This window comes from Dermacentor andersoni, chromosome 10 (assembly GCF_023375885.2).
Source record: "Dermacentor andersoni chromosome 10, qqDerAnde1_hic_scaffold, whole genome shotgun sequence".
Lineage (NCBI taxonomy): Eukaryota > Metazoa > Arthropoda > Arachnida > Ixodida > Ixodidae > Dermacentor > Dermacentor andersoni.
In genome coordinates, this window is record NC_092823.1 from 50990051 (window position 1) to 51134229 (window position 144179).

The following is a 144179-nucleotide window of genomic DNA, read 5'->3' on the forward strand; positions in this document are numbered from 1 at the left end:
TAAGGCAGTTTGTCGTGTGCGTATCATGGCTACGCACGCTTATATCGCATTCCGTTTCTCTACCACGGGTGCGCTTTAAAACCACGGCGCTGCAGTTTTTGCTTTTCTCTTCTTTCTTCTTCTCCGCCCTTAAACTGGCTCTCTTCACTGTACTACACGCAGAGACAAAGAAACAGCGCGCGCATGCGATCCCATAGATGAGATGAATATATATATATATATATATATAGAGAGAGAGAAAACTATCAGTCATAGCTCTCGTAGTATAGCCCTCTGGGCCGTTTCCTTTTTTTTCGAAAGTAGTCCTATTAGGGTTATTATAATTACACGAAGGTATTTCGCCCTCATCAGCAGCAGTCCTTGGTATAGTTATTCTGGCGGCTAGCTTCCCACGCTATGCGTGCCGCCATCGCACCTGGTTAAGCTTTTCCTAGACGCTAGAGTTAGGCTTTGTCCGCGCAACCTTGAGCGATCGGAAAGCGCGTTTCCCCCTCTTGGCCGGCGGAGAAGGGAAGCTTCGTTCCGGCCGCGAAGCTCTCCACATCTCTCTAAGGTGCCTTGGGGATGTCTCGTGCCGAAGATGCCCTCTCGGTGAGCGCATATTTCACCCCTCATCTTTTAAGAGGTTCAATACATACAAGCATTTGCCTAGCAAACCAGATTTTTTTTTTTTTTCAAGGGAATTTTCCACGTCTCAGTAATTTCTCTCGTCGTATTCGAGTGCTGATTGCCGTGTTATAGTTTGTTAACGAAGCTTTCCCTCAAGTCTAAATATTTTAAGGCAGTTTTCCTAGCCTCTAAAGCCGCTCGAGTTGGCTCTTCTCCTTGAGCGGCCATTTTTCCTAGAAAGTATGCCGACTATCGCGGACAACATGAGTCTCTTTCCACGTAAGTGTGAGGCTCGGAGCAGGAGCTGTGGCGCTTGAAAGTAGCCTGGGACCTGACGAACCAACCGACTGAGCTATCTTTCTGGGCAACATCGAAGGGTCACGAGTTCAAATCACCTGTTATGTTCCTTTTTTTTTTCTGCCCCTTTTTCTTTCTTTTTTTTCTTTTTTTTCTTTCTTTTAATGTCTTTTCCTTTATTTTATCACTGTACGGGAACCCTCCTAAAAAAAAAAAACTATATATATTTATATAGATCTTCAAATATTTATGGCCTCACACTCACATGTGCAGGTCATAAATACCAGGTTCTCTAGCCGAGTGCCATCCATGCGGTATAACCGAGCTCAGATTGGTCCACCTTGACTGACCAAGTAGGGCACCACTGTAGGTTAAATGAGGCGTACAACTCCTGCGGGACCCGCCGTGGTTGCTCAGTGGTTATGGTGTTAGACTGCTGAGCACGAGGTCGCGGGATCGGACCCCGACCACGGCGGCCGCATTTCGATGGGGGCGAAATGCGAAAACACCCGTGTACTTAGAATTAGGTGCACGTTAAAGAACCCCAGGTGGTCGAAATTTTCGGAGTCCTCCACTACGGCGTGCATAATCAGAAAGTGGTTTTGTCACGTAAAACCCCATAAATTAATTTTTAATTTAACTCCTACGGGGACGGTAGAGTATCCGTCTCCAGTGCAAGAGGACCGTGATTCAAATCCCGGTGCCGCGCTATTCTCCACCGGAAAATACAAAAAAAAAAAAAACGTGTGTTGAGAAAATTGCACAAACAGGCCTGGAGTGCGGCCTGATCCCGGTGACCAGAACCGGTAACGCACTCTCTCACCAGAGCAGGATTGGCCACCCTGGTGCAGTACTTGGCCACAACCTCCTATATGAATACAACAATCAAACCCCGGCCCTCAGTCCCCAGCAGCCGCGAAGCAACTGACCACGGCGGCGGTCAGATCTGTGACGCTGCAGAGGGTGCTAAGAATACCTGGCTCCGGACAGGCCGCCATTGGAATCTGAACCTGGCAACGTTTAACGTTAGAACGCTATCTAGTGAGGCGAGTCTAGCAGTGTTATTGGAGGAATTAGAGGGTAGTAAATGGGATATAATAGGGCTCAGTGAGGTTAGGAGGACAAAAGAAGCATATACAGTGCTAAAAAGCGGGCATGTACTGTGCTACCGGGGCTTAGCGGAGAGACGAGAACTAGGAGTCGGATTCCTGATTAATAAGGAAATAGCTGGTAACATACACGAATTCTATAGCATTAACGAGAGGGTGGCATGTCTTGTTGTGAAACTTAATAAGAGGTACAAAATGAAGGTTGTTCAGGTCTACGCTGCTACATCTAGTCATGATGACCAGGAAGTCGAAAGCTTTTATGAAGACGTAGAATCGGCGATGGGTAAAGTCAAAACAAAATACACAATACTGATGGGCGACTTCAATGCCAGGGTAGGCAAGAAGCAGGCTGGAGACAAGTCAGTGGGGGAATATGGCATAGGCTCTAGGAATAGCAGAGGAGAATTATTAGTAGAGTTTGCAGAACAGAATAATATGCGTATAATGAATACCTTTTTCCGCAAGCGGGTTAGCCGAAAGTGGACGTGGAGGAGCCCGAATGGTGAGACTAGAAATGCAATCGACTTCATACTCTGCGCGAACCCTGGCATCATTCAAGATGTAGACGTGCTCGGCAAGGTACGCTGCAGTGACCACAGGATGGTAAGAACTCGAATTAGCCTAGACTTGAGGAGGGAACGAAAGAAACTGGTACACAAGAAGCCAATCAATGAGTTAGCGGTAAGAGGGAAACTAGAGGAATTCCGGATCAAACTACAGAACAGGTATTCGGCTTTAACTCAGGAAGAGGACCTTAGTGTTGAAGCAATGAACGACAATCTCATGGGCATCATTAAGGAGTGCGCAATAGAAGTCGGTGGTAACGCCGTTAGACAGGAAACCAGTAAGCTATCGCAGGAGACGAAAGATCTGATCAAGAAACGCCAATGTATGAAAGCCTCTAATCCTACAGCTAGAATAGAACTGGCAGAACTTTCTAAGTTAATCAACAAGCGTAAGACAGCGGACATCAGGAACTATAATATGGATAGAATTGAACAGGCTCTCAGGAACGGAGGAAGCCTAAAAACAGTGAAGAAGAAACTAGGAATAGGCAAGAATCAGATGTGTGCGTTAAGAGACAAAGCCGGCAATATCGTTACTAATATGGACGAGATAGTTCAAGTGGCTGAGGAGTTCTATAGAGATTTATACAGTACCAGTGGCACCCACGACGATAGTGGAAGAGAGAATAGCCTAGAGGAATTCGAAATCCCACAGGTAACGCCAGAAGAAGTAAAGAAAGCCTTAGGAGCTATGCAAAAGGGGAAGGCAGCTGGGGAGGATCAGGTAACAGCAGATTTGTTGAAGGATGGTGGTCAGATTGTTCTAGAGAAACTGGCCACCCTGTATACGCAATGCCTCATAACCTCGAGCGTACCGGAATCTTGGAAGAACGCTAACATAATCCTAATCCATAAGAAAGGGGACGCCAAAGACTTGAAAAATTATAGACCGATCAGCTTACTGTCCGTTGCCTACAAAGTATTTACTAAGGTAATCGCAAATAGAATCAGGAACACCTTAGACTTCTGTCAGCCAAAGGACCAGGCAGGATTCCGTAAAGGCTACTCAACAATAGACCATATTCACACTATCAATCAAGTGATAGAGAAATGTGCAGAATATAACCAACCCTTATATATAGCTTTCATTGATTACGAGAAAGCGTTTGATTCAGTCGAAACCTCAGCAGTCATGGAGGCATTACGGAATAAGGGTGTAGATGAGCCATATGTAAAAATACTGGAAGATATCTATAGCGGCTCCACAGCCACCGTAGTCCTCCACAAAGAAAGCAACAAAATCCCTATAAAGAAAGGCGTCAGACAGGGAGATACGATATCTCCAATGCTATTCACAGCATGTTTACAGGAGGTATTCAGAGGCCTGGAGTGGGAAGAATTGGGGATAAAAGTCGATGGAGAATACCTTAGCAACTTGCGATTCGCTGATGATATTGCCTTGCTTAGTAACTCAGGAGACCAATTGCAATGCATGCTCACTGACCTGGAGAGGCAAAGCAGAAGGGTGGGTCTGAAAATTAATCTGCAGAAAACTAAAGTACTGTTTAACAGTCTCGGAAGAGAACAGCAGTTTACGATAGGTAGCGAAACACTGGAAGTGGTAAGGGAATACATCTACTTAGGGCAGGTAGTGACCACGGATCCGGATCATGAGACTGAAATAACCAGAAGAATAAGAATGGGTTGGGGTGCGTTTGGCAGGCATTCTCAAATCATGAACAGTAGGTTGCCACTATCCCTCAAAAGGAAAGTGTACAACAGCTGTGTGTTACCGGTACTCACATATGGGGCAGAAACCTGGAGGCTTACGAAAAGGGTTCTGCTGAAATTGAGAACGACGCAACGAGCTATGGAAAGAAGAATGATGGGTGTAACGTTAAGGGATAAGAAAAGAGCAGATTGGGTGAGGCAACAAACGCGGGTAAACGACATCTTAGTTGAAATCAAGAAAAAGAAATGGGCATGGGCCGGACATGTAATGAGGAGGGAAGATAACCGATGGTCACTAAGAGCTACGGACTGGATTCCAAGAGAAGGGAAGCGTAGCAGGGGGCGGCAGAGAGTTAGGTGGGCAGATGACATTAAGACGTTTGCAGGGACAACATGGCCACAATTAGTACATGACCGGGGTAGTTGGAGAAGTATGGGAGAGGCCTTTGCCCTGCAGTGGGCGTAACTAGGCTGATGATGATGATGATGATGAAGTCAACAATTCACAGAAATTAGGAGACCATCAATGGTTTGTTTTATCTGTGTGAGGTAACAGTACATAAGAATATTTGTCACGTTGTTGGGGCTTTAGAAACGAGTTGCTTTTTTGTCGCTAGGTACCTAACCGCATGTCGGTAAACAGCCGATGAAAAACTGTTTCATTTACGGCAACAGACGAAATGAAATAGACCAACCCAACTACTCCAGGAGTGGCAATGGATCAACTGGCATCACTCTGACAAGTTAGAAGCAGGGGGAAAAAAGGAGATTTTTGTTCTCCGGAAAGGAGCGGAATGATAGACTCCATTACGCACCTCAGAGGGCTGGTCAGTGATCAGGCTCGGCAACAAAAGCGATCTTTCAGCTGTTCCTTCGATCCTTCTTTCGCTCGCTGGCCCGGTCGCTAATTCATTCGTTTGTTAGTTTCTTCGTTAGTTTGCGCCGTTTGCTTCCGCTGAAAATCATCGTCGACGGTTCTTGAATCATTTTTACGCATAGGTCTCATGGGAAGGAAAAGTGTCCGCGCAACGTCTGTGCTGCTAAAACTACTTCCTCTATGTGGCATCACCTACGCTGACCCTCCACAGCGTTTCTATCACACATATTAATCACCTTCTGTGGTTGTACTCTTGTACTCAGGATGTTGGACAGAAAATGCTCAGGGAGGCGAAAAGAGAGCTTAATTTTTTAGAGGAGGATATTCATAAGAAAACAGTCAACTCATGCGCTAACTCATTAGTGTTGAGCCTGCATCCATCAGGGCAGCATTTGCGTCATTGATGCTACTTGCTTTTTCAATTATAATACATACACTTTGCAATAGTTACTGTGAATGATAAAAAGAACGTGCCAGGAGGTCGGATGTCTATGGGCAGTGATCGCAGAAATTCTATAGTTTGAGAAGATGCATGACTTAGTTGCTCTTTTGTGACACAGTCTTATCCCACTTATAATTTTATTGCAGTGAAAATACCCGGAATTAGTGACGCGATAAAGTATTCCCTCTGGTGGCTTCCACCTCGCACGGTTTTTAAGAAAAAAGAAACGTTTTCTAAAATAATTACGACAGAGTACATCATTCACATTGCCCTGACAAAATCAATTTTGCAGATTTAAGCAAAAGTCTGACACGCAAGTGCTATTCTTTTTACATCATAAAAGTAGTTCAATATTGAGCGCGCAGCGCAAATTATGCAAATTCCTAGAATAAAAGTTCTAATTTTAAGGTAACATTGCTCAGCGAAAAAACTGGAGGCGGAAACAAAAGATATTGGTTGTTTCATTAGGACAAGGTATTTTACACAATCCACAAACGCCGCTTTAGAAACGGTGCGATAAATATTATCGAATAACAAACACAAAGATATGGAGATCTCACGCACTGTCACTACCGATGTAAGCAAAGCTTTCTATGCGGTTTTTTTATTGATGATGATTAGAATGTGCAATTTCTTTATCGTTTAGTGCAGTACAAGAGTGGTGAGTTGATGTTAAACAGCACCTTGCGTACACGACTGCTGTTATATGTCGGCCTACACGGAACACACCGGGAGACATGTTTGCTTGAAGCGTTGTTGTTAGCCATTGCTCATAATGTCTGGGAGGGGTGAATAATATTATTGCCTCATATGGCACATCCCATTGTGGCAAAAATACTAAACAATAATTGAAATATGGGGAAATACGTGCCAAAACCACGATCGGATTACGATGAACCTCATAGTGACGGATTTCTGATTAATTTTGACACCCTCGTGTTCTTCAACGTGGCCGTAAATCTACGTGTCGTAGCGTTTTTGTATTTCGCTCCCGTCGAAATGCGGCTGCCCCGCTCGGGATTGAACCAGCGACCTCGAGCGATGCCATAGCAGTCAAGCTACCGCGGCGGGCACAGAAGTGTTGGTTTGACGTGCGGCCGCGACCGTGGCGTCGCCTAGACACCACATTGTTTTAATGCGGCTTTGCGCATACACACACTCCGTCAGTGTTCCGCTTTACAAATTTACAAGGCGTGTGTTTTTCAGAAATAGGAGAAGCGTATCGTACCGTACCTATATTTTGTCCGCAAGCAGTTATGTATGTGAACGGCTAGAATGACTAGCATGTTATTCATGCGTTTTAGGACTGCGTAGGTGGAATTTCTACCCATTTTCTTCAGCTTCGCCCCCTCCTCTCTACAGTTCTATCGACAAATCCTCTTGGCATGCACGCTTGTAGAAAGGTCAGTGCTGCACTTTCGGCAATGCTTTTGACGGCGGGGGGGGGGGATAATTACAGCTGGTCGATAGGTCAAGTGGCGACACGGAGGCAGCTCCAGAGGGCATTGTGCAGACGCCACGCGATGAAAATGTGGAAACAGGTTTCTCACGTAAATGTTCCTCTCTGCCACGCTCCAGCTGCATACACGCTGTGAACCCCCACTTCCCCCTACGTGGCCTGCAACACAACAGCAGCAGCAGGAGGACAAAACTCAAAGGAAGAATCACCGACATTTGTTTTTTAATAAAATTGGTTGATTCCTGTCTAAAAAGAATAGGTGAGAACCCGTAAGTTGGACGTGTATTCTACAGTGGCAGCCTGTCAGCAAATTCCCCAATTCAAGGCCTGCAATGCAATTCAAGGCCTGCAATCAATGTGCCTGCATTTTTATTTTCTAACTTTTCTCTTGAACCGCGACGCAATAATAACGATAGAAAGAACGCGAAGCTTTTGTTCCTGGACAGCGTCAACAGCACCCTGAGGCTGCTAGGCATCACAGGCACACCCTACGCGACCGGGAGTACATGGCGATTGACCATTTCGAAACTTGTGAGCGCCACCTGGAGGCAAAACGAAGAACCTAGCGCCACCGTGTTTGGTTGAAAGGCGCGTTTATAGTCCGACGTTATCAGCGCGTGGGCGAATGTCGCTTGACACCGGGCACGTCGGAGCGCGTTGGCAGCGTTCAGTTGCATTGGCTGCGCCGATGCGTCAAACCATCACTCGAACTATAGACCCTGTTGTTCACGCGAACGTGACGTAATGTCCGCGCGCTCTCACGCTACGTCAGGTGATATTTAGTCCTCAAGGCCTACGGCAGCGTGCAGTTCGAGCTGCGCATATCGACCCCTACTTGCTTTGTGCGTTGTTTCAGTGCTTTATTGAATTCTTTTTAAGCAGTACACGAGCAATGATTCAAGAAGGCAATATACCCCTCCCGGTCGCGCACGCGGGATGCACACGGGACTTCTCGAAGTTATCCGCAAGAAACGACGGCGTTTGGAAATATCTGTCGTTGAAAATTTCGACCGTTCGTCATGCGCATCGAGGCTGGGCGCTACGTGACGAAGGCCACGTGTCAAATCAAATGATAAACTTCACCACACCTGATCCGGAAGGTCGGCTGCTAATAGCGACGTACAAGCCGTCCATGAAGATGGGCAACGTGTACGTGGTGTCGGCGTATACGAGTGAAACCTGTGTTGGCAGCTCCTGTGCCGTTTATCCATAACATGATTTGTTACATACAGCCAAGCAGCAATGTTTACATACATTTAGAAATTGCTAAAATAATGTCAAAAATTACTTTCTAGTCATATCATTATTACTGTATTGCAATAACAAATTTTTGCTGCCTCTAAGTTACAGGTCACGTTAACATTTCATTAAGCGGAAATGCTAGGAAAACGCATTGTTGCACAGCAAAGTAATAACATGTTCGTGTTACAAGTAAACACAGTTGACCGCGCGATTTAGCGTGTCGGCTACAATATGCTGCATTTACATTAGAAAATAATAGCAGTGAGGCTGCGTGCTGCACCGCGCACAGGGCAAAATCGTATGCAGAAAAAAAGCAAAAAGAGGGAAAAGGAAGAGAGGAGGGGCGGTTCCGCTCGCGCTGTCCTGTTAGTGTGCATATCAAGGAAACGTAAGAAACAATGAAACACGGCAAGCCATGGTAGATGCGTTAAACACCTACAATATAAGCGGCGGATAACACGATGGCTGACGTGACAACGAACCACCTTCACATTTTAACGACGACGTGTTATCGAAGTTACAAGGCAACCAAACTAGCGACGGGGCTGAAGGATTCAGAGCTAAGCGAACTCGAATAAACACCCTGAGGTGAACCTACACTAACGCGTGCCTTTCGCAGTCCCTGTCCATGGTGACATAATATCGTGACCCAAATACAAATTTTCTTCACAGCACGTTCATCTACTTACGCTGCAGTCTCTATGCCCTTTCAAGCAGCGGTTTCCTTGCCCGGAGTTTTACTATACGTGAACACTGTCGGCACACAGTCCGGATGGTCTATCAGCTTTGACGGCCGGTCTAGGTTTGACATAGGGTGGTTACTGCATGATGGTAACGGGGAGTCTTTGTTTAAAGAAAATTTACTGGTCATGAAGTCCACCCTGCAGAAAATACAATGCTGTGTTGGCGGCCACAATGAGCCGCCCGGTTTTGCACTCCTCACTGCAGATGTCCACACAGCCCTCTTCTTTACGTACATTTTACAGATGGAAATCGAAAGAAGCTAGAGTTTCCGTTTCCGTAATAGTGGTTTCTTGCACCCAAACGTGACACGATTACCGGCGTCCTCGAACGAAACCACAAGAGCAACCACCAGTATTTCCGTAGCAACACCATCCGGAATAGCCGCGTCGCCCCGCGTTGTTGTCCAACAATGTCTAGTTAGAATAATTACCGCAAGGGGCACTTGCGCCATGCCGACTTGGCGCATGCGCAGAAGCGTTTTTGGACTCAGCGAATGACGTCGTTAGAGCGCACATGCACAAGTTCAAAGATGATCCGACGCGCGAGAACGACCAAAACCGGCGCGACTGTCGTGGTTAAATGGCGAAGAAATACCGCAAAAGCCATTGCCGGTAGGCACCGAGACCGCATGACACTTCAAGGCACTACTATGTTGACAACGTTTATGGGTGCCCAGGCTGCCGTCATATTTAATAAAGATTACTCAATGATGATACAAATAATACCTAAATACCCTGACTACAAGAAATATAGGTCATGGAGAATAGAATACATTTACAAATTCAAATCTTAAGCTTTCTATGCTTGATTTTTCAACTATAAGGCAAGAACAAAACAGCGGGAGATGGAAATGCGACACTTCGAAGTACTACCAATGTTGCTACCCTTGTTGGTATCCATGCTATACTCCATATTTTCTACAATATGAATCAGTCGAAAACAAAGGAGTGCTAAATATTTTCATTCTAACGAATATATGTAGTTAGGAGCACTATTTCTTTAATAAAGCAAACTTTTCTAACACATCTATGCCTACATTGTTAACACGTTTTACTCTTTTAGGGAGCTGAATGCTCGTTGCATAATTCACACCCTAGGGGAGCATAATTTCCTCTCTAAGAACGGGGTTTTATTTTCGCACCCTTGTTTTTGGTGGTTTTATGGGAACCCTGGGGGTTTTATTATTTTGCTTTCAACACCAACCCCTGAGGGAAGCGTTCCGTACCTTGGGTATTTCTGTAGCTCCTTTGAACGATATTGCTACGGGACTTTTTTGAGGAACATTGGGAGTTTTTTATTGCTTTTATGGACACTAGCACTGTGGAAGTTGTTATGAGGAGCTTTGGGAGCAATTTAGTTTGCTAACTAGAAGGTGTGTACAAAACGCCAAAGCTACGCTGACACGCAGATTTACGTGATGATGACTTCGTCACGTACGTACTTCGGACAGATTTTAGGTAGAGCCCAGAATAAAGCACTTTCGTAGTTGTTGAAAGTTGTTGAAAAGTGCAACTTTTGTAACATCGGCACATAAGTAAAGGCAAGAAGATCAATCAATGTGCCTACCTATTTTTCACTTCCTCGTCATAACTATTTGCCTTTTGAGCAACAAATACATTTCGCGTGCTTTTTATTGACTTGTTCAATTTATGTTGTTATCGCATGGTGTCAAACACCGCTTCTTCCAGTGAATAATTACCAGAAACGCTTCTCCCGTGTAGAAGCTGTTGTTAACACTTTTGGGAAAACAAAAACATCTCTGGTGATACGCTTGGAGGCCACTAAGCGCACCTGTTCGCTGACTTGAAGTTTTTACCCGAGTTCATTGGGAAAAAAGAATTCTCGGGCGAACGCCTACCTGGAATGTCGGGCTAATTTTGGACGTCCACAAAAGGTTCGCACCCATCCCCAATGTCATCATCATCATTATCAGGCTGGTTACGCCCACTGCAGGGCAAAGGCCTCTCCCATACTTTTCCAACTACCCCGTTCATGTACTAATTGTGGCCATGTTGTCCCTGCAAACGTCTTAATCTCACCCGCCCAACTAACTTTCTGCCGCCCCCTGCTACGCTTCCCTTCTCTTGGCATCCAGTTCGTAACCCTTAATGTCCGTCGGTTATCGTCCCTCCTCATTACATCTCCTGCCCATGCCTATTTTTTTTATTGATTGCAAATAAGATGTCATTAACTCGCGTTTGTTCCCTCACCCAATCTGCTCTTTTCTTATCCCTCAGTGGTACACCTATCACTCTTCCTTCCAAAGCTTGTTGCGTCGTCCTCAATTTAAGTAGAACCCTTTTCGTAAGCCTCCAGGTTTCTGCCCCATATATGAGTACTGGTAAGACACAGCGGTTTCACACTGTTCTCTTGAGGGATAATGGCAACCTGCTGTTCATGATCTGAGAATGCCTGCCAAACGCACCCCAACCCATTCTTATTCTTCTGATTATTTCACTCTCATGTTCCGGATCCGCAGTCACTACCTGTCCTAAGTAGATGTATTCCCTTACCACTTCCAGTGCCTCGCTACCTATCGTAAACTGCCGTTCGCTTCCAAGACTGTTAAACATTAGTGTAGTTTTCCGAAGATTAATATTTGACCCACCCTTCTGCTTTGCCTCTCCAGGTCAGTGAGCATGCATTGCAATTGGTCCCCTGAGTTACTAAGCAAGGCAATATCATCAGCGAATCGCAAGTTACTAAGGTATTCGCCATTGACTCTTATTCCCAATTCTTCCCAATCCAGGTCTCTGAATACCCCCTGTAAACACGCTGTGAATAGCACTGGACAGATCGTATCTGCCTGCCTGACGACTTTCTTTATTGGATTTTGTTGCTTTCTTTATGGAGGACTACGGTGGCTGTGGATCCGCTATAGATATCTTTGATTATTTTTACATACGGCTCGTCTACACCCGGATTCCGTAATGCCTCCATGACTGCTGAGGTTTCGACTGAATCAAACGCTTTCTCGTAATCAATGAAAGCTATATATAAAGGTTGGTTGTATTCCGCACATTTTCCTGTCACCTGTTTGATAGTGTGAATATGGTCTATTGTTGAGTAGCCTCTAAGGAATCCTGCCTGGTCCTCTGGTTGACGGAAGTGAACTAAAAGACCTGCTGTACTTGCTGCACCTGCTGTACCTGCTGTAACAATGTGCCTGCTACTAATTGAGTTACCGGGCAACTTCAATCATTCTTGGATAAAAAACCAGGTCTTTTGATGCGGAAGGAACTGAAGAAGGTTTTTACTGACTATTAGTCTGGGAAGTCCAGAGAGCGCCTTATCATACCACCTTCCAATGGGCAAATATGTGTCCTTGAATTCCGCAGATGTCTATCGATCTTTTGCCTCATACAAACGAATACTTAACAAAGCAAGGAGCAACATGGAAGCGGACATTTGTACTGCTTTCACAAGTTTTCACGCGATGTCTATTCACACTACATTTGAGTTAAATGGTTAAGCTACGCAATTTGTCTCTATCCGTTTTACCGATAAAATAAATTGAGTTTCACAAAACAGTGGTTTAGACAATCGGTTTCTTAGAAAATATATTTATCCTCAAACACACAGCATAAGTTTTATTTGTGCATGTGCCAGACTGAAGTATCAGATTTTGCACCATTATGTAACGTAAGAGACAGGTTTACTGCCTGTTATAGGTGCCTAAAACAGCTGCTTTTTGTGATGAAAGATCCGAGCTCTACATATAAACAACACAAAATCCTATATTTAACGCGCGTAGTGACAATGTAGGCGTATTCGTTGTTATACCGAGAAGCTTGACTGGTGGCCGACATTGCCATTATAGGGAAACGACAACAAAATATCACCGTGGCTTAGTTTCCACAAATGCATTGTACCTGTCATTCAAGCCATCTCAGCAAGTCGCAGGACTGGTGATTGCATAGTTTTGTTTTTATGAGTTTTCAAACATCCTCTCGTCAAACTGCTCATGCACCTGGTAGTTGTCTCCATGACGTAGTTACTAATATAGCGCCTTCAAGATTATTCACCGCTGCACTGGCAGCTGTGGGTGCCCTCTTATCTCCAAGCTCGTGCCGAGGAGGCGCCTGTTTTATGTCATGCGTGACTTCTGGCGAGGAGTAATAACAGGGTTTATTTAGTTTAGCCATTCAAAAAACCTAATTTGCGAGATTGTTGTGACAGTCTCGGGTAATGTTACCACGCAAATTGTTACAGGCATGGTCCTGTACTTCTACGCTACGTCAAACTAGGTTTTTTGCGCAACTTCGTCGCAATGTCGCTTTGGGATTAGCGAGAATTCTATAGTAGTAATCTGATTTGAGGTATTTAGTTTTCCTGTGCTGTAGAAAGGGGCTAAATTTAATCATTGCCGGTATTGTAATTTTGCATATTAAAGCTAGCACTTCTTCGGCTTCTTGAGTAACAAAGTTGCAAGAAGATTTCTTTCTTACAAAATTTTGCTGTGGCCGCGATCGGTTACACCTAGTCGTAGATTTATTTGTAGTATAAAGCCAGCGTGGCCGAGGAAGAGCTGCCGTTGTATTATGTACCGACTTGCCAGAGGAGATATCACGGTACCGATGCTGTGCTCGTCACAGTTGGAAACGTGCTGTGAGTACGATCTTCCTGCAGTTTTCTACATAACCCCCTTCTCTCCTGTTCCGCGAAGGTAAGGTTGCACCATCATCGAGATAACACGCTTCAAGCTGCGTGAAAATTCGTTGTGCAGTTAGATACCTTGTGCCAAAGTGGGCATGAACATTCGCTTCAGAATCATTTAATGTCACTGCGAGGCTCAATATGTCGTTTTCACAGTTGCGCTGTGAAAAAGGCGTCTGCTACAATTGACATGACTTTGCTAAAACTGTTTGATCTCACACTGCTTCTGTGTTTCCTGCGTGGCTGACGATGCAGCTGTGTCCATGTGAACACTCTTACTGTGTCCCGTTAATGGCAGCGTTTTCCCAATGGCCATGCTAACATCCAGCCGCACGGATGTGTGCGCGCGGAGTGAAATCGTCTATCAGCAACCTTTCGTGACCGCAAAGCGCTAGGGTTGAGACTAATAAAATACAAACTTAGTCAATTTTGACATTTAGGTAGCGCTGTGCATTACGTATAAGGCACTAAGTATTTGCTACTGTTGTGACAGCCAGGAGCCGAAATTCCCAACAAAAAGACTCACCTAGTGGCTCCACTTAGTGGCTCCACTTGGTGCCAGTGACGTTAACACAAGAGGGTGATGAGGAGCAAAAGCTTCATTGAATAATCAAATCAGAAGAACAGGGGACGTCACTACCACACCTGGCGTGGGAATGCACAAAAAGGCCACAAGAAGCAAACTCGCCTTAGATGCTTACCTAGAGTAGGTGGCGGTGGGAGATCCACCTTGCACGGCCTTGGTTGGGGGCCTAAAGGTACCGCTTGGACGAGGCGGACACAGTTGCCAGGATCACTGGTGCCCTGGAACAGGCACCCAACCAGCCGCTTCCCTCCTACCGTTTTCCCACAAGAGTGGCACCAGCCCAATGTCTCATATCCGGTGAGCTTAGATGCACATACCTAGTGGCTCATACTAAAGTTCACGTGAAAGAGGTTCATTGAACAGTGACAAATATTCAGTGCCAGACAGGCAGCGGCCCCTGGAGCACCTACCAGTGGCATGTTCAGATTGGCGCCTACTGTAGCCATCGTCAAAATATTGCATGAAGAGCCACCCCTACCCAGCGCCACATAACTACTTAGCCCGGTGACATATCTTCAGTGGCCACAGTGCCACAAACCCTGCGACACCCCTATGTCTCTGAGCTTGTGAACTCAGTGGCATACACATACCGAGTGACCTCAGTGGCACGTACCTTATGGCACATACTAAATTTCGCGTCAAAAAAGTTTATGAAGAACGACGCGTAGCGACATCCAATTGCCGAGTGAGTCAAAGGGCACAAACCAATCACACGTATATTTAGCAGATCCAATGGCACTCGCCCAGTGCCACACAATAACTTCTATGTTTATTAAATAATGTCCCATTCGCAATGCAACATGATCAACGGAGCATACCCATCGGTTTTAGCGGCACATGTCCAGTAGGCCTAGTGATATGCACTGTGGCCTTATTGGCACTAACATATTGGCACTTAATCAGTGACACCTAATTATAGGCATCTAAGTAGGTCAAAGCCGCATGTTGAATAGCGTGACATGCCCAGTAGCGTAACAGACTACTTGGAATGACCCACATTTATAGGCAACGCTATCTTCAAGATCGTGGCATAAAAACGGCGAGATAGTAGTTTAGGAAAAGCGGGTTTAGCTAGCTCATACTCTTTCGCAATAAACCTGATGTTAATAAGGCCGTCTAAAGGAAAGATGGCGTGATGTACGCCGAATGTTGAGTTCTTCGGTGCAAGGCGACGTGAATGAGGTGTAAAACAAACACGCGGATGCGCAATAAACAGGGGAGCATACCTTCGTAACACCTTCTTAACAAGTGCACGATGATTTGACTGCGCCAGGCGTAACGTTCTTTTGCATGGAATGTGTTGCTTTTATTGTGTGGAGTACTTTTCTTAATACAAGGTGCCTTAAGCTGCTTCGTACATGTGCGCGTGTAATGCAGTTTCCCTTAAATGGTACGGCGGATTTACATGAAGAAATAGCTCACGCAGCCATACACTGCCAAGCTTTGGAGTTTCTTCGGAGCAGAGCAATTAGAATACATACATACCTGCTGATTGTAGTTGAAAGTCTTCCCCTCATCACGAAGCCGTAAAGAGGTTCTTTGTGCCATAGGGCAATTGCGACGCCAATGCCAATTAGTTCTAGCTTGACTAAGCGCTCGCTATTTTTACGAGAAAGGCGTTAAGAAGTGGCTTTAGAAGTAAAAGTCATAAGAAGTCAAGAAACACTGTCACCAAGGACAACATAGGGAAAATTACTTGGGCTTAATGAATTAAATAAGTAAACGATCAATTAATGGAAATAATTTGGATAAAGAAACAACTTGCCTCAGGTGGGGAACGATCCCACAACCTTCGCATTTTGGGTGCGATACTCTACCAATTAATCTACGTGGCGCCGTTTTCCGGTTCACTTTCTTAGGTATTAGTTTCCTTGTACAAGCCTGGGAGTGCTAGCTAGCGCCACCACTCGCAGACTTTGGTGGAAGACGTGGAACGTCCTCTCCGCCGCAGGCGTCACGAGAACGTGATATTTTTGGTGGAAGGCATCCGGTCAATAAACCGACACATGCTATCTGAAGGCATCAATGTTGCCGGATTCGAGACCATCGTTATGTAATAAACGACAAGAAAGGGGGTTAACTGAGGGGCCCCCATCTTTATTAGTCATATCATAAGAAGCCTACAAACACTGACACCAAGGACAACACAGGGAAAATTACTTGTGCTAGATAAATAAAATCAAGAAACGATGAATAAGTGGAAATAAAGTGGATGAGAAAACAACTTACCGCAGGTGGGGAACGATCCCACAACCTTCACATTTCGCCTGCGATGCTCTACAATTTGAGCTACCGCGGCGCCGTTTCCCCGTTTGTTGGCTTCTTATGACATGACTAATAAAAATCGGGTTCCTCGGTTAACCCCCTTTCTTCTCGTTTAGAAGTAAAACATTTAATGAAACAAGCTGCTCGGTAGAATACACGTAAAATGCACCAGAATTTGCGTGCAATGGGCCGCAATTTTTATGCCGTGATTAATATATCTCCAGCAGAAGCTTGGCAAACTCCATTGGTGGCGTTGTGATAACGCCTTGGATTGCACGGGGTGGCCCTGCTGAATTCCATTCTGCAAGCAACCATACTTTCTTGTTTCTTCTTTCTTTTTGCAGCAGTTTTTTTTTATCTCCGAAAAGCCTTTTCACAAATTAGGTTTGAGAACGACAAATGACAGCAAGCACAGCAGGCTCAGGACCACTTGATAACCACATTTATTGTATTGGTGCGTCAACGCATACGCGCGTTTATTGAATTGTTTTTAAATGTTCACGTTAGCACATGCAAAATAGAACAGTTAAATATTGTCAAATGTGCGGCCAGATGGTCCGATGTAAATGGCTGTCTGGCTGCCTTGAAGACTCACCGCTTCTTCCCATCTTGACTTGTCAGATGTAAGTGGCTAAAGAGATTTTATCCAGGTCAGACAAACTGTAAGAAATACCACAGAAACGAAACAAAAGAGTGCTACTGAACTGGCATCGAACTCAAATACCCAACGTAACAATCAGATATTCTACCGTGACGATAACAAAATGACCGACCTGCAAACGGTTTTGTACTTGTAATATTATCCACTGTTTCCTTAGTTTTAAGATGTGTGCAAGATGACGTTTGTCCATTTGGCCTTTGTGAATGCCAATTCATGGTTACATTGCGTATGTTCTGCTTTATGCTTCTATCTATAGCATACTAAATACAAACAGTCTCTGCTAAACGTCCAAGCCTTACTACCTAGCATTCTGTCACGATAGTAGGGTGACTAGAGCTGGCGCGATTGCCTTCGAATTGTGCTACCGCGCGTTCATTCACAACGTTTTTGCAGAACGTACCCTACACAACATTCCATAATTTATGTAAACTAAACGTAATAAAAGTATAAGCCTGTACGGACACCGACGAACATTCTTTCAAACGTACGAAGAACGGCAACGAATCATGAACGTCATGAGTAGCGCTACCAATTTCCATACTTTCATTAGGCTCCTCTACACCTACAAGGTCTACTGCTCCTGGGTAGTTCATACCTAGCTGTGGCTATATAACGTACCGACTTTCAGGATAAAATGGTCATTTAGTGATACTCATCGTTTATCTATTTTCTGTCTAATCTTTCATTACTACTGTCTCTTCTCAATGGACATATTTGCGAGAAATGCACATTATATATATATATATATATATATATATATATATATATATATATATATATATATATATATATATATATATATATATATATATATATATATGTATATATATATATGCTTTTCACCTAGTTTCCTTGTGCTGGTGTGTATGGTGATATATTGTATTATTACATTACCACAATGCTCTCCGAGAAACAGAAGCAATCATACAAGAAATAAAAAAGCAAATATGTCGTTATTTCCCATAGAAATATTATCACGAATTTCATTTTACTTGACTCTATCCAACGTTGCTAACCTGAGATTCTTCGGCAAATTTTCATTGACTACATTCTCCTAATACTTTTAACAAAATTCGGTATCTTCCGCTTTGTTGCCGCTATATCTAGCTATTGCCAATTTCAACTGCGAGACATTGTCTGAGTTCAGCCACTTTTTGGTGAGCGAAAGCGCCCTGTTTCGTGGCGCATCCCGGTGATAGTGTAGCCGATAGTTATGTGCAGCAAGAACTGGATATGCGCACTGTGCATGGGTACCGTTTACCACTGGGCATTCGCCATAGGATATGTACCCCAGGGGCCACCATATGTGCGCTAGTGCGTATTATTTTGCATTCAGTCATCTATCTTGTCATTAAAGACATTATGACTTGCTTATTTGATTATCAACAGTGCAGTCTATAGCCTCAACATAACTGTTCGCTACACAACAGTTACACTGTTCACTACTCAGGATGTGGTGCAACGTTCGCGAATTCCTTCGCTATAGGTAAATCTCAAATACAATGGAGTGTTCCCAAATTTTTGTTTTTGTTTAGCTATAGATTCCACATTGTACTCTATCTTTCCTTCATATCTCTAAATATTTTGTCCATTCCTTACAAGTCAGTATTTTTCGAACACCAGTTATTTGTGAGCGCCTAAAATAGAAATGTTTAATTACTGAAAGAACCTAATGTGCGCACTACGCGCACACTTAGTCCACCGGAACAAGAAAGCAGCATGACTGAACAAGAATGCTTTGGGTATTTTATTAAATAATAGCTGCACCATCTTGTATCATGGCACATCCGTACTTACGTACCTTATATACTAATTGACCATGCCTATTTACGTAATATAACCCGGAAGGGAAATGCATTGTATCTTCTAACAAACAGCTTTACGTCCTCGTGAAAAATGTTAAGGTATGGAAGACAGGTTGCCGGTGATAGAAATAGAACAGCGCTGACAGATCACCTGTAAAAAAACGTTTGCTAGGGGTGGTTGCTACACACATGATCATAGGGAGCAACACATGGATATGAGAAGAAGAAAAAAAAAACCCAACGACGTTTGGCATCGTTGTAACAGCGTTAAGTATCACATGCACGTACACGTTTGACTGAAGACAGCCTGTAGATTTTATTGGTTGTAATAAACGACCAAAAAAAAAAGCAAGTATTTTACAATAATGCACAAGCCTATGACATAGCGACAAGATTTCGCCGATTGCGTGCACAAACACGTATAGACACTTATGAATGCTTGTTGAACAACAGACTGTTTCTAAATTGATTCCATCTCAGTTTCACATGAAGTATAATAGATATTTCACTCGTGGGTAGTGCGAGATGAACCGCTTTAAAGTGCACTGGCTACGAACATTTATCGCAAGCTCTCTGTAAATTAGCGCCACTGCAACGAAACTTCACACGACAATCCAGACGAGTAGCGTGATCTTCAACAACCTTTTTGCCAGATGTGTTCTAATATATCTAGCGAACATTCTTTTGTGCTTGTCTGTGGTGTTCCATGTGTTGAGCTTACCATGAGTAGGTCAACAGGTAACCGCTTTTGATTTGGTCTTTTGATTTCTGATTTCTGATTTTGACGAGGTCTTTTGATTTCTGAATGCCTAAGCAGTCGCATGAAACGTACTATTCGTGCGCTTAAGGGCAGGGAGAGAGTATGCAGAGATAAAATGCAAAATCAGTTTAGTCGTGATTCGTGCCTTTCTTGATTGTAAACACGAAAAAATAAGGTATTGCCTGCCACACACATCACTGGACCGTCATGGTTCTCGTATGTAAACAATACGGGTGCATTTCTGGCAGTAAAGTATCTCGGCGGAGTTTTATTAAGTCTATAATTTCTGTAATAACCATATTTCCGCATCTATCTGGGGAACGGTCAGCACGGCGTTTTGGATAAGTAGAGTTCTTTACAATTCAAAGCACAACCTTTGACTTTTTACAATGTAACGTTATTCGTCTTTACACACAAAAAATTATTAGTGGCTAGAAGAAGCCGTCAGACTCCATGGCATTGGGGAGAGCTGGTGAGCAAACATAGGTGAGGCTTCGCCATGCCTGTTTTGTTTTTATGTATTTTTCAGCTTATAAAGCGATTGATTATGGCAAAAGCCGCTCTCTAGTAATCCGAATAAGCAGCTGATTACCACAGCTCAAATAGACTTTTATCAATAGTTTACTTTGCCACCGTCACCACTGCCTATTGTCCCACATATACGTGGAATCTGCAAAGAATGAAATTCAAGTAGTCACCCACCAGACTATGCACAAGTCTTTGCTGCAATATGTCATAATTATGAACTTGCTTTATTCGACACCTTTATCATTCCTTGTCTTGAGGATGCTAGATTCGCAATGTGTGTGTATATATATATATATATATATATATATAACGCCTGAAACATCACAAGACTACTTGTCCAACGGGACAAATGTTGATTCGCATTTGGTAATCTTTGCAGATTTTACCAGCTCTGCAGCAATACGTTTTGGTCTGATCAGCAACTCCAACACACAAACAATAAGAGAGGCAGTCAAAAGGGCACTGAACACGAGAAAAAAAGAGGCGAACTCCTCCAATTGTAGAGGGCGTGGTTGGTGTATTTCTTGACTGGAGTACGCCCGCAATGCTTCCGTTTTAGAAAAGATCTCGGGTTGGCGCAACAGCGATGTTTCAAGGATTCTTCTTACAAACTTGTGCAATGCAATTTTATGAGGATAACTTTTTCGACAGAATATGGTCATATATAGCGTGGCCAATGGTTCCCGAGATTCTATGAGCCCACGCTTGAAGTTCAGTAGATACCAATGTGGTAAGCTGTACGCAAAGCAGATTCGATTTGAAAGATGGGCGCAGAGCAGGCAATCAGGAAACCCGGACACTTCTAGCTCAATGTGATCTTTGTTCTGTACAAATGCGAGGTGCAGCTTTTGGTGAATGCAGTCCGTGGACGAGCTGGCTAACAAGCGGCTATGCAAATATGTGTCTTTCACGACGCAAGGTGCGACCTTGCCTTCATCAAGCGCGCGCTCAAGTTTGTCAATATTGTCAAGCTGTTCGGGAACGTTACGTAACGTCACTCTTGACGTCAGCTCTCCACGGAAGTAGTTGGAAAACGGAAGGATACTTATTAGCCATAGGCCACATACCAAAGAAGACACAGTGCCAAAGCGGCCAATCCGAGGAATTGTTGAGGACGTGGCGTAAAATGAGGCCAGAAGAAATGTAAACCAAAGGGTCACGTAATGGAATGACCAATACCTAATACTCCCTATGTCAGCTGCAACCAATACAAGGAGAGTGAGTAACAAAGTACCCACTACAAGCATGAGAGCAGTCTTCGATTCCTCTAGTATGACGTAGAAAGAAATTGGCAAGGGACCCAAGTGTTTTGCGTAAAAGCTTTCATGCCAGTATGTCACGATTGGCAGGATTGCAAAATCTTTGTTACCTTCTGAGTCGATTGCACGTATACTCCCAAACAAGTCTACGTTGCCATGGAACATTTGTGTCATGATATCGCTCCATCTGCTGTAGAATGTTTTCCTTACAGTAACGTTATGTATTGCAATAGCTTCGAAAATGAGATCGGCTTGCCATGAGTGGCAATCCGGAACGCCATCATGATTTAATGCCACGTGATTTACGCAAGCAACACGAACCACCGTGTTTTTCAGGGCCGCACTGTCCTGGATACGTTGTACACTCTCTATTCCACGCATCGCGTAGGAGTTCAAGTAGAGAGAAGGCAACCTGAATGTCCTTTTTTCATATCCTTGGCCCATGTGACACTGGACGTCTCTAACAGGAGCTCGGCTACCGAATGCGCTCCTTGTGACTTCTTGGGGCACAGTATCTATTACCGTCCAGCTGACCAAGTACAAATATATCTGGTAACGAAACATTTTGCACAGGCAGTCTGGTGTATGTTTTCCAAAACATGTCAGGAACATGTTAGTCTTGATGCTCCTGTCTGTGTTTTTTCTCACAAAATATGCTAAATCCGCGCTCGGCAATGTCCAAGTTGTCACACCACGTGATATATTCTTTAACCAAATGTTGTCAATCGTCTGCCAACGTCTGGTACACGTTCCAAGTGCAACCTCTTCGTGGCTTGGGATGTGTGGAATAGGTGAGTTAACATCCGCATTTGCTTTTACTGAATGTACCAATGTTACTGCATCGTTGTGAAGCGTTGCTGTCATTAAAAGTACTACTGCCTTTGTGTATCGAAACATGTTTTTTGTTATCTTTATCCGGCAGTTTATTTTTACCGTAGTTATCAAAAATGGACTCCTATTTGACTTAGTTGCCTTCATATATTAGAGTGGATGTTTAGCCTCACATATAAAATTATTCGCCATTACCAAATTTGGGGTGAAATTAGAGTGCAATTTAGAAGCTGTTTTGCTACGATTTAGACAAGTGTGAAAAGCCTGGTGGCATATTTTGTTTCAAGTATTTTTCTTTCGCGTAAAACTATTTACTGTTGGATAACACTAGATAGAGGCAAGTAATTTTAACGTTTATCTGAGTAAAGGTACAACTAATGTAACTTTAGAATGAAAGACAGTAATCATACCTGCAATATTTTGAGAGATTGAACGCGTAATGATGGTTGCACAATGCAATTTCAGCAAGAAGGCACTTGAAAAAAAATTCACAGCAAGTACTTAAGGGTAATCGAAAACATTGCGATCATCAGCGATGGAGCAGGAATGTTCTAAGTCCAACAACAGCGTGTCCAAGTTTCGCTGGCTTATACAAGTTCTGCCCTCGGCTGATAGAAGTGAAGACAAGATGGCTGGTACTCAGATGTCTTTGACAAAAGTTGAGTCATAGTCACAGTACAAATTTCGAAGGAAACGCAACACTGTTACTGGTACAGTTGCGATGACTTTGGCAGCACCATAAGCAGAATGCAAACTGAATGTGAGCGACAGCCAACAGCTCAACTGATTGGGCACCAAGTGACCCAGAATGCCGCGCGGAGAATTGTAGCTAGCGCAGGTTGTAGCAAGCGAAGATGTAGCCGCGTGCTGAGTCCATTACAGATGCGTTTTTCGCCAAGGCAACTTTAATTGAATGGATATTTGCATATCGACAAGCCCACTTATGCTGGTCTCTTTTCAAACTCAACAGGCAAGCAACAATACACCTCCAGAAAACAGTTGACCGAATCGACAAATGAAAAAAAAATGCCGCCTGTACCACGTATCATTACTCCATGTTACTCAAAGGAAGCTTTGTGAAAGTGTGCCGCATATAGTATTCTAGCAACCACGTGAAAATTACTTTTAAACATGAAAGCATTGGCTGTTATTGCCTTCTTTGGTGTCAGTCCGAGATGGGGCAGGGAAAGTGGTGCTTTTTCAAAGTGATGTCAAGGAATAGCTATTGAGTGGCATGACGAATTGATAAACATCCACATTTTAGGGCCTATAAATTGGGTAACACGCTTTTATAACAGTCTCCTCATAAATAATAGAGCTTTACATTGCGTGACATGCTTACAGATGAGCTCGAAGATGTCTTTTGTCGTCCTGTCTACGCAATACAAATGAATTTGTTTCGCAATACTGCGCTTTCAAGGAATCTCTATAGCGTGAATCGAGCCAGGCTTCCATAAGAACGGCTGTACTCTTTCCGTATGCGCTCGTATTTGGTACGAAGATACCATCGAATCAACACCTTTTTCTCGTATGAGGCAGCGCGCTGCACTCATCATGGCTTGCCAGCTGGTCGCAATAAAAGCTGGCTTAATTAAATTTTGCCCTTTTTAGAAGGTAGAGAGGCCACAACGCGTTACTCCTGTGCCAGCAGCGATCCAATAGACAAATAAAGCGAGACATAGTCTGCCAATATTGCTCTTAAGTTTTCGCAAATTCATCAAAATTGGTAGTGGACGTTTTTCCTTTCCGGATAAGGTGCATGGTACAGAAAGCAATGCAACTGAGCGGCAAGTACAACGGGGACACTAGTTTAGTACTTTACTCGATACCTATTAAATTCCTCGCTCTCGCATTGTCATTTAGGCTTTAGACGTAGATGTATGAGTCATACAGAAGATATTGTACTCTTGTCGCCCATATATAAAGTCAGAGAATGCAACAACTTTATCAATCACGGACTTGCACGTAAGGAATTATGCTAAAAAGATTTGTCCCAATCAATTACATTTTTGATACATTCGTAATTTACCGATTACCTTGTTTACTTAGTAATGCTGAATGTTATTCAATAATTTTTTTTCACTAGTAAATTGTACGTAACCACTTCCTTTTCGCAGCGGTGGCGTAGAGGTAGAACACCCGCCTCGCGTGCAAGAGGTCTGTGGTTCGAATCCCGCTGCGGCGCAATTTTCCACCGGATTAAAAAAAAATACGCGTGTTGATAAAATTGCATAAACAGGCCTGGAGTGTGGCCTGATCCCGGTGACCAGAACCGGTAACGCACTCCCTCACCAGAGCAGGATTGGCCACCCTGGTGCAGTACTTGGCCACAACCTCCTGTATGAACACAACAATCAAACCCCGGCCCTCAGTCCCCAGCAGCTGCGAAGCAACTGACCACGGCGGCGGTCAGACCTGCGACGCTGCAGAGGGTGCTAAGAATCCCTGGCTCCGGACAGGCCGCCATTGGAATATGAACCTGGCAACGTTTAACGCTAGAACGTTATCTAGTGAGGCGAGTCTAGCAGTGCTATTGGAAGAATTAGGGGGCAGTAAATGGGATATAATAGGGCTCAGTGAAGTTAGGAGGCCAAAAGAAGCATATACAGTGCTCAGAAGCGGGCACGTTCTGTGCTACCGGGGCTTAGCGGAGAGACAAGAACTAGGCGTGGGATTCCTGATTAATAAGAATATAGCTGGTAACATACAGGAATTCTATAGCATTAACGAGAGGGTGGCATGGCTTGTTCTGAAACTTAATAAGAGGTACAAAATGAAGGTTGTACAGGTCTACGCCCCTACATCCAGTCATGATGACCAGGAAGTCGAAAGCTTCTATGAAGACGTGGAATCGGCGATGGGTAAAGTCAAAACAAAATACACTATACTGATGGGCGATTTCAATGCCAAGGTAGGCAAGAAGCAGGCTGGAGACAAGGCAGTGGGGGAATATGGCATAGGCACTAGGAATAGCAGGGGAGAGTTAGTAGAGTTTGCAGAACAGAATAATATGCGGATAATGAATACCTTCTTCCCCAATCGGGATAGTCGAAAGTGGACGTGGAGGAGCCCGAACGGCGAGACTAGAAATGAAATAGACCTCATACTCTGCGCTAACCCTGGTGTCATACAACATGTGAACGTGCTCGGTAAGGTGCGCTGCAGTGACCACAGGATGGTAAGAACTCGAATTAGCCTAGACTTGAGGAGGGAACGAAAGAAACTGGTACATAAGAAGCCGATCAATGAGTTAGTGGTAAGAGGGAAAATAGAGGAATTCCAGATCAAGCTACAGAACAGGTATTCGGCTTTGAATCAGGAAGAGGACCTTAGTGTTGAAGCAATGAACGACAATCTTGTGGGCATCATTAAGGAGTGTGCAATAGAAGTCGGCGGTTACTCTGTTAGACAGGATACCAGTAAGCTATCGTAGGAGACGAAAGATCTGATCAAGAAACGCCAATGTATGAAAGCCTCTAACCCCACAGCTAGAATAGAACTGGCAGAACTTTCGAAGTTAATCAACAAGCGTAAGACAGCTGACATAAGGAAGTATAATATGGATAGAATTGAACAAGCTCTCAGGAACGGAGGAAGCCTAAAATCAGAGAAGAAGAAACTAGGAATTGGCAAGAATCAGATGTATGCGTTAAGAGACAAAGCCGGCAATATCATTACTAATATGGATGAGATAGTTGAAGTGGCTGAGGAGTTCTATAGAGATTTATACAGTACGAGTGGAACCCACGATGATAATGGAAGAGAGAATAGTCTAGAGGAATTCGAAATCCCACAAGTAACGCCGGAAGAAGTAAGGAAAGCCTTGGGAGCTATGCAAAGGGGGAAGGCAGCTGGGGAGGATCAGGTAACAGCAGATTTGTTGAAGGACGGTGGGCAGATTGTTCTAGAAAAACTGGCCACCCTGTATACACAATGTCTCATGACCTCGAGCGTACCGGAATCTTGGAAGAACGCTAACATAATCCTAATTCATAAGAAAGGGGACGCCAAAGACTTGAAAAATAATAGACCGATCAGCTTACTGTCCGTTGCCTACAAAGTATTTACTAAGGTAATTGCAAATAGAAACAGGAACACCTTAGACTTCCGTCAACCAAAGGACCAGGCAGGATTCCGTAAAGGCTACTCAACAATAGATCATATTCACACTATCAATCAGGTGATAGAGAAATGTGCGGAATATAACCAACCATTATATATAGCTTTCATTGATTATGAGAAAGCGTTTGATTCAGTCGAAACCTCAGCAGTCATGAAGGCATTGCGGAATCAGTGTGTAGACGAGCCATACGTAAAAATACTGAAATATATCTATAGCGGCTCCACAGCCACTGTAGTCCTCCATAAAGAAAGCAACAAAATCTCTATAAAGAAAGGCGTCAGGCAGGGAGATACGATCTCTCCAATGCTATTCACAGCATGTTTACAGGAGGTATTCAGAGACCTGGATTGGGAAGAATTGGGGATAAGAGTAAATGGAGAATACCTTAGTAACTTGCGCTTCGCTGATGATATTGCCTTGCTTAGTAACTCAGGGGACCAACTGCAATGCATGCTCACTGACCTGGAGAGGCAGAGCAGAAGGGTAGGACTAAAAATTAATCTGCAGAAAACTAAAGTAATGTTTAACAGTCTCGGAAGGGAACACCAGTTTACGATAGGTAGTGATGCACTGGAAGTGGTAAGGGAATACATCTACTTAGGACAGGTAGTGACTGCGGATTCAGATCACGAGACTGAAATAATCAGAAGAATTAGAATGGGCTGGGGCGCGTTTGGCAGGCATTCTCAGATCATGAACAGCAGGTTGCCATTATCCCTCAAGAGAAAAGTATATAACAGCTGTGTGTTACCAGTACTCACGTACGGGGCAGAAACCTGGAGGCTTACGAAAAGGGTTCTACTTAAATTGAGGACGACGCAACGAGCTATGGAAAGAAGAATGATAGGTGTAACATTAAGGGATAAGAACAGAGCAGATTGGGTGAGGGAACAAACGCGCGTTAATGGCATCTTAGTTGAAATCAAGAAAAAGAAATGGGCATGGGCAGGACATGTAATGAGGAGGGAAAATAACCGATGGTCATTAAGGGTTACGGACTGGATTCCGACGGAAGGGAAACGCAGCAGGGGGCGACAGAAAGTTAGGTGGGCAGATGAGATTAGGAAGTTTGGAGGGTCAAGATGGCCACAATTAGTACATGACCGGGACAGTTGGAGAAGTATGGGAGAGGCCTTTGCCCAGAAGTGGGCGTAACCAGGCTGATGATGATGATGATGATGATGATGATGATGACTTCCTTTACAGAAGAGACAGGGTCTATTAGGTGACGCAGCTTTGAGAGCCTAAATCTGACAGAAATTACAGCAGAACGCCTGAGAATGTGTCACATAGCAGTCTTGCGAATGACCATTTGCAGACGTGTAAACCCGTAGGAACAGCATTTATTTCCCCCTTCCCCCCTAAACAGCTGCTTGTACTTCTCGATAGCGAATGCCGCTCAGAACGTTAATGCCAGAAAATCGCGCACCGACGATTTTTTTTTTAGTTTTCGTTGCTCCAACCGGGAGCTTCTTCTTGTGTCCCAGCAATAATAAAGTGCTGCGCTTCGTAGAAGGTCTAGATGTTGAGTAACCACTCTGCTTTGCTCAAGGTCTGTATTTGTTGAAACACCGCCTTTCCTCAAATGCGAGCATTGAGTGAACTGGCTACCCTGCCTTCTTTTCTCTGCATTTTTCCTCCTCGAGCGAGTTTGACGTGTCGCCGCTACTGTGTTTAGATAGAGAACGAACGAGAGGCGATAATCAAGGAATTTATGGTAAATTTGTTAGTGTAAATAACTAAACAACGTTCGCGAGCCGCAGAATACTCCTTGACGGTACCAGGCCAGCTCTTTGTGGTTACTGTATATATGCAATGTTAATACACGTTCGGGGGAAATGAACCTCATGGTAATCTAGTATTCTTACAGCGAAGATGTGTTGGGCTAGCACATTCGTCCGTCTGTCCGTCTGTCGCCTGTACACTAAAAATTCTCCTGCGCAACCCCGTGCGCATGCGCAAAGAAAGAAGAGATAAGGAGGCACGCGATCGTTATTATTATTTATGGAAATCTACAAGCACACAAAGGAAACATGGAGGGAGCAAGCTGGCAACTGCTACTGAGAGAGGGCACAACACCTACCCACTCCTTCGGGAGGAGCGCGATTGGTTGTGCTAGCAGCGACGTCATTTCTTTCCGTCGCAGCATTACGCGTGCACAGCAGTTGACGTGCGATACGTGCTACATAAATGTCTTTTCCCCACTGTAAAAGGAGCCCGCAAATGCATGCAAGATTGCCGCGTGACGGCCCACTCGAGGCATTTAGCGTGTATTCGCGGGATTCTTTCATGCTCGGAAAAAAAAAAACATTTGTATGTAGTGCCCATTGAGCAACAGAAAACTGCATCGGGAGTTTTTCATGTCGCTCTACAATTTTCTACTCAACACTTTTGATGTAATTGTAATATTTGAGAATTTGAATAATAAATTAGGACCAATTTTATGATTAGGCGGAATGAAAAAAAAAAACTGTTTCAGTATCTCCAAGCGGGGGCAAACGACATTACCTAGGTTCTATCCAGTTACGTGGCATTCGCATATTTTTCTACTGTGAGTAACGTTAGTTGGGACTTCCTTTGTGCAGAACGGTTAGGTGCTATGAAATACGTTGCCATTAATTGTAAAGGGTCTTTTATTCTGCTTGGGTGTCGTTATCTTAGCTCCGTCATTTTTACGAATTCGTGCTGATTTCTGTGCGTAGTGTTTTTGTACCATATACTACAGACGGGCAGGCGTTTCGGCGCAGCATTGCCAGAAATAAAACAGCGTAACAGAAAGGACAGAGAGCGCTCATGTTATTTACACTTTCTGATTGTCCTTTATATTGCGCTATTTTATTCTCTTCCTTAGTTTTGTGTATTGAGTAAGTTGCACAGACTGTGGGAAAAGATCTCAAAAGCTTAGGATGCTTATAAATGTCACTTCAAACACAGGTTTAAGTTCTATGTATTGGGCTACAACTCCTGTGATAATACAGCGTGCCCGGTTGGCGAACATTAAGTTTTATATATAATAAGTCTGGTCAAAGAGGCTGCTAAGAAAGTTTGCTATATTGACCTTGACTATTAAAGTAAGGTCTTACAAAGGACGCTTAACTAGATATCTATGTTTTAAATACTTCCATACTCATGCACAATATCAGCATAACCTTACAGCGAGGGTAACGAATAAGGGCGTAGTTACAGACATATGAATGAATGCTGCGGTTTTGCAATGCAAAAAATCCATCGCGACAAGGAAGCTAACTATATATAAATTCATTTATAGGATAAATAGAACCAACATGATTTTTTGTTTGTCTGGTGGTGTTTCGTTTCGCACACGTATAATTCTAATATTCGTACCATTGTCGGTCATAAGCTACCATCACGTTCTCATGGTTGTCAAGTCAACAGCAATTTGGTTATCGCATAAATCGTGGCCCGCAATGAAATTGACACCATTTTGTAATTTTGTGTGCATGAGCAAATGAATACAGTAGCGTTGTTTTTTATGTGCACGTTTCATACTCTATGAAATAAATGACTGTTTATATGAATTACAACGTAACAAACTTTAACGCGTGCAGATTTTAGCGCACACTAATTATACAGAACGTTAGGTTTTCATGCTATTAGAAATTGATCGTATCTTTATGATGACCTGAGCTTGTTTCGAATTGCATGACATAACAAACGACGAATCCATGTTGTTGTCCTGTGTCGTGCTTATTAATATAAAAATAAATTACACTACACGCTCAACCGAAGCATTATTACTTTGATAAGGTCTTGGAGCTTGATTCTTATCAAAGCCAGCCACTGTAGCAGCAAGGGCGAAAAGCACACTAAAGTGCATCTTTCCGGCCGTATTTGCATGCATACTTCATATCAAAATCTTAGCGTGGCCGTCACATGCACAGACTTATATCACGCTGCATTGTGCCGCTTCTGTCATCGCAACATCTTTCACATTAATTACGCGGTGTGCAGCAGGTTAGAAAATACACATGCTCAGAAGTTTACAAGCTACATTCACTTTCTTCTAAAAGACATATTCTTGAAAAATTTAGTCTAAGCTTCAGAACAAGGTTATAAACGGCAAGACATTCAGACAATATACATATTACGACTATAAAAGAAACAACGAAACGTTGACCTTTAGATATATTTCTTAAAGGCTACATATGTACGTATGTACACTTCGGTGCAAATTGTATAAATAATAATGCGCATGACAGGACGGTTGCAAATTTTAAATGAGAAAGTACTTTGAAGGTTCGTTGTGGGCCTACAATTTCTCCTCACCCGGCAGTTTAATCAGGTTTCATTTATACGGTGCTAATACCAGCATCCTGCTTTTAGGGGAGTCTTTAATGGAAATAGAGAACGAGTTACAAACGAGACGACTCCAAACGGAAATAATGTTTGGACGGAGGCTTCTTTCGCTTGTTAGGCTCCACGACGTTCTCAGCTAATGTCACCGTTGAGACAGATACGTGTAGGCTACGCTGCATTTTGCCGCCTATGTCCGAGTGTATGTGTACGTTGGTATAGCCGGCAATTCTGTCATCGCAACATCTTTCACAATAGGTCCATGATGTGCAGCAGGTTAGAACATGTAAATGCTGAGGCGATTCGAGCTAAAGTGTGTAGTATGGCATGCTATTCTAATTCATAGTGCTACAACCGCTTTGCGATGAAAGGGATTACTTGTCACCGCAGTATGTTTTTTGTTTGCTTTCTCTAAAATCGAAATATAAGCGAATGATATTAAAAGAGTTGAATGCTGGGCAAGTTGATATTTTGACATGAGAACCGTATTGAAATATTGCGCAAGTAAATAAATGTAGCGAAACACAGCCTTTCTGTTGTGTCATCCCGTTGCGCTATATTTAAAGATGGTTGACAATGATGGTTTGCGTAAAGGTCCACGAGGCATGACAGTCGCCTACTAGAATCTGATATACATGCAATTATAACGCGCTTTCGACATTCAACTGAATCTAGATGTTATCGGCTTCACTAACTGTCAGTGACTAGTAGAAGAACATTATGCCTAAAGATGGTCTAGATGAGTTTGTCTAAAGTTTATTCAATATCTCTGCTTAAGTAAACAATGGTATAACCAAAAAAAAACATCGTGATCAGATTTTAGCTTTCGAAACCAGTCACTTGGTCTGCTAAAGTAAAAACATACAACAAGGTCCCTGTAAGCTGCGCAAGCTTGTTTGAGTAATACTAACTTGGCGTAAATTCGAATAGACTTCCAACTTCAACCACGGTTACTATGTGCATTTTGGGGATGTGCTAGCCGAAAAACGCGCTTCTTTTTCGTAAGTCATCGACTCTTCGTTTCTACTTGTTCTGGCAAGTTCAATTTATCTACTTTTAAGGAAAAATAGTATAGCTGAACTGAAATTTGAAATGGGTTAAAATCGGGCTTGAAGAGCACAAGGTGAATGGTGAAAGCACAATGTGAGCTATTTTATAGCGCCTCACTGCTGACACAAAGCGGCCACCCGCAAACGTGGATTGCGTGAAGCGTTCAGCCAAGCTGCATTTGCACAATAAACAGTTTCCCGAGCTGACAAGTAGGAAGAAATAATAAAGAAAAGCATGTCTCTACCGCGAATTCCGAACGCTGCGTGTTGGTTTTAACCTGTAAAATGCGGTTCCAGGAAAATGAACCATTTCGAAACTTTTTAGCTGATTCATCTTCTTTTTGGTGCTGCCAATAGACGGACCTGGGGGAAATTATGCCGTATTTTATTTATGGTGTGAGAAGTGCCGTTCTCAGCTGGAGCAGAAACAACAGCTTATATCTGTGTCCACTGCGGGAAGAAGGCCTTTATAGCCTGCCTTGAGCTAGCTGATTCGAACTTCCACCGCCAAGTTGCCTAGTTTCATCACCTTACCTAAACTGCGCTTGCCTTCCCATGGCACCAATTCTGTAACTCTACTGGTGCCCTACGCATATCACGGACGGCCCGGCGCCATTTTTTTTTCTCCTAGCGTCAACTGGTCTATCGTCTATCCCCGTTTGCCTTCATATCCAGGCCGCTCTCTGCTTATCTCTGTACGTTACGCCTCGCGATTTATAGCCCAGCTCTTAATGGTCTGTTCCTTTGGCGAGTGTCCGAGCAAAACAGCCAAATATGAAAGAGCGAATGCGAAGCGGCAGTTGAAACATGCGAGCCGCGAACGGCCGACGCCAATGTAAGTGGCCCCTTCAGTGACGTGCGCGCGGGAAACTGGTTTCATGCGGACTTGGACGACCGCTCGATGTGTACTTGTATTTGGTCTCAGCCGGTCGACTTAATTTGGCTCTATCGTCTGTTCGCATTAGCTCGCGCTCGCGTTAGCTCACACTCGCGTTTGTATGGTTTGCTTAGTTTGGTCGCATTCGCGCTTGTTTCGATTTTCATGATGTGCGATTGTTTTGTAATCTGACTGTAATCTGGGTGACATTAATCGTTACAAATTCTGGCCTAGTATCCCAGGTAGTCTGTTTTTCTGCTTATTCTGCTTTTTCTGCATTTAACCCTATAATGTGCTGACATTAAGGAGTTGGAGAAGTTAGTCATTTCTGCATTTGTTCAAGGTGTACCTAACCTACCGTGACTTTCGTTTAAATTATAAATGTTCCATAAAGCCGACGCGCTCTATAACTTCAGCCAAATACGTACAATGAAAAATGTGTTTACCTTCGCCTGCCGCGTGATTTACATTCTTTTTAAAAACCAAATCTCTGAAAAGAGCGCCGGCTTGACCATGCACAAAGACTAACTTTATTTGAACAACCTATAGAATGATGTAGAATCATTAGATCAACATCAGTTCTAGGTAATAAATATTGCACTGTGGCTGATGCACTGAATTTGCTCAAACACAAGATTCTCAGAATTTACGATTGACAAGCACTTTATTGAAATGGCTTGACGAACACGACTCTCAATCAAGTTGGTAGCTCCGCCCACGACGGGATCGGGAGGTCGTGACTCTCTGCGACGTCGCGGGCTCTCTGGATGACGTATAGCTGGTGCTTGAATTCCGAGCTCTTCAGCAAGGCGTCCCACTTGCACTTGTATTGAAGTTCGGACCTCGCGTTGTACGGGAATAGCCAGAGCATGTGGTCGAAGGAGCAGCATGCGTGACCGCATTTGCACCACGACCGTCGGAAGTTGGGTTTTATGCAACTAAGCGCTCTTGGGGTGACGAACGGTCTCGTCTGTAAGAGCTTGAATGTAATGGCGTGAGCACTGTTAAGTTTCAGGTTGGGGTGGGGGGGGGTACCTTTCCTCTTGCTTTGTTTGTAGTGCGATGTAATTTCGTGATATGTGGTAAGAGGGTCTTTGAAGGGGCAATCCTGTGGTAGATCCTGACCGTTAGCTCGGGCACGGTTGGTGAATTCACGCGCCAGGCAGTTGGCCCACTCGTAGGCTTGCAACCCGCTTAGTTGGTTATATCTTTGACGTGTGCTGGGAACCGCGCTATGCTATGACCCCAGTTTCTTCGCACGTAGTACTACGAAATGATTTGTTGACGATGTCGACTGTGTGCTTAGAAACTAGAGCGGACGAGATAGCCCTGACCGCCGTGCACAAGTCGGAGAAAATGGCCGCCGGGCCTTTAGCGGCTTGAAGAGACAAGGCTATCGCGGTTTCTTCCACCTCGTTTGCATGTTTAGTGTAGATTAGCGTGCTACGCGTGCGTCAACGACTGAGATCGCAAACCTGTCTTCGCTGCCGTATTTGACGGCGTCGACGAGGAATGTATCTGCCCCGTAAGGATCGATTTGATGAAGGATGGTTCTAGGCCGTGTTCCTCTGAGACCCTCGTTATACATCGGGGGGATGTTTCTTGGTACGGGCTCTAGCTTTATACCCTCCCGGGCTACTTTAGACAGGGGGCATCTGTCGAGTAGTGCCTGTATAGGGAGTATACCAGCTTCATCAAGGATCTTAATACTCAGCTTATTCGTCGAAAGCATGGAGATCCGTGCAATAAACTGTGCCTCGATGAATTAGTCTGCGGTGTTGTGAATTCCGAGTTAGAGTAGTTTTACCTTGCTGGCCGACTGTGGAATACCGAGTATTCTTTTGTCGCCGCACCTGATGAGCGTGTCGAGTTAGTTCTTTTTGACTTTGCTCCTATTGAGGAACAGTGCCGTGCAAGTAATATGAGTGATGAAAAAAGCTTGCAAGACCTTGAGTATGTTGTCCTCCTTGAGTCCTCTCCTTTTGCTTGTCATTCTAGCGATGAGTGTTAGTATATTGTTCACCTGCGCGCCTACCTTGTTTAAAGCCGTGCATTACAGCCTTTGGCGTTGATTAAAATCCTAAAATTTCGATGAAGTTTGCTCTCGGAAAGGGGTGCCCTTCTCGTTTCGTAGTTTCGACTGACACTGTTTCCAGAAGCTCGAGGTTCCTTGAGCCCTGCCTGGACTGGCTGCATTGTAAGAGTTCGGATTTGGCCGATGCAAGCTTTAGACCCGTGAATGTAAGAAATTCGTTCGTTACCTCTAAGGCCACCTGGAGGGATTGCTCTAGATGGGACAGATATCCCGCCCGGGGACCAGATTGTGATGTCCTCTACATAGATTGCGTGGCCTATTTTTGGGAGTGCGGCCTGTCTTTAAACGAGTTTATGCTTGGCCATATTGAATAGCAACGGGAATAGGACTGAGCCCGGAGGGCTCCCGCAGTTGCGCAGTTCGTAAGGCCCGCCCGAGATCTTGCCCAGTCGAAGGAACGCTTTCCTTTTCGATAGGAACGAGAGAGTGAAATTAAAGAATTTCTGCTCTAGGCTAAGGAAGAAAATTTCGTTCCAGATGTCTTCGTGGGCCGCCTTACCAAAGGCCTTAGTGAGGTTAAGCGCAATGATTCGTTGTACCACAATGATTCGTTGGACCACCCGCGTCTCGTTCTCGAATATAGATATATTTAGGAGAAGCATTGCGTCCTGCGTGGAGAGTCTCTTTCTAAAGCCTATAAAATTGCGCCTAAATAGTTTCTGGTTTTCTATGTGTTCGACGATTCGATTCTGTAGTGCATGTTCGGCCACTTTGCAAGTGCAAGATGTCAGGGAGATGGAATGCAGGTTATTGATGTGCGGAAGTATCCCCGGTTTGGGGTTGAGCACCACCTTGGTGGTGTGCCTTGGCGGCGCGCCAGTGCGTACACCTCGTTTACCTCTGTCGTTAGAATTTCGATTGCCATGCCGCCCAGATTCCGGAGAAGTTTGTTGGTTACCCAGTGCGGCCCCGGGACCAATTTTCCATATAAGTTGAATTGTACGTGTCTCATTTCCAAAATTATGAAAGGTTCGTCTAATTCTGGCCTTGTTAGCTCCGTGTATGCCGCTCTCGCGTTTCTGCCTTGCGAATCTCCTACCTTCAGGCCCGTGGTGAATCAGGCCCGTGGTGACCTGCTTATGTATGAGCCTACCGACGGTGCGATTTAACGCACACCTGGATTGTTTGTCGTTGAGGAGGCTTTTAAGCAGATTCCACTTGCTAGCTCTTCACATGAAACCGTCCATTATGTTGCGCGTCTCGTCCGAATGTTGCAGGGCCAGCTGTATTGAATGCCACTGTATTTCCTTGATTAAAGACGTTAGTTTTACTCGTAGTCGTCAATTTAATTTCTTCGTTTTCCAACTCTCCGCGAGAGCGGGTTTACCCTCTACGAGAGGCGCTAACGGCGAGTTCATTCTGGGAACTTCGAGTAATGTGGTGATTTCTTGGCCGTGTTTTTGACGGCCTGTTTGAGATTGTCAATTATATCTCCGAAGGATTTGCTTCAGGCGGCCGTCTCGGCTCGAATTTTGCGGAAAAGATCCGAATCAGCATATCCGTATTTGACCGCAGGTTTGGGTTTCACCTGCACCGCGATTTCGAGAACGTAGTGGCGACTACTCAAGTCCTCCTGGAGATTATCCCATGCCCTCAATATTTCGGAAGAGTGCGACGTCAGGCGTTGTGTCTCCACTAACCGAATTACCCCTTCTTGTGGGAAATCTAGGATACATAGCAAGCGTGAGGTTAGAATCGGCTGCACATCTTCGTGCACGTTTTTGCCATTGTTCCTGTTAAAGCCGTATCCCCATACGTTCTTCTGTGCGTCGAAGTCCCCCGCAATTAAGAGAGGCGCGTATCTGGCTGCCCTGATTGCGGAATTGAATAGGGTGTTAAAATCTCTGTTCCTAACCGCAGGCGAACTGTAGACGTTAAGAATAGACATTCGCGTTGCTCGATCTACTGAGCACGATCTCGAGCAGTTCGGCTTCTAGTCCACTCCTATATTTTGGAACAGTGTGCTCCACAAAGGAGACGCTCTTTTTAACTAAGGCGCCGATGCCTCTCCCTGTTTCGCTTATGTACGCTACTGCGCGATATGCCGATAGAGTGATCGCCTAAACTGCGAGCGTCTCGTGCAGCACGATAACTTGTGGCTTGTCTGCTGCCGATCTGACGAGCTGAACTAACGGAGCCTTGCGCCTCTGGAAGCTCGCGCAGTTGCACTGCCAAATTTTGATGGTATTGTTATTCATGATAGCCATCTTGTTCACCTTGAAATTTTCAGAAACCTTTGGCACCCCCATCGGGATTTGAGCTGGGTTGGAGCGGTTTCGTATGTGTTGCTTGTCTACTTTTAGGCTGCGCCCTAGGTCTTTCTAGTAGCGTTACTCTCAACTCTACGGCGGAGGGCAGTTCGGTCATCCTACTCAGGGTCCTTTCCAATTTACCCTCGATTTTAACGGGGAAAGCGTAGGTGGCAGACGGGGTCTCGCTGACCTGGGTAATGTGGCCCGCTTTGCGTTTCAAAGCGCTTTGCGTTTCGTGTGACCAGCTAATGGTGCGGGGTTACTGTTGGTAACCTCGTGGCGGTTTATAACTTTTCCTTTCATGCTGGTATAGGTTCCCTTAAGCTCTGTAAGCTCAAATCTAGGCTGCCAATTTTATGCTTCGAGTGCTTGGATACAGATATCGATCCTAGCTCTAGCTTTGCCTCTCCATTTGTTTCTTTGCTTGATGCGTTGTTCTTCTTCGTCCCAGAAGGCTGCGTCGCTCCTTTGACCAAAATGTGAGAATTATTTCCTTCAGAGAGCTATGCACTCTCTACAAACATATGGACCACCTAAGAAATGGCAACAAGACAAATTTTGTTGTTTCTTTTTTATTGAGGACCCCATGACTTCAACCGCCAATAATGTTAAAACGGATTTCAGGTTGAAACCTCACATATGTATTTTTTCCCATGTTATACGGGCAAACTTTATCTCTTTACATGCTGCATCATAAAAGGATAGATTTTCTAAGCAATTGCATTTCTTCCACAAAACGCCTGCTGGATACAATCGCCTTCACAGCACCATCCAAGTCGTTCCGGCATTGACGGATTTGGCAGCTGAGGAAGAAACAGCTGAATGTTATTGTGCCGCATTCTAACACAGATTCTATGATCCACTTTATCTGAGGCCTTTATTCTTATTTATTTTCCATTACAGAAGATAGTCAAAAAAACTTGAGAATATAGCAGACACCGCTAATTTCATCAGATGTCACATAAAAAATATACCTGAAGTTTAGGTGAGAAAACTACAATGTGATTATGAGGCACGTCATATGCCACATCCCCATTTCACTCTCGAAATGGGGGATAGAGAAGGTTCATAATTTAAAGCTCTATTTAAAGCGATTGGAGAGTCTATTTACGGTAAGGAATTACTGTGTGTGGTACATGTTATCAGTCGGGAGCTGAAGAAATTGATGAAGTTTTGCATAGGCTGTCGGTTAGCAAGTATGGCATAAACAGTGGTGACTTGGACGTCATTTCAAAAGTTATTGCAGCAGACAGTAATTATTTACACAGGTGATTTATACTAATAGTGATTGGAGGAATTTTTTTCTGATTTCGACGCCAACATTGATAAAGCAAACCGCCACCTTTAAGCAGTGTGTATCGTCACAGGCTTTTCAAAATATGGGCACATTATGGAAAAGGATGTCGGGATATTATGTCCTCGTTTGCACAGTGGTCTACGACGAAGCTTAACGACTAAACGACGAAACTACGACAAAATTGCCGTGTATATATATATATATATATATATAGAACTGCAGGCCCCGTCAAAAACTAAAAGAGATAGTTAATTTCGACATTTAGGCCGTGGTGCGGGCTGCATTAGGAGTGTTGCTTGATGAATTTATGGAACACCGGATACGACGTACTACTACATTCACACACACACACACACACACGCACACATACATATATATATATATATATATATATATATATATATATATATATATATATATATGCGTGCTAACGTGTGACTGGCCAGTGGACAGAAGAGGACAAAGCGGAAGAGCAAAGACAGCTCTAAGGAAGACAGAGACAGACAGACAACGAACTTTGTTTCTGCCTGAGGAGCAACTATCAGGACCCCCTAATGGGAGGTTATTGTAGCCGCTGGCCCCGCCCACGTGGAGGACAGAACGATGCGACGCTCCGCCCTCTACTGGGCCGTCTGGATAGCCTGGGCTTGTTTTCGGAGTACCGTGATTCTGTTGACCTCCTCCCATTCGGCTTCGCCCACGATAAGGTCGTTAGGCAACGCGCTACTTATGCAGAGCCTGTGAGCCATAGAGCAAAAGGTTTCACGACAGTCGGGACCACTATGGTCCACATCTGTGTATATCCTGCAGAGGAATCCCCACGACGGGAAAGAAACCTTGTGCAACATCCTAAGAGTAGGTGACTGACACCTACTGCGCTTCGGCTGAGGAAGAGGATAAGCTTTGCTACCAAGAATACTTTGTTTAACGCAAAACGACAGACACAAGAAAGACGACAGGGAGCCTTCCTTGTGTCTGTCGTTTTGCGCGCAACAAATTATTCATGGATTCGCACCAACTAGCCCGCCAACGCATTGTGCTGAACTTTCCTACCAAGTTGGTAGTGTTTAGTAATTTTATTAGATGCTAAAAGTGGATCGTTCTATGGAGTTCCTTCCTGCCCCTCCGGGGCCTGCATACCGTCGCAGCGCGTGAGTTCTCGTTCACGGTCATGGGCCAGCTCCTGGTGGTTTGGAAAGACCGCAAGAACGGTCGCGAAACCATGTGAAATATTGAGAAACGGGGCAAGCCCTTTTCTATAGAATAGAGGCACCCTCTCCAGAAAGGTTACCCAATTCTAAAGCTCTGATTGCGCCTCTCGAGGCGGTGTAAATTTAGGAACGCTCGGGGTCACACAAGGCCAGAGAAAGGCAACTTCATTATAACAGACTTGCTATTTTGGTTTGATGCGCCTGCTCGAGGGTCTACAGTTGGCTTCCCAACTCCCGTTCGGAGAGTCTCGCTTCCCACGAGTTTGTCATGAGGTAGTGGTGAGACGGCGTCTCTAAGCACAAGGACTGGGAAGGTGATGTAAAACTTCACCTCACCCCAAGCTCTACAGGCGCCTAGCGGAGACAGAAATACCTACACTTGCGTGGACTTCACAAGATTTGTGCCCACAAACACAATGACAGCGGTCCGTTGTGCTACTCCAGCCTGACATTCGAACACATGAATTACCAATGCAGTCTGCTCTAGGAGGAAATGGTGCCTATGGCAGAGTCACCAAAGAGCCAGGTGTAAGGCGAATAGCCTTAAGCACAGAACGTTAAAAGCGTCATGTTATTGCTCCAGCACGAATTTAGTGACCACCCTATTTCTATTTTTGCAAGCGATGCCAACGACCCCAACCAAGTATTTTCAAACTGACGCTGCTGCCTGGCTCAGTATGTTGTCCATGATTGGTCACTTTCGCAAGTGGCTGAGTTCTGTGGCAAGTGGCTGAGTTCTGCACTACCCGCACCTACCATCCCAAGAATCTACCGCAACTCCCAGTGAAGGCATACGTGCCTGCACGAGGGCTTTCGGTTTTTATGATGTCTGAGCTGTCAGAAGACATTAAAAATATGGGCAGGTATTATACTTAAGCTGTTGCTCCTACTTTGACTCATGCCGAGACAACATTTCCTTAATTCTACGGATTCTAGGACAACCAGACGCTACGGATCCCTTGATTCCTGAGATGAGCCTCATGCTTGGTCTGAGGACGTCAAGAGATTAAGTGCTGAACAGAAGCTTCGGGATATTGCCGAAGCCAGGAAGATATACGAGTGGAACAACTGCTGTTCGCGGTTAGAATTGAGTACAGATCTCGTGATTGAGGTGGGCTTGGTTCGACGTATCATCTGACCGCCTCTGCTCAGCAGTTCATTGGTCGCAAGTTCGTTAATGGAGACTCGTCACCTTCTACGGTGAAAGCCGCTCTCGCTGCTACATCGTCTGCATGCGTTAGCGACAACGCTTACACATCAATTACCTTTGTAAGAAGGGAATTAAAGTGTTCTCACGAAGCATCGGGAAACGTTTATGGAGCACTTAGTCGCCAGCGAATGCCTCGCGGAGATTACGTGGCGAGGTGGCAGGGCTCGTACGTTAAACTTAGGAGAGACGGGAACTCCTAGTTTTGACCTGTACGTCTCGCGCCTGAAAACACGAGTGCTTACAATTGCGTGACCATGCTGCGCTTCCTCACAGGAGCCAGCGCGCAGTGTTTTAATTTGTAATCACACTGTGGCCATGTGGAAGGAAGGGAAAACGCGTTACCGAGTGAATGTTTTTGGCTGGGAGACGAGAACGAGGAAGAACAAACACAGCTTTAGAAGGAACAGTGCTTCATCTCATATTGTGGGGATCTCCAAGTTATCACACTTCGCGGTTATGATGTCACGTTGGCCTCATGGCATTCGTGCTATACCGAAGCAAGTGTGGCCGACGATACGAAGGCGGCAACTAAAATCAATCCGGGTGTTGGACAGCATGACGAGAGCATGTGCGTGGCGCATGGGCCCCGCAAGGGACATGATCTATCTAGGCGCAGTTACTGCAATCGCAAACATCTGTGCTATATCTGTGAGCCAGTTTGTCGCCAAGCTTCGATTTTGTTCTGAACTAGGTTATTACCAAAGGGGCTCTCTGAACCACTCCTTATATAAATGCAGAAAAGCATTTGAAGTGAAAAGAGGCTATTTCGGAAATGCTTTGCCACAAAAAACTTGAATGCGTTCACCAGAAGCGGTGTTATTGGCAATCAAACCTGGCCTCCGTTGTGCTCCATTTCTTTCTTCATCGAGCAGTGGCACGCACAAACAACGCTCCGCCTTCTAAATCTCGCCGTGGCGTGCCGTTCAAATTACATTTTGGACGTTAGCGCAGGCGCGATGACTTCCGCCTTTGGTGCTTACGACGCGCTAAACATGAGTGAAATACTTAAGTCCTAAGCGAGCTGCATTGCGCTTAGCTGATGGACTCATGGCGGCATCCCGCGCTGGCCGTGGTATTCACGCGGTGTTGCCGAGCGCAGCTTGATGTCTGCTATCGGCCAATAGCAGCCTCTCCAAGGGAATATGAAATGACGCGTCCGAGGAAGAAATAAAGCGTCCGGAAGAAAGTGAAGACTGGGCCTTCTGTTGAAAAAAGAGCGTTTGAGAGAAACGTAACTTCGCGATCCCCTTGCGAGCTCCGCGCACAGTACGACAGCAAAATTTGGCTTAGGTGTTGACAGTAGCCTATGCTACCCGCGGACAGTGTTATTTCGCCAAGCCCGAGGGGCGGCGCAGGGCCTCCTTAAAATTGAGTTCAAGAGCAACGCCTCGCCTCATTGGGGCCTCGTGCATTTAGTACATCACAAGACGTACGCAGCATATATATATATATATATAATACGCGTGTGTGTGTTCCATGACGCAAGCAGAATCAACGCGCTTATCAAACACTTATTGAATGACAATTGAAAATTATGAACAAGACGCTGGGGATACTAGAAATTGAGGAAAGTCTCCGCTGTCGACGAGCACAACCACTGGAAAAAAAACACGGCACAATATCACGGTAAACAATATCGGTAAACAATATCGCAAGACGGGTGGGAGGTTCGCAAGTTATTCTCACCACCAAAAAAGCTAAGTTATTTATTTTTGAACAGGCTGGGCAAAGGAGTAAGAAGAGCGGCGGCAGGGCGAAGCAATTCATAGGTGGGGAGAACTAGAACGACGGGTCGGGTTCCCTTGCTCGCGCGGCGATGATAAGTGTCGAAGAGGGAAAGGCTTGCAGGTATTGAAGCTTTAAGGCGACATACCGATTCTTGCTCAAGTGTGGAAGAACCGCGTCGTTGCTGCTTTTTGCGCCTAGAATAGAAACGTGAAATGTTTTCACGCAGGCTGCGATAGGCTGACAGTTTTAGTTTCCCGCAAGCAGAGGCTTTTTTTGTTTGCGCGCGCAAACATATGGAGTTCTACGTGCGCTATGCGCCGCATGACTGGGACACCAGTATTTTCGCAAGCGAAATGGTCTCTACGTGGAGGCATCGCAAACGCATGCATCCTTTCTTCCGCATATCCTTTGGCACCTTGTACCCACAGACATAAACACTGCTCAATCCAAGTTTGTTCACAAGGAATCTCAGCCTACGCATGATTCTCGCACCTCGCCAACTGGGCGTCCATGCTCTTGGATGTTTCAAGATCTCCCGGTGGCTGTTTGCAGAGCCCGTCATGTACGTGGCGCGCGCTAGGGAAGGACTCAGATTTGACTTGCTTACATGAAATCCTACGTTCCCTATGTTCGGCTCATGCGCATTTTCGATCCCGCAATGTCCTCACGTAATTAGCGCTTGCACATACGTAAAAACGAAAACTGTCTAGTAAAGCACACCCTACTGATATTGCTGGCAGATCGTGTAATAAAAGGCAAGTGGTGGTTTTACCACCACTTTTCCGCTACCAGGTGAGGTGAGGTGAGGTTTAGCGCTACCAGGTGAGGTTTTAAGAAGTTTGCAGGGACAACATTGCCACAATTAGTACACGGCCGGGGTAGTTGGAGAAGTATGGCAGAGGCCTTTGCCCTGCAGTGGGCGTAACCATGATGATGATGATGGTGGTGGTGGTGGCTTTACGGGCGTCGGAGAGACATGCTGGAACTGATTGTCTACAGAAGTCGTAGTGGCTGCGGGTTGCACGAAACGCGATGTGTGCGCACGTTAGGTTTCGCTTGGGCAAAGGCGATTCTTGACAGGCGATGGCATCAGTGATGACAGCCCGCGTTTGATAGGCTCTCGTAAGCTGGAATTACTGGGCGAACACTGTTGAGTCGCATTGTTGAGTTAAGTGGTTGAAGGCTACTGGTGGGATGAGCTTGCAGTTGCTGCCTGCAGTTGCTCCACCGTAGCGACACTTAAAATAAGTAAATCACATATATCAGACGGAGATAGCGACGCGCCTGCTGCCTTCTGAAGCCTCTCTCGTACGAAGGCACGGCTACCGGCACATGGATAAACGCCCCTCGATGGAAGATTGCATCTGCAGACTGGTAAAAATTTAAGGCGATGACACATATGGCTCGAAACGCTCCAAAACAATTTTAATATAAGTGATGCCGTTGCTTATTTTACCGCATTTATCATTGACGCTTCATCGGAGTGCATCCCGCAAATGAATGGGGTCCTGAAGAAAAGACCACTGCCCTGGTGGAACGAGCATTGCAGGAATGCGGAAAAAAAACAAAAAAAAGACAGAATAAGGCTTGGGACAGGCTGCGCTAGTCCGGAAACTGGGAAAAATAGGTCTCCAGCATTATTTGCTACAAACAAGAAAGAAAAGTATGGAATCGGCTGAAAAAATTAGTAGGCCAGCAACCTTACCTGCAGCCTTTGATCGATGTCCAAGGCAATAACCTTGAAGACCAGGTTAACGCCCTTGGACAGCATTTGGAGCAAGTGTCTAGCTCCGAACATTATTCGGAGTCATTCATTAAACTAAAGCAATCAGCAGAAAGCAAGCCGTTCAATAGGAAGTGTGCTGAAAATGAACATTACGACCATCCATTCAGTGTTGCGGAGTTCAGAGCATCACTAAACAGTTGTCAATGCTCTGCTCCCAGAGCCGTCCGCATTATGCATGAGATCATAAGGAATCTTGACTCTGACGCTCAAATGGCCACTGCTGTCCCTTTTTAACATTATTTGAGTAACTGGCTACATTCCACTGGTATTGAGAGAAGTTATCGTAGTACCCATTCTAAAACCAGGTAAATATCTATGTTCAGTGAAATGTTACCGTCCCATTGCATTAACAAGTTCTATTTGCAAACTTTATGAAAGAAGGTAAACCGCAGGCTTTTACATCTCCTTGAAGAAAACAAACGGCTCGATCCGTATGAGTGCGGTTTTAGAGAAGGCCGTTCTACAACAGACAGTTTTGTTCGCATAGAAGCAAAAATTGTCGACGCTTTTATACACAAACGGCTCTTTCTGTCTGTCTTCGTCGACATACAAAAAGCATATGATACAACGTGGCCGTATAGAATATTACGAGATCTTTCAGAAATTGGTATCCACGGGAATATGCTTAAAATAATTTAGGGCTACTTATCAAATAGCACGTTCAGCGTTAGAGTTGGGAATGCTCCGTCCAGACCATTTACACAGGAAACTGGGATGCCGCGATGAGGCGTACTCAGCTGTACGCTTTTTATCATAAAAATAAGCCCCTTGCGTTCAAGAATAACACATGACATCTTCTATTCTCTATATGTAGATGATGTACAGATCGCTTTCAAGTCACGTAACCTCGCAATCCGTGAACGACACATCCAAATTGGACCCACCAAATTGCCTAAATTGGCCAGTGAAAATGACAATAAAATACATTCTAATAAAAGCTCACGTGTTCTATTCACACGAAAGAGAAGACTGGTCGCAGATTCCAACATAGAATTAACTAGACACCGCATACCTCTAAACACAGAACATAAATATTTTGGCATTTTCTGAATAAAAAAATTCACTTTCCTTCCGCACCTGAGGTATCTTAAGCACAAAGACCTGAAAAAAATGAACATTCTTAAATCCTTTCGCATGCAATATGGGGCAGTGACAGGAAATTGCTCATGAATGTGTGCAAAAGCCTTATACGTACATGCCTAGATTAGGGGGCTGTGGTTTACCAGTGTGCCACTGCAAGCTCCTTAAAGATACTTGACCCTATTCATCATCTATGTATCTGCCTGGCCTGCGGTGCCTTCAGGACGTGTCCTGTAGAGAGTCTCTACAATGAAGCCAACGAGTGGCCGCTTCATCTTCAGAGGTTGTACTCCAGTTTTCTTTACTTTCTGAAAGTTAACGCGAACACCAACTATCCTTGTTTCAAAACCATAAATTACCTCACATCTGCAAAGCTGTTTGATAATCGACCAGCCGCTAGAGAACCAATTTTTCTGAGTGCAAGAAAATGTTCTTAGAAAATGGAAGTTCCGAGTCTGGAGCAAAACCTCATAGTCCCAGCGAAGCAACTGCCGTTGGGACTATAAACTACCAATCTGTCGTAAAATCTCTGAGGTCACTGAAGAACCTTAAGAACCCTGTACTCGCTAAGCTATATTCACTCCTGTGTAAAGTACATACGTCTGTTAACACGTCACAGTATGTTGGGTGCCTGCGCACAATGGCATTGAGGGGCAAGACGCTTGCTTATGAAATTGCCAAATCACTTACAACGAAAGCTGGAAACTCTTCCATAGGTATCTCGCCCTCAGACCTAAAACCATTTTTGCGCAACAAACTTAGAAGGCATTACCAATAGGTGTACGACTCTGAAACCTTCCATAAACTTCATTTATTTGAGCCACACTTATGAAATTATGCAGCAATAACAAAAACACGGTGAACTGATCTAACTTTGTGCCCCCTTAGGATAGGGCATACCTATGGCACCCTCTCTCATCTATTGACCGGTAGCGAAGCTCCAACCTGCTCTAAATGTGGCGAGATACTGACCGTCTTCCACGTCCGGCTGGAGTGTAAGCGGAATCTCAAAGGAAAAAAAATACTTGCCTCTAGCCTACCGACAGCATATTCCTTTACATCCGGGTATGTTCCTTGGTTCTGACCCGCTTTTTAGCAGAAAGTCTGTTCTTTAATTTATACAGCATGCTGTCGCAATGCAAATACTAGGCCCACAAGTTCCGTAGCAGGGCTTCTCTCCAGAGGCGGCGAACGCAGCGCTTTGTATACCAATTGCCTCCGAGGCCTTTCACTTAGGGACCTCGCAGAGGCAGTAGTGCTACTGGTATATATACGGTTTTTAGTATTTCAATCTTTCATAGTATATTTCTTAGGTTCACAGCACACCTCAAAAACCGTTCACATTACTTAAACATGTTCATATCTTGTTTCTGGTATTAGGGCTGTATACAGCCACGCTATATCGTGAAATACATCCACCTTACCTATTGTTGTTATCCTCATCACCGAATACACAACACCATTTCTTGGTGTCCTATGGCCATGACTGGCCCTTGCGCCATAGAAACCTACATATCATCAGCATCATCTGAATCAGCATCAGCAGCATCATCATCACTACGTGTTTCACGCGATTCATGAAGCAGTGCCGCTTTTATCATTTCCGTAGTGCTCGCATAATCGGAACGCTAATCATTTGTTCCTTGATGACGCATTTCAGACACTGAACGCGTGTTTTTGTTTGCTACAAAACGCAGTTTTGGTTGTTAGAATCTACTTCAAAAAAGGTCAGCTTCCTAGAAGGTTTCTCGGGGTCTGATAATGGTGTTATTTTCATTCATAGAATAGAGCACATGCTTTGCGTATTACCATACCTTGCGTCGCATTATTTTACTACGGGTGCCTGCAACTTACGTGGCATGAGCTGGAGTAGTTGCTGTTGTAGTAACCATAAAACCAACCACCCAGTGTGTTGCAATAATAAGAACAAGAAAACAGAACCATTTTCTGAAAGAAGGAAAATATATCATAAAACAAGATTATTAAACGTGTCACGAAATGACATTCGCAATTTTACACTCATCAAGAGTGCATTCTTCAATACCTCCTGCAATACTGTGCACTAGGCATCGAGAAGGTGAACGTTTTTGTCTGTTATGTCTTGGCAGCAGAAATGGTGAAGAACTTAGCTAATCCTATAAAGTAATATGTGTTCGTGTAAAACTGCCATCCTTTTAGCCTACTTACTATATGTAAATATTCGGATGACCCTTCATAACCTGTACTTTACCTATATCATGGCGAGAATCAAGTGACAGGACAGTATATTTTCGCTGTTTCACCAGCAGGCAGTACCCAGTGAAATCTGAATCTTGATATTCACACGGCAACATAAAAAGGCATGAAGCACTTTGAGCAGCCAAAGACAGAGTTAAAGAAACATATGAACCAGCCAACGTAACTGAAACAGGGGAACTACCATTGATGTCGAGGATTGTAAAAGGGTTGGCTTGGTGCGACATTTTCAACAACGCGAAACAAAGTGCTACAAGTGAACTTTCAGGAAAGACCCTCTGATCCCTTTTAATATCAAGTTCAAGAGAGCGGAACGTTGGGCCTGTCGGTCCGACACGCTTAAAGAAGAAGAGAACCGCGACTTCAGACGGAACGTCACGAAGGAGGTTGTCACATCCCGCTCGTTCTTTCCACTCCTTTGTCACATCCCGTCTGAAGTCGCGGTTGCTTCCTCTTTAATATCAACCTTCTTGTTGCTCTACCGCCACACATTATAGTTCCCCTTTGCCTGACGTTAACGGCGTTAACCTCTGTTAGCTGAAAGCGTGTTGTCAGGTCCCAAATGAGCATATCAGCTCACCAGATGGTTTAATTCTGCAAACTAAGGTCTGATACGGTTACCTTGTTACGTAGACAGCCATTCTGGAACAACATTTTGCTCATATCAAGCGCCACTGTTGCAATGAACTGAAGGCGGAGTACTGGTACTTTGCAGAACACTTGAACCATACGAACTGCCACAGTTGCTGCTTCACATATTTTTCACCCTTGTTAAAAAGGCTTTGTAAGTCTGGACAGTTTCTGTAAGGTCCCTTACTATAAACCTTGCAGTTAATGCAGTGTGTATGTCTGGCCGTGAGAAACACTTCTACTAAACTAATACTGAGACATAGTGACGTGAAACACAAGAGACAATAGAATTGAAGACAACATGAGCCTAGACTAACTGAAATGTATTGACAGACACACGACTGCATTTGCAAACATGGCCATCACTTTTCTTTCTATTCCCTTGAATTTCCCGCTATCTTTCGTCATCGTAGAGTACCATCTCGCCATTAATTTTGCACTTTTAAGATATTTAAGTCAGATATAGGTCTAGGTGGGCACTGTATTCTTGCGATACACTTGCTGAAAAAAAGTATTCGCGAGAATTATTTCGCCAAATAGAAAATTCCGCATAGAATCCGCACTATTACCAAAGATGCATGTTTGCCATGTACTTAATTCTTAGCTTTCTTTTTGATATTCAAGAAATCACCAGCAAAAGTATCCATGTTACAAAGTGTATAATAATTCAAGAAGGGCTGTACAACGTCATGAAGCGAATCACCAAGTAAGCTAATAAACGAAGACAAAGTCGCTATGTGTGCGTGTATACATGGCAATGTATAGATGAAAACCCTATAAACTGCTTCACAATATCGCTGAAGCAGCACAGGGGGTTCGGCGTGGCGTAGAATATTTGATTGTGAATGCTCAGAATAAATTCATGTACAGATGAAATAATACGGGCTCAGCGGTAAAGAAGGTGAAAACAAGCTGCATTTATTTAACATACGCGTCATGAACATGCGACCCGCCGCCGAATCCCGGCCACGGCGGCCGCATTTCGATTGGGGTGAAATGCGAAAACACCCGTGTGCTTAGATATAGGTCCACGTTAAAGAACCTCAGGTGGTCAAAATTTCCGGAGTCCTCCACTACGGCTTGCCTCATAATCAGAAAGTGGTTTTGGCACGTAAAACCCCATAATTTAATTTTAATAATGAACATGCGTTGCTGCCTTCGCGAGACGGTTATGGCGCTTAAATTCAGGGATGAAAAGTAAGTACACATGAAAGTATACCGACTTACAGGTACAAAATGTGAAAAAGTTCAATTTAGTTATAGTGCATGTCATATACATAGCCACCTATGCTTTTCGAAAGGGAGAAAACATATATATGACCTTATGTAAGCGTAGGTAGTACCATCATTATGAGAGCCAATATGATCTAATCGCCGATGATCACTAAACTTAACAGCTCCCTGTTTAGGTATTCGCTTCATGCGTTTTATTTTAATAAGTTTCAAAATGTAGCACACAACTTTGAAGACCCGCAACAGTTTTGCTGCAATGAAGGGCCACCGTAAGCAGAGTACACCATAATAAAGATTGAAAAAAAAATAAGAGTTCTGTTCATGACACTTTCACAATGCAGTAATAGTGTGAAATGATATTTAGGTACGAAACAGCAATCAATCTTGGCTGGTAAATTTGTTCCCTTCCTTAATGTGCTATTGAATAATTTGGAGTAGATTACCGAGGTATTTTCCTTGTAGTCACATTTTTTCAATTCGGCAGGATGTGCTTCCTTCTCTTCCAGAAGACCTACACATGAAAAACAACTTCAAATGTATTTTAGCGTTAACAAAAACAACGAAAAAATTTCGTTGGAACCCTTCTCACAGAGACTGCCCACGGTAATGCGATTAGCATTTCAGCAATCTACTGGTACGTCGTATTGCTGAAGTTACGTTTATTTTCTATATGTAATGATAACTCCGAGACTTTCCTTGCTACGGCTTCATACGATAGACACTGTCTGCGGTATCAGCCTACATTACCAGCCTAAAGTTGCCGCGCGACTGGCTGTTAGAGGCACTTCGCGTGCATTCGAGGGCTTCCTTATCACGAAGAAAAACACACTTATGCAGCACGTATTCAGGAATAGAAAGCTGTATCATCAGTATTTTATGTTGCTCTACAATGTTTTCATTGATACTTTGCATATAATTATAATATTGGAGAATTTGAATAAATAATTAAAGGTAAGTTTGTGATTCGGCAGAAAAAAGAATTGTATCTCCAAGCGACGGCAAACATTACTTTGGTTCTGTCCACCTACGTGGCATTTGCATATATTTAAATCTTAGTGCATGATAGTGGCAACACCCTGTATATCACGAAGGCGAATCAGAAAGTTTTTGTAACTATTCTTCAAGGTGCCAGTATAAGGTGCACACAGGTAATTACAAATATACGTACTATTCTACGTACCTCCGACTATTTTTGCACATTGTTCCCACACTGGTTCAGACATTTGTCCCTTTGAAGCACTGAATTTCACGCGACCATTTGGTAGAATTAGCGCGGCTGACTGGAACTACTGTCGGACTGCTGTCTTGGCATCGTCATTGCCCGTGAAACGGTGTCTTGCCAGGAACTTCTTCATTGCTCCCAGTGAAATTACCCTTGCTTCTCGGCGGTTTTGATGGCCACACTTCGTTGCTCATATGCCGTGGAGGTGTGAAGCACAACCGCCGTATTCAACTGACAGCAGCGAAGTGCCGCGGAGCTACCGGGAGATAAGGCCGGGCCGGTCCAAGAAAGGTCCACCGCTTGGACTGGATATGTGGATTTCGCATTTACGGCCGCAATATCGGTTAAAAAAATGGGGGCAAAGGCTTTCTTATTCGCTTTTGTAAATGTATTTTCGTGCGAAAGCGTTAAAGCCTCGTGCCGCCGAAAATAAGGTGTCCGTGTCCTCGGCCCAGAAAATCATTCCAATACACGTACGGCCGCCTCGTGGCGCAGCGGCGTTACAAAATTAATTCAATTTCTCAAAGTAATATGCGTCCGAAAATTGGTGAAGTACGTGTTACACACAACTTACAGACATGATTGTGTCGGATTGTAATTTGAAAGTACGAGAAAAGATAATTATGTTACGCGGAAACTCAAACACAAACCCCTTTTCCAGGAGTGGCCCGGCCCACTCGATTCCTTCGAGAACCATCAAAAAAAGAAAGAGGCGGAAAGTGTGCCTTGGTGCATGGCGTTCGCCGTCAGCGTTTCCTCAAAAGCATTACGCTTACGTAAGCTGCACTTGCCGCGAAGCATGAGACACAGTGAGAGATTTTTGAATGCTATCGTTTTACACTGTTCAAGGCAAAGCTTAAGCGTCCGCGCAAATTTTTCACAGAGCTTGCTTGGAAGATTGGAAAAGCTGCTCCTGACTAGTCCATATGAGTGTTGTTTTTGTCGTTATATATCGTCAAATATACAGATCTATGTCGTCACACAGCCACTCGCCTAACACCATGTTGCATATACAGCACAGGGCTCTTAGTTTTTTTCATTCAGTGGCTTTTTCTCACTCTAATCTGCATGCTTCTCGCTAACATCATGCTTGCTACACACCACGTTCATTACAGTGGTTCAAGCGCAAAACAAAAACACTTCAGGCAGAAACGCGACTGGAGTTGTCAAAGTACGCGCAAGCAATGTGGCACATGGTTATCTCTACGAAGCCCAATGTCATTATCCACTTTATCAAAACTTATCTGATCACCCGTGTATCGACATAATCCTAATATTGAAAATTCAAGGGCGCAATGAAAACACGTATAGGGCTGCGCTCAAGTTTTGCATTAGGGAGTGCTGTAACCGTCGATGAATTTTTTGTCACGCTTTCGCAATAGCCTCCTCCTCTGCCTTCTGCCTCATGGTTCTGCTGCACCCACCTCCTACCCATTTATTTTCGCGCCATCTTTGCTATCGCCGTCTTTTGTCACCCACTGCGCTCCGCGTTCGCTCTTTCTTCATTCGCTGTGCTCGTTCGCTCGGTTGCTAGGGGCACCGAGGAACGCTGACGCTCAACGCCGGAACGGGCTCGTAAGAGCTGCACTTTAAAAAAACATTTATGACTCCGCTCACTATTCACTGTCGGGCCCCGCTAGGCAACGCTCCTAGGCTTTCCAAGGGCATTAGTGTTTAGAGCCGTTAAATAGTAAAGTATCACAATAGATGTGAGACAACTTGGCCTTCTAGCGGATTCGTACGAAAATGATTAAAGAAGCTGTCTATCTGGAGACAATATTTTGATAACGGAGCTTTGTCTTTTTCCTGCCGGTAAGCCCGTTGTAGATATGTTGACATAACGCAATTTCATTCTTCGACGATTGTTGATTACTGGAAGCCTCTATCTCACTGGGAAACTGTCTCATTTTCAATCGCACTCACGTGTGAGGAGACATTATAAGGCAAGTCAGCAACTCAAAACTATTCTATATCATGAAACACAACAAAGTTATTAGAAAGCGAACAGCAAGAAGGCTCTCAGTAATCCAAGAAACCTTTACTGTGGTTCTACTTGTATTTTTTCGCCTACGCTGAAGAATAGCCACACTGAAAAAAAAAAGATATGTCAAATCATATGGTTTCGGCCATTACGATGGTCTTTGGGCCTGTTTCTTTCTTTTTTGCTTTACATTACAATTACATTACAATACACAGGGAGTACATGCGTATTTTTTTGTACATATTCCTAGGTCATGTGTAACACACTATTGAAAAAATATTACTTCGAAGTTTAATATTGCAGCTACAAGCAGGACGTTTGACAAGGGCCGTGTTATTTGGGCGGTGTGGTAAAGGAAATCGTGAGATTAGGCATAATTCTCTGCTAATAGCTAAAATATATTTTTAGGCATTCCTTGCGTTTATACTTTTAAAAGTGTTTAGAAGCCAGTGAAAATGTTTAATAATATAATCATAAGTTCACGTACCTAGAACATGTTATTCTAAATGCCACTGTTGCGCTTGCATTTCCACCTTTTCCACAGCCCGTTCTTCATAAATAATGTCGAGCATACGAAAATACAATTACAGATAAGAGAAAATATTATTTCATACATAAAAAGAAAATGTTTGTACCCGGGAAGTTCAAAGACGGCTTTTAAAATGACTTACTTATATCGTTACCCTCTTTGCAGATGCCTTTCTTGCATATACCGGCTCCTCCGTAGGGCTTTCCACCGTTTAATGTCTGCATATAGGGCAAGTATTAAAAATGAAGTAAATATACTACGAAAAGAGTAGGGATTCATTGCGAACTTTTAGAGGGAGCATATTGTTACTTAACTTTATTAGAATAGCAAAATTATATGACAAGTTTTTTTATAGTCTTCAGTAACTTCAAAACGATAATATGAACCTAAAATGGGGTTATTGAAACCAAAAGCACGTCGACAGCAAATAGCCTACTGCGTTGATGTACGGCCTGAAAAAAGATAACCGGACATTTAGCGGTAAATGCATGAGAAATGCATTTCCATGATGTCATACCTTGTTTATGTCCGAAATCCATTGCTTAAACCGCGTGCATCACATTGAAAATTGTTGTCGAGAAGCTTCCTCGGCAACCCCCCCCCCCCCCCTGCCTCTTCGAAGGGTGAAGTGCAGCTGACAGTGGTCCGCAGCGTACCATCATCAGTTGCACTATGTATCTGTTGCAACGGTAACGAAGAACGCCGCAACTGCAAGAAGACAAAGAGAAGAGCAACGAGGAATATAGAGTAGTAGTAGGCCAGATGAATAGTTGGTTTTGGGACAGCTCAGATTTTGGTGTTTCTTGTACACTCTGGAACTTCTTCAAGGTGCCCGACAACTGTTACATGTTGGTCACAGCGATAACGTTAACCCGAAGCAAGAGGTCGCAAAGTACGATGCGTTCACTCGAATCGGGGCTGCCATATGTAGCCGCACCATAAACGACACTCAAATGGACCGAGCCCTTTCCGCGAGTGACACCACTACGAGCAACCGTGGCCGCCATCTATGGCTTGAAATTCTGGTGTGATACCTTCAAACATTCATCTTGCCGATTCGTATTTCACTCGCCGTCAGCCTGCGCCCGACTCAGCACCTCTCCCGGACTGTCTTGAAGCGTGCGTTGACCTGTGATTGCTCTTCGTTGGGAACTGTGTAGTTGAGCATATGTCTTCCGCGGAGATCCGCATCGAGGACACCACCACACGTGTTTCTAGCTTCGTGAAGCTCCACTGAAGCTCCACCTATCTCGGCAGAAAAGTATCACTTTCCCCATTCCGTCACGCAGCAGTGTCGGCGATCCCTTCTAATTACACTTACCTTTGAGGGTACCATGTCATGGTGTGCATTTCGTATCTAGTTTGAGTCTGCCGCTGCTCTCCCCCCCTGATCACCTCACCACAAAGCTCAAATCCTCGTGGCTCAGCTACGTTCTGCTCTCGCTGAATTTCTGGAGTTCCTGCTGCCATGAGACCGATCGCGAAACGCAAGTCTTGAATCTTACTATGTTGATGCCCATCTTCAGCACACACATCTTACATAATTACAGCACGTGCAACAGCGCCACTACAGCCTGAAAGAGCTCGCTGCTAATGCCGAGCGCCTCTCGTGGAAGGCCCTGACTGGCTGTCCCAACTTCACTGCCGACTTCATTGCTACCAAAGCGTTCATCGACGCCATCATTGACCTCAACGTTCAACATTTCGTCCGCGTCGGCCGCCCGCCTCACCGGTCTGCCTCATTTACCCGCCTAGAGTTCACGCTGCCTTAGCACTTGCTTTGGGGGCTCACATAGAATTCCACTGCAGTACCCATCCCCCGTCTTGTTCCAAGTCAAGAAGCATCGGCAGGCCAAGTCAGTCGCTCCAACACATGCTGTCAGCGCTCTCCACCCTTCAATGCAACGAGATCGGCCACAACAGTCGAGACTTTCTGCCTGGTGCCCATTCGTCGGAAAACTGTACAACGGGCAACCAAGGGCAGGCCCCCGCGTAAGTCGTGAAGTCGCTTTCCTGTCACTGGGCACGTTCACAAGTATGTGGACGTTGCAAAACCAGTTAGGTGAGCCACTGGAAAACGTTGAAGCCTTGTACACACCGGTGCAGCTTTTAACTTAATGGCACCAAATTTGTTCCCCATTCAGTGCCACCTGAAAACGGCTACGGTCGCACCAGCAGGCCTCCTTTTAGCTGAAGGCATGCGTCTACCATCGCTCGGAGAAACCTCGATAACTGTGTATACTTTCGGAAAAAGTGTAAATGTCGCATGCATTGTGATACAAAACGTCTGCGCACCCTTGCTTTTGGTCTGCAACTGGTGCTCAACAAAGGTGTGCGCGTGTGCTTAACCTACGCCGGCTGCAAATATCATTGCTCCTTCACGATCCGGCTCCTGGCCTGGCAGCTAGCACAGTCGTTAAGAACGCGATGTCTTCGTGTGAAAGCTCTATATTCTGGTTGGCCAGCCACGCCGCCGCAGGCCCCCTCTCTTTTCTTAGCAGTAGAACTTCTTGATTGCGTAGGCAGTTCTCAGGATTATTTTCGTGCCAGAGTACGCGCACTCCCAACATGGATATGTGTGCTAATGACCGTGCCTAACAATATTGAACATGTTCGTCCTCCACCACCGGTTCCTTTTCTTGTACTGGCAATAGTTTGAAAGTTTATTTGACATAATGAACGCGTACAATTTCAAAGTACACACTTTTGGGACCCAACAAATCAGTTAAAGCGTCCCTACCGATTGTTATTAGGAAAAAAAACACTTCTATGGCAGCTCTTTTTCTTTATACTGCAAAATCACATAAAACCTAAATAGCTGAATAATTAAAACAAGAAAATACAGTAGTAGGGAACATTTCACAAATGAGATACATTTTTCTAACGATTTTCTTTGTTGCGTCGTCGAAAACATCGGCCCAGGAAAAGAAAAAATAGAAAAGTGAGGACATGTGAAAGCATGCGCAGTGTTACGCATTGTTAATAAGTGAGAGTTTTAATTGACACGGTAACTGCGGTACCTGCGCGTTTGTATTCAGCTGCGCAGGCGCCCATGCAATGGGACATGGATGCACGCTTAACTGCGGATGTCTTTTATGAGTGCACTACGTTCTCGCTACCGGCAAATGAATTTGCCAACCGACGCTTTTTACTGTGCTACTCTTCTTCTGCATTTGCTGTGCTGGTGTTCAACCTATCACACCGCCCGCTGCGCCGACACTCTGGAACTGTGGCGGCGTCCGGGGCAGTCCTCCTCCACCCCTGCTCCGTCCTCGCAAAAGTGCGGCTCCGCGCATCTCCGAAGAGTGTAATGTATTACATTTTGGCCCAAAGCTAACGTCATCCAAGAAGTCCAATATCCAAGCATTGCTGGAGAAATTTCAAAGGTGCTTGACCGTGTCACCGAGCGAACTTGACTGTACTACTGTTGTTGGTCATAAAACCAACACCCCGTGAACACGTTCGCCACACTTCACACACATAAACTTATTTTTTCAACTGGAACCACCCTAATGCTAGCACATTAAAATGAAACAATATACGGTAGCATCTATTACAGAAACGTTAGTGGTATCATGCAATCGCTTTAACAAGAAATAATTATCTGCAAAATTAAATATATTATGTACAAATAAAAGAAAACTTACTGCTCATACAATACCTGAAAACGTGGTATTGAAGTTATCGCATGTCATTTTTGTTAGGGACACTTTTCTCGCCAGAACAAAACTTGCATGAACATACAGAGGTAAAGATTTAACATGTAGAGAATTGAAGTGTCTGTTAGGTGAACCTGGACCCATTTAACAAAACAACTGAAAAAAAGTGAGCTGATCACGGAAGGTCAGACTAGGAATATTGCATGAAATTGAAACATGGTAACGCTAGGGCTACAGGGAGCGGAAAGATCGGTTAAATAACATTTGTTAGCCTGACCACCGCATAGCGCGAAAGTAATATATCTTCCGGCCTATCTGGGTTGGAACAACTTTCCAGTCAGTGCAGAAGTAAACCGAACTGCACAAATTATACATATTTTGAAACCATAACTGCAGTGTGCTGAAGACAAATAAAAATACGCTTACTTCTGTGAGACAGCCATCAATGTTACTTGTTTTATTTCAATGTAATTTATGTTCGAACGAATACTTGCAGGTCTTTACTGATTGAGGCAATGAGCACAACAAAGCGTTCCGGTATTCAGTACAACATTAGAACAAGAATCACTTTAAGTGCAACTAAATAAGCGGACCTCGGACTGCAGAAAATTGCAAAGCAATTTCCTCGCTAACATTCACCTAACAAAATGTTTGTCCTAATTTCAGTATACTGTAATCCTCCAAATGCCCCAGCAAAACCATATGGAGGAATATTCCTAAAGTATTTGTTCCCTCCAACAATTGATTGTCTGCACGAACTAGCACACATGCTCTCTCGGTGCTCAGAAATCTGTGACAGGCATGTTCAGAAGTGCAGCCTTTATCCCAATGACCATTGTGCGTGGCTACAGTTTCACATGCATCATGCATATTTTTCACCTTGCTCGAGTGTGTAGGAAATGTACAGGAAATTTTTCTACCTGCGCAACTCATTGATATAGCTGCGACAAGAAATTCGGGGAATAGAGCCACATTGGGCTGCATGCATACGTTTTGCGCGCTTGTTTCCACATGCATAGCAACATCAGAGGTACGACACGATATTGTTTTAGAAAATTTGCACACCTTAGGCAAATGTTCTTGGTCTAGACATGGGCAATGTAAAAATTTAGTGAAATTATTCTAGAAATCTTGCAAGCTCCGTTCTTAAGAATTGGGAGATGCCTACAAGAATTACGTATACGCGTTACCGTTAAAAAAGAAACCGCGCAAGAGCAGAAAGGTAAATGCCCGTAATAAAGTAGTGGACGTGAAGAGGGCATAGCAAAATGTCTTATCCTGCCGAAAAAAAATCTTGCAGAATAAAGCTGCTCACTGAGCCGACCAGAGGCTTTTTAATTTTCCTGCAAATTAAATGGTGCTAAGTGACGTCCGTGGCCCGTAGTTGCAGCGACATACTGAATGCTTTTCGGGAATGTCACAGGTCGGCAAGCATAGTAATCTCACAGGACATGTGTTAATATGGAGACATTAGGCTGGAGCTAAATTTACGCCTTGTTTCACCGTGGCCTGTGGGGAGATAACTAGAGACACCGCGAACAGTGCCAATTACAGTAAAGACTACAACGGATGCCGATAATTTGAATGCGCTGTGTCTTAGCATAAAATCTACTCAAATAGCTCTAATGGAGTTGACATGATTGGAACTCGTAATGATGATATTTAAATGCCCGCGTTCTTCCATCAAAACAAAATACCAGAAAGCCGTTTAAAAGCTTCTGCTGGTCGGAAACTTCCATGCCCTTTTCGTTTATACCTAATATGCTGCGTGGCAACCAGTGTGAAATGTAAAGGTGTTCCAGGCCATGTACAGTCGCCGACAAAAGTGGTATACTCCACGCAGTGGGAGACGGAGCAGCGGCACACTCGATCGCGACGCCATCTGCATTGACGCGAGTCAAGCGACATGCCTGCAGATAATGAAGGGCACCCATTGGCTGCCTCGATCCCAGATGCTGCCTGTAGATGGCGTTGCGATGCAGTTTACCGTTGCTCCGGCACCCGTTGCGTGGAGTACACCACTTTTGTTGGCGCCTGTACATAAATTCTGAAGAAAAGCTTTCTTCTCCAACAAACCCGGTTCAGGCATGGCTGCCTGTTAAGTCGGCCATTGATTCGGCGGATATGTTTGTGCAGTTATATAAAAAGGTTGTTTTTAAATTACAGCGCAGCGGCCCATAAAACCAATCTGTGCGGACCATGTATGCGCCCCTCCGTTCTGCGCAACAAAAAGTAATTTTCTGCATACATTCTGAACATATAATGACCGTTCAGAGGTATCTCTAAAGCAAGTCATGCTGTTTACGTAATGCCGAATTATATATAGCATATTCTTTGTTAACTTCGTGTACCTGTATTTACATTCTATATTTGACACTGGGTGGGTGCCCGGGTGGGGCCAATTCTCCACAATGGACATGGCCACTCATCCGAAATCGATATGTCCCCATGGGTTATGAGAAGTACAGGGTCGCCCACTCTTCGAGTGGACACGGCTCAGCGTGCCATCACTTCGCGGAGCTGCCGGTGTATTAATACCCGGTGTATGTGTTCCCTTACCACTTCGAGTGCCTCGCTACCTATCGTAATCTGTTGCTCTCTTCCGAGACTGTTAGACAAATACTTTACGGATACCGCTTTACGGAAATGCGGTATCTGGCCCCGGACCCTTTGTAGACGATAGCATAAGATAAGATAGTTACTACCCAAACAAGTTACGAAAATATTGCTTCAAATTTGCTCCTGATGTTTTTTCAGAATGACACAAGCTGTTACTTCTAGTACGCTGAAGTTTAATTGGTCATTTCCAATAGAAACGTTCAAAAGGCTGACAGAGGGCGCCATACACTTGATTGTCATCTTTCTGCGCTGAGATAAGGTTGCGCGTGCTCTTTTCTGCGCCAGTGGGCCGTGAGTTCGGCGGCGCGGGATTTGCGCCGCCTCAAGAGATGGCGCCACGCTGCGTGACAAAGCCGGCAGCATCCGGCGCGCCGCGGATAGTTGTTTGGCCGAAACGAGACTTGCAACGAGATTCGGTTTAAAACAATTTTCTCGGTTCAGTAAGCTTTCAGGCTTGCGTCGCGTCTTGGTTCCATATGCACCTGCATCGTTATTCACTTCAATGAGGTCGCCATCACAATTGCTTAAACTGAGCAAAGAAATCCAATGAATAGATAGGTAGGAAGCATGTTCGGGATACCGATCGCTCAGCTAGTTATACGCCAGGACCGAGAAGTGCTCGACTGGGCTGACAACGCCACGATTATGCGGCAGTTTACGAAGGTGGCTACACTGGCACGGACCGCAGTAACCTACCTAAGCCGGCACGTTTGCAGTAACCTACCTAAGCTGCACGTAAGCCAAGTTTGCTTCCAACCACTTGAACGCGACAAGAAGAAAAAGTAACAACAGACGCGAAGCGCGCTCTATTGTTGGGAGAAGAAAAATGTTTGAAGGCGGCGGCACCACGAGCAGCAAAAGGCGTCATATGGACGCAAGTGTTTCTAGCCACTCGCTGAGACATGCAACAAATGAAGCCATATGGACCAGTGAGTAATATGGTGCGGTGCGGTGTCATGCATTGTGGTGTGGTGCGGTGTGGTCTGCCGTCACGAACATGCACTATAGCCATTTTAAGATTGTGGCTGGTATCGCTTCCAACCAATCTGCTCGGCCGGCTGCCATTTCATGCTTACATCTACTCTCGATTGCGGGAAAGCTAGTATTTTTTTTTTTTTTTTACATTTGCGTGCCCGGCCGACTTAAATTAGTAGTTTGTGCTACGTGCCGCATTCATTCAGGTACGTAGAAGGTGTGTTCATGAGAAGGCTTCAATTAAAGGAAGCAATCCTTTCAACTTTTCGGGATGATTGTGTGTCACACAACTAAATTTACCATGAACGATTATAGCATAGCATAATAGCTGGCAATATATATTACTTCAAACATGCTTCCTGGTATCATTAGCTTGACGACGCTAATAATCTCCATCGCTGAACTATGTCACCAAACGAAACTGCATTTATTTGCTTCCCTAAATAAATATGCTGTCACTGAAGCCTATTACTATCTGCCTTTTTGAGAATGTTTATTTAAATACAGCGTTCCAACTAGCGAGAAAAATATAGGCAACTAAAAATACGTAAACGCTATTCCTTCTAGAGGCATGCGTATAGGGGAGCGGTAAAAAACAGCAAACCAAATAGAGGTATCAATAGTGCTCACTGAAGTAACACGTCAAGCTTCTAGAAAAACTTCCTTGTTTTTTAGATAATGTTATGAAAATCACGTTCCACATACATATGATACCTTACCTGATGAAAGCGCTACTTGAAAGTTCTCACGCGCAAATATATTCCAATGTTTCTTTTATTTCTCATTAATAACTTTTGTGCTTAACATTAAAGTTATGTTAGTACGTGGAATAAGTAGCACTTACTAGACAAGGTGTGCCATCTTCGTAAGCCATGCGTTGCCCACTGTAGTCATTAGGGCATTCGAATGTGCATTCGGTCGCGTATCCTCTCTGAAACATAACGCCATCGTTCAGCGTTTCCGTGAAAAAAAAAACGATAAAAGGAAAAAGAAGTGTATACGCCCCGTTTTCTTTGTTTAATTTGATTTGAACAGGAAATGCTCATTGAATAAAACTTTGCTGAAGAGCTACGATTGCCGTCGAAGCCCAGCTACCAGAATTCATGCGCTCTGATGCAAGAAGTTTGGGCAGGTCCCGGTCGCGCTTTAGTCAGACAGCCAAGCTTGCTTTTTTTCATATATGCTTTGGTTCTGCCTCCCGCTGAGGAGAAAACCAGAATGATTGAGGGTGAAGTTCGCTTAAACGTCGAGAAGACTTGTCCTGGGTCGTTTCTGTCTTAGGACGGTGGCCTCTGCCGCGGGTAAGCCGGGCCACTTCATTGATGGTAATACGAGGTATGCAAGTGCAGTCAGCCAGAAACGTTCATGGCGCATTAGATTAGCAGAAATAATAATTTCCTTGATGCTGTGGCACATACTGAAGAATGCAGTTTCAGTTGTAGTAGCCTTTTAGATGTGCCCAATGATTCACTGATTCACTAGATGGAAGCATGATGTCCTAAATAGAAGGAAAATGCACCTTTTCAAGGGTGCCCATGTGCGGTATATGTGGTTGAGTGTACGTTACCATAACTTCTAACAAACTTTTTTGGACATCACTACTCGGGTAATGTTGCAAACAAGTCTGTCCTATTTGTTCTACTATGTGAAAAGCAGCCCAACCATTCCTGCACTGATGTTTTGTTATATCCCGCTGTGAATTTGGAGGACTACTTCTCTGAAAAAAATTTTAATTCTGAGTATCTCATGTTACCTCAAGCAGGCAGAAATCACACTACACAGTCATAGAGAACATTCCAGCTTCAGAAAAGTTAGCGAACGATATATTAGGTGAATAAAAAGGCATTAAGAAAGTACATCTAGAAGCATATATTTATTGAAGATAACGAGCCGTTATGACAGGAATAAAATTTTAAAAATAGGCAGTAAAAATACCACTGGAAAACATGAACCCTAGACATAAATAATCAAATAAATTTCTAGGTTATGCACCTGTCTATGTTAAACTGTCTCTGGCGGGTTTAGGTAACAAGCCAAGTGCCTGGGATCTTTGCATATAACCCATCAATGCTGGAAGGCATTGTTCTAGAACTCATTAGTAAACGCGCACAGAATGGTGTGGTTTGTTATTAAAGGTCACCAAAGCTCAGATCATATTTCCTTTAGCTTATTAGAAGTTTTAGATCTTCGTTTAATGACGGTAATTTTTTTAAAAGGATGTGAGGTCGTATTGATATCTGGCGGTTTCTTTTTAAACATTGCATTTTAGGAGCGTGCAATAACTGAACAATATATAAGAATTACATTGAGCTGGTCATGTTAAGTTTGAGACACCATACTTTGAAAGTACGCTACATATGCTAGAGTCCTTGTTCAATGGGCAGATGTGCAGAATAACAGGAGCTGCACACGAGCCTATAGTTCTCTCTACATGGCAAACATCTTTGGCTGAATAGCCGAATGAGAGACAAAAATAGTACGGCTCCGAAAATAAGTTCTGCGCATGTATATGTAAGCATAGCGTTTTTTATACGAAGTGTTTTACAGCGTTGTCAGCGATAACTTTTTCTAGGGTTTCTAAAGAACAAGCCCCACATCGTTCAACATTACGTTGAAACACACGCACGCGTACACGCACACACACACGCATATATATACATATATATATATATACATATATATATATATATATATATATATATATATATATATATAACTTAACGACATATTTTGTTGTTTTGATTCTACTTACTCCACGGTACTTGCCATCACAGCTCACCGGACCAGGATCTAGAGAGTAAAATATGGCCATATAAGTACATGCGCATATTGATTTTACATGGTTAGAAGTTTCGTTTCATAAGTAAAACTTCTCTAAGGCTGTCACTGCCTTGGGTGTGTTCGACCACCTTGGCGAAGTAATAAGCAGCGGGGGACTTCACGGTGGAAAAGCTATTCTTGCGTTACCTACTTACATGGATACTCCAGGTACATTTTCGTGGTCACCATCGTCACCGCAGTGCTGTCCGAATAAGCACAAGCGGCGAAGCTAATGAGGTTTACGCGAACCGTATCGTTGTTGTAACGTGTTTTGCTGCCGATGTGAAAGCAAGCACGTGAGGACAAGCCGAGCGCAATGGTGACACTACGCGTGCCGTCTTGTTACCTGTCCCATGTAAGATTGATGTTTTATTGATGGTTGGCGCAATGCTTGGTGTCACGCCATCGAGACCTCGCTAATCAGGGCTAGTCTGGACGAGGAAGGTGCGCGTTTTCTCCTGTAGGCGAGACGTGGCTATCCGTAGCAGTCCGTGCGGCGAAGGTCAGAGACGGTCCGTGCCGCATTTTTTAGGCGCTGAGCCATTTTACCAATAAGATAGTAGGAAACAGCGTCAAGCGGATCGCTACTGTTTCGCAAGCATTCATCTAACTGGCTGTCACATATTTGGCTGGGAGTTTGTGAGCATTATTTCAGAAGAGCTTGAACTATCTCGTATCCAACAAGTTTCAGGGAAGTTTACAAATGGGGGGTAAATGGTGCAGTTTCTCAAACGTCTTTCTATATAGCAAACAGGAGATAAAAACTAACAAAAAGCTGAATGCTGCTATCATATTTCTTTTTCGCACTTTCTGCGCATACTCTGCTTATATACGAAGTTAAATGGCGTCGCGCGCTTGTGTGAATAGTTTTTTGTCAATGTAAGGCACTTTGCACAAACAAAAATGTTTTCACCTGAGTTCAGAAGGAAGCGATGTAATCGAAAGTTACTGGGAAGTACTTTGATGCCGGCAAAGTTAGGAGAAATTTACGCTTTACCAACTGAAGCCATCCTATATCCTCATAACATTCTTTTTTTCTGAGAAAGGTACGAATCCGTTTGAAAACTGTGAAGCTCGCAGCATTATTTAGAATGTATCATTGAAGTTTGAACATTATTTTAAAGCGCTCATACAGCTTCCTTAAGCAGAATAATTATCCAATTATCTAAACCCTTTGCCTTTCATGCTCAAAGGCCTAGCGCAATTATGGATGAAACCCCAATAATACACCATTGGTCGGTCTCAATAACGTTTAGCGTTTCTCCGAGAAGCTAACATTGAAACCTTTAGAAAGAGCAACTTCAGTCTGCCAATCCGCATATTATTTGAACAATTATATGAGCGTTGTAGAATTCAAGAATTATTTCCCACTTAACCATCATGAAAAGAAGATATTTTAAGAAATAATGAAAAATATACTTACATAGGGCCTCTCTGCAAACCCCATCCTGGCATCTGCCTATCCTGTTATTCACCCAGCTCAACTGCCAGAATGAGAATTAGAAATGCTTTTTTACACTGCCATTCCCAACTGAAATTCTAGCGGAATAGAAACGCAGCTGGACAATCCATTACATGCAGAATATGCAGAATACATAAGAACAAATGGCAGAAAACAAAAATATTAACCGCAACAAATAAAAAAAAACGTGGTAAGGCACTAACTCGAAATCACCCCAAATAGCACAGAGTTACGTAGGAGTGGGTGGTAATATTCAGGAAATGAAAGTTTACTCTTCAGACTATCTTGCACTCTATGATCGGGGCAGGAGATTCAAGATTGTGCAGAGCGCGCATGAGTCAGCCGCTACCCATGGTGAATGCTCGTGCGAATAAAGCGATAAATACAGAACTGTTATATAAATGTAACTATGCGACCAATCTTTAGGTTCTAGTTTGCAAAGGTACTGACGCTATAGTTAGTATACATGTGAAATACTAAGGCGCAGTTAACTCTTTCCTAACCCTCTCCGTATTAGCGGCCTTTTTGGACTGCTCAGTTAGTGACCTTTATTGAATATACAATCACGTTTGTACTAACATATTATTACTACAAATGACATGACTAAAATTCAATGTTTACTAAACTCGAGAAGGAGGTACGCATTATTCTACACTACAAAATAAAAAAAAATCAAGAACAAGACGAATTTTCTGAAAGGTGCACACTGTGTTTGCAAAAACTACCAAGAACATATGAAAGTTTCAATGTTCTAAATCGTCACTAGCGTAAGCCTCAAAAAATAAAGAAAAGGCTTTCTTTGAGCTAGAAATGGGTTCGTTTTGCCAGTTATCAAAAAATGCTAAACATCCCACTCCTCTAGTGTCATGGTTGCAAATGTCTGCTATGAGCGATAGGTGCACTGCAAATAAGACGTAACATTGCCAATATCTCTACGATGCTTCTGGCACCAGAAAAAAAATCTGTCAGTCATCAACTGCCAGGGAACAAAACTCGCCGTCATACAAGTGAGGGCTGTCCGAATAGTATCGTTGATGTATACTTTACAAAGCAAGCTCCTATGATATGACGTCCCCATCAAGCTCACTAATAATACTATAATAAAAAAATCATTTGAGAACGAATTAAAATCGCCAGACGACCGTCATTTTCGAGTAGGCTTCCCGTAATATTCCATGAATATTACGGGAAATCTGCAGCCATAAAAGCGTACTTGCATGTAAACTGACAAAATTGCTTCAAAAACCTCAATCGAATGGCTTTGCTCACGGGAGATTTAATCTTAATACGACTGAAATGCCTAATAACACCCAGAAACGCGTGAAACTGTCACACACGGACTGTCTTGCAATTAGCGGATGAAATGACCTTACTACAGACGGCACAGGAGAATGTGCATGGTCTCCTTCGCAGATTACATGCTCGCCTTACATATACACATTACGATAAAATTTTGCCGTCCGATCCGTGCTCTGTAAACGTGCTCCTCTTTTACGGCGAATACTTATTTGAATGCCATATACTTGCTAACCTGTTTCTGACTGCTTTCCCTGCTTATATCGCAATCAGGGTTGGTAGCTTCCTGATTATCCTAATTTAGTTAAAGATCAAATACCCGCACACGTTTTAGTCTCATGTGGGGAGAATCCTCAAAGCGTAGAAAAAAAAAGAATTCGCCATCCCAAGCTTCACAACCCAAAAGCGAATAAAGAAATCATTCCTTCCTGCAGCAGTAGTACACATGTTCCACTCTAGATTATTTTGAACTCGTTCAAAAATTGTTCAGTAGATCGCTAGCGTAATTTTCTTCAGAACTTGACGATGGTCATACAAAATTTGTGGCCGTGTTGATTTCTGCTGAGGAAATCTAACGTGAAATGTGATTTATTTCTATGTCACAATTGCAAGGTGTGGACTCAGTTGAATAATTAAAAAGAGAACTAAAGGGCTTTTTTGAATTTGCTACCAAGACATAATGTACTATTATATCTGCAATTTATGTTCACTAAAAGAGCCACTTTGAAATGCAACAATGTGTTCTCACAGGATATTTATAAACATAAGTCCAAAATAAATAAACCCATAAACGTATATAGTGCCGCATACGCTCAGGAAAGACAGAGGAGGTTCTCTTAAAGAATGGCCGAAATATTTGCTCAAAACGTCTTCTTCTACCGAAAAGCTTAACGTGCGACTTTATTCAGAAGTTCAGACACATATAGCTGAAAATTGTTGGTTTTGATTTAACAGTTAAATCACTAAATAACGAAGATTCCACGATTGGCGATACAATAGTGGAAACTCAGTTGTCATTAGAAGCGTGTGTTATGACTACCATTGTATCTAATCTGAGGACCAAACTTGGGAAGTATAGACGGTCGCACAAATGGATCTGTTATGCACTTTGGGCATAATTGATTTATCCCTCATGTTACGATCGGCAGTACCTTACGTAAAGTTGGAAAAGAAGAATAAGGATGTGAAATATATTACTTTGTATAACACTTCTATTTCGCAGAGAAAAATAGTGAATGAGGTACGTTGGGGGATCATAAAACCACCTTTTTATGATCGTCTCTTGATCCAATGTATAAACGACCTAAAGTCATAGGTTTTTCTATTATTCAGCCTAGAATAATGCGTGCCGCGGGAAAGAAAGGTAAATAATGCACTAATAATTTTGTGCGTACTTACCTTGCAGGGCATTCCATCTTTGTGATTTCCGTACTGTAGACGGCCTTGATAGTTTAAGCACAAATAAAGGCAGCTTCGCTGTAAGGGCGCCTGCAAACAAACGCATTAGACCACTGCGTCAGGTGGTTTCGTTTTATGTCTGTTTTAACAGCGTCGCACTTCCACGCGGCACGCATGGTCTTTGACTCGCAAGAATTAGCTGAAATTGTCACGTAAAGAAGGGTAACCTGGTGTCAGCTTTTTCAGCGTTCTTCAGTCTTTCGGAACGACTCAAGGCTAGACCGTCGCTCACTGCAGCGGTGCCAGAAAACTCACATGCCCTCTAAAATAATCATTACTCTCGGCTAAACACATCACATTTCTGTTACCCGTAAAAGGGAAGTCAGATTTATTTGCGATCGGGTATAATTTTCTCAAGGACTTGCGACGTCACAGTTGTCATGGACAGGAAATCTCACCGACGCGCAGAAATCGCGAGCGGTTCTCATTTAAGTGAGCCGTGGAGAAAGATGAAAAAAAAAAAAAAAAACGGAAGGAGAACTTATACCGTACGTTTCACGTGGATGAGCAGCTGCACTATCTCGGAAGGCATCGGGTGAATATTGCTTGTAGATGATGGTTGATGCACTGTAAAACAAGCCCTGCTGGCGGCAAGGATATCTCGCCTTATTGCAGTACTGTCTTGCAACTGTACGTTTACTTCTATGCGAGATGTTACTAGACATTTGTGAAATTCCTGCAGTATAAAGCTTTCTCGCTCGATGGAGCTTGAAACCTGTAATGCAGAATCAGTGTTTATGGCTGAGCCTGGCGAGGAGCTTTGCACACTAATGAAAACACTCTGAGTCGGTTCGCAGCTTTGCTGGGCCAAAAACCTGCCATGTTAGGTTGCGTGTGAAGGCTAAGCATACATTCATTAAACGACTAGATCATGTAAGGCTCCTCAGTGTATGCACATTTTTTCACACAAGCACACGTTTCACACTAGTATGCTTTGCCTAGAACAAGACTGGCTCTTTCGCCGATGCCATGGCTGAGCGCATACTTTGAGCGATTTCATGATAGGCAGACTAAGCATGGCAAAGCATTTCTTTAACCGCTGTCACGCACCTTGGGAATTATTGATTCATCCGTCCTATTCCGAGTAGATACTATGACAGCGCGCATACTTTGAACACACACCTTGGCCATTATTTATTGATCCGTCATACTAGGAGTGGATACTATCGCTGCGCGCATACTGTGAACATGCACCTTGGGCATTATTGATTCATCCTTCATATTAGGAGTGAATATTATAGGTGAGGGCATGCTTTGTACACGCAGCTTGGGCATTATTGATTGGTCCGTCATATTAGGTGGGGAGACTATAGCTTAGCGCATACTTTGAACATGCACTTTGGCATTATTGATTGATCCGTCATGTTAGGAGTGGATACTATAGCTTTGTGAATATAAAGTTCACATTCTTGCCTTTGTTGTTAATAAATGATGGGCAAGCGGGAAAATAGGCAAGAGAAGGGCCGGATATTTCGTGTATACCAGACAATGGGTAAGTAATGGCTTAACAAGTGAGAGAAATGTTCAGCCTTATCGGTTATCTCTAACCTCCCTATTTCGTGACTGTAATGTATGCATTACCTAATGTATTGCGTCAAGTAACAGTTCGCGTTTTCTACATTCGGCAGAAACTCTAATATGTTAATTGTGGAATCCGATAGTCCGAATACAATAGATCATCTTTTAGCATGCGGAATAACAGCAAAATAATACAACTCACGGTTGGAATTATGTCATTGCAACTGGGATAACGATAGTAGGGTCGGCGTGCGGCAGTCACGACGTGAGCTGGAAATAACATAAAAAATATTTTCATATGCCTTATGACCTAATATTAGCATCTGCTAGGAAAGTCATTGAATGTATGTATCAGTGTGATAATAAAACGAGATCAGAAGTGAGCATGTACGTAAGCTATACTCAAGGAGCTGGGCCACTTTCTGTTGATTAAAGCAGTGCAGTTAGATGTTGCGCTAAGCATCAAAAACTGCATTTGCAAAACTATATAGTGAAATAGGAAATCGTGTATCTTAAGTTTCTTTTCACAAGGTAGTTGTAAATATAGAGGACTAAATGTTTTCAATACTGGGCTGTGACGCATGAAATCAATTAGTGTTAAAATATTGCCAATGTGCAACAAGCTCGAGAAGGTTTACCGCCCTTTTGTAAATTAGCATTGACGTACTTCCATGGTAACTTCCACACCTTCATTGAATATAACAAAGAACAGAGAGATTGATGAACAAAACGCTAAATTCGTTGCTGTTATGGTCATAGTATCATGAGATTAGAATGCGAATAATTCTAACGAGTATTTTTCTCATAAGTGTACATTTCGCCGTATTGAATACTTCAAGCTTAGATATCTAAGAACAATTTCATAGGATCAGGCTTTACACTACGTGATTTACCTATGAATGTGGATTGCATCGTTATTCTCTCAGTATGCAAAATCGCCATCTCACCCGACATATACCAAAAAGACATATAATAAAACGCAGGCTGAGAAAAAAAACTCCTTACCAGTGAGTGCCACGATTGTAAACGTGAAAAAGCCTACGGCTTTCATCTTGTGTGGCTAAAATATCAAAAACGGCGCCCGAAGTGCATGTAGCACACCCGCGCATATATATGATCCATTTTCTTGGCGGAGCCCTGAATACAAAAAGAAAACCTACCTGTATTGTTCAAAGCCTTAAAAAGCTGAGGTATAGAAAATCCTGTCCGCGGTACACTCTAGCTTTTTGACGCATGGTTTTCCTAGAAAGTGCTTACTGTGTGAAATCTTACTGCAACAATGGGCAGAAGCGTCCACCATCGGAACAATGACAATCTCCTGTTTTATCAACTCGTTTATGCGATAACTAGGTAGGTGGTTTATATTTGTTCAGTTTATTATTTGGTCACGGAACACATGGAAGATTCGATTGTTTCAACAAATTTCAGAAGAGATAATGCTGAGAGATTTGACGTCTGTGTATTCCACAGAACCTACCCAACAGCAGATTTTGCAAACGATGACAATTGTGTGAATGTAGTCATGGCATGATACCACATTTCACCTGTAGTAACGCTTAGGCGCCGTTTCTGTGATGTTTAGCTTGTAGTTAAAATGTCAACTGAGTGTGTGAAGCGTACTGTAGTGTTGTAATCTGTAATAGGACAACATATCAGACCAAAGGAATTTAGAGCTATATCAAGTTATAAGCAATGTATTTTGCCGCAGAAGCTGTGGCCACTGAGTGCCACAGGAGCAGTGGAAGTAGACAAATGTAGGTGTGGAAGTATGCGGCATTTATATATATATCAATTGGTCGGCTATATACATTGCTAGAGCCACTAGCCCGGTCATAGAGTGGTTTGCTCGTTTTACAATTCGTACTTGATTGCGAGCCATACGCTCCTGCTGGAACTGAAACCTTGTGTTTCCCGCTGAATTCTTCGCCTTCAATACAGACGCATGCAGGGACGCCAGACTCCTAATTCTAGCTTAAAATAAAGGTTATCCGCGTAGCGATCACACATTTCGTGTGAATTACTGGTCATTAAAAGTTCATAAAGCGACGGCAAACATCCGAGGGCTCATTAGCGAACGAGAAACCATATGTGCGGGCTCAGCTCATACGTGGCCTGAAGTCACGCCATTGGAAGGCAATGACAAATCTCCGTGGTCTGCACCGACATCTATATGAAAAGAAGGCCATTTTGCAACGGTGAAGTAGTGTTGCCAATGGTCACCGAATGGTTATGTGTGGGGTGTTTTCCGGTACGGTTGATAGATGGCAGCACTATTCGATTACAGGGACGTCGTAAGCAGGCTGCGTATGGATATGGGCTTGGCCTTCATACATCAATTCCGAGAAGCAACTTAAAAGAAAACGCCATTATAACACCAAAATCTTGTGGCAGAGCTCAAATGAAGCGCAGGGGAAGTCTGCAGCAACAGTTGTTGAAAGGGTAACAAAAATGACCACGCGTTCGGTCTTAAGCAGGTCAAATGCCACCATAACGCCTCGTACACTGCATTTGCAAGTATCGGTAACCAAAATACAGTACTCTACGTATTTTTCAGTGGTATAGCGTTCGTTGCCTGAAGGCAACCCTTGCGTTAAGCGTGGCTTTCGCCTGATGAATTAAAGATCACGCTTACGATAAGAAATTGCCTCCTAATGTGTTCTCTCAATGAGTGGGTCTACAATTCAAACTTATTAGTTTAACTAAGGCACGTGAATACTAGATTAACGTATTTTGTGGAAGCTTAAAATGCTGACTTTGTTGTTTCTTCTTGACGGGATAGAAATACTGCTTAAGTCGAACACACTGTAGTGAAGAAAACGAGAATTCAAAAACACTTACCACTAGAAAGATTTACCCAAACTGGTTTCTTTGGCAATAATTGTTTTTCATGCATCAGAAGCACATCTCACGACCTATATGTTGAGAAAGATGGTATAAAAATGTAAAATGGGCAGTAATATGATGTTAACCGGTCAGTTTGCTGAGTAGTATACAGCAGGCGCAGTAATATAATGAGCATGCCGAAGAACTAAGCTTCAGAATTCGCGAAAGGCTATAAAAACAGATAAATAATGTGTTTGACAATTACGCGCTCTGTTTTTGGAGCATGAGTATTGTTGTGACACCTCTACTGCAAGACAGAATGTCTGCTTAGTTTTCCTGACAATATCGCCATGTGTGCGTTCATCGAGGTCACATGATATCGAGATGTGCAAGGTGCAAGCTATATGCGCGAACTTCTGGGGCGTCAGTAAGTAAACAATAAGTGCGAATTTGCTAGTCTGTTGCTGAAAGTGATAAGTCGAAATTGAAGTTCGTTGTTGAAGGGAGACTGCCGTTCTTGGCATTCTCTATTGGTGCACGTCAAGTCCACTGAAATGTTTCGAGCTATGCCAAAAAACGCGATTTCTAGCTACGAAGTCTTGTCTTTAGAATGATGACTTATTTGTCGAGAGCTAGGATGAAGCGGCAAATAATTTACACCAAATTGCTTTATACCTGGCTGCAGGTAAAATGTGTCTCGTGTACGTACGTCGGGATAAAATCAAGCTGATTTTCTGGCATCTCCATTTTGTGGGTAAGTGGAATTTGAAGGGCATTGTCGCAAACCGCCACCAGGTTCGGCAAGCTAGTAAATGATCTCAACAGGGATCAGAAGCATGGGAAGAAGGCAGACGTTAAGCGAGCCAACGTAGTAATGAAGCTGCCGTTCCGCAAAGAATTGGTGAATGTTTTGGAGCCAGCATCGCGAACGGAGGTGGCTCAAAATCGGGGACAGGCCGGGAAGCCGAAGCTGCCACGACGAAAACAATGGCACGCGTGAAAGAAGCCCACGACTGCATTTAAGGTGCATCTAGCGGCCAATCGCGCTGTATTTTGCACGTATTCGCGGTCTTCTTACACGCTCACAAAAACACTTTTATGTAGCACGCATTGAACGATGGAAACCTGTATTGGGCGTTTTCATGTTGCTCTACAATTTTTTCATAGACACTTCTAAATTTAATAGTTGAGAAGGGGATCAATTAAGGCCATCTTTGTTATTCTGCGCAGTGCATAAATAATCTCAGTATCTGTAAGCGACGGCAAACAATATTACCTTGGTTCTGTCCAGCTACATATGATTCAGGTATTCTGGAACCTTGATGCATAATAATTGGGACATCCGTGGTAGTTTCTTAGCGTCTATTGTACTGGGCTGTTATTCACGAGGTCGCAGTATCGAGTACTGGCCTCGGCGGTCGCATTCCGATTGGGTACAATGTGAAAACACCGGTGTACCTAAATTTAGGTGCACGTTCAAGAACCCCTGGTGCTCCAAATTATTGTAGTGTCCCCCACTACGGTGTGCCTCATAATGGTATCCTAGTTTTGCCACGTAAAACTCCATAATTTAATTTCTTTTTTTTTAATATTTAGGACACCCAGCTTACACTAAAATACGTGTAAGAATTTGACATAGAGATAATTCTGCCTGTTCCGTATGTTCTACACCTTACACTATAGAGCAAGAGCTATGTGTGTCTCAACAGAACACGACTGAGGGGAACACACTTCTAAAGACACTGTGTTTTCTAAACCCCTAGCCACTTTCTGAGGAAACTATTCTAATATTGAAGGAAAAACCAGTCACAAGCGACAATGGACAAGAAGAGATGTTCAGACCACAACGACTCAGGAGATGTTCACACCAGTCGCTTGGGACTGGCTTTTTCCTTCAACTATGTGCTAACTAGCCCGGATATAACCCTTCTACCATTCTAAGATATTTTGATGGTGCCGTAAATTGTGGAAGGAGAATAAGCTCTAATGTGAAACCAATCTGAAGAAATGTCTTGAATTGCGGCTCTGATGTCTGTCATTAGTTGTTATGAGCCATGCGACTTGAACTGAAGAAGAATGTAGAAGTTTACGTTAGCACACACTGTTATTAGTATTGTGTGTCTGCCTTTCTGTGCTGGGGTGAGAAACACTGGATAGGTTGGATTGATCGCGCAGTAGTTGCTTCTCACATATTTTTAAACGTCTCGCGTTGCTCTGGCTTTCCCCAATGTTTTTCTTTTCGTTTTACCTCATTGTGGAGTAGAAGGCCCGAGACATGCACCTCCGACCAACCCCTTTATGTTTTCAACAAGAGATTTTCGCTAAGACATTATCGCAATGGCTAGTCAGGTAGAGCAGTTGTGAAACTCACGGTGGTTACTGAAGTACCACTGGGTCAATACAAAGCAACGCTTTACCTGTGACAAGTTCTTTTTCTTTCGAAGGGCTTTAAGGATTCAGTGAACGCCTGTGTATTGGATAGGCAAGGTAACCTTTGCACTCGGTAAATATAGCCCCTATACATTTACGCTCCAGCTGCAAGCCTTAATAAGGTGGGGTTTTGCACGGCCACTGGAACTTGCAAGACCTCATTGTTTTGGCAATAGTGGGGTTTTTCAGTGAGGCGGTCAGTAAATCTGACGTCAAGCCTATACTAGCTGCGTAGCATTGTCTATAGATAGACCCTGATGGTTCTTTTACGAATGCTCTCGATCTAGTTGACAAAAAAGGGAAGAGTAAGACCATTTCTCTTCTTGCTTTCATGGAGGGTGGAGGGTGAAGGCGCGTGCTCTGTCCGTAAAATTAGTCTTACGAGGGCGAATCAGAAAGCACTTGCCCCTAACCAAGTTACGGCTGTAAATGCGAAGGCAACATGTCAATTCCCAGTGGTCTACCTTTCTTGGACGGGCCCGTCCTTGCCCGCCTATAGCTCCTCGGCATGACATTGCTGTCAGAAGTAAAAGATGGCCGTTATGCTTCGCACGACTACGGTGTACGAGAAAGTGTGATTCCTTTTCTATGTAGCAAGATACAAACACCGATCGACATTCACAGGGAAATGCAGCCAACGTAAGGGGAAAGGTGTCTCGCTTTCAGTAATGGGAGGTGGTGGTGCTGCCAGTTCGCGAAAGGGCGTGAAGACTTGCACGAGAATGGTCGTTCCAGCAGGCCGTATGTGTCGCATTCTACAACACCGGCATCTCAAATATATCGCTGCGATGAGACACATGTCTGAGCCAGTGTGGGGACTATGTGGAAAAATAGCGTATGGTGCGTAGAATGGTACGTATGTTTGTAATTATCTTTACGTACCTTATTTTTATTAAAAAACACAGGGGTGCATACCTCCTGCGTACTAAATAAGTTTTTTGTGTAATAAAAACTTCTCCATGTCTACCAATAACACATATTTTGTGTTTTAAGCACATATGTCAACACTTCTTTTTTCATGAAAACACGTGTTTTAATATCATATTTTGTACGAAACAACCTGCTGCCATAGAGGTTTATTCTATAAGGTAAGCATTCCTTGCTCATTCTTGACATAGCGTATGTAGGAAGCCTGCTTCTTTACCTTACCTACATTCGCACATAGGTCACCTTTCATAGCTTATTCCGCTATATTGCAAGTAACTTCATGCACGCCTGAGTAAAATGACTTTTATTCAATCTCATAGATCATTTACTAAAATGTTATTACGGGATTTTTATTTATCCTAGGCAAACTATAAACGCCGTGTAGCGCTGTCTTCAATATCTTGTCCGCAATTGGCCTTTGGGAGGCATTTGCCTTCACAGCAATATCCTGATACGCGTCTTGGACCAAACATCTGCAAAAGTGCAATTCATTCAGATTGTGTATATTTTTAGCACAGGAACATATACTCTACGGTTCGGGAATCTCTCAGCACTTCCTGAATTAAAAGATGAAAGCGGCAAATATCTTGCTTATACTTCCACGAGTCTATAGTTCCGCTAGCCAATTATAAAAAACCATATGAATGGTTTGTTTTGCACTACGACATTACGCTTGCATTTGTTCACAAAATATTGTCTAGGCCAAACAAATATAAATGTCTTCTCTGCATTTGATATAGTGTGCAGCAATATATATATATATATATATATATATATATATATATATATATATATATATATATATATATATATATATATATATATATATATATATATATATATATTGCTGCACACTATATCAAATGCAGAGAAGACATTTATATTTGTTTGGCCTAGACAATATTTTGTGAACAAATGCAAGCGTAATGTCGTAGTGCAAAACAAACCATTCATATGGTTTTTTATAATTGGCTAGCGGAACTATAGACTCGTGGAAGTATAAGCAAGATATTTGCCGCTTTCATTTATATATATATATATATATATATATATATATATATATATAATACACATGCATTGTTAGAAGCCTCTGTTCAGAAAAAAACACTTATGGGTGCAGAAATTAATGTCTTATTTTGATTTGCACCTTTCGGTTTTGTTTCTCACACCTGTTTTGTGATGTTATTCGATTGCACAAGAAATCCTGACGTGCTCTGCACACTATGTACAGCACCCTTTTAGGCAGCCTCTTTTGTGTAAAATGGTATAGTAAGTTAACAATAATAAATTACCTCGCATGCACTGTTATAGTTTCTCTTATAATATCCAAAAAACCAGTGATTGTTCTTCTCGCAGTAGTAATGGCAGCTCCAAAGAACATTTCTCTGCAACGTAAACAAACACACATAAACAAGGCAAACCAGAGATAGAGGGCCCTGCTATTATGTCTATGATCCCTGACTCAGCGTATAATGTTAGCGTTACCAGTAATCCGTCTGCGGCTTTTACCCATTTATCCCTAACTCTGATCGGTACCCCTCATGTGTAGTTGTACTAATATCGCCATTGCGGAGTGGCACTTGTTGATCCCGACGCTTTGCAGCTTTCGCTGCCCAAAGATGAGTTAAGCGCGTCAGGTACCTTCGATTCCTGTCTTCCACAACAGGAAGCTGTAAAAAAAATCACCGCCCAAGCACTACGTACAGCTAGTTAACCAGCGAAACTGAAACGTGCGGCCTCGGCGTTGATCACTGGGTTAATTCCGACAGTCCATGAAACATCGGCTTGGTAGGCGGCCAGATCCTCGTTGCTGCTTGCGCTCGGCTGCACGAGCCTGTTTTGTGCCCGGGCTGCAGCATTGGCACAGCCTAGACGAGCTCGTTCCCGGTTATGCTCACAGCGTTGCTGACCGAAAGCTGCTTGCTTCTCAGGAGTACGCGTGAAGAGTGGCCTATCCAGTTCGGAGTCGGAGAGAAACTTCTGCGCGTGCGCTCGCAAGCGGTGGACGTCACTACTGGCGCAATCAATCGCGCGACCCTCTTGTTTTTTCGCACATGTGCATAGAGTTGCGACGGAGGAGTTTTCGGTGTACAGGCGACGGATGGACAAATTGGGTGCCCGTATACAGCTTCGCTGAAATATCATGAGCCATTCCACTCTAAGATGGTGGATGACCAACGAAGCTGTTTAGCGTACGACACAGAGGTGACACAGAATTTTGAACATAGGTGCGGACTCATTTACCCTAATTTTTTGCGCATTCGCGTGGGCGATAAGCTCGCCTCCCCGAGGAACCGGAAAAAACAAGAGACGCGTGAGATTTCGACGGGGCCGCCACCACGGGAGAGCAGAAGGAAAGAAAAGGAGATACGCATGCGCTTCGAACGCCGGGAAAAAGAGAGCGGTGTGAACGTAGACGTAGGTGACGGGAGTCATAGTGTAGTATTTTTTCTTGTAATCATTATATCTGGTGCTGGTTGTATTTGAACCCTAGACATAAAGCTTATTTTTGCAAGCTGGAGGAGTTCTTGATGCCTGCTTAACATCTGCCGCGGGTCGGCCCACAGTTTTGGTCTGCGGACACCGATCCACTGGAAACTAGCCATACACAGCGTCGCTGTAAAAGAAAGAGCATTTTGTGCTCTTGCCGATTGCATTGCCTCGTAACTGTGATAGCAAATTGGTGGCACACATGAGGTGGGCAAACGGCGGCAATGACTCCAGAAAAATAACTGCTTCTTGCAGTAGCTCATACGGCATCATTGCTGCAGACCACAAATTTGTACATGAGCTAAGCCTGACATTGTTTGGGAATACAAAACAGTTTCAGGCGACAAGGACAGCGTAGCTACCACAATGACGCGTGACACAAAAGCTGACTACTAAATTATTCAAAGCTTGTTTGCGCCAGTACCGAAGTAACATTTACGCACCTCACAATTTGGTAGGGCCGATCATGTCAAATTACTACAGCGTGTTCCAATACATTATACGCAAGTACTCTGGCATGCAGTGAGATAAACCTGGTTTAAAACAGTCTATTTTCCATCTCTTTGTCAATTTATGCCTGAAACCAATGAAGTACTATATTTTCAGAACTAGAATGACATAAAAAGATATGACTATGTCAATACTCATGTAATGGCCGCGGGTCTTTATTGGGGATTTTTTAAGCCATTTCACGAAATAAAAGACTCAACATTTTTTTTCAATAAATAATGTCGATGGTACATGCCATGATGGAACTACATACAGTACTTGCTATCACTGGCTCGGGCTATTCTTGCCTATTCTTGTAACGCATAACCTGTGGGCCGGAATAAATGGTGACTCGCGACAGACCAGATGGCAGCGTCTCGGAGGCAGCTGCTACATCTCAAAGGCTGTGTTTTGCTACCTGGAGGCGGCGAAAGTAGCATAATTGGCTTGTTTTGCTACCGATTAAAGAAAACAACCTTCGGAATTGTCGCAACCCGCAACAGACAACACTGCTAACCTTCCGAAAAATCAAGGGTGCGGCTTATATACAGGTAATTCTTAAGTATACATTTTGGGGGATTTTAGCTCACAAAGTGCCAGGTTCTCCTTTTACACGAGTGCGGCCATTACATGTGTATACACGGTAAATCCAAAAGGTGATAATCAGCACGTCCTTTGGTACATGGTTTGGGGATTAAAGGAAAAACTTTCGGAAACGTAATACATATCACATCATAATTAAATAGAGTGCGGTGTCTTATGTTAAAGCGCATATTACCGGCGCGAATCCGCACAGAGCCAACACGCGTCTCCGACACACTCTGTCAATCCTCAGCACGCATTACAATCACAGAAATGCATAAAATAAATTGATCAAATTCTGAATTGCCCGAATCAATGCAGCGGCTCATATGGCACAGTACTCCACACGCAGCTCTTGTCTTAACGCAACCTCTTCTCGCCTGCATTAACGCAACCTCTTCTCGCCGGCATTTCCTGGCCCGCACTCGGAGATTCCCTCACGCTGCGCAGTCGTTCAGCCCAACCTACCTATAGAACAGACGGTTTATTTTGATTATTGAGAATTCGGCACAACCATTCATACGTTGTCGTTCTTCAAAGCGGTCTAGTAATTTATGAAGGAGACCATGCAGCACTGATTAAAAACCTGCAAACTTCCGCAATTCCTGTGGCTCCAAACTCATTTACTGCGAAAACAGTAGTTATCCACCTTGAATACCACCATGACAATTTTATTTCCTTTCTTTTCCCGAAAATTTGACGCACTCAACTGTAGTAGACGTCTACGTAATTCTAAGCAATAATGATTTCTAGAGAATGGTTGTATCAATAATTGAAGTTGCGCAGCGAACGGTAATGCTGAAGGGGAGTCCTTGTATGTAAAATTAGTTCAACAAACCGTATTTACTTGCATTTAAACGGTACAACAGTTTCTAATGGCAAGACACAGGGTTGAAAGAAAAATGCAGAGGACGCTTAAGCTTAAGAGTGGAACGCGATAGCATTCAAAGATCCGTGACTGCTTCTCACGCTTCCCAGCAACTGCAGCTTATTTAACCGTGATGTTTACCGGGTAACACTAGCACCGAACGCTGTACACGAAGGAGAAATTTCTGGTAGAAACGCGGCCTCTTGCATGGGGCGCGATGTGACAGAGGTTAGTGCCATCGGGAGGCTTCGCAAGGAACCGGCCGCACCGCAGCGTGGCCTCCAGGATTAGCGCGGGCCGGTTAGCGGAAATCGCGGACGCCATGGCCACTCTATGAATTGTAGAATCGCTAGAGAAGGGGTTTGTTTGAGTTTCTGCGTAACAGAAATATATTTTCCCGTGTATTCAAATTACAATAAAATTCTATCATGTCTGTAGGTTGTATGTAAGTCGCACTTTAAATTTTTTCTGATGTACTTTTCTCTCAGAAGTTCAATTAGTTCACTAACTTCTTTGCGCAACTTGGAGAGTCTGTGTAGTTTGATATGCGTGGTTTGGTTAGCATTGTTAGGTATGACTTTTGCCGGAACAACGGTCGACGCTCGACGCCGACGCCGGACACGATATGTCAACGCCGGACACGAGATGTCAACGCCGGGTTTTCTGCTACGAGGGGCCTTTAACAATATCACGTTAAAATAAACCCAGTAGCACGTAGCCATTGGTTTCAGTACTCATAGCCATGCACATGCCTGGTTGTCGCAGTGGCACATACCATGTCTCCACTGTGGCACAATATTTTCGACTGCACAATCACCGGCATCGGCCAACCAAATCGGCCAATACCTCACCTGCCTACACGTAAAAGACTGGCTGCACATGGAGGAGAATGTTCTCATTTCTAAAATATGCAGTTCCACCAGAAGGGCGAATCATTTACAGTGCTGGAGATGAGCGGAATGCTCGAGCATCTCGGATGATGTTCCAGCTATTTGCGGAAGTGACTTGTGGGCGGGAAGCAGTCGACAAGGCAACACCTGCAGGACAGAAGCAATACTGCTCAACAAGGTATTTTAGGAGGCTGGCGTCAAGAGGAATAACGCCAGTCGTGCTGCAGGCGTCATAACTAAATTTTCCACGTGATCAGACCGACGGAATACCGCGGGTGCTAGTTCCAGTGACATACTAGATAACGTTATAGTCGCACTTATAGAGCGTACCGTTCATACCGGAACATACATATGCTAGCTCAGGAGGAATTCTAGTGCCTTGCGCCAAAGCCAGCTGCAAAGTTAGGTCTCTGCCCTGGCTCCTCCATTCAGGCGATTTAGTGGTGCATGTAAGGTAAGTTGGCGTCGCTTCATCATTTATGCAGCCAAAAGTGTTCATCGCCCCTGAAAAACCTCTAAAGCATGCGCGCGTGAATAGCGCATGTGCGGTATAGCCGGGAAGCCGCAGCGAGACGGAGTAGACAGCGTGAATTCGCCTTGAGAATGTGTAGAAGTGATATCACAATAACTATTAGGCTCACTAACTTCAAGCCATGGGCAGAAAGCCAGTGGTTACAGGGTTCTTAGTTGAGATGGACGCCATGAGTAGTCTAACAATAATGCGATGATATTATTTTAAAAAAAAAATTGTATTATTAGTTTTATTTTCGCATAAATTCTTGGAAGCAAAATGTCGCCATATACATACCAGATCTGAACAAATCCATGTTTTTTATGTATAGTTGGAGGGCCACTATATCGGACAATTTGTGAATGTGCTTCGTGTGAGGTAGTGTATAGCAAAATGTGGGGTATAAATGTTGGGATGTCTGGTAGTAGCAACGCAGTCGATATTCTCCTTGTTGTTCTTTTTGTTATTTGCGAGTATTTATCCATATTTCTAGCCGTTAATGTGATGCGGCAAATCGGGATGCTATATTGTAAAGTTATTCAAAATTTTTCTATTCCATTTCTGCAATCCGCACTTTACTATGCGTGAAACTTCTCTTTTCTAGAATCAATTTGCCTGTCTCGGGACATGAAAAAAAAAACAGCGCGACCTTTTCATGTGCTTTCACGTACACACATTGATCATACACCACTAGAAGAAAAAAAACACATACATGTTTTCAATTCTATGCCTCTCCCGCCGTTAGCCCCCCGCCATTGTCCAACGTTCATGGAGGCTGTGCCTACTTTGCCTCTCCGTCACGCGAGGTAAAAAAACTGCGAAAGCTTACCTAATCAAAGTGGCTTGTACGCATTAAAGATGCACTAATATCCCGAACCTAATTTAATATCTCGCGGAATTGGGGGGGGGGGGGGGGGGGGGGAGGGCAGAGACCACCTTGTGTCAAAAAGAACACAAAGTGGCTGCCTACCAATCGATCTGGCTGTGGCTACACGGAACCGCCAGGGAGGGCGGATTTATTTGCGTATACCAAAATAGTTGCTTGGCAGGTTAACATTATCGAGAATATTCGACCACGTATACGACATCGCTCTGCCAACTCATCTTCCCTGGCAATCCCTTCTAGCACCGTTTGTAACCTTCCGTTGCGCGTTTCCTCAATTTTCTACCAGCCAACCCAAGCTAAGCGGGGGAAAGCTCACCCATCGCCGACGCCGGCACCACACTCCTCAACCTGCTATCTGTTTTCACTGTGTCACCTCGATCACACCAAAACTCTCTCCAGTTCTGCGTGCTCCTCAGCTTTTTACAGCCAATTAGATAAAAAAATCAAGTGAATGTAGGCAATGCTATTAGCTTTGAAAGCAAACAAGCGATTAAAGTGTTTTAAATTGACCGTTCAATCAACGCTGCAGGTCACCTCCCAATGTCTGCGCGGACGGTTACGCAAACTTTACGTGAAACGATTGAAATAAAAACAAATTAGAATAGTTTTACGTTACAGAACCTCTGGGTTACCAAAGCGTAGCAAATTATGCCTCACGTGTTCGTTTCACCTAAACGCCTGATGCTAGGCTCGATTCTTCTCTTATTTTCAATAATTGCCAAGTAGTTGGCTTATCATTATCCTTAGCATGTACGGTAGATTTGTGTCGTCGAGGCTGTTTTCTAGCGCATGCAAGACAGAATCGCTCACCTCCCTAACACCATCTTCTAATTAGCACTTTCTAGGCGATGCATTAGATAAATGCCAAGCACTTCTTTTCCTATATTCAGAGCCAAGGTGCGAACAACCACACTTCGAAATACGCGCCACTTTCATTTTCAAAAAACAAAAAAAACATGGACCGATCCCGGAGGTGTGCAGCTCGCAAAGCCACTCAACAAACAAGCATCGTATATATAATGAGAAGTACAGCGGTAGCATTGGTCAGTACCAGTAATTGTGTGAAAACAAGCTATAGTACGAATTAAGGCACCCGCGGTGGCAGTTGATGCCTGTCGGCGCAGAGTTAGCTCCAACACAAACATGCTCTCATTGTTATGCTGTCATCGTCATTTCATTGCCTTAGTGTCAATGGGATCATTATTTTGTGGTCATGCCATCGTCATGTTCCTATGTTGCTCTCACTTGGTTACCATATCTTCGTCATCACGCCGTCTTCGGGCCTCGCCGGCATACCATCGTCATCATTCCACCGTCGTAATGTCATTGTCGGCATCGCGTAGCTCTAAACTCTCGTCATCGTGTTGTTGTGCCTAGCGATTGCACAGTTATCAACTTGCCGTCGTCATGCCTTCGCCCGCACGCAGTCGTCATGATTTTACTTTCGCCATCCCTGTTCTCGCCACGCTTTCGTCGACAGGCCATCTTCACCATACGATTCTCGTCATATTGAAGGGGCAGCGCAAGAAGACGACGGCAGAAGGCAGGAACACACAGGACAGCGCTGAACTCACAACTAACTTTATTCCTGCCTTCTGTCGTCGTCTTCTGGCGCTGCCCTTCAAGATGTTCAACCAGTACCAACTCGCCCAAATGTCGATCCTTCTACAGATTCTCGTCATGCCACCGTAGTGGTATTCAATTTACCACCGCCGTCCTCTAACCATTAGCGCAGCATTGGCATCAGGTTGTCATCCCACCGTTGTCACCACAATATTGTCTTCAAATTATGGTCGTCCCTCCAGCGTCGTCATCTCGTGGTCCTCATACAGCCGTTATAAAAGCATCGTCTTCATATCACGGTCATCATTCCCCTGTCATCCCACCACAAATCGTTGTCATAACATTGCTGTTACTCTATCATCATGTCATGATTACCGAGTAGTCGTCGCTACAAATGATGGTCATCACATCGTCGCCATTTTTTACGAACATTTATACCTTTGTGAAATGTTTCTTATGACATAAAAGATCATAAAGATTGGCTTCTGCGTTCATTTTATCATGCGTGTGCAGTCTAGTTTCTAAGCACTGATTTCGTGGGCTAAGAAGATTCATGCGTAGAGATCACCACTCCCACAGTCTGTGTTAAATAGAAAACTCAGCAGGATGGTAAATCGGACGAGTTGGCGCACTTCCATTGTTAAACATAGGAGACCTCGCAATAATTACCCAGCTTGTGCTTTATAATAGCTAAGTGATTTGCATGGGCAACTCCCTATTACACTTGCTGCAGAGACGTGAGTTAATACCGCAGCGATGGTGGTTCGGGCGAAATTTTCATTTTATTTAATAGTAAACGTTACAAGGCTAGTCGGCTCGTTGTTGCGTGCAATAGTAGGCACAAACTTGGGTAGCGGGCTTAATTTGTGTGAAGAATGGACGTTCACCACTGGGGCCATTCCTAAACACGCGCATCAGTGCGAGAGCACGGGCGCGTTGCAAAGGTGGATGGTAATCAGGGTGCACGTTTCAACGCTATAGCGTTAAGGAGCGCGTGTAGTGGAAACTCTGGCGCTCGGTGTCAGACGCCGCACCGCCCAAAATATCAAACCACACGCACACACCTAGGCCGTTCACGTGACGCAAAGGATTCCCTGAACCAATTCAATTTCTCAAGCTAAAATATCTGGAAAAATCGTAAACTACGACTCACACTGAAGCTACAGACATGATTGCTCCAAGATTGTAATTTGAATATACGAGAAGACGTAATCATGTCGCGCAAAAACTCAAAGAAACCCCTTTTTTAGCGTTTCAACAATGCACAGTCCAAAGACGGCATCCGCCATTTGCGCACGCCGGCGCGTATATATCTCAGAGTCCGTGGAGCAGCACGCCCGATACCTTGAAAGACTTCCAGATGGCTGTCACCTCTGCCGCATCGCCGCATCGCAGCCCCTCCAAAAGCACGCGTTTCGACCACAAATCCCGCCTTCGGGCATAGCGTTTGCTGCGAGCGTTGCCTGGTAAACATTACGGTTACATACGCTGCAGTATCCCGGAAGCATGAGAAGCAGTGAGGGATCTGTGAATGCTATTGCATTGCACTCTTAAAGGCGAAGGTTAATTGTCCTCCAAATCTTTTGGGGGCAATAGGGGCCACACGAATGCTATCGCTAGTATATAATACATATATAAGCATGGAGGGGGAGCGCTCGTGTCCGCACGTTCTTGCGGACACACGTTCTTGAACGTTCTTGCGGTTTGTGGTGTACTACTAATGTATCCAATACACGAGAGAGACTCAGTTTGAGAGAGTTTGTTAGGCAAGTTAATATGGCTAAGAATGATTTTGATGAGCGAGTCCGACTTATCTCTGCTGAAAAGAATTTTGGTGAGCTTCAATCAGAGTGAGCTGGGGGAAGTTGAACAATGGCGAGTGTATTTAAATTTTGCCGAGTACAATTCTTCTCTGACCGATTTAGAGTGAGCTCGGCTGAGTAAAAGTTCGGTGACCTGGAATGCGAGTGTTCCTAGATCAGCAGAATTGCAGCGAGTTTGAGGCGGAGTGAGCCCGGCTGAGTAGAATGCTGTGGAGTCTAGCCTGAATGCAAGGTAACCCACTTGACTAGAAGTTTGGCAAATATTGAGTTCGATTGAGCTCGGCTATATAGAATTACGGTGAGTGTGAGTCCGCGTTAGTCCCAAGTAAAAAAATATAATCTGAGGGAGTCTTTAGGGAGTTTTGTTTCTATTTCCGACACATAAGGAAAAGTTAAATTTTCATAGTTAGTTTCAACAGTATGAAAAAGACAGGCAATAAAGGCTGTGAACGAATATGCGAAATCAAACGTTACGTTGAACTGAAACGAATAAAATTATGAAATAATAATGCAATTTGACAAAAAGACAATTTCCCACAGAGGAGAGCTCAACCGAGACCTGATGCTATACGCATGTGGTGGTTCACGAATTAAATTACTGTTGCGGCCATTCTCACGTCCTCTTACGTCGTCATCGGTGTAAGCGTAAATACATGCCACGGGAGTGTCAGCGAGTGCCACTCATGGCCAAGGCGGCACAGGTAAAACATCCTATACACTGCAGACGTAAGCGTGGCGGGAATTTAGCAGCCGACAATTTGACAATAAACTTCTTTTTTTTTTTTTATTGAAGTGAATGTTAGGAGAGGTTGGCGCCTTTATGTGGTGGCACCGGCTACTCCTTGTCACTTGGCAGACGAAGCAAATTTTCGCAAAAAGGGAGATAGCGACACTAAATATAACACTCAGTAGAACACCGGATCAGTAAAAAATATACAGTCCAACAGTACATGAGTCGCAAAGTTCTGTGCATGAGTTCAGTCCACGTACGATGTTTTGAACAGCCAAAACACACAACAACACTTGTAATACACTCCAAGTACAGGACAGAATTATACGTATTGCGTAAAAGTTGCGATCACCACATAAACCAACTATGCACCACGAACAACGTTTATGTAACTCATTTAGTATTCGGATCATCCAATACTTAATATTTTCCCAAAATGTTGGTCTCCTCTAAAAACTTTTTCAGAGCAAGAAGCGCTCTTTTTTGAAGGCCCGCAGTTGGCCATGGGCCAAGTATCTTTTTCAGAGTGAATGGTCTTCTGTCTAATATAAACAAATTAGCTTGCAGTATCGCTCTTTGTGTATCGTATTTCGAGCACACGAGAAGAAGATGGTGCACATCTTCGTCTGGATGGCCACAAGAATACTGCGGACTAGAGACACGTTTTATTCTGTACAAGAAGTGTCTCGTAAATGCAGTACCAAGACGCAGCCGGTGTACCAGTTTCAAATTTTCTGTTGTCTCTTAGAGTTTCCGGCATTGATAAGTTTATATATGGGTCTATTGAGTACAACTCCGAGTTCTTAGTTTGCTGGTCAAACCAGGTAGTTTTGCTGAGACGACAAGAAATCTGTCTCAGGATCAGGCGGACTTCACTACGCAATAGGGGAAGATTGGTTGTCTCTGCGTTATTGTGCGCTCGATTCGCAGCTGCGTCCGCTGCAGTATTACCAGGAATATTGCAGTGCCCAGGAATCCACTGAAATGCAATTACGTGGTTCATTGCGCTTGCTTTTGTAAGTTCTTTGAGCGTCTCATACAATATCGAAGTGTTCAAAGAATTTTTCTTATTGCTCTGTAGTAATGTGAGAGCGGCTTGCGAATCGCTAAAGATAACCCATTTTTGCGAATGTTTTTCTAAAGTTATGAAACGCAAAGCACACAGGATTGCAAATAGTTCTGCCATGGTGGAAGATGTCTCCCGGGATAATTTAAATGTTTGCTCTAGCGCTAAGTGTGGAATGACGAATGCTGAAGTCGAGGAATTTTTATGACACGAACCATCTGTATAAACGTGGATGTACTGGGGATATAATGAGTAAATTTGGTAGAGTGCCAGTTGCTGTGCGGCTACTATGAACATGTCTCTCTTAGATATAATCCCGTCAACCGATAACTCTATTTTAGGGTATGTTAACATCCAGGGAGGGTAACTAACATCCACTTTGTATAATTCAAATCTTGGTAATAATGTTTTATGTTCTCGAACAACATCGTGAATTTTGCTTTTGTTTCTTTCGGTGAGCGCGAGGTTTAATGGATGCTTCTCGTGTTGGGTTGAGATGCGATAAATATGTCGGCATGTTTCAACCGTTCGTATGACTGGAAATGGGGGGTGACGAGCTTCAGCAATTACTAAAGAACTCGAGGTAGCCTGCGGAACCCCAAGACACACTCGCAGCCCCCTTGCTAGTAAACGTTGAAGACGTTCCTCAGAAGTTTGCGATAAACCATGGAGAATAGGTGCCGAGTAAGCAATTTTTTGTTTTATGAGTGCGTTATGAACTTGTAGTAGCGAAGAGACTGATCCCCCCCACGTTGTGCCTGCGAGTCGCCGAAGTACGTTTATTACTGCATTGGTCTGTTTTTCAATTGCGCGGATGTGTGAAGCCCATGTAAGTTGGCGGTCAAGAATAACTCCAAGAAATTTATGCTCTTTCACAAACATCAAAGCGTGCCCGTTAAGCCTAAGTTGGAAATTAATCAACTGTCGTCTAGTGAAAGGAAGTACGGCTGTCTTTGCGTATGAAAGACTCATGCCTCTTTCTTTTAAAAAGGTGTCGATGCTATCAAGGCCCTCTTGCAGCGTTGTTTGAATGTCTTGTATATTAGAACCAGAGGCCCATATGCAGATGTCATCTGCGTACAGAGAATACCGTAGACCAGACGGGAGCTTTTGTGGCTAGGCTGCCATGACACAATTGAATAAAAACGGACTAAGAACACTGCCCTGCGGAACGCCCTGCGTGATGCTGTGATAATTACTTTCTCCTTCTATTGTTTCCATAAATATTTTTCTATCTTTCAAGAAGTTTGACACCCATCGCAGCGTTCGACCGTGTAGGCCAAGCTCTAACATACCAGCAAGGACGTGTATGTGACTTACAGTGTCGAATGCTCTTTGAATGTCTAAGAATACTGCTATTGTCACATTTCCGCAGCTTCGTTCATGTTCGACGTATGTGGCAATATCTAATACTGCATCCATTGTACAACGATTTTGTCGAAAACCGGTCATGTGGTCGGAAAACACATGTGTGTGTTCACACCACCATTGCAGTCGACTGTCTATCATCTTCTCCAGTAGCTTGGAAAAACAGCTTGTGAGACTGACGGGTCGGTAGGAGTCAAGACAAAGTGGAGTCTTTCCTGGTTTTAGCACTGGAATTACCCGAGCTAATTTCCATGAATCCGGTAGAGTCTCTCTTATCCAGATATCATTAAATATCTCCAAAAGAGTCATTCTTCCTACTGGACCTAGGTTCTTTAACATCACATACGTAACACCATCTGGGCCTGCGGTTGTCTTTGTACGGCATGACGAAAGAGCACTTTTCAATTCATTTAAACTAAACTCACAATCAAGTTGTTGATGTTGTGACATAAAGCACGCACGAAGCTTCTGTTCTGCTAGTGTTGTCGAACTCGCAAATTGTAGGCAAGTAAACGGAATTCCTGGTCTGGATATAAGTTGACAAAATTCGTCAGCAACCAATGTTTCCGGAGTGCTTCGAGCTACGGCAAGGGCTCGAAAGGGATGGCTCTGGGTAACTGGACCACTAAAAGATCGGACAACGGACCATATTCTGGGAACTGGAGTAAACGGAGACAACGACGCGCAGTATTCTCGCCATTTTCTTGTACCTAATTTTTGTAAGCGTCTGCGCGAAGTTGACTGAACTTTCTGTGCCATTTTGTAGTCGTCCAACTTTCCACTGCGGCGGTAAGCCCGTTCTGCGCGCCTTCTAATTGCTCTTAGGCATTCATATTCGCCGTCGACTGTAGCGTATTCATTCGGAACAATGACTTGCTTTGTGCAGTTCTTGTAGGACTCACACAATGTATTTGCAAAACTTTGAAAGTTCGGATTTTCACCCAATGAATTACTTAAATGGTGCCGAAAACTCCGTATGAGGCGATGTTTGACCAGGATCGGAAAATGATCACTACCGTGCGTTTCTATGTCCGTTGACCATTCAACACCATCAAGAAGGTCTTGGGAGCAGAGCGTAAGATCTATACAGCTTGAGTAACGAAACCCCCGCAAGAACGTTGGAGAGCTGTCATTTAACACAATCAGATTACTTTTTTCTGCGGCAGACTCTATAATGCTTCCACGGGAATCATTATATTCACTGCCCCAGATGACGTTATGTGCGTTGAAGTCCCCACAAACCAGCACATGTGAGTTTGCGATACCAAACACATTCACCAAGCTGTCTACTGATATTTTGCTAGAACATTGTAGATAAATACTGATCACTGTGACGCTTGTATTTCTAAAAGATATCTTGCATGCTACGAACTCCGGTATGTTTGAATCGCTCGACTGTATTAAATAGGACGGCAGGTCTTTTCTCACGCATAACATCGCTCTACTACTACCAGCAATGCGCGATGATTTATATATAACATAGTTCGAAAGACGAAAGTCATCTCGTACGCCTGCTTCCTGTATGCATAAAACAGGAAAGTTATGTTGAGCTAGTAGTTTGCGAAAATCAGCTGACTTATTTCGAAGGCTATTAGCATTCCACTGAAATATAAAAACATTGTTATAACGATTATTCATTGTAAGCCTGCAGTGGAGCTGTTGGTGATTGTGGAAGCACCAACGATTCCATAGAAAGCAGTGCTTTTACCTCTGGAAGGTTGTTTGCGTGTGGAATGGCACTGAGAATTGCACGCAGAGCTGTGAATAGCACGGGCAGGATCATCTGTGCCACGGGTAAAGACGCGTAATCAGCAAACGACGCTGAAGCTCCATGAGTGCTCGAAGCAGGTCGCTGAAGAGCTGACTGAGATGGTCGCTGGGATGACAGATGTGGTTGAGGCGAATGTTGAGGTAGTCGCTCAGATGTTAGGTGAGGCTGCTGTGTCAATGGCACAGGGCGTTGTTTAGAAGGTCGGCTAAGTTCACTCGAAGCCTGGGCAAGATGAGTAGTGTTCTCTGGAGGTGGATCGTGTCGCTCGCTGTCAGAATGTTGTCGACCTGAGTGCTTTAGAGCTGCAGAATAGTTCATATTGACCACTTGCTCTTTCTCTTTGTTGGCAGTTGTAGGCGCGCATCTTACAGCATCAAGGTTGGGTGGGGGCGCATTTCGAGGAGGCAGCCTTCCGTATTTCAACTCATGTCTGCGCAACCTTGAGGCAGCTCTGCTCTGAGGGCACCCGGAGAAGGAAGCTGTATGGTTTCCGCCGCAGTTGGCACACTTTGGCTGACACACAGACTTGCACTCTGAATGGTCGTGGTCTTCTGAGCATATCTTGCAGCGACGTGGACTGCGGCAGTTCTTCGATAGATGTCCAAATCTCTGGCAGTTGTAGCATCTCAGAGCAGGGCCGTGATATTCTTCTACGGGATGACTCGTGAAACCTAGATGCACTCGTTGCGGCATTGGTTTATCTTCTCTGAAATGGAGAATGACATATCTCAGAGGGCGTGATTCCACCGCTCCATCTTCTTGGCGATTGTAGCGTGCCTGACGACGGGCAGCTGTCACGCCAAAGTCCTTCAGGAAGTCAACCAGTTGTTCTTCTGTATACTCAACTGGCACATGGCGTATCTTGCCGACATTCTTGGTATAAGATGCCGGAATGAATGGCTTGACTCCCAAACCAGCCACTTCGCTCATCGACAGAAGATGTCTTGCAGATGAGACTGAAGTAACGTTGACAGCAAAACTTCCATCTCTGTTCACGCGGAATGACTGTACTTTTTCCTTTGCCGCGGAGACAATTTCCGACGCAGCGCGGTTCGGATTCACTTGCCAGAAGTTGCGCCCTTCCTGTGAGGGTCGAAAAACAACTGGAATTCCCTCAGGCCGCTTCTTTTTATACGATACCAAGGAGAACGGCGTGTCATCGCAGTCTATGTCTTCATCTTCACTTAGCTCATAGGTAGATGTCTTGTCGTCGTCAACCCGTGGTTTCTTGGCTTCACTTTCGCTTGTCTCAGCCATATTCACTGAAGGTGTGCTGGAAGGTAGGGCAGCGTTGAAAACTAGCGTCGCCGGCTTGATGACATTAGGCGCGTGGTGTGGCACTTCCGAGTGCGGCGCCGATTCTGCGGCACTCATGCGCCTAGGAATGCGCTGTCGGACATTATGGCTCGTGCCGGTGTTCTTTGCCGCCCACCGCCGTGGCAGGCGTAGATGGGCTGCGGAGCGCAGCAAAACCACGCGATACTGTGCGCGATCTCCAGCACACAGGTATCCCACGGGATGTTCGTTCTCTCTGGACAACAGCGAAGTCTCAACACAGCACTAATTCTTGAAGAAAACAGAAAACAATATCTCACCGAAGAAGCAGCGGCCGCTCGGAGGGACTTCTTCTTCTTCTTCCTTCTTTATTTCTTTATTTACTTCTTTATTTTACAGCATATGCGAATGTTTCCAATATTTTGTATAACGAATCGATAATTCATGTTACGGAGATGCGAATATTTTTTAGATAGTTTTTCAATGCTTCGCGTCGTACATTGCGCTAAAGACATGTCATGGCAGGGAAATGCGATAACATTCATCCGTTCCCAGTGACAATAATGTGCTAAAGCAGCCTGCGTCACTCGGGGCGACATATTTTTAAGAATAAGCCAAGATTATTTACAATAAATTTTGTTTTAAAAATTGCATTTGGCAGTGGGCGTTGCTTTCTACAAATTTTAGGTCCAGTACATGTGTGCTCTCATCGGTGTGAATGTTAAGACATTTTACAGCAATCTGCAATAGTCGCTCTCCTACGACGGCCAATCTAAGTAGAGAAAAAATGCTTTTTTTCTCTATATCATCGCCGCAAACGAAGGCATTTCTGGTTTGCCAGCAAAACTATACACGATGAGAACTGGCCCGTAAGGCGTCATTGGTGAATTTTCTATCATAATGCATGGCCGCGTACCCGAAAAGCCCTGCGTTTGCAAGCGAAACTACTGTTTGTTTAGCGCTCCACATTCTATACGAATTAAATTTGTTTTCATATGCGCAAAAAAATGTCAGGTACTTTATAATGTAGTGAATAGCAGGACGTACAGTAGTTGTACGTTAAAGGTAATCAGGCTTTGCACTATTCCGAAACATCTAAAAAAAAGATTTAATATATTGTTTAATTTGCTTCTGGCACAATTAGATTCGTATTAACTTTACTATTGCACACACCTACTGATCAAGTAAGTCTGTTAAATCAAGAATTTTAATATGCGATTGTCGAGAAACATCCAAGAGTCTCAATTTTTTTAGTTACAAGCATACAAAGTAGACACACACGTGTTCTATATAAGTTCACAGTAAAATATAGACAAGCACAGGAGTTGAAATTCTACAAGATGTAATATTTTATTACCATGCTGTTGCCATGGAATCGAGTACCATTGTGCAGTTCGTTGATCCTTCTCTGGTGGCCGAAGTCTGTATCTGGCAGCTTATATCGTGTCATTATGTCCATTTGCTTGCCTGATCAACACATGTGAAATACTGATGCGAAAAGGTCAAACGGCCTAATGAGCGCAAACCCGGCGTCTGTCATCTATAGTAGCGAAACAGCACCTGAACTCCCAATGCCAGTGGCTGCGACGCCACCTCCCGAGCACGCCTCGACGAAGTCTCCATTGTCTGCGATGCGACGTCGCTAGCTGCGTCTTGAATAGCGGGTGAAAGGGAACAACTGTTGCTTGGTTAGCCCTCCAGGTGTTGCGTACGGGTTGAGGGCATTGCTCGAGGACACGTGAGCCTAGTTCTCACTCTCGGCAGAGCGCTCCTCGACGGAGCGGAGCCACTGCCTCCTAGATAGCAGGCCTGTGCATTTTGCGTTATGACGTCACGCTACCGGGACCGAAACTTGCACTATCGAGCCCGGTGTGAAGAAAGCGGTGACGTCAAAATAGTCATGGCTTACTCGGAGGCATCCCCATAGATTATATAGCAGTCGGGTGAGGTAGCATGACGTTATGGATTGAAGTGCACAGACCTTGGTGTACCTAACAGGCGTTGCCAGAGGGGGTAAGAGAGAATACCTGCTGCGGCGATAGCGCGCCAGGGGTTGCGTACGGGGAGAGGGCATCGCTGTGACGCATCGACCGACCACTATCGCCGCGTCGGTAGCATGCGGCGTTGGCACCGAAGGCCGCTGCTGCTTGCTGGCTCGGGCAGCGCGTATCATTGTCGTACATTGCTCGCTGCGCAAAAGTCGAAAAACCGCCCTGCGCCGTTCAAATGGAAAATAATGCGTTCGCATACACAACTCCTAAGATGTGCTTAGGTGCCGTCAGATTGTATTTCTCCTGGTGGTATTTTAGTCCTATATTTGTTTGTTATATATTGCTGTATTTTTGTTGAATAGTGCACATTACCTATAGAAAATAGAAAACCTCAAAAATATATTATCTGAATCTACGTAAACAAATAAAAAAATATGCAGACCGCACGTACTATAGAAATCTCTTTAAGGGAAGCTTTGAAAAATTGGCAAGAAATAGAGCATCTCCATAACACATGCGCAGCGGACTTGAGTGAAGAGCACTCCGTCCAAATGGAGTCCATTGTGGCACAGATAGATCACAGAGGGCCACCACCTATCATAGCATCCAGTCATGCGGGCCTAACAAAGCACGCGCTGGAGAGCACGTGAGTCTGATCAAAACTGGCGCGTGCTCGCGCTGCTGCATGCTCTCTTGGTCTCAAAAGAGATACTATGTGTTGGCACGAGAGAAGAATGCATGATATTTTAGCTTAGACTTCGCGGCATTGAGTAGAACGTTCTGTCCCACTACAGGACAAGTAGTTCTTTGAATTTGTGTATGTTAACTGTTTATCTGACAGCAGAAGCAGCCAAAGTCTCCCATTCCGTTGTGGTTCGCTACAACAATAACTTATGGATTATACTTGTCATCGCTCACAATTATAATTTTGTACATGCGATTCACCGAAAGTCGAAAAATACTTCAGCATAGGAAAGAAACAAGAAAAAAGTTATGTACAATGTTCTCACAAGATGTCATAGCTCTAGGAAAAATTTGTCTTGGTCTATGGGTGTAACACGCGACGAAGGGCTTTTTCGTGGTGGTTACTCGCTTCCTGGACGAGCGAAAATAGTTTCACATCTGCAAAGCACTGTTTGCTTTTTGGAATTTTCAAACTACTCTCAGGTCGCCCAAGTTTTCTGCGACGCTTTGCCACCTGCGAAACCTCGAGGACTTCCACAGAACTGATTTTCCATGCTGCCAGTTACAGAGAAATTGAACAGGGAAACTGATCGCGAAATGTGTATGTTGGATAATAAATATTCGTGGAACATTACATTACATTGGTTATAACTGTCACTGCAGACACTTTACTTGAATTACAATCACATGCCTAATGCTTGTAGACATTTTTATGAAATATGTATAGATAAGATTAGCAGTTTTTGAATAATGTCGGAAGAAAACCTTTGCATGACTGCTATCACTCTCAATGTGTGTACAAGCACGTAAACTAGCATTTTTATTAAATATCGCTGCACAAAATTATCATATATTGTCAAAGACGCATTCAAGCCTTAGTAGATAAACCAAGCATGCAGAATGTGCTTATTTCATGCATAGCATATTTGCAGTGCTCTACCGAAGTGAATAAATACATAATCATTTTATACTCACGCCGTAGTGGTCCTTGTCGGCACATTTGTGGTATCTCTTTGTAAATACCTTGTTCATTATATTAGGGTACATCTTCTCTTGGTTTGCAAATAAGAACATGTTTACGTAATCAAGTTGCAATGCACAGTGTTTGTAGTCTAGATTAGCAATTTTAGGGTTATCACATAATTCAATATCAAAAAGCAATCACATTTCAGTTCTTTTGACGTGTAGCGCAATTGTGAAATGCAGCGCAAGAAATAAATACATATTCCGTTTCTTTGTGATTATTTGTTCTATTTTTGGAGTATACGTCTAGTGGGTTTACTGTCATACATCTTCGCCACTTTAAGAAATTGAGGCTAGCTCATAAAATTACTAGGCTTATAACTGAGATTTCGACTATAGAGTCCTGTTTTGAGACATTTTCCACAAGCAGTTGCTAAAGTACTACATGAATGACCTGAGAGAATTCTCACTTGACTTTCTGGGAACCTATTGGGAAGGCAACAATATGCTCAATATATCCATATTTATATTATTATACGTTTTGCCAGCGATGTACTTGTTTATCGGGTGACCACGTTTCACCGTCTAACAAATGTTATCGCTCAGCGCAGGGCGTGCCTACGCCTCTGGATAGTTTCTTGAATGTTGTCGATGGTTCTATCCGCTGTCGGTTGTCACCGAACCTTGTGTAACCTGATTGCATGTTTGCATGACGCGTATTGTGTCGTACTTCCTGGAAGAGACGCGAGCACACGCAATTATTTTGGAACTTTCGATGACCCGTGTATAAAAGCCGACGCGCTTGCGCCTTGCATCAGATTTCGGCGATCGCCGACTGTGTTCGCCGTTATTGTTGTGCGTTGAGTGTATCCTGTTTTTTTTTTTTGTGCGCACGGGTTCACACAATGAAAGTTAGTTTCGTCATTCACGGTTTTGCTGTGGCTTTCTTTACCATCACAACTACGTGACAATATATAAATGTGTGTTTGTTAGCGGCATGCTGGCGTCACGTCATATTCTATACATTGAGTCGCAAGTCGCTTTATCACGACACCCTCCTGTCCTATTACGCGACGATTCATCGCACAACTGTTCTTTGTAGTAGATAGGAATCGAGAGGTATAGGCCAACCCGACAGGTTATGACAGCTGAAGAGTTGTTACCCACGAAATAGAGCAATCGTATTGTCTTATTTAGCTCGACTGGCTAGAACAGAAACCGTTTGACGATAATTCGCTCCGTTAATCTTGTGTATTCTTATTTTACTGCATCACGCTTGTTTAGGCAGTTTACGTAATTTTCGTATCATTAGTGATCCCCGATGTTATTCACCATTTTTTGATATATGTCATCGTATTCACGTCCGGCTTCGTCTCATAGTCAGGATTACCATCCTTCGTACGCTTACGTTCTCTAACACCATAGGCTACAAGTTGAGCAGAACCACTGGGCGCAGACACTACGTTGCTTCGACTCAGTGCTGAATTGAAAATATGACTAATGCAACATAAGTCTGAAGCAAAGAGCATGGACTGGACCCTGACTTGTACAACAGCAAGTTTTGATAACTATGAAGGTTAAGAATATTTGTCGTTGTTTCATTTCGCATGAAGACATGTAGCCTCAAAAGCGTCTAGAAAAATAAACATCCGCAGCTCCTTGAGCGCGACAAATGTCCAAATAGAAAAAAATGGTAGAACGCGCCAGAGCACATCTGTGACAAACCTCACGGTTGTCGAGGATGGACACTGCACTACTATATGCTAGCGACGAATCGACTGTCATGATGAGTACGCTAATTTTTGTGCATAGATAAAAACAGGCTATCTGACACTGAGCAGGTGGTCGCAGCACAGCTGAAACATCACTGCCTGCAACAGCAGCGCATGCTCAGTACAATTATGCGCTAGATGCTCGATGCTCGATGCTCGATGCACGAGAACTGCTCGATGCACTTTATCGTTGCAAATCAGAGCACGCCACAAAAACGAAAGCACGTGCCCTTCTCGAGCATCAGTTGTGGCCCCTGGTGAATCGGGTCCCAAAAGTATGTTTCACGGCTTACCAACGTCTGCTCGAGCGATGCATAGTCATAATTATGTTCGTAACACTGCTGTATTAACGTTGTTCAAGTTTGGTGAATCGGTGCGTATTCTGAATACTGATTACCGCAAGTATTGAAATTCGCACATGTGTTACAATTCAATACACGCCATTTTTTACTACAGCGCTCGTCTTCACAAGAGCGGGGTTTGGAAGCTTGCAGAAGTTACAAACGGTTTTAGCTTTCTGTATGCAGTTTTCTTGAAAAATGTTTCTTGCGCCCAAGTTTCTCCACAAGTTCGGAAATGGAACACTGCCCCAGTTTTTCAGCAGGTTCTTACAAACATTCAAAAGGGTCACAGAAAAAGACGCTATGAAGATAGCCAGAAGCCAGTGTGGAGCTACCCAATGACGACATTGCAATGTTCACGGAGATGTTTTGTTTGTTTCGCCATGCCGACCCGGACATATCAGAGAAAATGAAAATGAAATTTCGATTTCTTTTTCGGGGTATGAAGCAAGAGCTGTTCGCCGGTTTCATACGGAACCCTCTCGAAACCGTCGCTCAATGAATTTCCTAGGTCACAAAGATCGAAAAGACGTTTGAGATTCGCGCCATACAATATTGCTGCCCCATACTTACGCCTAAGTGTGAAATCCAAGCACTAGGTTATGACCTGCTGAGAGGTATCAGCAGAGCCGTCGGACGTGAAGAAAGGCTAATGAACTTGCCTTCGTTGCAGCCTGAAATGACCTAAATTTCTGAACTCCAATAGGTATTATGAGTTAGAGAAAACCTGTCTGAATTGCCGCGCCCGCGACCGGAAGCGATGACCTACGTCGCCATCGCTTATCGTCAAGTTCTCCCTGCGCGCGACGCCAAGACCCCGTAACATCGCATCTCCAACACCAGTCACCGTCGCCTCCGCCATCTTGTCAGCCTGTGCAATGTTCCACAAAAAACCTTCGTTTGGCGCGCTTCGAACCAAAACCCGCTATTCTATCACTGTGGAGAAGTAGGCCATGTCTGCTGCCGATGACCATACGTAGAGATGGGACTACGAGACCTTACCGTCAACGCGTCCTGTACTCAACTCGGCAAACAAGCTCGCGAGATTGTCGGCATCATGGCAGCCACTCAATGGAGACCCAGGCTATTTTCTCGGTCCCGGTCACCAGTCACTACCTCTCGCGAAAGCGCCGAACTCACACTGGCATTACCCATGGCCGGGTTCTACCGTATGGTCGTGACGATACAACATCAGTATTACTGGCAGCGCCTGACCGCAATTATGTCATGACATACCCAGATTGTCTGCGACGCTAGGCACCACGACTGAAGCTATCGGAATTACTACAACCAGTCGAGCCTCCTTGCGATCGTTACAGCAGATCACGATTAATTTACTAGGATCTTTTACGACGTCAACACAAATAAGTGGATTGTTCTGGCTACTAGAACGCCTCTGAGAGTCATTGCGGGTGTACGCCAGCCGCCTTGGTCAGCATGAACACTACTATCACCATACAGCGGTGCACACCTGAAGCTCTAAAGGTGACAGACAACGTAAATCGAATGCAAAACATGGGTCATTTGTTCATCTACAGGAAGTGCTTATAGCTTCAACGGTCATCACAACGACTGCATGAGCACAAGGTAATGCTCAATCAGTTGAAATAGACAAACCACAACGTTTAGTTGCAGCAGGCAAGCCAACAGATGACATGGTCTATCTCGACGACGTCTACTGTATTTCTATTTTGCATACATGCAAACAGTCGCTATACAAATACAGTATTCTTTGCAAACACTTAGTGAAAGTGCTTACTTAAGTACATCCGCGGCACATCGCATTCGTCTATTTTCTTTAATGCTAATGCTATTACAGGTACGCTCTAGACAAAGTTCTATTGTTGTTGCCGCCGATGCCCTGGTGTTCAGCATAAAGTCATAGTGCTATAAGACCCTATCGCCTGCAACGGTGACGTATACTCTAGGCGCGAGAGAAAGTGTGAGGGTCTTCCCGTATGCCTAATCTTGGAGGTCTCATAATCTCATATTCCGGAATCATGGTAATGCTAGTGGCAGCACGAAGTCTTCTCTCGCCGCTGCTGCCGCATTCATCACGCCAATGTTGCGATAACGAGTGTTGGCGGTCACCGACTAAGATCTGATCATGTTTGCCTGTGCATGCGTTACAATGTGCTTGGTAATTTCATTAGTAACTCACTGTATTGTGCAATTTTTGCGGCTGATATACCTATAACTTTTACATCGTATAGTTGTCGAATAATTTGATATTGAATCAATGCTCCTTCTTTTCGCCGCAACTCGAATTATTTCTCCATTACATGTCCAGTATACGATGGGGCCACTAGAATCATGCTTTGCTTTTATTTGTAGTGAATAATTAACGCTAAATATTACAGCTAATATCTGCGCACCTTAAATCTTGTTCCCATCAAAGCGGTAGGCAAGGGTTTAGTCATGTGCAACCTTGCATCTCAGTTCCACTTTTGGTGAGACATATTTAATATGCGTATTTCGCGAACTTACCCAATGTTTGATACGGTCGACATACACCATTATAGCATATTCCAGCATCTCCTTTGCGTTCTCCTTCTTCATTCAATGGCTGAAATGCAAAACAGCGCTTATTTTCTTGTTCAGTCTAATTCTTTGCGAAGCTTCCCCTTCAAGATTTGTGTTTATTTATTGAAATAAATTTTCTGTTATAATGGTTAACACTTCGATAAAGTACTGAGCCTTTAGTATGCCATATCAATGTTTATTTCAAACAGGAAGAATAAGCATACAGTCCCTACTATCCAGACATTTTTGTTGTGCATTGCCTAATAATTCTAACACCAGACTTTCTGTGCCATATATGAAAGACAGAGTAGCCTGCTGAGGGGAGGTTTAGGGAAACTGATGACTGGCTCTGTTGGCCGAATACAGCCTCAGCATGTCTGCCCATTTGTCCATTGACTTAGAGCTTTTTCCAAGACGACACCATGGGATTTCGTATGCAATGTGCAGCCGATTATTAGAGTCGGGGTGATTCATGGCCCGTCATTTTATTGATTTTGCGTTGATGTGTAAAGAGTAATCTTGCTCCTAAAGACCTGAAGGAAGCCGCCATTACCATTTCAGCGTAAACGAGAAAACTTAAAGCAGCAGGGACGAAAAATGCGACGCAACACTAAGCAAAAGGAATGGCAAACTGTCGAGGTTAGTTAATTATTCGGAATATTCAAGGAAAACAGTAGTAAGCTAACAAGCATTGAACCAAAAGGGAAAAGGTTCCGAAAGTGCAGCCGAGACGTGCAAGATAAAAACTAACATTTTTACAAAGACAGGTCTCGCAAAAGGAATCTCGTTGTATTTGGTATACCTGAAGCATTGACAACCTGTTCAATATGGCGCCTCCGCCCCGAAGTCGGCGTGTTGTGCTTGCCTGGATATAAATTCAGAGAATATTCTCTGAATGTTTATGACGAAGGTTTGGTACCGCCAAGCGCCGGAGAAGTTTCAAAGGTTTGTTTGTCATTAAAGAACGCAACAGGCCCGGCTACCAATGTTGGCGTCAAAGAAGGCTTTTGAAGAGCGGCCCGCACGCTGATATCCAGTGACCCTAACTGATCTTAGATGTTCATTAAAGACGCTACACAACCAGTTGTACATTGCTGTCACTTGCAGAGTTGGAATCAAACATGCTCATGGAGCAGTGGAACGTACCTAGGGCCACAACCCAGTGACCCAAGTTCATCCAACGGTCGGTTTTGAACACTTCCATTAGCACAACACCACTATGCGCTAGCCTCTAGGCCATGTACTATCAACTCTTAGTGAAAAATGATAAAGTGAAAACGCACACAGGCATAGGTAGGTTGACAGCCGACCCCTAGAAAGCGCATGAAGTATCTTAGTTCTAATCGCAGTTCATTTTGGTGTCACACTATTGCATGCGTCCTGTATCTGGTGCGTACTCAAGCCGGACTGCTCTCTAGCGCTTTCTACGGTGCTGCTGGCAAGTCCTCTCGTGGCCTCCGGGAAGCGTAGCACGCCCTCACGTGGGAAAGCTAATAGTTAGCTCACTGGGCGCATATCCGATACCTTTACCGAATTATCCAACTGGGCGAGAGAAATTGTTAAAGAACAGCAGATACACATTTCATTCGTGGCTCAGATAACTAAAGCGCTCTGCTGAACACTGTAAGAGTGGCACCCACCTTCTGCATACACGGCGAAGCTCGCTACACCTTCGGGCTTCTATCATTGAGGAACCCATGGGACGATGATTCGATTTCGGCCAGGATGGGATAACTTGTAAAGATATTGATTTTGTTGGTAAAACGTTTATTAGTAAAACGTTCGCACAATGGAACCTACCTTTTGTAACCCACAAACGCTAAATGCATTATTGCGTAAGATCTCTTAGTGTACTTCGCGCACTCTTCGGGGTCTATGTATCTATGTATCTATGAAAGTATCTATGTATGCTTCTACCTAGCCATTTTACAGGCCTCAGGATTCAGTGGGTAGTTAGTGGTCAAATGTTGAGTAGAGAATCGGGATACTGTGCCGAAGTAACAGTATGCAAAACCAACCATAGGACTAGCTTGGGTGATTCTTCAATGAACCTCTTTGACGCCGCATTGGTCACTATAGATGCAGGACTAGGTAGGTACCGCTGTTCCTATAAACTTTTTGACGCCCACTTCAAATACTGGGTATGTGCCACTCTTGTTTGCACTGGTCTTGAACGAACCTCTTTGATTAATCTGCCCCTCTAATTTATGAAACATTTTTATTTTCTGATGTCTTTTATTATTTTTTTAATAATGAACCGTAATTTTCATGTAGTGTTTCACGCATTACGTCTTAACTGACTTTTTACTAGTAAAGGTCTTCATATGCTTAAAAAGAGCGTCGGCTCTATTAGAGAAAGGAAGCCACCGAATATTTTGTTTAGTACATCTGCGGTTTTAAACTCATAGGTAATAAAGTGGGCTACATGACGGTTCCATTGAGCTTTAGAGCCGCTCACAGAAACTTACAATGCAGGGCGTCCCAGCGGCATAATGCATTCGTTTGTGTCGGCCCTGGTGAATACACGTATATTCGCACAATGTTGCATACCCCTTCTGGAAATAAAAAATACATTTATATACAACAGAGAATGCCATAGTATTAGCAGTTTATTATGACAAGCTGACAAGTTAAGGGGAGTTTATTATACTTTAATGAGACATCAAATAAAACGTTCTTATTGTTATTCATGGTATAGGAAAAAGACCGAAAAAAGGAGGGGGGGGCAAGATGCAGTGGCGCTTAAAGAAATGCTTCTAATGCAAGATAATGTATGTATGGTTGATAAATATACGGAGGGAAAACACAGTTGCAGTTGCGAAACAAATATCGTAATGGCCTCTCAAATCGGCGCGTGACGTCGCGCCTTCGTATTGAGGTCTTCCTCCATATGCTTCTTTCTGTTTGCAGTGCTCAAAATAAGAAACGAAATCACCGGCGATTACGATGCTTCCTAACACGAAATTTGAGCGCCGGTCTATACGTATTTCCTTGCTCGTGTCAGTAGTTTGTATTCCGGTTCTACAGGTTCAGATTAGGAGAACGCTGTGAGTAGCGCTTTTTTTTCTATACAGACGACGCGCGCTGCCCTGGTGCCATGCCGTAGCCATCGTTGCTGCACAGCCCGTCTTGCGGGGCACTACGCTTTTCTTCTCACGCTTTCGTTCCAGCAACGACGAGAGCGGCGCTTCGTCGCGGGAAATCGTGCCACCAGTGTCAGCGGTGACAACACCTAAAGGCTCATCACATCAAGCCTTACTCGTAGCCGCTCGCCATCACCCTTTGCAGCAGCAGTGATACACACCACAAACGGTAGTAGCGTGGACTGACCTCTAGAGCTGGCTCCGCAGACCAGCTTTTAAGGTCAGTCCTTTCCACATCCCTTCCCACCCCACGTCACCTAGCTGCCCCCCCCCCCCCCTCCTCGTAAGCGCAAGTTTGATAGCCTACGCGGTTGCGGATGCCATGGCCGCCGGCAAATCAGCGCGTGCGCAGGCCATTTCCCCTCCGCTCCTCCTCCACTTTCCGCCTCATGCTTTCATTGCAGCCTCATCTTTCATCTACCCGGGCCCTCCGTGTTCGCTTTCATCGTTTGCCTTTGCTAGTTCACTCAGTTGCGAGGCATAACGCCACCTAAGCACACCGACGCTCAACGCAGTAACGGGCGCTTCAGCGCTGCGCTCTAAAACATTGGTTCACAGAAAGCAAAATGTGTGTCCCAACTGCTGTTCCCGATAGAAAAATAATTTTGTGTATATAACTGGTAGGAAAACAACTAAAGCAATCATTGTGCCATTCATCTTGCACATGTGTTATAAAATGGGATTGAACTTACAACAAAAAATCACATTAAATATAATGTTCTATATTTAATATATTCTTACGATTTGTATGCTCCATAAAATTGTGCAGTCTATGAAGAAATGTCAATGTGCTCGGCAGTGCTAGGAGACGGCTGCACATCGTCTTCTCCTTAGTCGCTGATGGCGATGAGCAGAGGACGATGAATACAGAAGTACGATGCACAGAACTGAGGTATAAAGTGCCTGATTCTATGGAATAAGAGTTCGTAGAGCAGACCGCCCGTCCTCGTGGTAAGTACCATATGGAGGGAAGCCCTCTTGGCGCCAAACGCCTCGCTTACGTACCCCCGGAAACCGCGAATTTTCGGAGTTCTAGAGGTCGATGCTGAAGTCCCTAGACATGGCGAGCGGCATATTTCGTTCGCGAGCGCTGTCGTAGCAAAATTTGAAGGCAATGTTGCTGTAAGCTATTAGGCGCATTCACATAGATCACTACACTGTTTTCTTTGTGGCCCCGGCACTGGCATAGACGACGCAGACAGCGATGTTTTGGCCGTTTTACGTTACGTGACGCACGCAGTTGCCCCCGGAAGTATTGTGCAAAACGCTAACGTCGACGGGGGCCGACAAAGGTAGGATGACCGGCTAATTAGTGAAATGGCTTATTAGAATGCTCTTGTATAGGGAGACGTGGATGCACATTGACTTGAGCTGCTTGCTGTACCCGACGAGCTGAAACCCGATGATGTCTGAGGGTGCGTCGCGCGACGTTGCCGTGAGCGCGAGGACACCTGTCACGGAAGCGACCTAGTTTCCATCCAGGTAGATGGTGCGCGCATCAAGCGACTGTACGTTCATGGTGGCCACAATCACGCCCTTCTTATAGCTGTGTTGGTCCACAAGCTGCTGGGTCTTCTCCATGATTGTGTGTAGCCTATGCTTCACTTCTGGAGTCATTTCGTAAAAGACGTGTTAGACAGGCAGAGCCTGTGGACTGGTAGTGTGGTGTGGTAGAGCTTGATCTCTGTGCTGGCATTAGCCAAATAAAAGCTGTCAGAAGTGGCAGCCCCGTGTAAAAATAAAGAGGAGCTTGTAGTTGTATTCGCATGTGACCACATTATACGTGGCCGCTGAGACTTGTGATGACTTCGTTTGCATGGACTGCATCTTTCAGCTTAAAACATTCTGTTTTGCAGTGATCACGGTGATGACAATGTGTTATCAGATAGGGGCACCCAATTCATGTGGACGCGGCGATTGCTCTGGCTAATATGCTACGCTATGGCTCGCGCCGCGATGCCGACGGCCAGCGACGGGAACTGCAGCAAGAGTGGCATGGGAAAGCCGTTATCATCCCGTTTGATTTACGTGAAATACCGTTGACAAGGCCGTTGGTGACATTAATGTTGGCCGGGATCTTCTAAGCTTTCCCCACGCATAGTCGCAGCTATGCAGGCAGAACCCGTCATGTCACTAGTGTTCATCGTTTCCGCATTCGCATGGGCATTGAACAGGACCTCTCACTTCTTGCACTCCACAATTTAATCGTTGGACTTTATGTAGACAATGTCGCCGACATGTTGCAGACACCGGCCATTATGTCGATCGATGTCGGCGTTGCTCTAGTACAACCTAATTCTGTGGGGGCACTTTTTCATGTCTTGTTCAGCGGTCATAAACCAGCTATCTATTATGCAGACATCGTTGTCGTTCAGCATGTTGCCATCCCCTAGTCATGTTAAAAATGATGGGAAGACGGCGTGGCGCTCGACATTGAAGAGAAAGTGGTACTGCCGGGTTGTCCAGGGGTGCGCGGGAGTGAGTTCTCGGACTTAGCGGGCATTCCGACAGGCTGTACACCGGCATGGCATTTACGTGCTGCAGCTCGCGCAGGTCTCCAGATAGACTGAAGTCAATTTTTCAGGAGGACTGGTCGAACTGTACCATAAATTTATGGAGCCGGTTGGCCTTCGTCAGGAGCACCTCCGAACCCGTTCAAATGACTTCGTCGAAAAAATGGACTTGACTGATTCGAAAGCCCAGCGATACCAGCTGTGGTCACTGTACCGGAGAGTGGTGTCGTCACCCTTCATCAATGCCTTTGGCGCCGAGTGCACCATGGTGCCCTCCTGCCAGTAGCTGCTATACCATTGGTGGCTGAGGCCACCGAGGCGTTCAATGCAGAACAGGGCATGGTGTAGAGCTGGTTGGATTTGTGCTTCAGCAGGTCGAGCATGTGTGTCTTGCCGCACACTCTGATAGCTTCCGCGTTAGGAAGCATGAAGTCGTGAGTAATCTCAAAGATGAGGGAGCGATGCTCGGTGTTGGTCATGCGCATGGTGGTGTAATAATCGCTGGCCGTTAAATGTCGTCCCTAGCGCCGATGACACAGGAAATTCTGACGTCCCAGGACATCGCGTATTCAATTGGTTCTCGATCAACATTTGCGGCTGGTGCTGCTTAACGTTGATGAGAAGTTGTCTGCAAAAGTGTTCGAGGCCATCGTCGGAAATGTTGCTCTCGAACTCGTCCTTCTGTACAGTGGCGTCGTTGTGTGTTCCATAAATCATGTTATACTCTTCTAAAACATAGACGGCGCGATGGAACGGGAGACAGAGGATGACCTATTCCTGGTAAAGTCGCAGGTATTGTCTCGGTGACAAGCGTGGCTCCTGGTGTTACGGGGCACCTCTCTTTGTCTGTATTGACCGGGCTGTGGTAGAACGGTGCTGTAAGCGGCAATGTCTAAGAGGCATACATAAGCGATTTCACGTGGGCCCTGCTCGTACTTTTTGACGAGATTTAGGTTCCACGTGTACATGGAGTCTTCTTGTTCTGTGAGCGCCTGTTGCTGCATCCGGACGCCGATTCGTTTTCCTGGGTGCAGAGTACACAAAAACGACTTCGTGACTGCACGAAGACATTGCGAGGTTAAGCAGGATTCTGAACGCACATTTCGACGCCGTTCTTCACGTGCACGCGCAGCTTCGCCACCAACCTGTTGAGGTTAAGATCGTGGAGTTATTGGATCTCTGCGAGCGCGTTGTACTGGTTCGAGAAACCGCGGTTTGCCTTCTTCATGTAGGTAGCCACGCACGTGGCACATCAGCTGAATATCCATTTTGGATTGTAAAGTGGAGCCGATCTCGGGGTTGAAGGCGTTACAAACCTTTGGCGCTGTTCCCGTTTCAGAATCATGGTCTGCCAGTTGATGGCTCCTTCAACATTCTCAAGTAGTCTAGATCCTACTGGATCCCGATATGGGTCAAGAAGTCATCCAAGGAGTCATAGTGAACTTCATTGAGTCACTAGTGCATGTTGTGAAACGTTGCGCGCATCCTCTCAAGCTCGATTGCGTTACCGTGGTGTTTGAAAATGGGCGTGAGCATGCACTTCTCCCGCATGGTTCAAGACCTTATTGGCCTTTTCGCTCTTGTAGCACTTCAAAGTGTGCTGATGGATTTTGCACCGCTCCCGTCCGAGCTCATCAGAGCCGATGGCTATTAGGTGACCGCCTTGGGCGAATAAATGGGGCATATTGTCGCCGAGCGTACATTAGGGCGCGTCGTCAAGCCAAAAGAATATGTGCGCATTCACACTCTGCTGAAACTCAATTCATATTAAGCATTCCATGACTCGATGCTTTCCGAAAATTGAATTATTTGTAGTCTGCAGCACCTTTATGGTGGCGCACACGATGTTGTGAAAGTAGAGGACACACAGCGCAGCGTCATTGTTGACTACTTCCGCCTTGTAGAAGTCACGCATGTAGGGGAACGCGTGGCGGTGCTCCTCCACGGCCTCCTTCAGGCGCTTGATGACTGTCGAGAGGCGCTCGCTGTGCAGTTAGGGCATAGTCTGGGTGCGCAAGAGGGCAGGGTTTCCGAGTCCTCGAATTTCGCCGAACACCTGTCGCTTGCATTGCGCCCTTTAGTAGACGGAGTTTGGTATTCCTCGATGGAAGAGTCCGATTGGATGCATTTATCGACGAAGCTTAGCACTGCGAGCAGCCGCATCGTGATGTTTGCCGTCGCCTTGCAGTTCCGGAAGCTGACAGCCAGGCGTGTGCTAATACGGAGTCGTAGAGCCTTGATTACGCTGAACAATACGTGGCATCGCACGATGACGGGATGGTCCGTGCGCCAGATCTAGTTGGTGGGGAAATCAAAAACCGAAGAGGGCGCGTCCTGGCCGACGCGCCGTGGCTTTTCCAAATGCATCTGGTAAAACCACAGTTTTTCTTTGTGTTCGTCATACAGGAGGCTCTGCGCCACCGGGGCTGGTGTGGAGGAAGCGCGTTTCGTGGCACACTAGCGTATGCTGCTGGAGCCGCAGCCGGTAATTCGCTTGCAAGGTAGCGTTGATCTAAACCAGGCCTAATCCCTGGGCCGTTTCCGCTCCTTTGGCGCACACCAGCCACTCAGGGAAGCGGGTGATTGCCACCTCCGGCAGAGTGACATCGTAGAGCACGTACAGGTGCGTCCGACTGGGGTAGTCGAACCAAGCGTTCAAGTCTCCTTTGCGTACGAAACCAGCCATCGGAGCACTTGAGCTTCTCTATCTTCCTCCAAATGAAACAGACTACATCAATCGCGACCTTGCGAGATAGACTATTAACGAAGTTCTCAACCTCTAGAGAAACGTTAACAACTTTTTCCATGATGCCGAACTGGCCACCGTGCATGAGGCGGAAGACACAAATGAAGAGTATGTGTGGGGACACCAGTCATTTGCGAATTAGTTAATTGGATGCAGGCATGCCGGCTATTGCGGGTATGTAAAACCAGTGGACCTGCACTGGCATGGGATCCTGCTCTCAATCAGGATACCCCAGTGCGTAGCACACAACATGAACCGGTGCACGTCCACATCAGCAAACTCGGGCGTGATGACTGGAAGGAACTGTTCTTAAATCTCCTTTCCATCTCACGCGAACCACAGCTGGCAACAAACTCTGCACGACGCACCAAAATGATGTTTCAGTAAATTTCGCGCAAAGTACTTTGCGCTTTGCCAACTGGGTCTGCTGGCGCTTGCTGTCCAGCTCTCGCTGCAATCGAGCGGCCATTCCTCCTCCGTCTCCTCGGCGTAGCGCTGGTGTTTTGTAGCCCACTTTCCCTCCAACCTGTCTACCCGCTTCTCCTTCATCTCCTCTTTGCGGCACTGATCAGTAACCTTTGCTCGGTCCAACCTCACTGTCCATTCCTCGTCCGTCACCTGGGAGTGGCGCTCATGTATAGTAGCCGGCTCGTGCTCGAACATGACTGTTCGTTCCTGGTCCGTCCTGGCGGGGCACTCGTGTTCAGTAGCCTGCGCTTGTTCCAACCTGGCTGCCCTTTCCTCGTCCGTCGCCTCAGCATAGCACTGGTGTATATTAGTCTACTCTTCTTCCTTTCTTGCTGCCCATTCCTCGTCCGTCTCCTTGGCGCGATGCTGTTGTAAAGATCCCACGCTCGCTTAGATCTGGCTGTCCTTCTCCTTTCGTGTTCTTGGCTCAGCGCTTGTGTACGGTAGTCCGCGCTCGCTATTACCCGGCTACCCATTCGTCGTTCGCCTCCTCGGTGGGGCGCTGTTGCATAGTATCCTGATCTCGCTCCGACCTGGCTGCTCATTTTTCGTCCAACTCCGAGCGCTGCTGGCGTACAGTGCACGCTCTCGCCTTCAACCTGGAGGCCTCTACCTCGTCCGTCTTCTCGACGCGGCGCTGCTATTCAATTGTTCACCTTCATGTCAGCACAGCAGCCGGATGCGCTACCCATTCGACCAGGAACTATCCACTGACTCAGGTAGGCGGGAATACGGTTAGGTATTACCGCACGTACATAGAAATATAAATAGGTAGATTGATCAATAGATAGATGGCTGGATAGATAGATAGATAGATAGATAGATAGATAGATAGATAGATAGATAGATAGATAGATAGATAGATAGATAGATAGATAGATAGATAGATAGATAGATAGATAGATAGATAGATAGATAGATAGATAGATAGATAGATAGATAGATAGATAGATAGATAGATAGATAGATAGATAGATAGATAGATAGATAGATAGATAGCATCATTAATGTATATGAAGTAGCCTGGAAATCTTAATTGCAACAAAGAACTACTTGCTGGACTAAAAAACTAGCCGTACATTGTATAGAGATAAAGCCAGCACTGATAAATTTCTTATGGAAGTCTGTGATTTGGTGCAAATATCTACATGCAGCTCGAAAGCGTATAGAATATTTTATGTACAATATGAGAAACAAGGAACTTACGCCAAGGTATTGTCCGTCACAACGTTCGTTATTTGTGGTAGTGTTGAAGTATGAACCTTCATCTGTGAGAAACAAGAAAAGGTTCTGGCAAATATCTTGAAAAATCAGCGTACCAAAGGCGCACACATGTACTCCTTTAAGAAGCAGCGTTACTAGTATGTCTGGCCCATAGAGTATACTTTGCCACTATTCTTCGATACTTTCCTACGATTTTTCGAGCGCTTTCTTTTAAAGAATTACTTTTAAAGGAACCGTCTTGCCGCATTATATTTGCAGGCAACAGTTACAACTTAGAGAAACATAAAACTCGTGTTCACTTTTTCATTTGAAAAATATTTTGTTTGTGTATTCTTCCCTATAGAGAACAGAAAATGCAGTGTTCTGTCACGCACATTGTTGCTGCACCAAACTAGAAGTCTAACACCTAACGAAATGAATAGCTCATCAGGTTGTACGTTGGATAGCCGGCAAATGTTGGTGAGCTTTGCTTAGCAAACATTATTTTTGTCTACTTAAAGATGGCACTGATGCTACACTGGAAGACGTGTTCGTTTATTTAAACTATTCAAGTACACCTTTTTAGTTGTTAATCACCTAGAAAATCCTCGTGGATTTCATAGTAGAGGCAGTATGCAATATCGGTCAATTGCATCGCTTATAAATTTATGGTCAAATGGTAATTTTTGAGAGAAACAAATTCTCAACGACCAGATCAAATAAAATGTCGAAAATTGTTTTCGATTTCTGTCTGTGCGTACGTGTGTGTTTGTGTCGTTGAGTGTGTTTCTTTGTTGGGATAGAGCAAGCCAGCCTTCAGGGAGATGACCAGCGTGGCTGTATTACGACTACCACCGTGCATGGTGCTCTTTTCGCGGAGCGAAACAAGTAGATTGGGACACAACGAGGAAACGAAAGATGCAGAAGTGCGTATGTGCCCTCCTGCAAATTGTGTTCGAGGGTAAAGTAGATGAAACTGCTTGAAAAGTGGGCTGCTTATATACATATGTAGAGTGGAAAATACACTTCAGTATTTCGAGTGAGTGCAAGTGCTTCTAATTCAGTTGAAGGTACACAGTAGCACCGCAGTTTCTAAGTAAAAGCGTTACAAGGGTGTTACTTTCGGAACCGTTTGTTACCATGGACGAACGGCTGGCAGATTGACGGTCTGTAATTCTCAGGATCCCGAAGCCCATCTGGCTGCGAAAGATTTACGCTAGCCAGTTGTAAATACAATTTTTTCTCTTTGTGGCGTACAGGGAGAGGCCTTCATCTTGCAGTATACATAAAGTAGGCTGCTCATGATGATAACAGAATGTCATGATGCTAGCTGTGATAAAATGACAATGTCCAACTCTCTGCGATTTACAGTTTTCGCTAAATCTCTCAAGCAAGAAATCGATCTAGAAAGCAGCGCCTCTAGAACAGTTTCCATGGTGATGAACCTTAAAGATGTCACTTCGAGCGAATCTGTGAATTGGTTAGCAATCGCCAGGTGGTATGCCGCAATGCTTTGAAGAGCGGCAGCACTCCGGCAAAGTCGATTTGAACATCGGCAGTACGCAAGTAATGAAGACGAAAGTATTCATAAGATGGCAGTAAAATAGCAGTACACGCACTGCTGACAGCGAGGAAATTGCGTCTGCTAGCATCCATGCACGCATTCACCCTGGGACAAAGAGGACTCCCATGGAGGTATGTTTGTATGATTCAACATTTGAATGTCGTCACAGTATGAATCTAATAGAGCACAAGGAGACATAGGACCACAACAACGTACGAACGCATCAGTCAGGTTACTGAAACAAGGTTCGAATGGATCTTACTCATAATGAGGAAGCTGAACGTCTTGCATGTAGCGGAGTCAAGACAACGATTAGCGGAGATCGCGATGTCAGTGTTGTGTTTCTGAAGCTTGGCGTGTTGAGGAATAGCGAAGAAATAATTTCTCCAAATAAAGGCTGGTGTATTTCCAGCGTCTTTGACGTGAGTAGGAAGCCACCTAAAGGTCGCGTTTCTATGGTTTACTTGATACTCATTGATGACGTAAATACGTAAGCAATATGATTTTGTTTAATAATAATGTCGTCAAATCAAGAATAATAAAGCACACGCCACCTCTTTAAGCTGCGAGCGCATCTCATCGAAAATGTGTACGCATTTACATTTGATGAAATTTTCTTCAGAAGTGCATTTTGTCTTCACTGCCCATTGTACGACTTTTTGAGAACACTTCACACTAAGAAACGCTAAGGTCAATCCAGTACTCATTGCAACAAGTGTCCAGCTGAACATGACGAGCGGCCTCAAACATTTTCATTTTCATTGCATCGCGACAACTATGACCAACTAGCCACACCAGTTCAAAAAATTGATAGTATTCAATTGTGTACTTTTCTGCAGGATAGGGTCAACACAGGAGCTCACTCGGCCCATTGTACTAGCTGGCTCTAGGAAATAAAAGTCAGCTTTGATTGACACTTATTGATAACAGAGGAATCTGTGGAATATCTTATCTTTTCTCGACCGTTGATAACATTGAAAAGAATTATTCATATATGAACATTGTATTAGCTAATATTACGAGAATACCTAGCTGCGGCGAAGAGAAAGTGTACAGTGTAAAGGCATTTAAAGTCACCGGCGTTTAGGACCGACCGTTGCAGCATGTCCCGAACTGGCAGCACGAGCGGAATTAACGAGCCAAAGCGCTAAAGAGGACGACCCCATATATCGTTCCACTCCTTCTCTACAACAGGACTATATTTTAGAAAGAAAAATGCTCCCATTGTTCAGAAGAAGGGACAATAAGATTACCGTTGTAGACGGGTACCAGACAATCAATTAAAGACGAATTAGACAGAACACACTTTGAATTAGTTTCTAAATTTGAATGTTTTAATGTATAGTCTGTCACACAGGACACTTCACAAGCTTACGGGTTCTATAACGCTTCAGTCGTTACACGGGGGACACGTGTATTTCGCGTATTTATGAGCAACTTCCCACGCTAACCTATATTAATATTATATTGTTAATATTGACATGGAAAGTCACCTGCATGCGCACCCGTCCAACGTTCAATACCTCGCAGCTGTAATAGGGACTACCGCGTATTATAATATTCTTGTAATTTGTCGTTTTAGCCGAGTTTTATAGGTTGCTTGTGGACGAGGTCACCATTTTTGTATATACAGTCTTTTAAGAGGTCCTTCAGTAGACTTGTGAAAATAGCAAATAGTGCATTAGATCATTTCGCAGTGTTCTTTCTTTTAGGATATTTGTTAAAAACAGTATCACTTATTGTTTTTTCCACTGCCTTTTCATGACAGATCCTAAGGCTTCCTTCTGATCTGCAGATTGGATCCGCACGTTTTACTAGGTAATGCAAAAGAAAGTGTGACGTTCAAAATCTTCGTGTTACCTTCTTGAACTATGCACACTCCTCTGGTACATCGTCCTAATCTTGTGCGCCTTCTGGGCTGCAAATATAAACAATAGTCGATTGCATAAATAAGATGCTTAAGAGGGCACAGAACAGTGTTTTTAATGTCGTGAGAGAAATGCTTGTGCAGCCTAAACATAAAATAATGCTTACTGTTTTGGTTTTAACATTGCGTGTATATTGTTGCCTTGTGTAACTCTGCCTGGCATACATGCTTTTGTCAACAGATTTCTTACGTGGATGCAAATTCGGGTACTAATGCAACCTTCAATAAAGAATGAATTTAAAATAAGCTGGCGCAAAATAGCTTGAACACACTCCCACTTGTATTACGGCAACACTCACTCGGCAATGACCGCAAGCTCTTCGGCCAGTTGGTGCATGATGAACAAAAACAAAGGGCTACCAGCGAAACACACAGGACACGCACACAAGGAAAACGCGTGATACAAGGACGTCCGTCCGTGTCTAACGCGTTTTCCTTGTGTGCGTGTGCTTTATGCGACCAGCTGTCCGAAATACAACTGGGCTTTCGCTAACAACTGTGTTTCATCCATGCTTTAGTATGTGAAGCTGTAGAGGAAAGGCGTGTGCAATAGTTGGCTTCGAAAGTAGTTACTGACATTGAGGAATAGAATGAAATTGTCTGACCAAGTACACAAACCGCTGCTACATAAGCGCTGCCTGTGTAGGCGAACATCTTCGCCTCCCTCAGGGTTACTGCAGTGGAACTGCTGCATTCCGTGTCAGGGTCGCTTGTATTTACGAGTAACGGGAGCTTCAGTTCAATGAGCGCGTGTTCTATCACCGAGGCTTGCATGCGGAACTCTTCCGTACATTTCGGCCAATGTTCACCTGTTTTCGCTCTGCCTGGCTGTGCTACTCTAACCCTTTTCTCTGTCGTCGAACGCCGGTGGCTTTGCACTGAGTGGGGCACTTCCCCTTCACAATCTCTCTTTCGCTCTCGCCTTCCGCACCCCACTTTCTTTTCTTCTTCCTCTGTCTTGCCTGATCTCTTCACTTATTTCGGTTGCTGTTGCTTTTGTCTACTTTCGCTTCGTGACGCCTTTAGGTTCTGACAATTGCATATTGTAGCAGCACACATTGTACATTGTATAGATAGACGTCGCCCTTTCCGTTCGAGATGACTTAGTGCTCATACATATGTCCATTTATAAACCGTTCTTTGATGAAGCCTAATGTTATTCGATTATTTAAATTACACTAAGTTCAAATAAAAATGTATTTCGGCAGCTTTCAGCGCGCAAACTATTCTCTCATTTTGAGGAACGCCATGAGGGGGAACTACGAAATAATTGGGACAGCCAGGTTTTTTTTTTTTTTTTTTACAATGCATCCAAATATAACTAAACCGACTTATTGCACTTCGTGCCTATAGCAATGCGATTGAACTGGCCTGCATGACGCCTGCAGCCTCTAGCATACCCGTTCAACGCCATAGCCTCTAAACTAGTTAGGTGGGACGAAGAAACATTGTAGGTGGTACTACAAAAACCTAAACGCAGTCAGAATCTATACCGTCACACCCGAGACATGGAACATGCACAGTTCTCCGCTGTCCCGCGTACTTAGATTTAGGTGCACGTTAAACAGCCCCAGGTGGACCAAATTTCTGGAGTCCTCCACTACGGCGTGCCTAATAATCAGATAATGTTTTTGGCACGCTAAAGTCCATTATTTAATTTCTTTTAGTTCTCCGCTGTTCTATCCGTCTTTGATTTCCTCTTACGCTTCCCATATTGCAGGGCAGCAAACCAGAATCTCATTCGGTTTATCCCTATTTCTACAGTTATATGTTCGGTGAAAATTCTGGCGTCAATTTCAAACTACAGAATTTTAAAAGCCAAGAAATCTGCTGCGGGATTTATCACGCTGATAGCCACCTTTAAGCTTTACTTAAGAATGAACGACAATGTGGCGTTGCACAGGTATAATTGCAAAGAGGTTGGGACCATACAAACTAATAAAAAGGCATTTTCAATGTTGGAATATAAGAAAACTAATTGATTTCATTAAGGAACGTACCCAGCAAGCTGTGCCGTCCACGTGCATCCCCCGTTGCCAACGATTGCCGTCATGGCATCGATAGTAGCAATTGTCTTTTGGTATGGACTGGAAATAGAACACCAATATTTCTGTCTTTATTTTCCCCGCACTCGCCATTTTATTTGAAATGTGTGTATTATTGCTAACTCAAAAATCACCTATATTTTTGCAGACCCTCAAATGGATGTTACTGTGCAACAAATTGGGTATATAGCGGCAATATTTAGCATTCACTTTACGTTCGCATCATAGAAAAAAGCATTCATTACGAGACGCCACTATAAGTATTAAAGAAAGCATATTCAGAAGATGATGAATACTCTCACAAAGTCATACGCCGAACGATCTTTAATAAATTCGCAGAACGATATTTAATAAATTTGTTGATAACACTTTACCCTATAATAAATTTAACTGCATTGTTTTACACGGCAGCTTCTTCTAGAAAAATATATATTTGTTTCGTGAAACTAATAATGGAAAACATCTAAAACAATACTGGAAAACACATAAAACGCGCTGCCGAAAATAGCTGGCTTAGATGGCCTGTAAATGAAGATTCTGAACTTTTATTGCCAGCTTCTCATTTTCTTATGGCTGAACTGGCGAGCAATAACCAACTCTTTTTCTTAAACTATCTTCATTATCTGTTTACATTTACCACTAAGTAAGATAAAGTAACTGCTAAATCCAATAATAAATATGTTGATGTGCCCTTAGGCTCAAGTGACCACATTTCTGAGGCCAAGCGATATCCTATGATGAAATGAGTAGCGGTAGGGGTCGGACATAGAACCAAGATTTTATGTTTATTCCTTGATGTTTATGAATTTGCGCTTCACTTTTAGAATTATTCCACCCACTTCCAGCGCGACATGCATGACAAGCAAGATGGCATGAAGACCAACGAGGCCATGGATGCCGTGAGTGTGCATCTGTTCTCGGAAGGGTGCTATCTTATATTAGTTCTGTAAACGAACCGTTGTAAGATCGCCGATGCAGCCACAACACTTTCAGCGGGATTTTTCTTTGCCGCGTGATCTCAAGTGTTTTTTGAAGGTGGCTCCGCCGCACCAGACAAAGTCAGCCATCTATGTGCCAAAGCACGGCAGTCATTTCGGGACAACCTAATGTTCGGAGAGGTAAAAGTGGCACAAAACACCGCCCCATGAGTACATCGTAGGATAGCTAGACGACGGCAGTAAAGCTGGGACAAGTCCCGATAAGTTGAGACGTCCGATCACCTTCACTTAGCCGAAGACTAGCCGTCCATTTCGAAACACTAGAATTCTATTTGAACATCTATAAAGAACTGGCGATTTTTTTGTTCCGGTGGAATATTGCGCGGCACCGGCATTTAAACCACGGTCCTCTTGCACGCTAGGGGGATGCTCTACCTCTACGCCATCGCTGCACCCTAGATAATGTTCTAAATAACGCTAGAACGTTATCTAGAGGGGCGAGCCTAGCAGTGCTTTTGGAGGAATTAGCGCCCATTAAATGTGGTATAATAGGGCTCAATGAGGTTAGGAGCACAAATGAAGCATATACAGTGCTAAAAAGCGGGCACGTCCTGTGCTACCGGGGCTTAGCGGAGAGACGAGAACTTGCAAAGTGGACGGGTGGGTCTAAAAATTAATCTGCAGAAAACTAAAGTAATTTTTAACAGTCTCAGAAGAGAACAGCAGTTTACGATAGGCAGGGAGGCACTGGAAGTGGTAAGGGAATACATCTACTTAGGGCAGGTAGTGGCCACGGATCAGGATCATGAGACTAAAATAATCAGAATAAAAATGGGCTGTGGTGCATTTGGCAGGCATTCTGAGATCATGAACAGCATGTCGCCATTACTCCTCAAGAGAAAAGTATATAACAGCTGTGTCTTACCAGTACTCTCCGACGGGGCAGAAACCTGGAGGCTTACGAAAAGGGTTCTACTTAAATTGAGGACGACGCAACGAGTTATGGAAAGAAGAATGATAGGTGTAACTTTAAGGGGGGATAAGAAGGGAGCAGATTGGGTTTTGGAACAAACGCGAGTTAATGATATCTTAGTTGAAATCAAGAAAAATAAATAGGCATCGGCAGGGCATTTAATGAGGAGCAAAAATAACCGATGGTCATCAAGTGTTACGGACTGGATTTCAAGTGAAGTGAAGCGTAGCAGGCGGCGGTAGAAAGTTAGGTTGGCGGATGAGATTAAGAAGTTTGCAGCGACCACATGGCGACAGTTAGAACATGATCGGTGTAGTTGGAGAAGTATGGGAATGGCATTTGCTTTCCAGTGGGCGTAGCCAGGATGATGATGATGGTGACGATGAAAGAACTGGCGCAATGAGCTTTCATTGACCATGCCCCTGATTGTCAGCTATCAACGCATTTTAACGGTCCTAGTTATATAAATTAAGGAAAAGGGCTGTTTCTAATAATGTTCAAGCTTACCCATGCCACGGTAAATACTGAGAAATGCTGTGTGTCACGTAAAAATTGTAGCAAGATATCTTTCGCTTAGCGATGATTCTCCCGAATTTCCTGCGTATTTACAAGCGTTTTGAGGGGGCAGTTGGAACATCTGATATTTGTATTGTACTTATGAGAGCTCGTTGTTACACTTACACTATTGAAGACGACACGGCAGTCACTCGACTGGGCATATGCGTAGTATGATACACCCTTACCTCCTGAAATGAGGAAAAACAATATTATGTAGGAAAACTCTACTTGCATGTGTTCATAATACGAAAAGAACTATTGAGAAACGGTCGAGGAGGATTAGGAAGCTTTCCAAATCTTATGTTTTTTGCGTGGTTCTGCTTCACAACGTCGTTTTTTCTATACTTTAAGCGATGTTGCTTAAATGGCTCTCGAACGGCTGCATCTCTCAGGGCAAAAGAAAGCGTAACATAGCAATGCGTTATTTCCCTGTCAAAGGGGTTGAGATACATTCGCAAATAAGAATTTGGCCAAGGCATACGGCATTCATAGTTAATTTCTTTGTACGAGCATTCGTCGTACAGACATTTGACCGTACCACAGAGAACTGCAGCAGTTGTTTGGAACAGATGAGGTGTTAGGACACGAAACACAAAATCTTCAAGACTTACCAACTAGGATAACGAAAATTGAAACCAAACATTCTATCACCCTCTTCATCTTCGTCCCAACTTTGTTGTTAGTTAAGGCGTGCTGCAGATGTCAAGAAAAATCTGTAAAAATTAAAAAACGAAACAATATTAGAATGCACAATATCTTCTGTCATCTAGGAGCACTAATGAAATTTCTTAAAAAAGTTGAGCCTCGCCGCATTGTACAGTCGTTGAATTCAGATGACCTTACTGTATCACAATATAATCACGACATAGCACGCGGATGAAAAGTAAAATTGCAAGTTACTAATCTACCTACCAGATAATAAACTGATGTGAACGAAACATTGAGAGTTCGCATCTAAGTAAATTTATGCGCCTGTTTTACATGCCGGTATCCAGTTCTGATGGAATGTTCTCCATTTCTATTAAATACATAGAATTGAAAAGAGCCATCTATTGCTGAACATCACAGCACCTTCTTTATTTGAGCTACCCTAAAAGAGCCTAAACATACATTTCAATGAACCACAGTTTATTTTTCTCTTAGAAGGGTTGGGGTACGAGCTAGTTGGTACGGGTCATTCATTTTAAACAGCGCCAAAACACATGGCCACGGAAGAGCACAGGACCAGCGCTCGCAACCAAAAGTATCTTTATTGAAGCCCGCACAAATATATACCATTCGCAACTGGCTGAAAGAGAGAAAGCAAGAAAGCGAAGGCGGGAGTCATCCTCAATCATATCCTGCTGCGCATGCCTCAAACGTAAAACTATACAAGCATTAAACACAACATGTACACAATCGAAACCTATTAACATTTAAGGTACCTAAATTCCTTAACGCAAACGGGTATGCAAAGGGGGCTTACGCGAGTGACAGTTAAGTTAAACTGCACTTGGTGGTGGCACGACAGAGGGTCACTCCAACACAGGCATTAGCTTGTCATCCCGTTTACAGCTAATTGTACTCGTTCTTGAATTGATATCGAGTTTTTTGACTAATGTGACGTACACTCAGCATGCAGAATAGTTATTTGATAGTATTTTCAAGTTTATATGACACCTACAAGTCACCTGGACCGTGTTTATCTCGATAAACGGCGAAAAGACACTCAGATCCCAGATACGTCAAACCCGCATTAATTCAGCAACGACCTTGTCTTCGAAAGGTCTCCATAATTTCTGCCGAACGATTCCCTTAATAGTGTCTCATATTTGTTTTTAACAACATATGATATACTTGACAACCACATAATAACTGCCTATGCATTTACCGACTCTCAATCTACGTATGCATGTGACAACGAAATTGTTACATACTTTAGTAACGTAAACAGTATCTTCTCATTCGTTGACGCCGCCATTAGTGTTGGAATTGTGCACAATCACTTACTTGAATCTCCACAAGAGAATCTCCACAAGCCAAGCACGGATGAGATATTTTCGAATGAGTTTTTCTGCTGCTAAATTCTGCTTTTATACAATTTTAGAGATACACGTTGGTGACTAAAACTTTCAAGAATGCAATAAAAGTCGTGCAACGTCTTCCAACAATGATTATACATCCTTGAAGAAAAGAACGCTACGAAGACGCGGATTAAAAAAGGAACATGTACGACGTACCAGGCGCTGTTCCTCTTTTAATCCGCGTCTTCGTAGTGCTCTTTTCTACAAGTATGCAAAACAAACTCGCCCACATCAAGCTTCTGCTGCTTCAAATTATACATCATCTGACACAGTCGAAAGCGCTTTTTTTGGAGGTGCAGTTGTACAAGCTTTATAAACACTGAGTTGTTGCTTAGTGGTTTTGTACAAGGAATGAAGCCGAGCATTATTAGATGAGACACTCTAATATTCGATTCTGTAGTGCTTGGCCTACAGACTTAAGACAAATAATGAACGCTAACATTGGTTAGAAAGTACGAATCTTACTACGACATGTCATAGAACATGGAGTAAAAGGTCATTTTATACAACCTGGCAATACGTTTGATAAGCCACTCGAGCAGTAGAGTGCCCTCTGGGAGGTTCAACAGTAGAGTAACAATGCTTCCATTCTTGGAACATGCATATCGCGTTTTCTCCCTGACTATCTGCGACTGCCATTGTTCAAGCAACAATGAATCTTCTTTCTGGAGAACCCATTTTTTTATGTCTTGCGAGCCAGCTAGCAGCATGCCTTTGGCTGCCCGAGCATGTGCTGGAAAAGTAAATCTCAGTATAAATATGAGGGTAATACTTAGGAGGAGAGGGAGGGGAGCAGTTTCATGGGCGAGAATTTTGATTCGAGAGATTGTCTGTAGTTCTCTATACGAACGAGTTCATTCGAAGATGTAAATAAAGTTTTATTATGGTAAAGTGATAATCTTGTAATTATGTTGTTGTGTATGGTAATTGCGTATTTCTTATTATATCTGCATGTGAGTGCTATTTACAGGCTTCGCTGTGTTTCAGCACGACATAATCCTACAGCGGAATGTTATAATTAAGGAGGTGTTGATCATTACTTCTCGCTGCACCTATCTGTCAATATTATTTTTATAATATCCGCTAATCAAATGAGTGTACAAAATTTCCGCGGTGGAGTGAATGCGTGGCGTAGTGCGCCGTATGCCTTAGTCATCTACTACTTTTTATTTTCATTGCTTTCCATTGTCAACCTCTCCTTAAAATTTGGTGACACCACTCTCGATGATCGAGTCTTCGCTCTAATACTGCATGGGTTCTCCAACTCGCAAAACAATTATAATGCCCAGCTACACTTACATGATTTGCCGTTTCTTCCTTTAGACTATCATTTTGTTTAAACACAATAATGTTTCAGCTAGTTCCATATAACGCGTGCCCAACAACCGTAATACCAAAAGAACGGGTAACTAAAATAGAGATTCACCTTTCAGTTGGCTTGTCTACTGCAAGAAGCATCACAGACGACAGAGAAGTATGCACGGAGAGCGCGAACCCACAACTGAATATTTATTGAACACGACGTATACGCGAACGTGAATACGCCTGCGCCGCAGAGACCGATTTTACACAAAAGGAGGACGCACGAAAGGCAACACAGTCTGTTTACCACTTGTGCGCGTTATTGAAGAATTCAATCTTTTTATCGCTTGAAGAGATATAGATGGCTGGCTGGTCCACTTCGTAATCTTTTTTTGCTAACGTTATGTCTCTAGAATAGCTGTTAGTTGGGCGTGTTATGAAACGTTCACAATGGAAAAGCGGTGCGTGCCATCGTCACGTCTCCTGGATAATTCTTTTGTTCATGTCGCTGTGTCTAAGACCACCGTGTTATTAAACAGTGGCTCTCACTAATGGTAATACACTGCGCCACAAGGTTTGAAAATCGGTCATTATTTTCGACTTTTCTCTGGTGCTCTCGTAATGTGACGTTGGAAAACCTTCCAGTTTTCAATGCTGTGCTTCAAGGAGATGTAATATGGAGATGCTCTGCGACATTATACACAAAATCGCTAAAATATATGTCAAAAACAATAAATGCACTGATCGATGCTTATTATCTAAGAGCTTGCACAGTGGCCATTAACTAACTTAATGTTATAACGCCAGGTACCCTTTAATAAAGCAAAATAATTTATAACCTCCCGTTGTTACTATTTTTGTTGGCACAAGTCGGAAAGAGAAGAACGACATCGCATGTTTCAGGAATAGATCTCGTGATTTCATAGTTGGTGCGTCGTAGTAGCATTTCACTGATAACGCTAAATTGAACATCATTAACGTCATCCTTGAGGTACTGGACACAGACCTCACTGAAGCATTGATGTCTTGCTTACAAGTTTTGCAGAATGAAGTAATTTGAACGCAGAGGTTGCATGTGCATGATATAAGACATGAACAGACTTCCTTAAACTATCTGGCATTCTTAAAGATTCTAAATTCTTTCGAAGAGCACCTGCTTTACGAAAATTGAAGACGATTAGCGGTTTGGTTTTGTAGCGCTCTCGACGATCATGTGCTTTACTAAAATTTTAAGATTATTTGATGTTTCGCGTTGTGGGCTCGTTCTAAGAGAACGCGTTCTACAAAAATTTTAAGATCACTTGCTATTTCTTTTTATGGCTACCTTAAGGAGGTTGTGCTCGACAAAAATGTAAAAAACCATTTATTTTCGCCTTTGCGGTGCCCTCGAAGATCGTCTGCATTTTCAATATTTTAGGATGATTTGCCGTTTAGCCTTGTTGCCCTCTCTAAGAGCCAATCGAAAGTTTTACCAAAGCTTAGAGATAATTTGCTGTTTGTATTTGTGCCACCTGACCGTTCGCTTGACAATTTCGTATGCGCATTCGTGCTATCGCTTTTGTCAGTACTATGTGTTGTACCTACATTGTATTGCAGGTGTCCTTAAAGAGTGGACCATCTACCCTTTTGGTCGGAGAGGATGTCCAGTATAGGATGGCCAATTGAACTGTGAGGAACTATCCTGGCTCGTGGTGCAATAGTGCTCACATTGAGCTGCATCGTATTGTCAAAATTACTCTATTAACTTCCCATTGGCTAAGACGGCGACTACGCCGTCTCTCATTGGCTCAAAAGGCTGCATGCTGACTCTATTCAGAATATCTAGAATGTAGTGCTACTTTAAATATGAAAAATAAGGGTCCATTAGAATGTGAGTGCCTCCAAATTTTCCAGTTAAACGATTGTTGCTCAGCCATTAATGAAAAGTTCATTAAAATAATTATTGGTTTGTCCTCTGAAGCTCGCGTTATTATTGCTAAAGCATTTCTGCCTAGCCTAGGAGCATGTTTGCAATGATGCGACGTTCTGTAACGTGGTTACATGGTGTAAGGAAGGCCCTGTATACGTTAATCAGGCGCGATGCATCGTCCACCAGCTGCTCTTAACTTTCAGTCTCCGGCAAGGCCACCTTATACCGATGCTGGCGTCCTCGCTTCCTTTAGCAAAACGCCGTAAAGCATGGCTGCGCTGTTTGGGAGTTTCGATCGCACTGCCGGCCAGCGCACGAGAAAAATGTAGTGTGTCTATGCTTATGCCTCCCGCTCGGGCACGTTGGAAACTGGTTGGATACACGTGATGCCGCGAATATTGTCTCGCAACCTGATGTTGAATTCCGTTAAGGTATAAATCGCAAGTGGAACGTTGTTCTGTCCACCACTTATATCGTCGTCACCTAAGTAATATAAGCGTGCTTTCAATAAAACCAAACTTCTAATGGTTAGATCATGTCTTACAAGCTTTGTGCACTTGAATCTATTCTACGTGCAAGCGTAACTGACCAGCTCTTTAAATCGGTGATGTGGTCGTTAAGCAAGCCAACAAGGAAGGCGCTTAGAGGGCAAGAGTATCGCGCGCCGGTGAAATTACGAAGCAGCGCGCTCAGCGTGAAGTACCCCACCTAGGGGAATGTGTATGTAATGTAGAGAGTAGTGGGGATGGAGAAACGAGGCCAAGCGTCTCGCAGGGGGAAGGTAGGGGGATGCGCGCTGAGCTGACCGCCTGTGGCAGTTGCTACAGATATTCTTTGCAATGCATACATAGTGTGTTCATCTGGTGGTGACATCGCCCCCTCGCGCCGTACGCTGTGTGCGCGAATGAAAGAGGGCCACGGTGAGCCGTCGATGGCGGCTCAATCTTGTGTGCCCAAGGGAAGGAAGCGTGCCGTATTCCGAGGTGCTTATGGTACCTAGGTAGGGGAGCGTTGTACTTCAGCAGCGCGCGGTCGAGCTAGCTTTACCTTGAAAGCGATTTGCTTTGGGGGCACAGTCTAGGTGGGCCTATGGCTCGTAGCTTTGCGCGCGCTGTGTTCTCACCACTCAATTTGCGATGAAGCGATAGACAGCACGAAAGCCACTTCGCTCGCTGCGGCTTCCGCGATCCCACACGCCAGCGTTTTGACAGCCAGTTTCCGCGGTCACCAAGTATGGAGTGCTCAAGTTTGTCAGTGCGCGCTGACACCATGATAGGCAATTTAGATAGCCAGTGAATGTTTACAGCGGGGCTTTGTACTCCGGTGGCTGCTGCGTATGCCGCAGCCGGACGAGCCCTGTCTTGAATATGATTTGCGATGCGCACTGTGTAGGCGTCAAGGCGTGCTGAGAGCCCATAGCGTCGTGTGCGTTATAGCACCCGTACGCTTGCGCGTCATCCGCGTCTACGAAGTCAAACGTCAATATAACTTCTTTATAAAATGTATAACAATAATGCTGTTATTGAAGTGCGGATCTTAGAACTGCGGACCCTAAGTTCCAAAACCTGCATGGTGGGTTGGGAAGGACTTGATAGCGGGGATCTTGAAATTTATTGGTAATGCCCGGTGTTCTCTAGCGAGCAGCCGAGAGTTTTATTCCGGCGTTACTGAACTGTGGCAACGTCGTACTTTGCAGAAGAACGCCATATTTATCCTAAAACTAAACCGCTCTAGAAAAAGATTCCTTTGGCATTGAACCTTACAAGGACAGGGAGACTCTCAAGGAGAAATTTTAAAATTAGCATTTGAATTGTGACATTGAAAAAAAAAAGGCGTACGTAGACCCTTACACTTGCGTCAGCGGTCAGGCTCATTTGACGTCATATAGAGAGAAACACAATGGCAAAGCATACCTCTGCAATATGTAGGGCCAGGTGTTCATTCCATGTAGGTGTATGGGCGCGCACACCAACCCTCCTACAATACAAATGCTGCAGGGGGGCGGTTGCAGAAAGGAAGAGATGACGCGCCCTCGCGCGCACACAAAGCGCAAAGGAAATCCACCATACCCAAGATTACGACTTGGTTGTAGCTCAAAAGCACGGATTTCTAATCTGGAGCAATATTGAAATGCACCCGCTACTAATAGTTCTGTGGAGCATATTTGGGGAGTTTTGATTACTGAACAATAATTTGCTCAACTGCCAGATATGATCACAAAGCGTCATGCAAGACGGTGATCAGTTAATGAAAAAATGACTCTTGCCAAAGGCAGATGCAACATGGTTGTAAGGAGGCGTAAACAGATTTCGCTGTAAGTCGCATAACATATATAAGTAGAACATGATGACGATGAATATGGATGGGTGCTATGACAAAGAAATTACCGGAAGACCCATATTCCCATAACTGCCGACGGTAATACGATTAGCTATAAAGTGATGTAATGGCAGACTGTATTGATAAAGACGGGTTTATTTAGGTCTGTTGTGCTCATTATGGAATTTCAGACTTTACGATATAGATTACACGACTGCCACCCTACGAGACGTCAGCTTGTGCCTTTGCGGCATCGGTGTTATATTTAGAACTTCATTTCTAAAAAAGTTCATTCGAGTTTCTGCCTCGGGAGCGTGTTTTGTGACCTCGGTAAATAATGTGTCGGATTCTACCAGGTGTCGTTTCGAGGGTGGTAGCATCTTCGCAGAGGCAATTATGCAATGTTTATTCGTGGAGACGCCCAGCTCCTCCCTAAATTTTTTCACATAGTCAGAAAGACTCCTTGCTCTTACTCCGTTATGGAAAAAAGTGGTACACGTGGCATTGCTTATGGTAGAAGAAGAAGGATATTGACAGTTTCAATGAACATTCAGAAAATAAATCAAACTGGAATATGACCTGTGAAGACGGACTGGTCACACATTTGCTTCTGCGTTAATTGTTTTTTTTTTTTTTTCGGGGTTTACCCTCAGAGCTCTGGTTGCGGCGCACATGCTAAAACGGCCAGTAGGATAGACGACGTTTGGAGCAATGGGTGCAGCAAACTCAAACAATTGTGCCATAGTTAAGACTTGAACCGGCAAGGCTCCTGCACAAGATGAAAAGGCATTTATTGTCAGGGACCCGTGTTTTACGTGATAAAGAAGTTTTATTAAGTTCAGGGTTCTCTGTCGTTTAGCCTTCCAGTATAGGATATGCGGAATAAATGTTGTTTTCAGCACAACACGTTGTAGAGAAACTTGCGTTGTGGGTTTACGGATAATAAACCACCTGAGAGCTCATACAAGTGCATGGAACTGCTCCTGTCTTATTCCTGGAGAAGATGCATGTAATTTCTGTGGGCTCAGCCAATACCGCTTTCATCCGACCACTTAGCCTCATTAATGGGGCCCTGTTGAACACTTCTTTCGCAGATTGAGAAGTTGCACCATTTAATACCGATCGGCACGTCATCTAAATAAACGCAATAGAAGATTGTGTATGAAACAGCTGTGCTTAAAAAGTTTATTTTGTTTTATTTATCATTTTTTCCATAAACATACATAGAGATATTAAATGGCAGTAGGACTAATATTCTTTTTTGACAAACGTCTAGCTTCACTGGGTGCATCTGAGATGAGGTATCGTTAATCTGCACATAGCGGCTTTCACGACCTAAGTATTATACAATGAGTACTAACAGAACACCACGGAAGCCGTAATAATAATAATAAAAAAGCTGTGTTAATAGTGGCTAATTATTTACACTATCGAACGCTTTGCTAACGTCGACAAAAGCTTCTATGTAAGCAGCTTTCTTTTCTGATATGTTTAATATTATACTATACTCTTTCTTTTCAAGTGAGCAACTTTGCGGACGTTCGTTTTCCAAATCCGTATTGACAGATCGCGAGAAGATAGGCTGGCAAGGTACTGAATGATAATTCACTCATTCTATTAAAAAATTGCTACAAACGATATGTCCGCTAATTAAAAATGGAGGTTTTGCTGCATTTCTTAATTTCTTATAAATAATAGCACCTTAGCAACCTCTCTTTTCTGTGTAATTATACCAGATGTCAAACAGACATGTAACACATGGACAAAGCTGGTGCAATAATATCCATTTCAAATTTATAGCGTTTTAGTTGCACATTACCTTCATCGCAGGAATTAGGGTTGTTTAAAATACCAGCCACCACTCCTATCAAATTCGGTACCTGTCATGCCATTAAGGTTTTCAACGAACCTATAGATCTTCCTTGGAATAAGCACTCCGTTCAATAAAATTTGGGGTAAGTGGCAAGTAAGTGAAAATTTGTAAGTGGGAAAAGCAGGTAAGAAAGGAGGGTGGTTTTTTCTTCAGAAAGGAACTTGTTTATTCCAGCATTTACGAGTTGTTCACGCAGGAAAAGAAAAAAGTTTGGTAGTAAATATGTTTAGCTTTACTTGAGTTGTTGTTCACTTTATTAAAGAAATGCATCAAAATTTTACATCGGGCTCGTACGTTGATAGCAACCTAATATATAAAGGTCCCTTGCCATTTATTTCACTAAAAATTGAGTAGTTACCTATAGTTTCTTAATTACAACGAATGCGCCAAATAAAACAACGGACAAAGGAAGGCGGCACGGGACAACCATGTAGGCGAACTAACAACAGAGCGTTTTATTTCTTGGCACCGGAATAAATAGCTGCTGCCAGGAATTAAAACAAGAAGTTGCCGTCATCTGCATCGCACAGCGGACACACGATAAAGAGCAGCTTCTAATTGCCGCTCCCAAGGTACGCCGTTTACGCAGTGCTCCTACGTGGTTCGCCTGTGTCACCGTTCTTCGTCCGTTGTGTTATTTTGCGCCTTCGTGGTTATCATGTATAACCAACTCGCCCACCAGCACGTGCTCAATGGTTTCTTAACTTTTGATGGAGGAGCCCGTGGGGTTCGTCAAGAAAAATGTTTTTTATAGACATTCCTAAAATACTGAAGGTACATTTAGTAAAAAATTTGAACATTTATAAACACACTATAGACCTCTGTTCAACTTATGCTACATAGTGATTTCGAAAGTTGTAAAGTATTTTTCTATAATCACCTGAAGAACAGGTCTACAATCACGGGTGCTTCTTTGGGAAATTGCAATGAGTAATGTAGGTAAATGGTCACTTTAAATGCGCTAACGAACGCTATTTTTTATATTTTATTGGGAAATATTTGTGATAAACCAGTCAATGCAACTTGATCTCTCATTCTTGTTTTTTCTTAGATAGCATTAAAACCACGCATGCGTAACAACCAATCAAACTTTCTTGCCGTGGAAGTGTTAGATGGCATATTATTGCTGAAATCTCGTTTGCAGATGACCTTGTATTGATTATCAAAGGTAGAAAGGAAGAGAATTTTGATGAAGCCGAAAAAGAACTCTACCTTACAACTTTGTGGGCGGTAACAAACGGAAAATATAGCTCACATAGAATGAACTGAATAGACATCATCGTGAACTTTTACGGAGCAGAATTCTTGAATGCAGTCAACAAGGATACAGTTTCGCACAAGAAACGATACGCCACCGCCATGGTTAGCTTTTCGGGACCTAGTCAGACACTGGTTTTATAGCAGACCAATGATTAGAGCTTGAGCCGTGCCACCTTTGCCAGATAATAAAATAGATTTGAATATTCGAGCTACTTAAAAAAGCGTCGAGTTAACAATCTTTATTTAGCCGCTTGGCAGTTTACTTGAAAACATATTGTGGATGGTCTGTGTTCAGGTGCCCAGAATTCATTTTGATTTCACAATGAAAACAGTACAACTAGAACACAACCTTGCAGAACACAAGTTCCCTGGGTCAGTGACGTGGACCAAGGCTTGACCAACCCTCACTCGAAAAGTATGATAGACAGCATTCGTTCGTGCTTCGTATATCTAGGTACACTCATCGCGGAATGATCTCGCAGAACTTCAAAGCCCCATGTTATTTCATACAAGTACTCCAAGACAAGAAATAAAGTGGGAAAGAAGTGCTTGTGTATGTACGCATCCCCAATGGCTTTGTCAATGCCGACAAGGTGATCTGTATTAGACCTACTTTCTCAGAAGCCACATTCGCAAGGACATATTATTCCATTGGTTTAACGAAAGAGTTTACTATCTTTTCAGAGAGCGCTATCCGACAGCTTAGCATGCTATACTCGTAGCTTTATAATTACTTGCTAAGGATGGTCCTTGCCTTGTTTAAGTATGGCAAGGGGAGTACCTTATTTCCGAGGCGGTTGCTTCGAAAAGGGTGAGGCGTGTTTTTTTCTTTGTTCAGGGTGTAGCTGTATCTTGATTTATTGCACGACACGGTCAGCACCTGTTGCCAAGCTGCTGCAACAATTGAGATGTGCATCAAGTTCAGCTGTACTGAATGTATAAGCGTATGCCTTATTTCACACACATTTGCGTTCGAGGCGCAGCTGTGCTACGCATTCTTTAAACCTCAGGAAAATTTCTGTATACTGCGATTCATTAGATATACAGGTTGTTTCTGCAAAAACTTTTACAAATCTGTAAAAATTGTCTATGGCAGATGGCACAAATCTAGTCCATGAGCTGGTCTACTCGAAAAGGCGGAAATTATTTGCACACAGGTTGAGATGCATAATCGGTTAATTAACAAAGATTTGAGAAATGATTTTCGACAAATGACCTTGTCCCACATATTGCAATTTACAAATTCTAGTGCCTGAGACTGCAAGGCCAACAACACTTGAAAATAAGTTTGTGGATGACACCGCTCACAACATATGCGCCGTCAAACGTGCGGTGGAAATTCACTATTGTCCCACTCACTTTCTTACCAAAACGTCGTTTTATGCATTTAAGCCCACAATTAACCGGGATGCCGAAGCATTTCTCGGCAAAGTTCCGGAATTAACATCACGAAACTGGTGTCATCCTGAGAATTAGTTCCAACGGGATCTACCTTGCGAACACCCCGACTAGAATGTGTAAATTGCAGCATGTGCCATAATGTCATTAACTAAAACTTAATTCGCAAATTTTTGTTAACTAGTCGCCTATGCGTTTTATTTATTTGGGCAAGTACCTTTTGCGTCATCGTGTAGACCAACTCATGAACTACTATTGCGCTATCTCTCACAGGTAATTTTAATATTTTTTAAGTGTTTATGAAATACCAGCTATGTTCGCCAGAAAGTCCGCCTGACCTTCCACGCTGTCACATTCTCTATTTACCAAAGGCCGAGATAGAGGTGAGTGCCTGCCTTGAACTTTTTACAGCAAAGCTGTTTATGGTTGGGGCTCCGTGAAATTTTCATGTGTGCGAGCAATAACAATCATCATCAGCAATGGCTCGTGCCACTGCTCACTCTTTGATCGTCGTCTTCTTCCACAGCTGGCACCGTTGCCGCTCATCATGCCAGTGTTTTCATACTGTCCCTCCCTTTGCGAAGGTGTTGACGGTACTGGTCCACTGCCAGTCGGTGCAGTGATCTCGGTCTCAAATTCTTTGGCTCAGTATATCGCCAAATGAAAATACAAATGTTATAAAGAATGTATACCACGAACGAAAGGGAATATATAAAAATAAATGTGCGTGCAAATCTTTCGTCAACCTAACCTCTGATTAAGGCAATAAATGTGTTCGTACCTCTGTTCAAAATTCTGTCACATCTTTGTCGGGCACTACACAGCTTCGCTGGTTATCCACCTTCAGAGAAGGCAATGGCTCATGATATTTTACCCTGCTCCAGGCTTATGTTCCGTTCATGAACTTATACGGGATAAATGCTTTTCCTGACTCTCTCTATTGGCACGTGGACGTGTTCTTTTGGCCTTTCATTTTGTTTCTAATTGAAGAGGTTTGCGAGATAATTCCTAAGCTTTGTTTGGAGTTTTTGCTCGCTTTCTGAGATATGTCGTTACAGTAGCAGATGTGATATTGATTACAGAGCCGACTATGTTAATACATTTCGTAGCAGCTTCAATAATAAAACCTGTTAAGAATGTCACAGCATCCCCTGTACTAAAAGCTGCGATTTTTTCTCGGCTCAAGTATGCAAGCAGTCAATATTGTTGTTAATTGGCTGAGTGGACTTTCCATCTCAGTAAATGCTTAGAGTAATGAACCCGCGGTTCTTTGATCTAAGATTATTGAGAAGGGGTCACTACTATGGCAATTTATATTGTCGCTCCATTTCGAGGTGCGGCGTAAAACAATATGTTATGGGGTTTTACGTGACAAAACCACGGTCTGATTATGAGGCATGCCGCAGTGGGGGACATGGGATTACTTTTGACCCCGTGGAGTTCTTTAACGTGCACCTAAATCTAAGTACACGGGTGTTTTTGGCATTTAGCCCCCGCCGGAATGCGGCGCCATGGCAGGGTTTTGACCCCACGACTTTGTGTTTAGCAGTGCAACACCAAAGCTACTAAGTAAACATGGCGGTCAAGGTGTGGCATAAGTGCACTGTACACCATGCTTATGTGTGAAGAGGAGCATGTTTTGCGTGTAACACGTCTGAAAATTGATTCCGTCCTAATAAAGAAACTCGCACGCGACGAGAAGAAAACTCATTAGTATGCCATTAGGCACTTTGTACTACCGCATCAAGAGTCGTCCCGCAGGGTGCTATGTGCAGGTACATAAGCAACCACTTTGTATTGTTCCGTAATTTCATTGATTAAGCTTTGCTATTCGGTTTTAAATAGTTGATAACTTGGGGGAATGTTTAGGATGGTAACCTGCTAATAGAACATTACTGCTCGGGCGGCAACTGCCTCAACTCGTAACTACTGGCAGGCACTTACGCGGGCTTATGCGTTTTTTGCTGCAATAATATATTGCAGGTATATGAGCGTCAAAAGGGACGCGCACAGCACGATAAAAATAAAAATAATTGAAATCTAACCAAGAAAACTCTATTTTGGCTATAACGGCGCAGCCACCAACGAGGAACTGAAGAAATATATTTCGGCACTGTAAGTTTATCCGCCATTCGGAAAGCGCACACTGAGAAATCAGAAACAGCAAAAGCTTTCTGGCGAGCCATTTATTCAATCCGGATGTTACCATTGCGGCTGTATATGGATAACACAAGCAGTCCGTGTTGCCCTTCGTGCAGGCGAAGCAACGTTTAGCTTGCAAACAGTGAAAATTGCAAGTACAGAAAAAAAAAACACAGTAGAACAATTTGACCTAACAAGGGAAGCTAGACGGAGAGGTATAGAGCTGGGCAACTTGTTTCAGCTGATGACTGGAAGCAAACGTAGGCTTGGTTCTAATACTTGCCCTAGACGGTAATGCAGAGGGCTAAGTGAAGAGCGGCCCTGATAAGTCCAGTTCCAATTCACAAAAAAAAAAGCACACGTCAAAGAAGAAAGCTTCCAAAAGACAGCCTCGAAATCTAAAAGAATGCAGACTGTTTGGCGGCGGAGCAGGAAGCTCGGAAATTAAGCGGGGAGGGCGCCTGCGCACAAGAAAACTTAGTCATAGATTTACCTTTATGTATTTAGTGCTCGCAAAGAAAAAAGCACTTAAATAACCTCGTTTTCTAGTGTTTTTTATGTTTATGGCATCACGTCGTCCCCACAGAAAGAAAACAGAAAAAACTCGCCAACGATTACGATACTCCCTTATCCAACATTTGAGCGCAGCTGTATGTCTTTCATTTCCCGATATATAGTGGCTGGCGCGGACAATCTGCCTCCTGTGATATGTTTTAAACGGGGTGATGTGTAGCACGACAACCTCGCTTATCGGAAGATCGCGAGTACAGTGCGGGGGTGACTCATGGAAACAATTCACAGTAGCCTCCTCAGAGAGACGTCCGCTCATGCAGCGCTTTATTTCGGTACTAACGGCGCGCGTTACTCTGGCTCCATCTCGTTGCCATCACCGCCGCAAAGCGCGTCTCGCGCGCTACTACGCTTTTCTTACCACGCTTTCGTTATACCGTCCTCAGCCGCTTTCCGTCTGATGGCTCCGCTGCACTCTCCTGCTCTGCTGTTTTCCTCGCGCTCTCTTCGCTATCGCACTATCTCATCTCCCGTGGCGCATCGCGTTCGCTTTTATCCATTGCTGCGCCGTGTTGGTTCTCTCGGTTACGACACACAGCGCCTATGCTCGCCGCTGGAATGGGTGCCTATGAGCTGAGCTAAAAGAGAGACCATGGAATACGCGTAGACTGTGGCCCTTCACTGGGATGGATGAAGCATGCACATCTGACGCCACCAACCCAGAAAAGTAGAAGTGGCGTAGTCGGAGCAAACCTCGTAACATGACCACCCCTGCACCACTCGCAGTCCGTCAGTGACGGTTGCATCCGCACTTCCTCACCCGATGCTCTCAATCTTGCGTTTTGTAATATCGGCGGAAATCAAAATGCGCGTGGCGATTAAGTGTGAGACGCGCACATCACACCGCGCAAACGCAGGTGGTGCAAAATGTCCCGGGGACACCTACGGCTCAAGCCGGCCTTTTGGTAATGCTGATTCTAATGCTGTTTTTAGGACAAATGTGGCTAAGAATTATTCCTTTATTATCTCTGTGATCCCGAACACAAAACACGATCAGCGTTCTTACTGTTGTGGTATGAGAAACCGCCATAAGCTGCCCTTGATGCTGGAACACAGATGGACGATAGCAAATGTATTGGTCAAAACTAAGGCTTGGTAGCTCAAAGAACATGCTTACCTATAAATATTCTCGGACTTGGCCATTCCATATACGATGGTGCTCTTTTTGATTGAGTAATGGGGTTTCACATCGAAAACAACTTTGGGTTGATGAGAGACGTGGTAGTGAGGGCTCACGTGAAAGTTAGACAACGTGGTTTTCTGGTTCTATAACGTGCGCCATAATATAATTCTGTAACATTTTCTGCAAATTTTCAGCCTCGAAATGTGAGCGCTGTGACGTGAGATCGGAGTCAGCAGTGGCGAGAAATAGGGATGTCTCCTTCGGTTTCGTTTAGAACACTACCCGTAAAGTGGCATATATTTGTTCATGACTTCCCTAGGCGAATAGGAATGCCGGCATTTTCCATTTAAGGGTTAACTTGCGTTAGGATTCACTTTGCGTTGTGTCATGCGAAGAACCAAGCAAACACTTAACGTTTATGACACAGTGACAATATATTTATCCCCAGGGTTTACTACAGATTGTTTTCAGTAGCAAGTGCTCAGACAAGCAGAATGAACGTGCATGCTAGTACTATGCATAAGAACCCAGCAGAATACGAATGAATTTCGGCCGTACCCAATGCGAATATTACCATTGTCCTTGCAGAGAAGTACATTGGTTTGGTACTGGCATTAAAATTATTTGCATTATTTGCATGTTTCTAAATTATTTCGCTTCATCATGCCTGCCCTTGAACATCACAATATCACCATTCAAGCAGGTTATAGAGGCAGTTTGGGTTAATTTGTTGCTAATCTCTGCACGCACAAGAAAAATAGTTTTGCTGTTTTTTGACACGGCACAGCTTTGAAAACATCGCGCGAGCATAGGAATGTGTTTCTTCATCATTCTGATTTCATTTTAGCTTGAGCACAGGAGAAGAAATGTGCGGAGTATCGTGGCCGAAATATAATGGTGTCACCATCCGTCCATCTCTGCCGGATATTTCCGTCAATTGCTTTTGCAGAACTGCCTTTTATCAGAAGGTTGTTTATCATTCCGATATGACTTACATTGATTTTTAGTTATCGTCTGCATTGCTCCCTCTTCAAGCACGTCAAGTTCACATGGATCCAAATCACATGTACCTTCACCGTCGGCGTTATACGCCTAACATAGGAACGGCTTTTACTTAATTGTGAGTTCTGCCACTTCATTTGTTCCAATACAGTGTGAGAGTGAAACTGTGCTTCTTTCTCTACCTTGTTTTTACCCCCGTTTTTTTAGACGGGAGTGCTTTGTAATTAAGAGGAGACTTCAATTTTTTTAAACGCTACACACTTGCGCACCGGATGCGTGATTCTATATTCATGAAAGTAAAGTCAACCGCGTCCTGCCCGCGTACATATTTATACAAATATGACGTGTAATAAACACAAATTTAAGGACATTTGTAGGTGCAGATGACTATGTTGGACAGAGAAGCGTGTGCAAGACATGCAGTCCACGCAAGACGACAATGTTTTTCTAATAAAAAGCATTGTAACGTTGATAATGCTTTATTCAATTTATTCAGGGGTCTGTGGCTAGTAATGGCTAGCAGTGTACTTGTTTGAGTTTACCATATAACTTCTTTAGAACAGGAGGCTTCTTGAAAGCCGGCAATGTGGATTTTCAATGCAGTTGCCATTACAACACCATCCAAGAAAGCGAGGTGGCCTCGGATTTTCCAGCTGCAAAAAAAGAAAGTCTTTACACCTTTCAATTCCGTTGCTAACAAAGGCCGCAAAAATATGTTCTATGCAGAGCTACCCATGTTAATGCCTTTAGATTATGCAAATATGCGCACAAATGATAAACGATTCTAAAGGCTGGTGTGTGAACATATTCCTTAAATCCAAAACAACGCACCACTGAAGTACAAAAAAGAATTATTATTTATACTCAATGAGAAGGATACGAAAAACTTTCTCAAACCAAGATGTTTAAAAGAATCCCATTGAGGCTTACATATTATGTTTTTATATTTCTCGCAATGACGTAAAATTCGAGCTTAGCTACACATGGAACACATAATATACGAAACAGAAACATTGCTTTCACGTTTGCGTTGCTCGGTGAAAGAGGCGTCGCTAGTTTCTTCCTACCGCAGCTTTTCTCCACCATTGACATGCGATAGGTGAGGAAGTTGGAGGATTAAGCCATGTGAGAGAATTTTTCAGCCTTTATAGGTGTCGAACAGCGAATTGGTGTTGTTTCAGTGTGCGTTGTAGAAGGGCACTGCCAGCGTGCTGTACGAGCAGACCTATGGTGTTCACTGTTCTCATGACCTCAAATTTCTTGTTCACGATGGAGAGTGCGTGTATGGGTGTAATGTTTCCCTATAAGAAAACGCTACTATTTCACATCGCTGCAACTCTGTAACAGACTGAAACACTGCTTCAATCACATGGGTCTAAATTCCGGCTGCCAGACATAGCTTTTATCCAACTCATGGAACAATTCTTACTGCGATTGCCTGAATATATTTGTCGCACACAAAAAGTGCAAAGATTAAGAAAGGATGGGTACTTTATTTAGAAGAATGCAGCAAGTTGTGTTTAGATTAGCTTCACAGCCTTTCCAAATTGTGTACAGTACAAGTGAAGAATTCAGTTCGAAGTAAAATGAATTGTTTATTCCGGCTATTTTATCTGCATTAAGTTACGGGCACGTAATCGTGACGGTGAAGGACCACAGCGGTACAATGCAACCCAAGAAACTATCTAGTGGTCGAACCTCTGTTCAAAAAAACAAGTAGCACTCAGCCTAACGATAGCAGCGAGCAGAAGCTCCTATCGTCAAAATTGGACGTCTGGATCAGCCGCGTAGGCTATTTATGCATGTCTCAATGAACCTTCGAGCCAAATTACTGGTGCTCCCATAAGTTCGTGAATGCACTACAATTTTCGCCTCGCGCATGACACCTGATTACGCTAGGCCTAGCGACAACATGGGCAACAGATAGAACCAATGCAATTTGAGAAACTTAAGATACAGAAAGGCACGTCTTGCACTGAGCGATAACATTAAATTTTTTTGCCAGTAAAATGCGTCACCAGAAAAATACAGACAATTACACATGTCAATATTTTCGTCAGCAGAGCTGTAAGGAATTCTCCATTTTTTTGACAAATATCATAATGCTGCTGCTGGCTTCGTCCTCAAAGCAGCAAATGAGGTTGTGGGGCAGTAGGCGGTTAAGGTTTCGCCCTTTCAAGGTAGAAATTTTCTTGTCATGGCGTGTAATGGAAAGCTCGTTTTTGTATCACTGATACACAAACATTGTGATTGTAATAAATTGCGTTTTGGTCATGACTTTAACTTTTAAATATTTAGAACGTTCTTTTATCATAACAGATGCTTTCTTCATGTTATTTTTCTATTGCTGTCACAGGGGAAACTTAGGTTCGTACCCAAGACTAATGAATTAAAATAAATTTTCCGCTGAATCAGATGGCATACGCTCCAAACGCTGCTGCCATGGGCTCTGACACTAGAATTTCTACACCGGCGACTTTATAGATATCTAAGTTCACACATATAGCGCATGGCAGATACGTGATCAACGTTGTCTTTTAGACCTCGCGCTCAATGTCGACTACTACATTGCACATAACATCATTTTTATAGACGTTACATTCAAGACAGGAAAAAACAACTTATGCAGCAATTCTAATTCGTATAGGCAATGGTTTGAAACTTGAATAATTCATCGGTAAGCACACCTGTACCTAGTGTGCGTTAGTACATAACCACTGTGTGATAAATAGTGAGAAATAACATGGATGCTTGTTATACGCTTCTGGGAAGTTGATGTTCTTGGAAACTATTTGTTTTTGCTTCGTAGCTTTATATAGATGAACAGCTAGCTCTAATGTAGTTGACATTTGTCATCTTTAACGTAAAGTAATACCATCACGTTACACGAGTGAGCATTTAGAATGTGGCAGCTGCCATCAAAGCTGGATTGTGATTTCAGACGAAGGGTTGGACACCAGTTCATGGGTAAATTTGGTGCTTATGTTTCTGGCACTTCCGAAAGACAAAATGTTAATTTGACTAGCGTGCGCATGCTTGTGTACAACATTTTTTTCATAAGAAATTGAAGCCTCTTCATCGACTATCCTGCACTACTGGGAGTATCGAAACGTCAATGGATGGATGTACACATAGTCCAAATGCTATATGTGCCTCCAACTTCTATCGATGCAACACAGTAACTCCTTGTGTACCCTCCACCAACATTGGCATGGAACGTCGCAGCCAACTCTATTTTTCACTACTGTGGCATACAAATAGACCACAGGAGCACACCTCTAACAGACCACGCCATTTCATTGCTTTCCCAAAAGTTTGGGCCGCTGCGCAAATGACTTACATAGCAGGCGCTGGATACGTTGCTGCTATAGTAGCCGTAGAACCATGTACTGTTCCTTTCGCAGTAATAGTAGCAGCCGGACAGGACGTTTCGCTGCATGAAATAATAATCCAAGATGCAATGTTATGAAGCCGTAAACCCATTTCGTTTACTAGTAAATTACAGTGACAAAGATGTGATGTTGCCTTTTATTTATATTTGTTGTCTAACTATAACTTATAACGCAAGTATGACTCAATTTGTAGAAAATATAATATAGCGACTTAATAGTTAAGTCATATTCTGGTGTTGTGTGCTCAAAGTCAGTGGTCTTTCCGCCTTCGTAGTAGTAGCAGTGAGCATCGTGTCCGAATCAGCAAACGAGTGAGAGAAAACACCCAGTTATCAGCGGTGCACCTGTCCACTCCAGGTTATCATCGCAATAACATAAGAAGACGTGAAGTAAATTTCAGAACACCGCACCTCACGAGTAATCCACGTATTCCAGAGCACAAAAAAATGAGTTCTCGCAGCCACAATTGATTATATTAAAACTACCTGCTCACTCAAAGTGTTCTACGAATATATTAAAGAATACTTAAACGATGAGTTATTTAACATGTATTAAAAACTTAGCGTTGAAAATATCTAAAAGCCAGGAAAGACGCGAACATGTGTGACGGCTTGTTCGCGATGGCCCTAATGTACAAGAATCTGATTTGAAATATGCAACAACACACTTCCTCACAAGCGCTGAGTTCTGGAGGGAAAATGATGAAGTTACGGAAGTTTGACTTTTGAATATTTTTTTAATACTCACTCTAATTCAAAGTAATTACGAAAATAAGACTTTTAAGAAAATTCTTTGTTAGTATACATTAATTTAGTTCTTCATTAGTGATACTTTAGCATGCATAGAAAAGCAATAAAAGACAACGAATTCAAAGCGTGTATTAGTGTAGTAAAAAAGGGTGGGTCAATTGGCAGCGCAAGGACAAGGGTGATTCTACAGCAAGGGTGTTTGCTATTTTGAAAGAAAAAGTGAGGCTGGTTTCTTATTATATGGGAATACATTTCAATACGAATTTATTTCGCAATACAACGCGCAATTTACAACAAATATTGCAATCGGGTCCACGAGGTCCTAATTGAGATTCCTCCTGACATAATGTTTTTTTCTAGCAATGAGCCTTCTTTATTGAAGCGCTGCCCCCTAACATTGCCGAATAGTTTGAGACAAAAAGAACTTCACACCATTTCCTACAAAAATGTCGGTGTAACCAATTTCAGCGAGAGCGTTTTTTAGTGTTACTTATGGCATACATGTGCACCATCGCATTCCTCTGTATCGCATTCACCTAATTTCTCTGTGAGAGCCTCCTTGTCACCGTTTTTCTCGCAACCATGCACCATGTGCGAGAATAAGGCAATAACGAGCAACGAAGAAGGAAAGGCCGAAAGGTTGACTAGTGCCTCCTACCGCTAGATGAGCTGAACAAGGAGACAACAATAGGGAAAATGTTAGGCCGAAAAAAAAGCCACTCAATCTGAAAGCACTCGAAGAGCAATTTTCACTCACATTCACAGGCGCTCCTGTATAACTAGGAGCCTTAAATGGCACCGTCGCGCATTTGTGGATCTTATGCATGAAAACTTTGCTTTTGCCAGTGTTCCAGGACTTAGTCTTTCTATAGCAGGCTCTCATCTAAACGGTCTAGACCGAGAAAGGACGGGCAGCGCGCAAAATGCGTTTTATAAATGTGTCATTGCGTTTTTACGCTGTGGGATATTACATGCCCTAACAGCAGTATTATTATGAGGCATGCAGTAGTAGGGAACTGCGGAATAATTATAACCTTGTGTGGTACTGTAAAGTGACTTAAGCTATGTAAGGAAACCTTTTTTTGCGTGTCAGCCCCATTAAAGAGGCGCCCTTGCGGCTAGGATCACACCCGCAACCTGAGACACAGCAGCGCAACGCCATAGGCACTAAGCTACCACTGCTGCTGGTAATAAATTTCCTTCACAGCTTCCGTTTTAACAGTGTTGTTAGCACAATAAACTTTATCTGCTCTTTCATTATGTAAAATCGCACAATTAAATGACCGACAAACTCATAATTAGCTATAGGGTACCATAACTACACTGGTCATAAGCAGGTAATCTACGGCAACTTGAAAATCTGTAAGTTCTGTTGTCATCGAAGTCGGAGTGTGTGAAAGTGGGGGCTCTTAAGGAGCTAGTTGAGGTGCTTGTAATTACGTCTGCATTGAAGGAAATGGCATAAATTCCCAGTGTAAATGTAAGCTATTAATGTGGGACTAGTTGACGAGAATAATGTTGTGGGAAGACATTCAAATGGAAACGTGCGATACATCACTGTCAGAAACTAGAAAGTTGTTTTTCTAGATACTAGCCATAACGAGAAGAGGGGTGGTTAACCGAGGGGCCCCATATTTATTAATCATATCATTAGACGCCAACTGACAAAGACACCAAGGAAAACCTAGTGGAAATTACTTGTGCTTACTGATTGAATTAAAGAAATTATAAAGTTACTGCAGTGAAAGAGGATGGAAAAACAACTTGCTGCCGGTGGGGAACGATCCCACGTCCTCACATTACGCGAGCATCGCAAGCGTAATGAGAATCATATATGAGAAGATTTCTATGAACCTCGATTTCTGAAAACCATAACAGTTACGTGTTTATATTTACAACTTTTATATTTACGCCAAAGTGCTCCTTCTCTTCGCAGTTGTGGTATTTCTCTGGATGCGCTTGCTTTACCTGTTCCGGATCTGAAAGGAAAAAAAGGATACCGAAGGTGCTGTAGTTTCCTAAGATACAGGGTAAGCTGTTTTACAGCCATCAAGTTTTCTTATGCCAAAGATCTATAAGTACTGCATGCTCACAGCCAAGAATTACCTACATGTTTCTTAAAATATGGATGGTGTCAGGTAAAGCCGCGTGTCGTCTGGCTAGTCTAGCAAAATATTTGAGCATTTTATTGATCGACCTTGGTGCACAAGGTACAACACCAATAAAGGTTTTGCACCAAGAGTGTGAACTATCTCTGCGGAGTGTCATGGATTTCTAAACGAAAATACATTGGTAGCATTGCCGTTAGAATATTTCTTGGGGAAAATTTGGTTCTTTTAATGGCACCTTTCTCAATAAGTGAGAACTTATAAACTTGATTGCGGGTAACCATTGCTTGGATTTCATGATATTTATTATTGCGTATACAGCTGCCAAATAGGTATTGAATATTTCTTTCATATAATGAATGAGAAAATTGCAACTTACTCAAATCATAGGACGGGACACACATGCCATTCAGGCAGAGACCACCGATAACGCTGCGTGGTTTATTGGATACATGCTGCAAATAAGTAACATGCGAGCGATATTATTAAATATGTGTTGCCCCTGTTAAAGACCTGTTCATAGTGGTAGCAAATTTTCAGGCAACAGTTTGTGTAATGATTGCCTAAATTTGAAATATAATTTACAGGCACTTCAAATTGCCTAATTAGGGTGCGTTTCAGCAGTTTTTAAACGCACTTTATCAAACTGCGCGCACGCTCGCAGCCTACGCGAATATAATGAGAGCTTACTGTATAGTACAGCGTGCAGGATTATTCTGCAGTTTGCAAACTTCTGTGTGGGCCTTCTGTTATTTCGTTTATATTGAACGGTCTTACAGAGCCAATTATCTATGTAGCTAGCTTCAAGAGTGAAGCTTCTCATGCTCTTAACAGTGCATGTGACCACCAGTTGCCTTTCTACTGGCATTTCGAAAGGCAGAACACTGGTGAGAAAAATTCGTAATAGTAAATATGTTTGATGAACACTTTTGATGGCAATTATAAATAGGCAATGCTTATTGCATTTAAGTGGAATAATAAATATAATTATCTGTGAAACTTACGGCTTACATAACTTGAAGATTTACATATCAAATCAGCAATGCTAGGGAGAGCACGTTTTACGCATATCGAACGGAAGTTTCTTTCTTTTATTCTTTCCTGTGCCGAGAAGTATATTGTATACATCTTTTCAAGGACTTCAGTTACTAATCTACTACATGCGATTAAGCTTTTGCCCATAACATTACGGTAGCGTTGCTCAAAGCTGAAGTTCCTATCTAAACTAGGCATGGCAAGCATTGTGAATAATCTGGCTACGTTAACAGGTGGAAAGGGAACTTATAGTATCATTTTTCTGACAGACTTACATATGCTTTATGTTTTAGTTATTTGCACACCTAGCAGTCGACTGGAATAACCTAAATTATCTCCTCGCAATACTTCCTTTATTAGAATTGTTTTTGGCGAGAAAAGTGTGAAATTCTTTGTAAATGTTACCTACACCAACATGACCTCTGGCTTGCTCGTACTACATATGGTAACTTCGGATACTGCGTCAACATTCACGTCGGTGAGCACCGACCTCACGATCGCGCCCCATAGTGATGCAATTAGCATTCAAGCAATGTAGCGACACACCGTATTGATAAAGACAAGTGCCTTTAGATTTAGAGTGGTCATTCTGGAGCTTCTGTTTTATTTCTGCTACGTGCAACCTGCGTTTTTCCGGTATCGGCCCACTTTGCTATTGCAGTCGCATGCCAAGGTCGGTCATGAGGCTGACGGCACGACGACTTTATGACGAGAAGCACTGTCGAAAAAGACATTACATCAATGAAGCGAAGATGGTAGATTATGACGACCACGTGACGAATCCACATGTTGTCGATGATTTGAAAACGATAGTCAATATGACGGCGTGAGGACAATGAGATGACGAAGACTGTGTGATGATGATCGCTTTACCACAACGGCCTGACGGTTAATGGGACTAAACTAGAGCGATGACAATTAAGCGGCCACAATTACATCAAGACGAGGAGTGCTTGACAATGAATGTTTGAAAAAAAAAAACAAATGTTTGACATCAGGGTGGTCGGATGATCATGACTGACGACGATGCAGTGACGAAGAAGGAACCAAGATAGTGGATAGACCAAGGCGGTTTCAGAAATATGGTTCGGCGACAATGAGATCTGGCGTGAAATTATAATGACGGTATATTCTGGACAGCTCGACGACGACGGCGTGATGATAACAGGCCGATGACCAGTGTGTAACGAATATGGTGCTACGAATGACTGTACCACGAAGCCTGTATGGTGGCGATGGCGTGGGGACGACTACAAGCGGGTGACAAAGCTGGAATGATGACGAGGAACGGCAACGACAGATTGGCAATGAGAGCATGACAACAAATACAGAATGAGAACTGCCTGATGACTGCACACTGACAACGATAGCATGAACATAATAGCATGACGTTTCTGAAGAGACGACGATAGTAAGGCGACAGCCTTGCAATGACGGCATCACAACGTTGGTATGCTGACTACTGTGCAACGACGATGGCATAACGACTACGGCATGACTAGAGTCAGATTACCAAGTGAAAATGATGAAACTACCATAACGACACCAGAACCACACATGACAACGGAAGGATGGCGACGACTGTATGACGATAACGCAATGACGACGGTGTCATGACAATGGTATGAGAACTAGATGACAAAACGAGTATGACAAGGTTGTCATGACAACGAGTGTATTACGAGGAGTGTATTATTACGTATTGCACCGCCCTTTTAAATTGAGGGCGGTGCAATGACGATTGCACGACGAGCCCGTTTTATGGAAATCAATGGTGAATCTAAAATTAAGACAATAGAACTTCCTCCAAGACATCATGACAAGGAATGCATGGAAGTGATCCAAGACGGGTGATGATTTGGTCCGCTCAGTAGGCGCAAGACGTTAGATAGATAGATAGATAGATAGATAGATAGATAGATAGATAGATAGATAGATTGATAGATAGATAGATAGATAGATAGATAGATAGATAGATAGATAGATAGGCTCAAAATCACTTAGGTAGGCAAGGAATGCTGATATATATAGAAAGAAAGAAAGATAGGCAGGCAGGCTCAATAT

General features: G+C 43.8%; 3 protein-coding genes and 1 long non-coding RNA gene across 6 annotated transcripts in view; all 4 read right to left on the reverse strand.

Moving 5' to 3' along the window:
* Positions 1 to 16969: 16969 nt before the first annotated feature.
* LOC126543747 (uncharacterized) lies at positions 16970 to 70157 on the reverse strand. 3 transcript variants are annotated; one of them, XM_072285124.1, is made up of 10 exons: positions 69920 to 69996; positions 69229 to 69296; positions 67449 to 67538; positions 64716 to 64776; positions 63225 to 63262; positions 61317 to 61403; positions 53362 to 53437; positions 49931 to 49998; positions 47244 to 47336; positions 16970 to 17154 (listed from the first exon to the last, which is right to left on the reverse strand). In XM_072285124.1, the coding sequence occupies exons 1-10, from the start codon at positions 69993 to 69995 to the stop codon at positions 17050 to 17052; spliced, it is 762 nt and encodes a 253-aa protein (XP_072141225.1). In that variant the 5' UTR covers position 69996; the 3' UTR covers positions 16970 to 17049. The 3 variants fall into 3 exon arrangements, with proteins under 3 accessions (XP_072141225.1, XP_072141226.1, XP_072141227.1); XM_072285125.1 differs by lacking the exon at positions 69920 to 69996 and adding an exon at positions 70032 to 70157 and having other exon boundaries at positions 16974 to 17154; XM_072285126.1 differs by having other exon boundaries at positions 17095 to 17183; positions 69920 to 69993.
* A 5332-nt stretch (positions 70158 to 75489) lies between these two features.
* LOC126543746 (uncharacterized) lies at positions 75490 to 118558 on the reverse strand. The gene is made up of 10 exons (XM_050190851.3): positions 118482 to 118558; positions 117994 to 118058; positions 115357 to 115443; positions 113290 to 113347; positions 109869 to 109930; positions 102261 to 102347; positions 99757 to 99835; positions 95169 to 95245; positions 76499 to 76591; positions 75490 to 75679 (listed from the first exon to the last, which is right to left on the reverse strand). The coding sequence occupies exons 1-10, from the start codon at positions 118528 to 118530 to the stop codon at positions 75575 to 75577; spliced, it is 762 nt and encodes a 253-aa protein (XP_050046808.2). The 5' UTR covers positions 118531 to 118558; the 3' UTR covers positions 75490 to 75574.
* Positions 118559 to 135457: 16899 nt separating this feature from the next.
* On the reverse strand, positions 135458 to 140996 carry LOC140213653 (uncharacterized). The gene is made up of 3 exons (XR_011890574.1): positions 140884 to 140996; positions 138172 to 138264; positions 135458 to 135484 (listed from the first exon to the last, which is right to left on the reverse strand). It is a non-coding gene; the product is annotated as an uncharacterized lncRNA (long non-coding RNA).
* A 1822-nt stretch (positions 140997 to 142818) lies between these two features.
* The window catches only part of LOC126543418 (uncharacterized), a 14166-nt gene continuing 12805 nt past the window's right edge, over positions 142819 to 144179 (reverse strand). Inside the window, exon 7 of the mRNA XM_072284682.1 lies at positions 142819 to 142833. Coding sequence (XP_072140783.1) covers positions 142819 to 142833 — 15 coding nt within the window. The remainder of the gene's footprint in view (positions 142834 to 144179) is intronic.

Bases quoted from the DNA above. Each gene is read 5' to 3' on its own strand.
- LOC126543747 (XM_072285124.1), bottom strand. From the start codon at position 69,995: ATGTCTTTTTGGTATATGTCGGGTGAGATGGCGATTTTGCATACTGAG. The intron at 69,297-69,919 runs GTAAATCACGTA...TGTTATTTCCAG, and splicing joins GATGCAATCCACATTCATAG to CTCACGTCGTGACTGCCGCA. The intron at 49,999-53,361 runs GTAAGTCATTTT...TTTCATGTGTAG, and splicing joins CAAAGAGGGTAACGATATAA to GTCTTCTGGAAGAGAAGGAA.
- LOC126543746 (XM_050190851.3), bottom strand. From the start codon at position 118,530: ATGAAGAGGGTGATAGAATGTTTGGTTTCAATTTTCGTTATCCTAGTT. The intron at 115,444-117,993 runs GTAAGTGTAACA...TTCTATTTCCAG, and splicing joins GCCGTGTCGTCTTCAATAGT to TCCATACCAAAAGACAATTG. The intron at 102,348-109,868 runs GTAAGTTCCTTG...TTTTATTTCCAG, and splicing joins GTGACGGACAATACCTTGGC to AAGGGGTATGCAACATTGTG.